The sequence below is a fragment of the Anabrus simplex genome, chromosome X (genome assembly GCF_040414725.1).
Source record: "Anabrus simplex isolate iqAnaSimp1 chromosome X, ASM4041472v1, whole genome shotgun sequence".
Lineage (NCBI taxonomy): Eukaryota > Metazoa > Arthropoda > Insecta > Orthoptera > Tettigoniidae > Anabrus > Anabrus simplex.
Genome location: NC_090279.1, coordinates 107,875,026 through 108,004,815, shown reverse-complemented (window position 1 = coordinate 108,004,815; position 129,790 = coordinate 107,875,026). Strand labels below are relative to the sequence as shown.

The 129,790-nt window shown below is 40.2% G+C and overlaps 1 protein-coding gene across 7 annotated transcripts; it reads right to left on the bottom strand.

The window, feature by feature from the left end:
• Positions 1-64,883: 64,883 nt before the first annotated feature.
• Positions 64,884-113,237, bottom strand: LOC136885961 (PR domain zinc finger protein 5). Of its 7 annotated transcripts, XM_068230465.1 has the most exons (6): positions 112,997-113,237; positions 99,345-99,418; positions 94,286-94,440; positions 92,981-93,064; positions 87,401-87,459; positions 68,202-70,092 (listed from the first exon to the last, which is right to left on the bottom strand). In XM_068230465.1, exons 4-6 carry the CDS (start codon positions 93,038-93,040, stop codon positions 69,483-69,485), a joined length of 729 nt encoding a protein of 242 aa, XP_068086566.1. In that variant the 5' UTR covers positions 93,041-93,064; positions 94,286-94,440; positions 99,345-99,418; positions 112,997-113,237; the 3' UTR covers positions 68,202-69,482. The 7 variants fall into 7 exon arrangements, with proteins under 7 accessions (XP_068086568.1, XP_068086566.1, XP_068086565.1 ...); XM_068230467.1 differs by lacking the exons at positions 68,202-70,092; positions 94,286-94,440 and adding an exon at positions 64,884-64,998; XM_068230464.1 differs by lacking the exon at positions 94,286-94,440.
• Positions 113,238-129,790: the final 16,553 nt, after the last annotated feature.

Genomic DNA, 129,790 nt, shown 5'->3' with positions numbered 1-129,790 from the left:
AACTGCACATAGTGCTTTTAACGCTTCCTGGCTATCGCTGCAAATAGTGATACAATGAGGGAGGTTATAACCTATTCCTAATACAACTCCAAGCAGCCCTTCCCGTATAGCTCTTATAAAGACCACACAGGCGAGCTCTAGTTCTTCTAGATTCAAGACTTTCCCAATTAATGGTATTCCTTCTATTCCCAGTTACGAAACGCATCGCTCTTCTTTGAACTTTCTCTAGGGAATTTATTAAACCAACATGCAGATCCATATTCGAGAATGGGTCTTACAACGTATTTATAAGGTTTATTTAAACCTACTAGGGTGGTGAGCACATAAATAAGAATTCAATGAAAGTATTTTCCTTCTGGACCTTCATGCCAGACAGATTTTTTTTTAAACAAATTTTTTTTCACTATAATATGATTTATCTATAGAGCAAAACCGCTATGCAGTGTGCGTATCATAGCAATCGAGATGGAATTGGTAATGTACTATGTATCTGTAGAGCCTATATACGACTTTTTACAATTATTTCTAAAGTGAATTTCAGCTGTGTGACAACGCTGAAAAGACTATGGACTTGGAGATTGGCATTCCTGAAGAGGGTTTTCTACACTTTCCCATTTTCACACATTGATTCAAGAGTCTGTATTGACTTGTGACAAAACCACTGTATTCTTCCGAAAACCACTGATAGGGACAGGTTTGGTTGTGATCCACCGAAAACAAATTATAATGACCGGTTAGGTAGTGATCCATCGAAAACCACTGATTGTCGCAGGGTTAGGTTAGGTTTGACAGGATTTGTAATTGAGCGACTGTTGTCATTGAAAAAACTGTCGTGACGACTGAAGGCAATAAACATAAAACTGAATCCATTGGTCTACAAAGTTTTCATTCAGTAGATACGCTAGGAACTGGCGAACCAAAACCGTACATACAAAGTTTACAGGAATCAACAAAACAGGATATTAATTCGTGGTACTCATTGTTCTTTAAAGAGAAGAAATATCCTGTCAACAATAGCTGCAGTGAACATGCTTTTTCACTATTATTGTCTGGCCCCATGGCTAAATGGTTAGCGTGCTGGCCTTTGGTCACAGGGTGTGGGTTTGATTCTCGACAGGGTGGGGAATTTGAACCACCGTTGGTTAATTTCTCTGGCACGGGGGCTGGGTGTATGTCGTCTTCATCAACATTTCACTATTATTGTGTAAAATAGAAACTTACTAGTTTTGACAAGTACAGTATGTTCAACAGCGACTCCTGAATGATGACGCGCAGGATGTCCAACCTCACTAATCTATGTTCCAGACTATTTCTACTTAAAAAATTGTATTTGTCCTTTAATGTGATTTTGCAATTTTTGCTGAATATTTATGTGGCTGAAATGAAGGTGGATAAGCTACATGGTCTCCTTTATATAGGAAGAATGTATCGTGGAAATTAACTCAATTTCGGTTTCATGTACATTACAGTTTCTCTAAGATATATTGATAGTAATTCAGTCATGTACGACGACGATGTATTTCATGGTAAAGACAGCTGCCTCTGTGGATCAGTGGTAGAGTGACGGCCTCCGAATCCCAATATAGCGGGTTCAAACCCGGCAGAGGTAGTCGGATTTTTGAAGGGCAGAAAAAAGTCCATTCGACACTTCATGTCGTACGATGTCGGCATGTAAAAGATCTCTGGTGACGCATTTGGTGTTTACCCGACAAAATTCATTAAATCTCAGCCACAGACGCCCAAGAGAGTTTCGGTTTACTCGGTCTGCCATCTAGTGGGCCTAGAGTATAACGGAACGTCAAAATTGATGAGCAGACAGCCAGATGGCGTCAACTTGAAATGTCTGCACATGGTAGCTGAGGCCATACGATTATTATTATTATTATTATTATTATTATTATTATTATTATTATTGTTATTATGGTAAAGACAAATTACTTTGCAATGCTATCTATCTTAATGGTAATGTACTATGTACCTCTACTAGTGTAGGCTACTGAGTGCTTGATTCGAAGCAGTGTATCGATTCATTCAGTGTCCGAGTGAATCGATTCACAGGAACGGCAAGCTCACGGCACACAAATCATGCACAATCACGGCTCAGTGAGCCACACGACACACACGGCTCCTTATAGGCACACTGGACACTGGCGGGGAGTCGAGCTTTCGCTGCAGTGAGCCACAGTGAATCATGGCACACTGAAAGAATCGTACGCAGTCATGGATCAGTGAGACACAACACACACATGGTTCATTATCGGTACACTGGACATTGGCGGGGAGCCGAACTTCCTCTGAAGCAATACATACAGAGTCATGGTACACTGAAAAAATCGTATGCTATAATGGACTCTCGAGCTCAGCTCATTTGAAAATAATACCTATTCGCATCCACTGTCCTCTTCTTACAGGGAGTTTTAAACAATACATGGATTTATTTGCAGTGTTAAAAAGATAGAACACAATTCCAAAGTACCTAGGTTGTAAGTAGGTAGTCAATTAGGTTATTCTAATTACTGTATTAGTTTAATCAATCAGTATCTTTATAACTAGTTGACGTTCGACAATTACTTAAACTCAGCTCTCTAGCCTCCACACCTGGCTGAGTGGCTCAAACGGTCGAGGCGCTGGCCTTCTGAACCCAACTTGGCAGGGCCGAGCTCAGTGCGGTGGTATTTGAAGGTGCTCAGCCTCATGTCAGTAGATTTACTGACACATAAAAGAGCTCCTGCAGGACTAAATTCCAGCACCTCGACGTCTCAAAAAAAACCTAAAAGTTGATAGTGGGACATAAAGCCAATAACATTATTATTTAGCCTACCCTATGACTATGAGTCATGCTCATGACCACTCGAAATTGTCTGTTTTATATTTGGAAGAACCACTCGGTATTCTCTTAGTTTGTATGTCGCATCATTGCACAATACTTCAATAATCGAATCACGAGGTTACCGATGTACGTGGACAGTGAGTATGTAAGTAGACTGATGCAATAGATTAAATAAATGATGTTTAATCAGAAAACCAGTGGGCTACTGTACATCTCCTGTAGCCTATACAAAATATGACGATTTTAAAAAAGCCTCTGCTGATAGAAAAAGACATTTTCAAAGATGACCGAGTTAGCTGGCCGTGCGTTTAGGGTCGCGTAGCTATGAGCTTGCATTCGGGGAATGGTGGGTTCAAATCCTACCGTCGGCAGCCGTTAAAATGGTTTTCGGTGGTTTCCCATTTTCACACCAGACACATGCTTGTGCTGTACCTTAATTAAGACCACGGCCGCTTCCTTCCCACTTCTAGCCCTTTCCTATCTCTTCTATCCTCTTTGTCGCCATAAGACCTATCTGTGTTGGTGCGACGTAAAGCAAATTGATTTATATTTAATATGTGGGCTACTTATTGTGTACACAGGTATTTTTATATGTAATTCTCTCTATATATATACAGTATACGTGAGTTGTGACTTTCAGAGAACTGTGGAAAACCATTAGATAGTGTATAAAATTTAAGTTATGTCAGTATTTTAACAGGCGTACAATGTTTACATCGTGTATTGGTGACAGAGTGCTGTCTCCCTCTCTCTCTCTCCCCCCCTTGCCCGCTCCTCATCACATTGCGCCACAGCAGTTCTAGATAATTCCACTCCGATTGGACACTGATCCCCACCTGCACATCTATACCGCCCTGTAACTTGTAGATACACAATTCCCACAATTTTGAAATGTAACTTCGTTATATCAGAAAGGACGGGGCAATCAGAAATGTATTATTTCCCAGCAAAGTTATAACATTCTTAATCTCATGGAATGGCTCTTACAATGGTACAGCTAACTCCTCGGCTTCTCTTCTTTCTTCTTCTTCTTCTTCTTCATCTTCCTCCTCCGATTCACTGCTTCCATGATGAATGACTAGTTCCTCCACTTCAGGAAGACCTCTCACCTCATTATTGTAGAACTCGACAATCTTCTTCTCAGTGTGTTTTACTTCATTTCTCCACATCTCTGATGTCACCTATAAGATATATTGAAGTATCACAACCTGACAAGTATATTATAAACTCCACTTGCATATATCCAATAAATAACATTTCCACTTGGCCTACCTGATCAAGAGATTCTTTCCACACAGCTGTAGCTCTGTCCAATCCGTGACCAGGTCTTGAAGCCACTGTTTTGTTATAATACTGTTTTGCCACAGACCATACAAATTCGATGGCATTGAAAAATGAGTGGTATGGAGGAAGTCGTAAGACAGTATGGCCTTCACTGTGCAGCATCTCGTCAACAATGTACCTGGTTTTAAAGAAACAGAGAAATATTGTTATGCATACATGAAAGTCAAATACACGAGTGTAAACAACATTATCTAAACTTATGTTTACGTGCTTCTGTACCTCTTTAAGTGACTTCGATTCATATTACACAACCTTTGCAGCTCATCTTTTGTGGCATTTTCTGGTGGAGAAACTCCATTCTGCCTTAACCATGACTGTAAATTAAAGGAAAAATAAAAATTAATTTCTGTAACATCATTAAACATCATTCAGTAGAAGGAAATATTCAATTAAGTATAATTACCACTAATTGATCCTTCCTCCATTTCGTTGTTGGTTGATGCTCAACAAGCTTACAGTGATATGGTGCATTATCCATTACAATAACACAGGGTCCTATATTTCTTAATCCTACGATTAATTGCGTCTTCACCCACATCTGAAATTTCTCGCTGTTCATAGCACCATGGTAATCCTGATTTCTCTTCAAGTTTGTAGCAAATATCAAATCAGCACCTGTAAGAATTTTAAGTTTTAGTATGAAGTTATTTGTTCTAAAAAAAGTATAGGCCTATTAATAAAAAATGTGATTTCTGTTGAATGATACAAAAAGCTGTCTGATTTTAAGTAAAACCAACTACTGTGTAGCAAAGTCACCTGATGATGAAGTCAATTAATTACTACTTACACTACTTTATCGTAACATCTCTCATGAATGTATCTCCATTAGTAGGCCTATATCTGGATTAGAAGTCCACGATCACTTGCATAAAAGATATAAGTATAAACACCCATTTCAATACCTTAGAACAAATGTAATTGCTGCGAACACTGAACCTATATCAGGCAGTAAGAAATAAGAAGCTTGGAAGGTGTTCAACAGTCAGGTATCAAGCACTGATTCAGGTGGAGATTGTCGAATGCAGAATAAACATAATAAATAGGCCTACAATACAAGTAATTTACTGATACAAATATCCAGTAATATTATATGAAAATACACTGAGTAAGTTTTGATTGAAATACCTCTCTAAGGTTAATCATTGGCCTAAAGTGAATACCTGCAAGTCTTTTTAGTAACAGTGGAGAAGTCAAAATCAAAAACCACGTACAGAGCTCAATGAGCGGTAAGTTATAATGCCACTTCCGACCTAGTGCCAGTCAATTTCAATCAATCAGTCACCACTGATCTGCACTTAGGACAGAAGATGTAGTTTCAGGGATAGGCCTAGTATTTTCTTCAATAATTGCAAAGAATTTGGAAATTTATTGAACATCTCCCTTGGTAAATTATTCCAATCCCTAACTCCCTTCTTAAAAAAAAACAAATATTTGCCCCACTTTTCATCAACTTTATCACTGTACTGTGATCTTACCTACTTTTAAAATACCACTGAAACGTATTCGTCTACCAATGTCATTCCACACCACCTATCCACCGACAGCTCGGAATATACCACTTAGTCCAGCAACTTGTCTCCTTTCACCCAAGTCTTCCCAGCCCAAACCCGACAAAATTTTTGTAACGCTACTCTTTTGTCAGAAATCACCCACAACAAATCGTGCTTCTGTCTTTTGAACTTTTCCAATTCTCAAACCAAGTAATCCCAGTGAGGGTCTCATACACAGGAACTGTACTTAAGTTGGGGTCTTATCAGAGACTTATGTGCCCCCCCCCTGCATCCGTACTACAAACCCTAAATACCCTCATAACTATGTAAAGAGAGATCACCTCACTACAATAAAATGAAGTAAAATAAATTAAGAACATACCAGGTACAAAGCCATCCTTCGTTCCAGCATGAACAATAACCAGTCTTCCTCCCTCAGACACAGGTCGACGAATTACTCCTTGAACATCATGTCCAGATTTGTGTGGTTTATTCCAGGAGTATGTGGGTGACCCTGAAAGACAAATGCACAATTGAAACCAAAGACACCTGATGAAGATAAATTATTCCAAGATTTTTTAAATATAAAATGTAATATATAACATATATATTCACCATTCATAAAAATCCAAGTCTCATCCAAGAAAACAACAGGTTTTGGTTTCTCACTGTCCTTATTACGCATGTATTCCCTCAGAAAACAGGATCTCTTAAAACAAATGTCTTCATTTTCTCTAACATACGCATAGGGATCACCTTTACTCCACACAAACCCCATGGCCTTCAAAATTCTTCTTAATGATGTTTCGGAGCCCTTGTACAAATAAGTGTCATAATTTGCTTTCATGTGGTCGAAAACCTTTCTTACAGTTACGACTTCTCCTGTGGGAAGAAAAAAGAGAGTTACAAGGGACTCAAAAGAGCTGTATGACAATACATGCACAAAACATTTCTGGGAGCTTATCTCACCTGCGTGCCAATTTCTATAAATAATGTTGCAATAGATTCCTTATGAAGTCACCTTACCTTTATGTAATTTATCATAAATAAACCTTGCTATCGCTTCCTTAGAAAAACTGTCTATGCCGGTCACTGGATGTTCACGCTTTCGGCGTTTACCTGGTGTAGAAAATTCAACTCCCTTCTTGAAATTTCCTATTACTTTTCGGACTAAACCGAAACTACACTGTAAGAATACACACACAGAAATATATTACATACACATATACCATAAGTCAACATGAATACACAAAGGTTAAGTCTACGAACCGTATCGAAGTCGACACAAGACATGGTACCGGTATAGGCCTAGGTCTACATGATCAGGTTAGGTTAGGTTAGGTTCAGAATGAAATACTGCTCCTTTTCAACTGATTGTCATTATGCCAGAAACTTATCATAGAAACAAGATAAAAACGAACACTTACCCCAGTTAATAATGAAACTCTTGCCATTAGCTTCGTATCACTACGACTGATACCTTCTTCGTCGTCTTCCTGTTTCAATTGCTCGTAGCAATGTACAAGCATTTCTTGACCTGAAGCTTGTAAAGGACGTAACCTTGGTTTCCTTTTCGGAGGAGTTTTTGCAGATTTTTCTTCCTTCTTAGACATCCCAATCGAATTCTGTTCGTATAAGTATGGGACGAAATAGGAACGTAATTAATAAAATGATGTGCTCATCATTTCACACAAACTATGTTATTAAATGCATTATCCGAACATGCCACAATTCTACTTACCTGGTATTAGCCAAATAGATTTACAATCCCACAGAAAAAGAAAATATGCTTTAAATATTCTCGCAAATGTATCGCTAGTGACTTTAGAGGCAATGCGGTGGCAACACACAATTCACGCTAGAACAGTGACTGAACGTTGCCAACGTGCCAGATTAACGGTAACAGTAAGACGTCGTATCGGCAAGTAGGGTCCCTAAACTGTATGGTTACCGACACTGAAAAAGACCCAACAGCAAGAAAAGTCACTATAAACCAATACCTTAATATTACAGGGGAGAAAGGGTAAGGTTGCACCCTTAGTGTACGTCCTTACACGGAGAGGACTATAGATAGAGTAAGAGGTAGGGATCACGCGCAGGTCTCCCCACCACGCTTGGCCGTCGATGACGTCATCTTGAACCCTCAGCGCCATGAGGTAGGCTAATACACAGCTGTGAGCTATTTTGTTTTAGCCACAAGTTAGAGATAAGATAACTTCATTGATATTTTAACTTCACCTCAGAAAAGGCATTCCACTTCACTATTACAGTAGAGGAATAATAGGAGATCAAATACAGTGTGGATCTAGCAGCGTTTCTGAAGTGTTTCGATCTGTATAAACGGTTGTAACAATGCTAAGACTGTGATCGCAGTGGAATGGCCATTCCATATGTTCATGTTACCTATGATAACAATAACAAGGGGGCTCTAATTGTTACAGACTCGAACATTAAAGCGTGATGATTACAAGAAATATGCCCGTTGTTACAGCAATATTGGGAAACTATATACACTGTCAACAACACAAACAGCAAATGTTAGGAAACTGTCCACAACACCAACAGCATAGTAAATGTTCTCCTCCAAGTGCCAGGAGCTGACAAATTCCACGTTAACATTAGATACGCTATATAAATTAATGAGCCTGTATATTAACATTCTTAGCACTGGTTTCATATACAACATAATAAATAGCCTTTCATAAAAAACAGGTATGTTATACACAAAAATAATGCTGATATTTTTTAAAAAAGAACATCAAACACACTCTATAGCATCAGTGGATTTTCTTCGCTTTTCTTCTTTTTTATCGGTATTGTATTAACTGAAACCCGGTCTCTTGAATGTCTTTCTTACTTTTGTTTAAAGCGTCCATTCGAATAAAAGAACGGCTTCTTACGAAGCAACATGTAAGCTCATAAATTTCGGGGAATTTCTTCTTCAGGATATCCGTAAGGTTTGTGATGATGTTAAAACCCTCTTTCAGTTCTTACCCGTGGTAAAATTTGAACTCTCTTTCCATCTGCACCGCAGTGGAGTACCATCTCTCTGTAGGCTGCATCAAACTGTACCTAGACGTTTTTGAAATCTAATTTCCACCTTTTGTATGTTGACCTGTTTTCTATTTCTGTATCGAGGTTCTTCTTCTTTACCCTAAAAGCTATACAGTCAGTGAAGTCTTTAAGCAGCTCATCATCATCCTTGGTTTCGCGACTGTCCTCGACCTGTTTTACTAGCCCTTCAAGGGCTTTAACGAACCCTTGCTCATCCTCCAGTAAAGAATAGGATGTTATGGGCTCAACGCTGGCCTTTTTAAAATATATATATATTTGTACTTGGCGTCGACCTCTGTAGATCTTTTGCCACTACATTCACCATATGACAGGAACCTGCGGGTACGGCAAGTGCAATTGCGGAAGTGTAGAGTGTTGAATGTGAGGAAAGGAAGGTCAAGGACGACACAAAGACCCAGTCCCCAGGCGAGGAATATTAATCATTTACAATTAAAAACCCTTGACCCGACCGGGAATCGAACCTGGGGCCGCTAGGTGACAGGCGGACGCGTTGCCCCCCCCCCCGATATCCATGGAGTTCATCAGTATCATGTAACATATTTGGACGTAATGTTTCATAATCTTCCGGAGAACAGTTGGAATTTCTTATCGCCTCGGAAGCATTGAAGCTGACAGCAATGATTTCACCTTTTGCGTCACAGCTGTCGGAAGAGGATGGTCATGAAGTCTCCCGAACCCTCGAAGCTGAGAAAGATAGCTTTCGATGTCTTGATTACTTCTGTCACCATTTATTTAGGCCAGTAGCTTTAAGGAATACATGAAAGTGTGTTTCGCTCCTTCGCGTGCCTGCTATGTTTTGTGCAGCCCGCACTCGCATGACAAACCATACTGAAAAGTCTACACTATTACTGATTTTTACGTTTCATCACATAAAATAAACACACACAGTTTCTTATATACCACAGATATGTTACTATCGTGTACTATTAACACCTAGCTTCTGCGTGCACAGCGATTCTTACTCGAACTACCTCTACCTCATTCAGGGCAGATTCAACGCGAGGGTCCTGCGTGACGTCACAGCTCTGCTTTGCCACTGCGCACCTCTCTCGTGATCCCTACCTTGTATTCTACGTACCTTGAAGCTCACCGTCAGACTGTACAACTTGTTGCCTACCTTGAAAACCGAATGCAGACCTCACGGCGAGTTACAAGTAGAAGAATCACACCAATGAGTACATACTCTGAAACGAATGATTCCCCTCCATTATATGTCAGTTTTGTCGGTTGAATCAAATATTAGAACTGAAAATGTTCTAGAGATACATGACACCGAAGGAGAAGCAACATTCGTACTTCAGGAGACAGTGACAACTAATTGTAAGTGGTGTTAGTAGTGGAGCTATGTATGTTCTAAAGCACCTCGTCAGTATTTTGTGCTGAACCAGCACCGGAGGTCATTGACCACTAGTATAGCAGTAGTGCAATGCCGATTCGCGGATTTTGCATAAGAGAGCGAGCCTAACCTCACAGACGCCAACATGGAGGGGCCTAACATCACTTTTTCGGTGAGTTGCCCTTCCCGACGTAGATTCTACATAAGACAGCAAGTCTAACCTCACAGTCGCCTTCTTGGAGGAGTGTAACCCGACTTTTACGGCCAGTTGTCCTTCCCGACGCCAATTTTCATAAGAGAGCAAGCCTAACCTCACAGTCGCCATCTTGGAGGGGCCTAACCTCACTTTAACGGCTAGATGCCCTTTCCGACGCCATCTTGACTAGTAGGGCAATGGGGATCTTCGCGACGCCATCTTGAGTAGCAGGGCAATGTGAATTCGCGTAAGAGAGGAAACCTACCGTCGTGGAGGGTCCTAGCCTCACTTTTACGCCCAGATGCCCTTCCCAACGACATCTTGTGTAATAATGCAATGTGGATTCGCATAAGAGAGCACACCTAACTTCGTGGAGGGGCCTAACTACACAGGGAATAGTTTTAGGGTCATATGCCCTTCCTGTCACCATTTTGATCATCCCACTAGAGGGGGCACATATGACCTAACCTAGTTTTATGACCATATGCTCTTCCCGTCGTCATCTTAGAGGGACCTTATTACACATGGCCCAATTTTACAGACAGATGCCCTTCCCGACGTCATCTCGGAGGGGCCTAACTACACAGGACCTAGAAGCTCAGTTTTAGGGTTAGATATCCTTACCACCGATATTTCGGAGATTCCTAACTAAACAGTCGCCATATTGGGCCCAGTTTTACGGTCAGATGCCCCTCCCGTTGCTATTCTGGACGTGTCTAACTACACAGTCGCCATCTGTGATTTTAAAAGAGGTCAACTTAAGGCTTTATGTCTCCATCCGACAGACGGGACTGAACACGTGCTGCAGCGATGACATCGACATGCCCTTATAAATAGTATGAGTGTGAAGTCTCTGAGATACTGTGATAGAGAGTGGAACGCTTTATTCCTTCACGACAAGAACATTAAGAGGTGGCTGTGTGTTGTGGGCGCCATTTAGCAAACAGACGGAGACAAAAGGCAGACTCAGTCTGTCAAGAGCAGACCTTGTTCTTTTAAAGAGTTGGGAAAAGAAGGATTGCTTGCGTGAATATCTACCACCAACGTGTGCAATTACCGACATGCATCAATTAGGATGTCCGTCATTTAAAACTCCTTACAAGGAGCATAGTAGAGAAACAATTAAACAGTCTTTACGACATGTGTGTATGCTGTTTGATTTGTTGTGTTGCAGTGTATGTCGGGAGGTGAACAACATATGTAAATTGCAGCGCCGAAATGACGTCAGTGTAAAAGAAACATTTGGTAGAGTAAAGACATCATGTCATTTCTATATGATACTAAGTGTAACGCAGTTGAAAAGTCACTCGTAAAGTTTTATGCATGCAAAAGGAAATTAAACACTTTTACTGAAGAAGAGTTGAATGCATTACCAAAGGCATTTTTGGTTAATGTAGCTGTGAATGCTGTAAAGAAGATCTGGGATAAGGTGCCTCGTGAGAGGACTCAATATCCTGTTCTGCCAGAGCTTCAAACGTGTAGTTTACATCATGAACAAGTGAGTTTAGGTAGGAGACCTTCAGCGAGACAGTGTCGTAAATGTCAACTCACTAAACTGTATCACGGATCTAAAACTAACGAGCTGTCTTCGTTTATAAACACTTATCATGGCTGCGAAAAGAGTACACAAGTTGTCGCAGAAAAAGGTGATGAAACATGCTGGGAGGAAGGTGAGGAAGCATGCTGGGCATGAACTCATCTGTAAGGTGACTGATCTTCTTGCCTTTGAGCTTCATCTTCCTAGTTACGAGTACTGAGGCCCTGGAACGCAACTTGACGTCCGCTTGGCACGTGGTGATCCTGGTATTAATATGTTAGATGCTGCCTGCAAAGAGCATGACATTGCTTATCGTCCAAAGGATCCTGAACTAAGACGTGCAGCGTGTGCCGTCCGGCTCCATGCTGGCCTTTGGTCACAGGGTCCCGCGTTCGATTCCCGGCAGGGTCGGGAATTTTAACCATCAGTGGTTAATTTTGCTGACACGGGGGCTGGGGGTGTGTTGTCTTCATCATCATTTCATCCTCATCACGACGCGTAGGTCGCCTACGAGTGTAAAATCAAAAGACCTGCACCTGGCGAGCCGAACATGTCTTCGGACACTCCGGCACTAAAAGTCATAGGTCATTTCATTTGTCACCTAATGCTTCAGTTACTGAGAAAATAGCAGCACTTGTCGTTGCCGGTGCAATGAAAGAAAAACTCTTACTAGGTAGTGGCATTAAACGGCGAAGACAGCATAATGATCTATGAAAGAAAGGACATAACAGATTTACTTGAAGAAAGAAAATGTATATATTCTAAAATAAATACAAATTTTGATTTTGATTTCAAAGTCACTCTGAAAGAAAACACACAGAAGCAAGGGTGGCCCAACCTACAAAAAGCTCTACTGAACGCTGCTCAGAAGACCATGCCTGCCTCATCCAACAAAGGAAAATATCCATGGTGTACTACTACATGTGACCATGCTATAGAAAATAAACGCACAGCCTGGGTCACGTGGAACCAATGCAAAAATGAGGCTAACTACCAGGCCTTCCTTACTCAAAGGAAAATAACTGCCAGTATAGTACGACAGGCTAAGAGGAACCATAACAAGGCTCTAATACAACAGGCGGAAGAGGACTTTAAGAGGCACAACTCAAGAGATTTCTACAGGCAACTCAGAAAACAGACAACGACGTACACAGCTCCCAGCCTTCATCTTCGTGGACCTGATGGGAAGCTTCAGTTCAACAACAAGGATTGTACCAATAACCTTGCAGGATATTTCAAACAGCTCCTGAATGCAGAGGAACCTAAAGGGAGACCCGCATTCTCTGAGCCTATCTCCAGAAACCAAGACTCCACAGCGCCAACCATTGAAGAAATAAGGGAGATTATCAAGAGCCTAAAGAACAACAAGGCCTCGGGTGAAGACGGTATAGTAGCGGAGATGTGGAAACATCCTGACGAACAATCCATACAAAGCATCCATCAGATCATAGAGGATATTTGGGCAACGGAGACCTGACTTGAGGCATGGACCTCAGCGGTGATCCGTCCTTTACACAAGAAAGGTAGTAGATAGATAGATAGATAGATAAGAAATGGGTGAGCCCTGTTTTCGCAGAGCTCCACACGTAGGTCTATGAAGACCCTTTGTGCCCCTTAAACGGGTTTGCCTAGTCCAGCCCTAGTGCTCCTATAAAGGATACCAGTGTCCGGATTTTGGCGTTCCTGATGTCCTCCAGGCTCACAAAATGTGAGCCCAGGAATCGATGTCTAGTGCTTGCAAAAGCCTCGCACTGACATAACACATGCGCGGAGGTCTCCTCCTCCTTACCGCATCTTCTACACATCGGATCCTGGGTGATTTTCATGATGTGTAGGTGTCTCTGTAAGGTATTGTGGCCTGTTAACAGTCCAACTACCATTCTCATTCTGGCCCTATTCAAATTCATTAGCACCTTTTTATAGCTTTGACTAGGCCCTTTGATAAGTTCACGTGCCTGTCTTGCTATGGTTAACCTCTTCCAAATATCTAGGTGAGACTGGTTTATCCATTGGGATATTGCCAGTCTCACACTTCGGAGTGACACTCCCAGGAAAGGCTCTGGTCCTATGAAGGAACCCATTGAGCCCTGTTTCGCTAGTTTGTCAGCTTCTTCATTTCCACTGATACCTGTGTGCCCAGGAACCCATAATAGGGTAACTGAGCTAAGCTCACACAGCTGATCTAACATCCTTTGGCATTCCCATACCAGTTTTGATGTTGTTTTAACTGCACATAGTGCTTTTAGCGCTGCCTGGCTATCACTACAAATAGTGATATGTCTTCTATGTCCAGGCATATTCCATATATTTACAGCACAGGCTAGTATTGCGTATACTTCAGCCTGGAAAACAGTAGCATATTTACCCATAGGAAGGGAGAGCCTTGTCTTAGGCCCCCAGAACCCAGCGCCTGTGCCCGTCTCCGTCCGCGAGCCGTCCGTGTACCACGTACAGCCCCCAGACTTAAGACGGACCCCAGCGTCCGCGGCCCACTCCTCCCTTGTGGGTATCACCACTGTAAATTTATAATTCAAATTAAAGCTAGGCTTCATCAGATCCCCGATCATCATTGTCATAGGGCAAGTCTGGTGAAGCCTGGTAAGAATAGAGGCATGACCTCTATTCGAGTTTTTGAAGGACCATCCTCCGAGTGACCAAAGGCGATAGGCACTCATTCCCGCTATTACTTTAACATATAAATGCAATGGGGGAAAGCCTAGGATGGCCTCCATTGCACATAATGGTGTAGTATCCAGTGTCCCTGTTATTCCTAGACACGCAAGTCTTTGGACACTGTTTAACTTGGTACTCACAGTTTTGCTCTTTGAGCCTGGCCACCAAACTATAGATGCATAGGTGATCGTGGGCCGTACAATGGAGATATAGAGCCACTGGACCACCTTAGGTCTTAGGCCCCAAGTCTTCCCGACGGCCCTGCGACAGGCCCACATAATTTTGCGAGCCTTATCCACCTTATGATCTATGTGTTTCTTCCAACTCAGTCTTGCCTCAAGGATTACCCCTAGGTACTTAACCGAAGTTGTCTTAACTATTTTTTTCCCAAATAGGAAAGGCTCTGAGAGTCCGTCTAGCCTCCTCCTCTTGGTAAATACCACGAGCTCCGTCTTATCGGGATTAACCGACAAGTCTGTCTCGTGGCACCATCTTTCCACCCTTCGTAGAGAGCCCTGTACGAGTTCAGAAACCGTACTGGGGAAATTTCCTACCGTCATCAGGCTTATGTCGTCTGCATAGCCTTGGGCGTAGATTCCTCCAACATTTAACCTGGTAAGTAGTTCATCCACTACCAGACACCATAATGTTGGTGATAATACTCCTCCCTGTGGACACCCTCTGTCTATATTAGCTCTCAACATTACAGCGTTGAGGGTAAACAGAACTTGACGGCCCTGCAGTGAGGCCATAATCCATTTTATGAGCATGCTGCTCACTCCTCTTCTCTCTAGACTACGTTCTATGGAGCCCAAAGATGTATAGTTGAAGGCCCCTTCTATATCTAGGAATACAACCATGGCAAGTTGTTGTTGATCCAAGGCACTCTCCAGCCTAGAAACCAGCTGGTGCAGTGCCGTCTCAACCGACTTCCCTGGTTGATATGCATGTTGGTGGGAATGCAGGGGAAAGTCTCTTAATACTTTCTCCCTGATATGTCTATCCACCAGTCTTTCCAAAGTCTTAAGTAGAAAAGACGTTAGACTAATGGGTCTATAATCCTTAGGTCTAGTATATGAAGACCTTCCGGGTTTAGGTATAAATACCACCTTCGCCTGACGCCACAAGGAGTACACGTACCCCATAGTGAGACAGGCTCTAAAAATTCTAACCAGGTATGGTATAAGGACCTCTCCCGCCTCCTGAAGAAGCGCCGGGAAGATTCCATCCACACCTGGGCTTTTATAAGTGGCAAAGGATTCTAATGCCCACTTAACCCTTCTTGGGGTGACAATCTCTGCGGCTTCCCTCCAGCCACTTTTATCGGGTCTGAAGGATCCGCTCGATTCTACCTCACAATTCGTGATTACCGAACCTGGAAAGTGGGCATCAAGCAATAAGCTCAGGGTCTCCCCCTCTGTGGATGTGTATCCACCAGAAGGAGTCTCCAGTGAGCCCAGCCTTGCCTTTTTATCCAAGGTTAAAATTTTTTGAAGCCTTGCCGCTTCATGTTGACTTTCAATTGAGTCACAAAATTGTCTCCAAGATTTCCTAGAAGCCTTTTTGACTTCTGACTTGTACCTTCTTTGTGATTCTTTGTAAGAATCTAGGCTTTCTTGATCCTGAAGTTCCCTGTATTTATTCCAGAGCCTTCGTGTATTTCTCCTCAGGTGTTCAAGATAACTATTCCACTTGAACCTTCCTGTTACTCTCTCTGCCTTAACAATAGGGCAGTTTAATTCATAAGAGGTAACCAGTGTCCGTGTGAGAAAACTCACACTGAGCTCCAGCTCCTCTTTGTTTTTAATTATGTTTGAGGGTCCTCCCTCCAGTCCCCTTCTCACGTCCTCCCTAAAAGATATCCAATCGGTTCTTCTAGGGTTTCTGTAAGACGGGATCTCGATGGAGCCCTCCATATAAAACACAATGTGTCTATGATCTGACAAGGAAGGCTCCAGAGAGACCTTCCAGTCTTTAAATTCCTGCATGATTCCCATGGAACCCAGGGTAAGATCTATGATCCCTTCGCTCCTATTATTAATGAAGGTAGGGGTATCACCAATATTCATGATCTCAAGATCAGTTGTACATAGAAATTCTATGAAGTGCTCTCTCCTTCGGTTTGTATTTTTGCTTCCCCAAATGCTGTGATGAGCATTGGCATCGCATCCTACTACGAGGTTTAATCCTTGTTTCCTACAGTATATCACCAGTCTCTTGAACTCCTCCGGCGGGGGTGGAGATTCAGAGTCTCCTGGGAAATATGCAGAACAGACAACTAAGTCTCTTGGCTGTCCGCCCTCTTCATATCTCATTAGGACTGCTACCAGGTCTCTACTAATGAAACCCGGTATAGCCCAAGCGTTATGATCCTTAACTAGTATACAAGCTCTAGGCTTCTCCTCTGCTATTCCACTGAATAGAGTGAAACCTGCACATTTTAGTCCCATGATATGTCCCTGTCGAAACCAGGGTTCTTGTATCAGGGCGACCGAAAACCCACCTCTCTGGATACTTCTATTAAGTACCCTAGAGGCCGCTATACAATGTTGTATATTTGCTTGTATGAAAGTAATCATTCTTTACTTTCATAGAATACTTTACCTTATGCGGTCTCCGGAACTTGCAGCTCCGTCTCCCGCGATGGATCCTGGGGCTTGGCTGGCCCTGGTTCCTGTCCGGGCTCCAGCTCTTCGCCCCTGCTGGTCTCGGTTTTATCTGTGGTGGGGTTGGTCCTCTGCTTGTCACGCTTGCCCTCCACCAAAGTGAAGGTAGCCACGTGCACCCCGCAGAAGATCTTCTTCCCCACCACTAAGAAAGGTAGTAAAGTAGACCTCGACAACTACAGAGGCATCTCTCTAATAACGGTTACATACAAGATCTTTTCTAAAACCCTGCAAACCAGATTGGTCAGTCAACTGGATTCCCAATTAGGTGAGTATCAGGCCGGTTTTCGCGCAAATAGATCTTGCACAGAGCAGATAAAGAACCTCAAGACAATCCTGAGGTACAAGAATCGGGGCGGACACCAATGGGTAGTCATACTTGTGGACTTCCAGAAGGCATATGATTCAATAGATAGGCAGACCCTCTTCTCCACCTTATGGGAATTAGGCCTGGATGAGAAGACCACCAAACTAATCCAGGCTACGATAACGAACACCACCTCCAAAGTAAAGTTTAGAGGTGAGCTCTCAGAGAGTTTCTCTATCCAAACGGGAGTTAGACAAGGTGATGGCATTTCTTGCATTCTCTTTAATTGCGTTCTAGAGAAGATTATCAGGGAATGGACTGCTACATTACTTCCAGGAAGTGGACTGAAAATTGGCTACAAGAAAGATAATCTCAATGTACCTTGCCTGGCCTTTGCCGACGACCTTATCTTATTAGCCAACAACATAGAAGAAGCTACTCACCAGTTACAGAGTCTCTATACCATAGCAGCTAAAACCGGCTTGAGGGTCAATATAAAGAAAACTGAGTTCATGATTAACAGAAAGGGAGTCCCACATACTGTGCCATTGGAAAACACCACCATTCGTAAGGTTCCTGCAGTGAAGTATCTAGGAGAGTGGATTTCAGCAACCGAGAATGAGACATTAGCAATAGACACTAGATGCACCAAGTTGGAAAGGATCGACCATACCTGTAAGAGCATCTATACATCCAAGTGCCTATCTAAGAACCTTAAACTCCAACATTACAATTCAGTAGTAAGACCGTCCGTACTGTACGCCTCTGAGTGTCTTTTGATTAACAGAAACGGTCCACTGAGGAAGCTAGAGCTCAAGGAACGAAAAATACCAAGGAGGATTTTAGGACCAATAAGAGAAGGGGATGGTACTCACAGGATAAGGCACAACAATGAGATCTATGACCATCAAGAAGACATAGTCACATACATGAGGAAGAGGCGATTGACTTTCTATGGGCATTAACTCGTATGAGTACTTACAGACTTACCAGCAAGTTCTTTACCAGTACAGGCAGAGGGAAAGCGTCCAAAAATAAATGGATTACCACAGTGAAGTCCCACTTAGAACAGCTGGGGATTTCAGAACAAACCATACAGGATCGTATATTATTCCGACAGTTGACCTTTCAAGGTGTCTTTCCAGAGTTTCTTACCAGCAGAGTACAGGCACCACCCGACCGAAGTGGACCGAAGAAAGGAAACAAGCACACAGCCAGAAGATGAAAGCTTTCTGGGCGAAGAAAAAACCGAATTTTCCTACAAGGAGTCGAAACGAGCCCCGTGGTCCTCAGTAGGCCCAAACGACAAGAAGAAGAAGTACGAATTTTGAAACATATTGCAGGTGTTGTTCAATTTGTTATATTAATCGTACCCTACAGCATGTCCTAAATTATCAAGTAGTAATAATGTTGACTTGAAAGACTAATTTTGCCTTATGGCGTAGAAGAAAGGAGAGGTTCGAGATCGCGAAGTAAATACGTAACTGGATTAGTAAGCTTAACACTCCTGAGTTGAAAATTTTCATTGCTCCAGTTAGGAGTGTATCCTTTTGCAAAGATAGACTTGTGTATGCTGATGCGAACGAAATCACCTTCTTTAAAGTGATGGCGGCCCGGATCAGTCGTTTTGACTACCAGGTGAATAGCATCCAAGCGATGTGTATTCTTTGTAAGAAGACGTGGCTTTGTCTCGATAGTGCGATTAGGTGTATCGTTGTCGGTAGACACGAGTCTAGGAAGCAGATCACTCCAACGATATGAACCTTGAGCTGTAAATTCTCGCCACGATTAAAGGGTTCTACGACACTTGCCTTGAGATTGGGGTACGTAGAGTAGTGTTGAATGTCACGTAATTTGAGGTAAGGAGAAAATCCTTGTTGCAAAACTATTTATCTTGATTGGATTGAAGAAACCTTGCGCAGCGTTTCGATTGTTCAACAATATATTCAAATGCACCTTTGACTTGAGCTGCTGTCTTAGAACGCACATCCTGTGCAATAGCAATTTTAGAGTACACATCGATGATAGTAAGTAGATTGCTATTGCTAGAGGCATATGGAATCATTTCTACTAAGTCTGCTTGCCAGAGATCATCTTTTCCGAGTGTAATAACGCGTCTGCGACAGTAGGCGCGACGTGCTGGTTTATGTAGCTCGTGTGCGATGTTTACCTTTACAGGTGAGATCTTCTCTTGACGAGCCATTACGGAATACTGTATTACCCGCATGTCGTAACCCTCTCTCTATTTCTAGAATTTCTGATTCGTGACCTGTGTGACCAGCATCTTGCGATTCTCTTAGAAGTTGTAATCGTTCCACGAGTAACTTACGATCATTCCAGTATCTTACGTCTACATACGGCAACAAAGGCTTGTAGATAACTTTAACCCTTTATAGGTCTTTGGGATATTATCTTTCCACCTCGTATATACGTAACGGTTTTATGGAGATTATCTTCCCGGCTGTTTCAGAGCATGCAGTTCCACTTGCTAGGGTAAGAGGGCTGCACAGTTTCATTTCAACGTTAACAACCTGATCGCTACTGCCACCTAGATCTCTAGGTGAGAAGTATATATCCCAGTGGTACATTGTATTCATCTGCAGTGAGACGGTGTTTGTAGAAAGAAAGTGTGGAATACTGGACAGAAGATTTCTAAATGTTAGTATACACTTCAGAGATGCAGTTTATCATGTTTCATTCAAGGAGCAAATCTGGTTGTGCCACGAATATAATAATGATCCATCCGCTGTGTCATTCAAAATACAAATAACAGAATCAATGATAATTTCACAGTTTCTGTGCGACTTAGTAAAATGCTATTACAAAATTGTTTACATATTTTTAAAAATTACTACAATTCATTATTCTAAAACTGTTTTAAGTTTCCCCTTCAGACAACAGACAAAGATGTTATAGTCATTTGCACTTAGTCAGTACTTGGGTTTTATGTAATGTCTAGCGCCCTAATTTTGGTTGGACTCTATAATTATAATGTATGTATGTATGTATGTATGTATGTATGTATGTATGTATGTATGTATGTATGTATGTATGTATGTATGTATGTATGTATGTATATATGTATGTATGTATGCATGTATGTATGTACGTATGTATTTATTTGTGCTATTTAGTCCTCCGAATAAGTCGTTTCAAATCCTAAACAGAGGTAAAGCATGTTTCCTCTAATAATAATAATAATAATAATAATAATAATAATAATAATAATAATAATAATAATAATAATAATAATAATAATATAGTATAATTATAATTATCATAATAATAATTATATGATGATATTATTATCATTTTCATACAGTATTATTTTGGAATTAATTGTAGGCTGATTACTAGTGCTCTGAATATGGAAAGAGAGACTGAAGTCTGGCTGGATGAAATATCGGCTGTGCCGATCTCAGTACCCAAAGTAAGCAAAAGCAATCTTCAACCCACACAACCTATTATGTTTGGAATTCCTTTACATAGTGTCTTATAGGTTCATGTTATCTTTTATTGGTAGGTCAAGAAGATGGAGGCTCAAGATTTGTTATTACTTCCTGGACAGTATGACAGAAGAAGACAAAAGGTACAACTAGTAAATGAACTGATACAGTCATTTTCGAACATGAAACGCCCTGGCTGTTCCCCAGCGAACGGAGAAGAGAAACAGCTCTGATGGACCAGCAATGATCGAAAATACGGTGAGAATATCAGATATCAGCAGCCATGTACCTGAGATGGTCGCTGTAAACAGTGGTACCGAGGAGAAGGAGAAACGCAGTAACATGGAATGTAATGTTTCCTTATGTAAATCATGCTTTGGAGCATTTCACAAATCATAGACAGTATTTTCTAATTTTTCTACAACCAAAGTAAATTACGTTTGAGAGATTTCATTAGCATTTTTATTCCATAGGCAATGGAGTATGTAATGTCATTGTATTATATTGATGTCAATAAAGTAATTAATACGTAGTGAGCGCATTATCATAAATATTTTTAAGTGGGAAATTATTATCCCACTGCCCACACACAATTATTACCTATCTGGAAAGGTCAGTGGGACAATAATTTTCCACCCCGTATTTTATGAAATAAGCTGTAAATACATAAGCTAGCCATATATTTCACGTACAAATTAACCATAAAATATATTTTAATACCCCAGTCTTTTGCCCTATAAAGGATGAAGACCACGCGCAGTTGGTTGATATGACGAAAAAAGCTTAGAAATAAACTCTCGATGCTTGTGACTGTCATTTGCATTTACACCTTCTGTCCTCTTGTAATTACGTCGTGTTGTGTCAGCAGCAAAAAGTGTTCCGTTATATTTTTAAGATCATCTTGTAAAATTAAATCCTTGTCAGGTACTCGTGAGAAAAGAAGTTCGAGGAGACCTTTAGTACATTTATAGTTTGTATTTATTTATTCGTGAACATAACAGGCGTTCAGCGCCCAAATACATGTTCACAACAAAAGTTAATAATAATAATAATAATAATAATAATAATAATAATAATATAACAATAATAATAATGGTAGTAGATTTATAGGTAACACCTTTTACGATGAGTCTGTTGCAATTAATCTTAACGTGTGCATTACCTATCCAGAAACAGTCGCCTTCATAGCGAATACGGTAGGTTGTGTCACTTTGTCCTGTAAAGAGTTTGCCTCTATAAGGAGCAAAGAGAGATCCATAGGTATCTTGAATAAACGTTCTAAACTTATTGCGATACCCTCGCGTGATCATAATCTCAGACAAAGATGGTACATCTTGTGATGAGGTAGTAGGTGTTTCAGAAATAACATCTGTAGTTAAAAATTTAACACGCATTGATGGTGAAGTATCCTTAAGTTCTTCCTCATCCTCTTCTTCATCGCTACCCTGCTTCTCCTCTTCCACATCCTGCTTCTCTTCTTCTTTATGCTTTTTTGTTTATGGTTCTCTTCTTCTTCATGCTTTTCTTGTCCATGCTTATCTTTATTATATGATGTTTGCATAGAAGCAAAACTTGCAGTAGACTGGGCCAATGAAGTAGAATTAAAAATGTATTTCAGTGCTGTACCTAGTTGCGTTTTCAAAAATAAATCAGTGTTTGCTTGAATAGGTTTAAGCTCTTTAAATTTCCGTGAATGTTGTTTGGACCACGGATTTTATGTTTTGCAATCTCTTTGCTGGATGTTGACATGATGGTGGTTTTTGATCAAGTGGTGACATTAGTTCTGTATTAATGCATATCAAATGATCAAAACCCATCGTCCATACTTAATATCTCTTAATTTATCAATAACTAAAAAGCCGTTACAATGTGATGACCAACATATGTTAAAAGTCATTGAATGTCATATCTGTGTTAACATGATCAGCATATTGAGCTCATCTTGCCCAAAATGCATAACAATATTTGCGTTGTCGCGTATCAACTGCTTAGGCGCACGAGAATAGGTTTGACATAAATAGATGCAATCTACATATTTATGGCACCCCATACTAAAGTATGCACGAATAACGTTTGCTATTCTGTAGCGACATCGTTAAAGATCATAAGAGAATTGTGAAGCACATTATCCGGTAATGGTACTTGCTCATGGGAATTAAATTGAGAATATTTAATTCATCTTCTACCAGATCGTGCATTTCAATTTGTAGAATAGTATATAGCGGTTGATAGAGTGACTTGGCGAAAACATAAATATTCTCGAAGCGTATGCCATTTAAAGAGTGTAAGTAAAAGATTTGTCTTTCCACATCCCGATGGTCGAGATATAATACATCGAATAATAAAAGGAAACAAAGTTCCATGACGTCTTTTTGTAGTTGTACAAGACCTAGGTAAGAGATGTGGCACGATATCACTAACAGGTAGTGTCTGTCTCTTGCTGCTTTATAATCTTCACGGTAACTGAACAATAAAGTAGGCAGTAGTTTTATATATATATATATATATATATGAAACGAAACAACAAGTAACTGTCAGTTTATAATTTGTTCTTCACGAGTAAAGTCGTATGCAGAATTTTAAAACAACGATATCCAAACGAAATGAAAAAGAAAACTAAACTGTTGGATGGAAATATGTTGTAAAGGCTACACAAAAAGCTATTCGTCGCAAATACAATCCGCGTGTAGTTATTACTAAGGCACTTCGCGCAGCAAGAGCGAAAATTTCTCCAAAGTGCAGAGCAACGTTTAGTAAAGGTGCACGAATTATTCCTTATCAAAACGGGGAGGATTTCTTCCAGCGCTGTTTGCTGGCCTAGCAGCTTTAGGGTCTTTGCCGGGTGGTGCTAGCGCTGTAGCAAGAACTGTTAAGGCAGTGGAAGAAGCGAAACAACAGTTGGAAGAAGGTGAACGTCATAACAAGACGATGGAGGCAATTGCATTACGAGGTAAAGGCGTACAGATGAAGCTTGCGCCATACCAAAAAGGTCTTGGCATCTACTTATCTCCAAAAAACGTCTACTGAATGCACTGCCACATCGAGCTCTAATCCACGAAGAAGTTTTTACGTTTGCTAAACAACTAGGAATTCATCATTTTCAAGGTGTACAAATGCGCGATCAACTACCAGCGCGCCCAGTGCCGTAATTAACTTGGACAACAGTCGTGGACCTGGAACTCATTACGTTACCAATGTAAAACGTAAATCTAAATTATGGTATTTCGGTAGCTATGGAGACTTACCTCCTCCATTTGAACTCATACGTTATTTCGGAAGCAGTGCAGACATTGTTTACAATAAAAACCTTGTGCAAAAATGCATACACGCATGTGCGGGCGCTTATGTGTTTTGTTTTTATATCAAACCCAGACAGTAGACAAAGAGCATTGGTGTTCACGTGAAGACTAACAGTGAAAGAACGTTCGCTGTACGCGGAGAAGGACCTCAGACAACCGTCTACTTTAATCCACCGATCGAACTCGGTTATCAGCTACATAATCTTGGACTTGTGTCGTTTGAAAGCTACAGTGAAATCTATAATGTGCGTGATGGTGTAAACAAATTCTAGTATGTGCTAACACTGCCTCATGACTATATTGAAAGTACGTTAATTGAACAGTTTACTGAAGAGAGCTTTAATAATAATAATTACAAGTTCTCAATCACTATAAGCAACATCACACTTAAATGAGTTATTGAGTCATAATTTAAGATTGACCTCAAATCATAACCTGATTCGATTGGACCATTGCTTGGATTTTCACCAAGGGAGCTCATACCGAACGTGCGTTACGTGTCTGATCAACCTATAACACTCTTCGATAATCATCATGTGAACATTACTTGTATTATTATTACAGACTTGAATAGTAATCAAATGGCGAATGGCTTTTAGTGCCGGGAGTGTCCGAGGACAAGTTCGGCTCGCCAGGTGTAGGTCTTTTGATTTGACTCCCGTAGACGACCTGCGCGCCGTGATGAGAAAGAAATGACGATGAAGACAACACATACACCCAGCTCCCGTGCCAGCGAAATTAACCAATGATGGTTAAAATTTCCGACCGTGCCGGGAATCGAACCCAAGACCCCTGTGACTCAAAGCCAGCACGCTAACCATTTGCCATGGAGCCGGACACTTGAATAGTAATCAACAATCTTCACACGCCTTGCACGACTCTATTAATACAGAGAGAAACCGTCAGTAGTTCCTTATCATCCTGTGTCTGTAAAACGCATTAGTAACACCACTCTGAGGCTTGTGAATAAAAATAATCAGCTTTTTAATATAGATCGCCACATCTACGTAGCTTACAAACGTCATCTTAAACCAGTATGAAAAAATCTGTAAAACACGGTGTACATTCCGGAGACATACTACATGTTTGCGAAACTCAACGAGTTAACAGATAACCATAAGCAGATCTTCCAAGATTTAGGTTATACGCTACTACAACAAACTGGAAGAAATGCTAGACATTATAACACAGTAGATGCTAACGAATGTGTAGTATGAAGTGAGCTTCATTCTTATCAACCTTTTAAGTTTGGACTGAACAAAAATGATGAAATTCGCTTTATTATTAATCAGCAAGATATATACACCTTACTACACGAAAGCTACCTCTATATTGAAGGACGACTAGATAAGTCAGATGGAAGTGGACCAAGAACATCTGAACTAAACAACGATGGTCTAGCTTTTCTCTTTTCTGAAGCGCGATATGAAGTAAATAATGTGGAAATAGATAGATCGAATAATGTTGGTATTAAAAGTGCCATGGAACTCTACATTTCTTTTTGAGATGAAGAAAGTAATCTGTTACAAGGATGGCAGGATGGTGTCGAAAAGCTACTAACAACTGGATGATTAATGAGGACGAAACTTTTACAGGCATGTTAACATTGAAATATATTATTGGTTTAGCAGAAGAATTTAGACGTATTATAATCAACACAAAACAAGAGCTGATTCTGATCCGTGATTGAATTGATTACAATTCTCTTAAAGCAGCAGAAACATCAGTAGACTCGAAAATTACACTTCATCGTATACTGTTGAGGATTCTACATGTAACGTTATCTGATCGAGAAAAACTTCGAATGGTCAAGATTGTAGAAAATAATACACCATTCACTATACGTTTTCGAAGTCGAGGCTGCATTAATATCCAGTGTTACCACCTACAAACAAGCATAGCTGGGCTGTTAAAACGTCACCTATTACTGAAAAGCCTTTGTATATTACTTTTGGATTTCAAAACCATCGTAAGTTCAACCATGAAAAAGATAGTTCACAGTGTGATCACTGCAAATTAAGAAACATTGCACTATAGCTCAACGGAATTGCGTATCCCTACGAAATCATGGACATTAATTTTGATAAAAATAAAAACCGGTTGCTCTATGACATGTATTGTAAATTCCAATCATCGTATTATCAATAAGAAGACCGTCCGCTATTTTCGTCTAAAGAATTTAAAAATAAAGCTCCGATTGTAGTTGTAGACTGCTCTTATCATGAAGAATTTATAAAAGAATCAGCTGTCCACATTCGTTTTGAATCTGAAAGATCCGAAAATATTCCTGCTAACAAAACATCCTATTCTCTCATGTATATAAAAGAACATGTCCTGACTGACTGACTGACTGACTGACTGACTGACTCATCATCGTCGAGCCAAAACTACTGGACATAACGAAATGAAATTTTGAGGACACATTTATATTACAATGTAGGTGCTCGCTAAGGGAGGATTTTTGGATATACCGTCGCTAAGGGGTGGACGGGGGGTGAAATTTTAAAATGAATGTATCTATATCTAAAAACTTTAAAAGTGCACAGATGTAAACAATGGTATTTATAATTTTCTTTAAAAATAAAGGAACACCTGTTTTTTGATTTCGGAAAATCCCACTAGTAGGGGTCAAGAAGGGTGAAAAATGGGTTGAATGCTTTTGATGATGGTACATATATCTCAGAAAATGAAGAAATTACAGACCTGAAAATTGGTATTTGGTATATTCTTTAAAAATAAAGAAACACGCATTTTTATTTTCGGAAAACCCAATTAATCGGAGTTAAACAGGAGTGACAAATAGGTGAATTATTTGAAAGACTATATGTACAGTATATCTCAGAAACGTAAAATGTTACAGGCGTAAAAATTGGAATTTAGAATCTCCTGTAAAAGTAGAAGAAATATAGGTGATTTGTTTTTGGAAACTCCACTTAAAGGGGGTGAAATTTTAAAAGAGCATATGTACAGTATATCTCAAAACTTAACATGTTTCAGAAGTGAAAAATTGTATTTTCATCTCTATTAAAATAAAGAAACATGTATTTTTTCGGAAAAACCCCCTGTATGGGGGTAAAAATGACTGAAAATAGGGTTGAATTATTTTTATTTGGATACTGGTATCTCAAAAACAGAAGAGTTACAGGCGTGTAATTTGGTATTTGGAATCTCCTTTAAAAATAGAGAAATATGTATTTTATGTTTTAGGAAATCCACTTAAAGGGGCGTGGGGGTGGAATTCAAAAATTATTTGAATTATTTGTATGAAGATATAATTTTCTCTAAAATGAAAGATGTTACAGACGTGAAAATGGGTATTTTGATCTCCTTTAATAAACGCATTTTTGGCGAATGCCATCTTGGGGAGCGGGGGTGAAAATGAGTTGAATTCCTTTTATGAGGACACATATCTCAAGAATGAAGATGTTACAGTTGTGATAATTGATATTTAGAAGATCCTTTGCTAATAAAGAGACAAGTATTGTTTTCGAAAATTCACTTAAAGGGGGAGGAGTGTGAAAGGAAGTGAAAAAGTGGATTATTTTTATGGGGTAAATTATATCCAAAACTGAAGGTAACCGACGTGAACAATGGTATTTGGAATCTCCTTTAACCATAAAGAAACACGCGTTTTTTCTTTGGGGTGAGGGTAATCAACTTAACGGCGGTGGGCTGGAAAAGGAGTTGAGACCAAATGATTTTTCTGTGCATAATGTACTAGATTCTGATCATAAACCGATAATTTTTAATCTTTCCTGGGTTCGTTTTCAAGAGCCATCTTTTCCTTTGGAGAACTTAAAGTTAGATCACAGTAGATATTCCTGGCACATAAATAAAAATGTAAACACATTTGAAATAAACGATAGGAATGACATTAACCGTGCAAATGTTCACCTCTATAATAAGGTCAATAATGCACGGAAGTATATCATTCGTATCGCCAGAAATCCCGCGCACTTGCCTACGCGCTGCAATGGTGCTGGTCACATTGACATTGGCAGCAGATGTAATTTACCGCCAAGTAGCGATCTTGCATCTTGCTGCGGGGTCAAGAACATCAATCTATGTATATAAAAGAACATGTCCTGACTGACTGACTGACTGACTGACTGACTGACTCATCATCGTCGAGCCAAAACTACTGGGCATAACGAAATTAAATTTTGAGGACACATTTATATTACAATGTAGGTGCTCGCTAAGGGAGGATTTTTGGATATTCCGTCGCTAAATGAAATGTGGTGGCGGCAATTTGAAAAATTCTACGTGCTCTTGTTTGGAAACAAAGCCATGTGCTTTTTTGACAGCTACCATCCGCCATATTTAATCAAGAGAGCACTGTGCTGCACTCTCTAGTTGAAATGTGGTGGCGGCAATTTGAAAAATTCCACGTGCTCTTGTTTGGAAACAATGCCGCATGCTTATTTGACAGCTACGATCCGCCATCTTTAATCAAGAGAGCACAGTGCTTCACTCTTTAGTTGAAAATGTAGTGGCGGCAATTTGAAAAATTCTACTCGCTCTTGTTTGGAATCAAACCCACGTGCTTTTTGACAGCTGTCATCCACCATCTTTAATCAACAGAGCACCGTGCGGCCCTCTTTAGCTACACACCTTTAACATGTGGTGGCGGACAATTTGAAAAATTATTTTTGACAGCAGCCATCTTTAATCAACAGAGCACCGTGCTGCTATCCTTATCGTAGTAGTAGACAATTTCTACGTCACAGCTGTCATCCCCCATCTTGCATCGCAAACCTCAGTGCCGCACTCTTTAGTTGAAATATGGTGGTGGATGATTTTTAAAAATTCTACAGCAACCATCTCTCGACGCTAATTGCGCAAGATGGCGGCTATACATGGCTCCTTATGAGACGCCTTAAGGGTGCTTGCGCAAGATGGCGGTTACTCTTATAAGACGGCTTAAGGGTGCTTGCACAAGATGGGTTGAGACGCCCTAAGGATGCTTGCGCAAGATGGTGGACACAAGATGGCGGCTATACACGACTCCTTATGAGACGCCTTAAGGGCGCTTGTACAAGATGGCCGCTGCTCTTATGAAGAAAGCTAGCTTAGAGGTTAACGTGTCGTGCTAGTTCGATTCATTAAATTTGGGGCTCAAATGCAAAATGTTAAATATCTCGAAACCGGTGCATCGTAGAGTAAAACGGACAAAATTTTTCTGCCTAATACTTAGGTAAGCAGTATGAGGAATGAGAAAGTATTACTGATTTAATACCCCTTTCCCAAGGGACGGCGTCGAACTAGCTATTCAGCTGTGGAAATTCATATCGTTAATTCTGTAACTGAAGTGTTTTCTCACATACTATCTGTAATTCCTCATTATGTGTTATTCCGACCTGTGGACAGCAAATGCCAAAGGGCCTAAGTAGGAACCGAACCGTTGATCCCATCATTAGACTATGTTTTCCTTATGCTATCATGTTCCTCATACTACGAACCTAGGTGTTGGGCAGAAAACTTTGTCCGTTTTGCTATACGATGCACCGTTTTCGAGATATTTAACATTTTGCATGTAAGCCCCAACTTTAATGAATCGAACTTCCACGACACTTTAACCTCTAAGCTAGCTTTCTTCATAAGAGCAGCGGCCATCTTGTACAAGCGCCCTTAAGGCGTCTCATAAGCAGTCGTGTATAGCCGCCATCTTGTGTCCGCCATCTTGCGCAAGCGTTCTTAGGGCGTCTCAAGCCATCTTGTGCAAGCACCCTTAAGCCGTCTTATAAGAGCAACCGCCATCTTGCTCAAGCACCCTTAAGGAGTCTCATAAGTAGCCATGTATAGCCGCCATCTTGCGCAAGCATCCCAAGGGCCTCTCATAAGAACCTATGTATAGCAGATATCTTGTGTAAGGACCCTTAAGGAGTCATGTGTAGCCACAATCTTGTGCAATTAGCGTCGAGAGATGGTTGCTGTAGAATTTTTTAAATTATCCACCACCATATTTCAACTAAAGAGTGCGGCACTGAGGTTTGCGATGCAAGATGGGGGATGACAGCTGTGACGTAGAAATTGTCTACTACTACGATAAGGATAGCAGCACGGTGCTCTGTTGATTAAAGATGGCTGCTGTCAAAAATAATTTTTCAAATTGTCCGTCACCACATGTTAAAGGTTTGTAGCTAAAGAGGGCCGCACGGTGCTCTGTTGATTAAAGATGGCGGATGACAGCTGTCAAATAACACGTGGGTTTGTTTCCGAACAAGAGCGAGTAGAATTTTTCAAATTGCCGCCACCATATTTTCAACTAAAGAGTGAAGCACTGTGCTCTCTTGATTAAAGATGGCAGATGGTAGCTGTCAAATAAGCATGCGGCATTGTTTCCAAACAAGAGCACGTGGAATTTTTCAAATTGCCGCCACCACATTTCAACTAGAGAGTGCAGCACAGTGCTCTCTTGATTAAATATGGCGGATGGTAGCTGTCAAAAAAGCACGTGGCTTTGTTTCCAAACAAGAGCGAGTAGATTTTTCAAATTGCCGTCACCACATTTCAACTAGAGAGTGCAGCACAGTTCTCTCTTGATAAAATATGGCGGATGGTAGCTGTCAAAAAACACGTGGCTTTGTTTCCAAACAAGAGCGAGTAGAATTTTTCAAATTACCGCCACCACATTTTCAACTAAAGAGTGAAGCACAGTGCTCTCTTGATTAAATATGGCGGATGGTAGCTGTCAAAAAAGCACGTGGCTTTGTTTCCAAACAAGAGCACGTGGAATTTTTCAAATTGCGGCCACCACATTTCAACTAGAGAGTGCAGCACAGTGCTCTCTTGATTAAATATGGCGGATGGTAGCTGTCAAAAAAGCACGTGGCTTTGTTTCCAAACAAGAGCGAGTAGAATTTTTCAAATTGCCGCCACTACATTTCAACTAAAGATTGCAGCACTGTGCTCTCTTGATTAAAGATGGCTGCTGTCACGTGGAATTGCCTTCCACCAGAGTGCAGCACGGTGCTCTGTCGATTAAAGATGGCTGCTATCAAAAAGCATTTTTCAAATTATCCACCACCACATTTCAAAGATATGTAGCTAAAGAGGGCAGCACGGAGCTCTCTTGATTAAAGATGGCGGATAACAGCTGCACGTGGCTTTGTTTACCGATTCAAATCTCGCGCTAGTCAGGTTAAGTTGGTACCACTGAGGTTTAGGCCCGTCAAGATGGCAGTACTGAGGTTAGCGATGCGTTGCTGTCTGTCAAAAAGCACGTAGCTGTCAAAAAAGCACGTGGCTTTGTTTACAATTCAAATTTCCCGCGGGAGGAGGAGCAGGCCCCTGGGAAGGCCTCCCGTGCGGAGGAGGAGTGGGCCCCTAGGAAGGCCACCCGTGCGGAGGTGGAGGAGGAGGCCTCTGGGAGCCGGTGGAGGTGGAGGCCGCCGAACTGTCCAATTATACTACTTATTTGTATGAAGATAATATTATCTCAGGAACGAAAGATGCTGCAGACGTGAAAATTGGTATTTGCAGTCGGATTTAAAATAAAGGGATTACGTATTTCTTTGATTTAGGAAAATGCAATAAAGGGGTTTGAGGGATTTGATAAATTAATTGAATTGCATGAAGATACTTACATATAATAAAAACTAAACTTGTTACACACGTAAAAATTGGTATTTGGATCTCCTTTTCAAAAAGAAAAGCGCATTATCAAGGTTAGTCATCTGGGAGTGGGGTGAAAAGGAGTTGCAATCCTTTTATAAAGACACATATCTCAAAAACTGAAGAGTTACAATCGTGATAACTGGTATTTAGAGAACCCTTTACTATAAAAACAAGTATTTTCCGGAAAATTCACTTAATGGGGGAGGAGTGTGAAAGGAAGTGAAAACATGAATTATTTTTATGGGATAACTTCTTTCTCAAAACTGAAGATAACAGACGTGAACATTGGTATTGGAATCTCCTTTAAGCATAAAGAAACACGCCTTCTTTCTTTGGGGAGTAACCAACTTAACGGTGGTGGGGTGGAAAAGGAGTTGAGACCAATTGATTTTACTGTTCATAATGTACCTAATTCTGATCATAAACCGATAGTAGGCGAGCTGTGGTGATTTTGGATACAGATGTCATCATTTTTCTGCTGAGTCAGCACCCGAGGTCATTGACCCCGGCCAAGGTCATGACCCCCATAACGTCATGCCCACGTTACCGTGACGTCACGCTTGGCCACGTGCTTTCTTGACAGCTGTCAACTTGATGGACCCTAACCTCACTTTTAAGGACAACAGAACATCGCTAACCTCAGTGCTGCTGTCTTGTTGGGGCTAAACTTCATTGCTGCCACCTTATCCACGTAGTGGCGCGGAATTTAAAATCCACGTGTTTTTAACAGCTGTCAAGATGACAGATGCCATCTTCAACCTCGTGGGCGTGGAATTTATAATCCACATGCTTTTTGCCAGCTGACAAGTCCTAACCACGTGCACATGTTTTGAACATGGCTAACTTTACTGCTACCATCTTAACATACCCAAAACTCACTGCTGCCATCTTATACATGTAAGGGGGCGCGGAATGTATAATCCATGTGCTTTTTGTCAACGGTTGAGGTGACACCTGGCAAGTTTAAATACGTGGGGGCGGAATTTAAACAAGTGTACTCACTGCTGCCATCTTAACGGGCCCAAACCTGACTGCTGCCATTTTATGTATGTAAGGGGGGCGCCGAATTTAAAATCCACATGCTTTTTGACAGCTATCAGGTCCTAACTGCATGGGCATTGCTAACCTCACTGCTGCCACCTAGGGGCGCGGAATTTAAAATCCACATGCTTTTGAGAGCTGTCACATCCTTTGGGCACGTGGGCGCGGAATTTGAACACGTGAACTGAGTTAACCTCACTGCTGGCATCTTGGCAGGGCCTAACCTCACTGCTGGCACCTAGGGGCGCGGAATTTAAAATCCATATGCTTTGACAGCTGACATCTCCTAACTACGTGGGCGCGGAATATAAACAAGCCATCCTCACTGCTACTATCTTGACAGAACCTATTCTCACTGCGGAGTGCGGAATTTAAATGATCATGACAGGGACTTAGCCACGCTGCGAAATTTTTGAAAGCCCTTTCACAACACTATTTTGGTACTTAAGTCACGCCGTGGAATTTTTTTGAACGAGGCCAGGGGTCTAACTATAGTGGAGCTGCCTTTCTCGACATCACACAGCCCTACCAAGCGACCGCTGCTCAGACCTCGACACATTCCAAAGCGCGTAGTCAATTCGCTTAGTATAGGTATGTTGGTGTTTAGAACATAGAATGTTGCGACTGGGGTCATGTCTTGCCATACCAAGCGACCGCTGCTCAGACCTCGACACATTCCAAACCGCGTATTCAATTCGCTTAGTAAAGGTGTGCTGGTGTTTAGAACACAGAATGTTGCGACTGGTGTCTTAACGAAGTGTCTTGCCATACCAAGTGACCGCTGTTCAGCCCTCAACACATTCCAAACCGCGTAACCAATCCGATTAGTATACGTGTGTTGCACACTTTTATCGGAGGGTCTGCCTTTTTACGGTCTCAGCCCGGTAACACAAGGACTGGCATCTTGCATAATCGCCCCTAGGCCGTCAAATACATTTATGAATATATTACGATCGAATATGGTAAGTTGTAGACATAAGTTTGTGGTAAGAGAATATTGATTTGCACGTGTACATTATATCAAGCAGTCGGCGCACACAGCAACCAGCGCTGCGTCTACAGTAATTTAACGCTTATTTCTTGTCGCGAGACACGTGCCAGCCAGCTCGCCACAAGCACATGATCACTTCGAATGTACTGCGTCTTAAATGCAGATCACTTGCTGTTCTTATTTACTAATTGCAAATTAATTATAAACATGATTAATTTTCTCTTTCAATATGTAAGTATTGTTAATCTGAGGTAAGCTAATAAATGTGTACTGTACTGCGTGTTAAATGCAGATCTCTTGCTGTTCTTATTTACTAATTGCAAATTAATTATAAACATGATTAATTTTCTCTTTCAATATGTAAGTATTGTTAATGTTTACTGTGCAGTGTGATAGTGGTAGTGATTACCGATTTACACGTCAACACCTTCGAAAACCCAGTGCATCTATGACCTCATGTGTATGCACGTGTGCATGTAATTTTATTTTCAAAGTTTTACTATGCATAGTAATAGTGGCAGTGATTTTTGTTTTACCGTTTATTCACATCAGGCAAATGCTAGGGAGGCTGTACCTTAGTTCGAACCCACTGTTGTAGTCGCTAACTTACAGACTCAGCTATCTGTCCTGTAGTCGTCAACTACATGTCTTTAGAATGTTGATGGCGTGTATGTATCTATTAGCTTGTAGCGGGTTCGGACCCCACGCCGCTAACCTATAGACTCAGCTATGGATTCTGTAGTAGGCAACTGCATACCTTTAGGGCGTCAGTTAGAAAAAGTAACTAATAGATAAAATATTATTTCTCCGAAGACCTGCAATAATTACACAGGGCTAGCTTTTACAGACAGATGCCCTTCTCACAGCAGCTGTGACCACGGTTGCTTCCACTGCATGTAGATATTAACGTGTAAAAGCCCGGGTTTGAGCAGTGGTCGCGGAGATGTATGCTATGAAATTAAAGTATTATCTCAACCGCTACTTATAATTTCTGCATAGAAGTGCAAGTCACATCCTGCAACGTGTAGGCCAAAATCTTGCTGTGTAGCAAAAAGGTGCTGACCAGACGATCGAAACATGTCACCGCCATGCAAGCAGAATGCTGACCGATAAAGAACTTTGATCGATACTCCGGTATACAAGCAATTCTTCCCCCTCTCTTACTTTCAACGAAGCAGCGTTCACAACACGCATGTGTACTGTTTTAAAAATAAATTTATTTAAAGAGTAAAAATTATATATTTACGATTTTTGCTACTTTTAGAAATCATTATCAGTGACGCAATAAGGACTGGGCAGGTAGTTTGCTGTCAACTCTGTTATCGGTGAAAGGTATCTTGCGCCTTGATTTTCATCGTTTAAAGTAAATTTGTTTTTTAAAATTATTATTATTATTTCATTTTCATCTTTCATTTTAGATATTATCTTCAACACACAGAAAGGACTAGGGAGGTGGTTCACTGCTGCATCTCAGAGGGAGTTGTCATTTTCGGAGAAAGGACATACATCATTTTCTATCTTTTTATTAATTATTTATGTAGATGTTCAAAAAAGTTCTAAAAATAGCATTTTATTTCTTTTTTTGGAGTAAAAATGGAAAGGATTAACCAACTAGGTCACTTTACAGAGCCAACTATAAGACTACTCCGTGATCCTCCACTTAATCAACAATTTAAAGTAACTTCGCTTCGGAAAATAAATACAAGATTTGGTGTTAGAACATTGTGCGTCGCTGAAGAATTCCAATTATTTTCTCCCAATAGATTTAGTGTGTTGATAGATTCAGAATTAGATCATTTTAAGTCAACGATCCATTGCCATCACAGAAAACAAAACCTGTATTATTAGTTTCGTTGATATTTAATGCCATGGCATCTAATTGGGAAACTATCCATAAATGTTTTTCATCACGTATACTAAGCGGTATTATAAGAAATTTAATTAATATTTTAGATCCAAATTCTTTTTATTATCTTGTCATAATGTCTTTGAAGAAAAAGTCACTTCGCATACTGCGCTTAAGCTAAATGCCTCACTAGCTTGTTCATTCATTTTCAAGATAATGCGGAAATTCATGAAACTTTTTAAATTTAATCGAAAATAACAAAACTGTTATGTTCGGATACTTCAGAATGGTTTCGGGAACACATTATAGACGAATTACTTGCCAAATTTCAAAAGTTTGAAGAGGGTGAGAGCAATAAAGCACCCCAAAGTATTTCTCACCTTCAGATTAACGTGTGTAAATTTGATCCCTTACATTCAGGTAGACAATATATCCTACATCCGAATGCTATTGCAAATAGAAATGCTGTTATCAATATTCAGAATAAAGATCACTCTTGCTTTCTATGATGTATCGCAATCGCGTTAAAATCAACAACACGTAATGGTAGAAAAACTTCACAGTATAAAGATATGTTTATTGAGTTGCAACAGACGTTGAATTTTGACGGTCTTATTTTTCCAATGGACTTAACAAATATTTCGAAATTCGAGAAAAATCCCTTTTTCATTTTCTATGTACAGTGCCAACGGTGAGAGTATTGTTGGAACACTTTATACAGCTTCTTCTCGGAAACAACACCATCTTCATCTTTTGCATGTTTGCGATGAAAACACAAGCCACTATTGTCTTATAACCAACCTTTCACGTTTTGTTAAGCTCTCAACTTTCATTGCACAGAGGAAATAAAGTTATATGTAACAGATGCTTGCAACAGAAAAATGTTAGCTACACGCATAGATGATTGTGCAACACGCCCAGCCGTAAAACATGTTCATCCAAATAGTAAAAGTGCCGAAATGAAGTGTGAGAAGTATTATCGTCAGGAACCTGTTCCCTTTACTGCTTGTGCAGATTTCGAATGTTTTACAGCACTTTTTCATCGTTGTCAACCAGACTTGTCTGAATCACATAGTCATTATATACAGAAGCATACACCGTTTCCTGTAGCATACAAAGATGTTTGTTCATACGATTCATATCTATCATTTTTAAAGATGTATCGGGGATGAAACTGTACTGAGTGGTTGTTAAATGAATTACAAGTGTTAGCACATCGCGTCCATTTTCTTATATCACAACCAGTTCCAATTCAAATGCCATAGAATGATAAGATTTTGCATGATGAAACCGATGAATGTCGCATCTGTAAACAACCCACATTCCCACAGATTAAGGTTAGAGATCACTGCCACCTGCGCATCAATCATGCAACTTTTTATATCGTGTTCCTAAATGTATTCCTTGCCTTTTTCATAACTTGTCAACCCAAGACAGCCACTTCATTGTTCGTGAGTTTGCACAATTAAACTGCACAAAGTTCACTGTAAGTGCACAAAATCATGAGGGCTATATTTCATTCAGTTATCGTATAGGCGATATTAGCATTCGCTTTCTAGATTCCTATAAATTTATGAAGTTTCCACTTGATACACTTGTAAATGGACTTTCAAGCGACGACTTGAAATACATTCAAGAGTATTTTCCAGATTCTGAGCAATTTAAACTTTGTATAAGGAAAGGTATTCTGCCCTATGACTATATTCAAAGCTTTGAAACATTAGCAGAAACAAAATTACCTCCTCAGTCTGCATTTAGCAGTGAATGTAGTACATCGTCACTCATTCTCATACGATCAGTACACAGTATCGATTTCAGATGAAGACTATTTACAACGTGTGATCAACATTTCATATACATATACTTTTATTTGAAGGTAGATACACTTTACTCTCTGATGCGTTTGACCCTTGCTATTACTACATGACACCCGGTGTTTCGTGACATGCCATACAGGTGTTAAACTTGATGTTCTTACAGATGTCGACATGCTTTTGTTTTTTGAACGCGGAATTCGCGATGGACTTGCTTCACTTGTTAACAGGCTTGCCATTGCAAATAATACCTACCTCCAGAATTATGATTCAGAGATAGAAGATCCTTGTATTTCGATGTCAATAATCTGTAAGGGAGGGCAATGTCACAGCCATTACCATGTAAAGATTTTGTATGCCTAACAGAAACTGAAATTGAACATTTTGATGTTTTTCAAGCTGCTAAAGATCCTAATCGCGGTTTCGTGTTAGACATTTCTCTTGCATGCCCTTCTAATCTGCTTCACTCACATTGTGACCTTCCTTTTTGCTTTAAAAATGATTCCGCCTAATAATACATCAAAGCATAGTAAACTGCTGGCTACTATTTTTTTTTTTACAAAAAAGCGATATGTTATCCACATACAATGCCTTGATCAATGTCTAGAATACGGCTTACAATAGAGTGTATTCACCATATTATCGCGCTTAAGCAGGAAGCATGGCTTAAACCGTACATGGATGTAAATACAGAGCGTCGTCAACAACATTTGAGTGTACGTGTTTCAGAATCGTGGACGGTACATCTCAAATCCTATCACATCATTGATCGTGACCTTATTTCTGTTGAAATGAAAAACTGAGATCGTTTATGCGAAGCCAATTCATTTGGAAATGTCCATACTTGATTTTTTGAAACTAAAAATGTATTATTTTCATTGTTATAATAATTTATTGCTGCCAATGGCCATACACACAATAATACACAATTAAATTCCATAGGTAACAATGTACACAGTCAGATAGTCATTGTCAGGTACTCGCTAGCAGTCATAGTGGGGATCGACTTCCGTTCCGTTGGTCGGACCTCTTCTAAAACTCCTTTGGAGCTCCTTTAGGTTAAATCATGTCTTGGGTCGCGTAGCGTTACAGAGAGCGAGGGTTGTTTAAGCGGTCGTTTTGCTTAGGGACATATTGATATTCATAATAATGGAGGGGTTTTCTGATGTCTCACGTGTGGGGTGGCTTTTAAGGAGCGAGAGAGTTAGATGGCCTAAGGGCGTTTGCTGATCATACTGGGAGACGACTATTCTAGCTTTCAGCTTGTAAGCAATTCCGTACTGTGGTGTTCGTCTATTAATGTGTTCCATCTGTGAGAGGACATTTAGGCTGATCTCTGCTTCAGACACGTATTGTAACGCACAATAATGTGAGGCGATATGCCTGTCTAATTTGCGACACTGTATTGAGATCGCATATTCCAGGGCACAGTGATGTCGAGTCATCTGTCTGTCTAATTTGCAACACTCTGTTGAACATGCCTCGTCTGGTGTATATGCATGCGGTTCCTCTTTATAAGTCTTTAGTGAGTGCGGTAATGGACATTGTTCTTGAGGTGCAGTTGATGAGGTGGTACCTGCGGCATTTTCCACCACAGAGTCGGCAGTTACATTATTTGCCTGGTTCGTGGTATCCAGCGGTTTGTCGTACTTTCCGTGGAACCTGTGGACGGCGAATCGGATGAAGGTGTGGCGTAGGTTGTAACCCGGCCCCTTCCATTCGTCGTTTCTCACTGCCTCCGTTTCATAGAATTCTTCCGGGATTTGCTGTGATTTTCGTCGTCTTTCTTCCAGGACTGCCGCGAATGCTTCCGTGTCGGGAAGTTTGAAGGGGGTCTTTATGTCCTCTAAGAAGAACGGTTCATCCACCAGGGTGTACACCAGTCTGTTCATTGTATATTTTGATAGTTTATCGATTTGCGAAGCAAGAGTTTTCTGATCTTAGACTTTTGTATATGGATACAGATAGTTTTATTTATCATATTAGGAATACAGGCGTCTACAATGTCATGCGAAACCATTCTGAATACTTTGACACTTCTTCCTTTGCACCCTGCAATCAATTTCACATTAAGCCTCAGAACAAGAAAGTCATAGGGCTTATGAAAGGTGAATCTGGTATGAATATTATGACCGAGTTTATTGATTTAGCACCAAAAATGTATGCCTATCAGAATCAAAATTCATTATCTGTAAAAAATGCAAAATGTGTATGTTCAAGAGTAGATAGCCATTTACATGTTCTATCCCAATGTACTATCAACTAAAAATGCCGCATTTTGTCCGCAGAAAAGAATACAATCACACAAACATCATGTTTTACCACTGAGTGGAATAAATGCTCATTAATTCCATTTGATGATAAACGTGTATGGAATAGAGATTCCCTTACGAGTGTACCATGGGGGTACATGAATATATAGCTTTACCATATTTAAATAGTGTACATATATTAATTATCTGTAAATGGGGTAATTACATTATCATTTTCTATATTCAAGGTGTAAAATATGCATAAAATTACTAATGCAGAATGCTTTAATACATTTTTAAATAATAATGTGAATAATGATGAAGATAAAAACAATATAAAAATGGTTTATCGTTTGATTTTAGATTAATATCGCCCATCTATTCCACTTCCTTTGTCCATCTATGTAAAATTTATTATCTCCTCCTTACCGCATCTACCTCCTACCGCTCCCTCCTCTTCTTGACTATGATCTGTTAAGATAAGGTTAGGATCGTTTCCTTAAATTCAGCGTCAGCACATCGGAGGAGGAGGAGGAGGAGGAGGAGGAGGAGGAGGAGAAAGAAGAGGAGAAAGCTGTTATCTTGACATCTCTTACATTTTCAAATTCCGTGGACAACGTAGTTAAGATGACAGCAGTAAGGGTGGGACCTAAGTGTATCGAGGAGAGCATCTTGCTTTAAAACTATGTTCTCTAAGATGGTAATATGCCGAGAAGGGCAGCTTGCCTTAAGATGGTGGTATGTCGAGTAGGGTAGCGTGCTTCAAAACTACTGTATGTTCACTAAGATGATAGTATGTCGAGAGCGGCAGCTTGCTTTAAGCTTTTCACTCCCAAGTTTCTTTCAGCCTTATGCATGCCCCATACCAGATTTTTCTGGACGTTTCGAGAGTGGTTGTAATACTCCATGAATACTTTGTATTTACACATCTACTAAAAAGTCATGGAGCGACAATATTAGCAATAGCTTTCTCCTAACACTTTTCCCAAAACTTGAAAGAACTTGGCGTGATAAATGCGACAGCTTGTTTCACTGAAACTTATCTCCACTATCTTCATTAAAAAATCAGACTCGTCACTGCCTACAATTTCTAAAATATAATATTTCATTATGCTTTCTTTACACTCCCGAGCACCCATCTCAGAAGACAGTTGTGAAAGAAAAACACAAGGCACATAATTATCGTCAAAAAACGGTAAGGCGATTTATGAATCGTCCGTCGTCTGAACAAAGTGTGTCAACAGCGTTGGACTGAACTCGGAAATGAACAAGAGAGCATTGCTTTAAATCCGAATTAACTCGTGTTTGGGACAGCGGGAGAAATGTTGACATCCGAGCTAACTCGGGCATGGGATGGAAAAGGTAAAAATTATCTCCTCTAAGATGGTGGTATGTTGAGAAGGGCAGCTTGCGAAGGCTCATGACGAGAAGGGCAGCTTGCATGAAAATTATAAGGGGGAAGGGTCTTGTATAGAAGGGCAGCACCGCTGTAGTTACACCCCCTGGCCTTAGGAGCGTTCAAAACAATCCGCAGCTTGGCTAAGTCCCGCCAAGATCATTTAAATTCCCCGCTTCGCAGCGAGGTTTGGCGCTGTCAAGATGGTAGCACTGAGGTTAGAGACGTTCAAAACAAGTCCACGTGCTCAAAGATCCTGACAGCTGCCCAAAAGCACGTGGATATAAAATTCCACGCCCCCCTTACATGCATAAGATGGCAGCAGTGAGGTTTGTGTCTGTTAAGTTTGCAGCAGTGAGGTTAACCATGTTCACTTACTAAACTTCGCAGCAAAACAAGTGCACGTGGTTAGGACCCGTCAACTGTTAAAAAGCACGTGGATTTTAAATTCCGCGTCCCTACGTCGTTAAGATGGTAGCAGTGAGGTTAGGGTTTGTCAAGATGGCAGCACTGAGGTTTGTCATGTTCACTTGTTTAAATTTCCACGCCCACGTGGTCAAAAAAGCACGTGGATTTTAAATTGCCCGCCACTACGCGCATATGGTGGCAACAGTGAGGTTTAGCCCCGTCAAGATGGCAGCACTGAGATTAGCGACGTTCTGTTGTCTTCAACAGTGAGGTTAGGGACCGTTTGACAGCTACGATAAAGCACGGGGATTTCAATTCCACACCACTACGTGCACTACTCTTCTTCAAATTTCACGCCAAACAAGTGCACGTGCTCAAAAAGTCAGGTTAGAATCTGTCATGATGACAGCAGTGAGGTTAGCCACGTTCTCTTATTTAAATTCCGCGCCAAAACACGAGCAAGTGGTCAAAAGTGAGGTTGGGACCCGTCAAGATGACAGCTGTCAAGATGACAGCTGTCAAAACACGAGCACGTGGTCTTGTTTGTAAACAATACCACGTGGCCGTGACGTCATGGAGTTAATGATCTCGTGGGGAAATACTGACGCAGCACACATTGTTTTGGATGCCGTGTTGCTCTTACTACTCCAGCAGTAGCCGTCAGTTTCTGTACTTAGCCTACTTATTCGTTTACTTACCACTGCACACAATGCCACAATGCGTATCCTTTACAATTATTGTTATACTGCGTCAAAATAGACCTCGCTAGAAATGAACGCTCTAGTTGCTATTTGACACGTATTTACGGAATAGAGAATGTTCGTGGTTGGGTATTCGCATACTCGGCATAAGCAAAATTCAGCTCTGTCTTCCTACGACACGCTGCTCGCCTCGCAATGCGGGGACAATACTCGCAAGAAATAGTGCCTGCGCTAGTCTCGTCTCAGACTGCCCATCACTAGCTGAAAGTAAGACAGTTACATTTTATTTGTTTTTATTTAAAAGGCTATGCCGCTATTACTTCCTCCCCGTAACTTAAGAAGCACGTGTTCAGTTCCAGGCAGTTTTCAGCCTATTCCTACCGAATCCACGAGGTAAGTATTCATGTTGTGGTGAGTATATATTTACTGACCGGTGTGGGTCAGCGGATAAGACCCTTGTAGATCTTTTGCCCCTACTGGCACCATATTATATGAACCTGCGTGTAATTGGAATGGCGGTAGTGTGGAATGTGGTGTGTGAGGAAAGGAAGATTAAGAACATCACAAACACCCAGTCTCCAGGCAAGGGATATTAATCATTACAATTAAAAACCCTGACCCGGCCGGGAATCGAACCCGGGGCCGCCGGGTGACAGGCGGACGTGTTTCCCCCTACACTGCGGGCCCGAACAAGAGAGTTATATACTAACGCTATAGAAAAGGAGACGAAATGGCAAATCCAATAATTTACTCACCATTTCTGTTAGCTGATTCCATCGAAAATGATTAAGTTGCTAAGCTGGCTGAAATTTTATATAGGTCAGCTTATCATTTCAGATGCCACTTTATTGTGAACCGTGGCGCAGTTCACACATTTAAAATGCCTTCAACTACAAAATGAGGGAGTACAAGAAGAGCGTAGGCCTATTGTTGTCTTATCCGCTGACCCACACCGGTCAGTAAATATATACTCACCACAACATGAATACTTACCTCGTGGATTCGGTAGGAATAGGCTGAAAACTGCCTGGAACTGAACACGTGCCTCTCAAGTAATAGCGGCATAACCCTGAATGAAAGAAAAGGGATCAATAAAAGGGTTTATTAACTTAAAAATTAAGTTAAATGTGTTAATGAACAAAAGCTGGGGATACAAATAACAAATAACTTACATGTTCTGTCCAAGGAATACCATGCGCGTAGTCAATTTCCTTTCAATTCAGAAAACTTAATATTTTACAAACACTTACAGAGTTGTCATGGGAGCGTTGCGATGAGTGAGAATTACATCAATAATAAAACAAACCTTTTGTCAGAACAGTAAGTCAAAATACGAAGCAAGTGCAAAAGAACTCAGAAAGTTGTATGAAAATGTTAGGCGTCAGCAGCCACTAAAACAGAAACTCGCAAAGCACCGAGAAGCGAAACCCCGGCCAAAAAACTGAGGAAGATGATAGGTCGCCATGGATACCGAGATCAATCAATATTTCAAACAATGAAACATGTTAACTGAAAGAAAAAGTTTAAAAATAACTAATCGGGCATACAAAGCCGAAAACAAAAATAATAAAGAAAATAAGGAAGGCACAAAAAGGTGCGAAAAACAACACAAATCTCATCCATCAATGCACACACAACCTGGAGACCAATATGAGCAAATGTAAATAAGCATAGGGGTCAAGCTAGGATACGAGAACACTCCCACCGCATGACAAATAAACCCAGAGGCTTGTGGGCTTGAACAAGATACCGGTACAGATATCACAACGTCGGATGACCGCGCAGCAACCCAGGCTCACCCCACACACATATACCATACTCATGTCACCTCTCTTTTGGTGAACATGAGATGCGTAACATTAGCGTCAAAACATATCAATACCGTACAAGCTCAGCCAGTCGTAGACTCGAAGAAAATTAAACAGGATCTCAAATCAAGGTCACAGGTAGGTACACACAGAATTTACACTGATCGCGTATAGTAGCCTAAAGATACACACGGAACAAGCAATATCAAACTAAATCTTACGAGGTCTACAGAATTAAAAAAGATAGGGTCTGCAGAATAGAATCTCAGAACACAAGATCACAATAACTATGACAACCTCAAAAGAAAAATGTAAATAAATACTTTAAACCTCTTGTAGAATGAAATCTGCAGATTATGTAATACCCCAATGCAGGGAGTCCGTAGGGCGGATAGAAAATCCACTTTAAAATACATGCCGCCGTTTAACGTATCCATTGTTGTTGACCCGAGAGTAAAAGAGAAGGAAATTGAAAGAGAGAAATGCTTCGTCGCTCTTGATGGACAAGGAGAAGCGAATATTACGTCACAGAACGGAACATGAATATAGATTGATGTGTCATTGATAGAGACAGGAATCTGACTATTTTATTCCTGTCTTCCGAAACGTAGACTTTTGAGATATATATCCGTTTCAGGGTCCTTTAAGCTAGATTTTGTTGGTTTTATTGTGCCTATAAATACCTATTTCAGGGGTTCGTGCCTATTTTGAATATGATTGCCTATTTGATGCCTTTTGAATCTATTTTAAAGAAGCCTATTTTCTCTCAGTGCATCATAATGTAACTGATGTGCTCGACAGAATTATTCTCTCATTCTTAAGATTTGTTTGCCCCACGAACAAAACTGCGAATTCTCGGAAGTCACCAGAAATAGTTCTTGGGAAATTTCCATCAAGAGAAACAAGGAACAATTTGACCTCGAAGCCTTCAACCCCTCCAACCTTCTAAGACATATGCGAGAACCAATCAACGTCGAACCACGTAGCACAACCCTCATCCGTTATACCTCCTTCTCGATGTGAACTGTTGTACGCGAACGCTTTATCTTCAGAACGTGTTGTGATTTATTGCAAGGAAGAAGTGTGTCTGTGGCAATCCCCAAAGAAAAATCACCGGGCGACTTGGTTGTGTGTTTAGGGGCGCGCAGCTGTGAGCTTGCATCCGGCAGATAGTGGGTTCGAGCCCCACTGTCGGCAGCCCTGAAGGTGGTTTTCCGTGGTTTCCCATTTTCACACCAGAAATATGTTGGGGCTGTACCTTAATTCAGGTCACGGTCGCTTCCTCCCCACTCCTAGGCCTTTCCCGTCCCATCGACACCATAAGACTGTGTCGGTGTGACGAGAAAACATTGTCATTGAACAATCGTCGAAGTTCTACTGACTGAAGCGGTGGATCACAGGCGATCCCATTTTCACTACGGTTGGAAGGGTAGTCTTCTGCCAAGCTTGCTGTACGGAGGTAAGTTCGTTTGTTCCTTTTATCTATTTTTGTGACTGAACTACGATCGCATTTGAGTGAAGTATTTATAGGCCTATTAATGTACGTATTGTGAAAAGTTGTTTTGTTGCAATGCTGTATTAGTCGTGAACTTTCAATAATTTATATTGCTAAAATGTAAATAATCATTTAATTACTGAACAAGGAGTTAGAATGCCGGTGCTCTCTTGTCACAGAGTGGATGAAAATTAAAAATCGGTAGTTTGAACTCTGATTCATTTCCTGTGAAAATAGAGATTTAGAACTGAAATATTTTCTTTAGGCCTACTTCATTCATTCATTCACTCATTCTTTCTTTCTTAATCCTTTTACCCTCCAGGGTAGATTTTCCCTCGGACTCAGCGAAGGATCCCATCTCTACCATTACAAGGGTAGTGTCCTGGAGCGTGAGACTTTGGGTGGGGGATACAACTGGGGAGGAGGACTAGTACCTAGCCCAGGCAGCCTCACCTTCTATGCTGAATAGCGGTCTTGTGAAGGCATGGGAAGATTGGAAGGGACAGGCAAAGAAGAGAGTAGGAAGTGGCCGCATCCTTAAGTTACGTACCATCCCGGTTTTTTCCTGGAGAAATGGGAAAACACGGAAAACAACTTCGAGGATGGTTGAGGAGGGGAATTTAACCCACCTCTACTCAGTTGACCTCCCAAGGCCGAGTGGACCCAGTTCCAGCCCTCATGCCAGTTTTTAAATTTTGTGGCAGAGCCGAGAATCGAACCCGGGCCTAAGTTGGTGGCGGCTAATGATGCTAACTACTACACCACAGAAGCGGACTACAACTGAAATGTAACTTTAAATAATCGTGAGTAACTTTCACCAATGCTATGTGTAGGCTCTAGTGAACTCTATTATGCTTCCGCTAAGCCTTCGCGAAACATAAGATGAAGATCGAGTGTGGTGCAGCGAGGACGATGTCACAGGGGCTAGACATACAAGATGGCACGGCTTGGACGATGTCACAGGGGCTAGACATACAGGATGGCACGGCTTGGACGATGTCACAGGGGCTAGACATACAGGATGGCACGGCTTGGACGATGTCACAGGGGCTAGACATACAAGATGGCACGGCTTGGACGATGTCACAGGGGCTAGACATACAAGATGGCACGGCTTGGACGATGTCACAGGGGCTAGACATACAAGATGGCACGGCTTGGACGATGTCACAGCGGCTAGACATACAGGATGGCACGGCTTGGACGATGTCACAGGGGCTAGACATACAGGATGGCACGGCTTGGACGATGTCACAGGGGCTAGACATACAAGATGGCACGGCTTGGACGATGTCACAGGGGCTAGACATACAGGATGGCACGGCTTGGACGATGTCACAGGGGCTAGACATACAAGATGGCACGGCTTGGACGATGTCACAGGGGCTAGACATACAGGATGGCACGGCTTGGACGATGTCACAGGGGCTAGACATACAGGATGGCACGGCTTGGACGATGTCACAGGGGCTAGACATACAGGATGGCACGGCTTGGACGATGTCACAGGGGCTAGACATACAAGATGGCACGGCTTGGACGATGTCACAGAGGCTAGACATACAAGATGGCACGGCTTGGACGATGTCACAGGGGCTAGACATACAAGATGGCACGGCTTGGACGATGTCACAGGGGCTAGACATACAAGATGGCACGGCTTGGACGATGTCACAGAGGCTAGACATACAAGATGGCACGGCTTGGACGATGTCACAGAGGCTAGACATACAAGATGGCACGGCTTGGACGATGTCACAGGGGCTAGACATACAAGATGGCACGGCTTGGACGATGTCACAGGGGCTAGACATACAAGATGGCACGGCTTGGACGATGTCACAGGGGCTAGACATACAAGATGGCACGGCTTGGACGATGTCACAGGGGCTAGACATACAAGATGGCACGGCTTGGACGATGTCACAGGGGCTAGACATACAGGATGGCACGGCTTGGACGATGTCACAGGGGCTAGACATACAGGATGGCACGGCTTGGACGATGTCACAGGGGCTAGACATACAAGATGGCACGGCTTGGACGATGTCACAGAGGCTAGACATACAAGATGGCACGGCTTGGACGATGTCACAGAGGCTAGACATACAAGATGGCACGGCTTGGACGATGTCACAGGGGCTAGACATACAAGATGGCACGGCTTGGACGATGTCACAGGGGCTAGACATACAAGATGGCACGGCTTGGACGATGTCACAGGGGCTAGACATACAAGATGGCACGGCTTGGACGATGTCACAGGGGCTAGACATACAAGATGGCACGGCTTGGACGATGTCACAGGGGCTAGACATACAAGATGGCACGGCTTGGACGATGTCACAGGGGCTAGACATACAAGATGGCACGGCTTGGACGATGTCACAGGGGCTAGACATACAAGATGGCACGGCTTGGACGATGTCACAGGGGCTAGACATACAAGATGGCACGGCTTGGACGATGTCACAGGGGCTAGACATACAGGATGGCACGGCTTGGACGATGTCACAGGGGCTAGACATACAAGATGGCACGGCTTGGACGATGTCACAGGGGCTAGACATACAGGATGGCACGGCTTGGACGATGTCACAGGGGCTAGACATACAAGATGGCACGGCTTGGACGATGTCACAGGGGCTAGACATACAAGATGGCACGGCTTGGACGATGTCACAGAGGCTAGACATACAAGATGGCACGGCTTGGACGATGTCACAGGGGCTAGACATACAAGATGGCACGGCTTGGACGATGTCACAGGGGCTAGACATACAAGATGGCACGGCTTGGACGATGTCACAGGGGCTAGACATACAAGATGGCACGGCTTGGACGATGTCACAGGGGCTAGACATACAAGATGGCACGGCTTGGACGATGTCACAGGGGCTAGACATACAAGATGGCACGGCTTGGACGATGTCACAGGGGCTAGACATACAAGATGGCACGGCTTGGACGATGTCACAGGGGCTAGACATACAGGATGGCACGGCTTGGACGATGTCACAGGGGCTAGACATACAGCATGGCACGGCTTGGACGATGTCACAGGGGCTAGACATACAGGATGGCACGGCTTGGACGATGTCACAGGGGCTAGACATACAGGATGGCACGGCTTGGACGATGTCACAGGGGCTAGACATACAGGATGGCACGGCTTGGACTATGTCACAGGGGCTAGACATACAAGATGGCACGGCTTGGACGATGTCACAGGGGCTAGACATACAAGATGGCACGGCTTGGACGATGTCACAGGGGCTAGACATACAGGATGGCACGGCTTGGACGATGTCACAGGGGCTAGACATACAAGATGGCACGGCTTGGACGATGTCACAGAGGCTAGACATACAGGATGGCACGGCTTGGACGATGTCACAGGGGCTAGACATACAGGATGGCACGGCTTGGACGATGTCACAGGGGCTAGACATACAAGATGGCACGGCTTGGACGATGTCACAGAGGCTAGACATACAAGATGGCACGGCTTGGACGATGTCACAGGGGCTAGACATACAAGATGGCACGGCTTGGACGATGTCACAGGGGCTAGACATACAGGATGGCACGGCTTGGACGATGTCACAGAGGCTAGACATACAAGATGGCACGGCTTGGACGATGTCACAGGGGCTAGACATACAAGATGGCACGGCTTGGACGATGTCACAGGGGCTAGACATACAAGATGGCACGGCTTGGACGATGTCACAGGGGCTAGACATACAAGATGGCACGGCTTGGACGATGTCACAGGGGCTAGACATACAAGATGGCACGGCTTGGACGATGTCACAGGGGCTAGACATACAAGATGGCACGGCTTGGACGATGTCACAGAGGCTAGACATACAAGATGGCACGGCTTGGACGATGTCACAGAGGCTAGACATACAAGATGGCACGGCTTGGACGATGTCACAGGGGCTAGACATACAAGATGGCACGGCTTGGACGATGTCACAGGGGCTAGACATACAAGATGGCACGGCTTGGACGATGTCACAGAGGCTAGACATACAAGATGGCACGGCTTGGACGATGTCACAGGGGCTAGACATACAGGATGGCACGGCTTGGACGATGTCACAGGGGCTAGACATACAAGATGGCACGGCTTGGACGATGTCACAGGGGCTAGACATACAGGATGGCACGGCTTGGACGATGTCACAGGGGCTAGACATACAGGATGGCACGGCTTGGACGATGTCACAGGGGCTAGACATACAGGATGGCACGGCTTGGACGATGTCACAGGGGCTAGACATACAGGATGGCACGGCTTGGACGATGTCACAGGGGCTAGACATACAGGATGGCACGGCTTGGACGATGTCACAGAGGCTAGACATACAAGATGGCACGGCTTGGACGATGTCACAGGGGCTAGACATACAAGATGGCACGGCTTGGACGATGTCACAGAGGCTAGACATACAAGATGGCACGGCTTGGACGATGTCACAGGGGCTAGACATACAAGATGGCACGGCTTGGACGATGTCACAGAGGCTAGACATACAGGATGGCACGGCTTGGACGATGTCACAGGGGCTAGACATACAAGATGGCACGGCTTGGACGATGTCACAGGGGCTAGACATACAAGATGGCACGGCTTGGACGATGTCACAGGGGCTAGACATACAGGATGGCACGGCTTGGACGATGTCACAGGGGCTAGACATACAAGATGGCACGGCTTGGACGATGTCACAGAGGCTAGACATACAAGATGGCACGGCTTGGACGATGTCACAGGGGCTAGACATACAGGATGGCACGGCTTGGACGATGTCACAGGGGCTAGACATACAAGATGGCACGGCTTGGACGATGTCACAGGGGCTAGACATACAGGATGGCACGGCTTGGACGATGTCACAGGGGCTAGACATACAGGATGGCACGGCTTGGACGATGTCACAGAGGCTAGACATACAGGATGGCACGGCTTGGACGATGTCACAGGGGCTAGACATACAAGATGGCACGGCTTGGACGATGTCACAGGGGCTAGACATACAGGATGGCACGGCTTGGACGATGTCACAGGGGCTAGACATACAAGATGGCACGGCTTGGACGATGTCACAGGGGCTAGACATACAAGATGGCACGGCTTGGACGATGTCACAGGGGCTAGACATACAAGATGGCACGGCTTGGACGATGTCACAGGGGCTAGACATACAGGATGGCACGGCTTGGACGATGTCACAGGGGCTAGACATACAAGATGGCACGGCTTGGACGATGTCACAGGGGCTAGACATACAAGATGGCACGGCTTGGACGATGTCACAGGGGCTAGACATACAAGATGGCACGGCTTGGACGATGTCACAGGGGCTAGACATACAAGATGGCACGGCTTGGACGATGTCACAGGGGCTAGACATACAGGATGGCACGGCTTGGACGATGTCACAGGGGCTAGACATACAGGATGGCACGGCTTGGACGATGTCACAGGGGCTAGACATACAAGATGGCACGGCTTGGACGATGTCACAGGGGCTAGACATACAAGATGGCACGGCTTGGACGATGTCACAGGGGCTAGACATACAAGATGGCACGGCTTGGACGATGTCACAGGGGCTAGACATACAAGATGGCACGGCTTGGACGATGTCACAGGGGCTAGACATACAAGATGGCACGGCTTGGACGATGTCACAGGGGCTAGACATACAAGATGGCACGGCTTGGACGATGTCACAGGGGCTAGACATACAAGATGGCACGGCTTGGACGATGTCACAGGGGCTAGACATACAAGATGGCACGGCTTGGACGATGTCACAGGGGCTAGACATACAAGATGGCACGGCTTGGACGATGTCACAGGGGCTAGACATACAGGATGGCACGGCTTGGACGATGTCACTGCGTGTCTTACAAGGCTGCAAAGACCAAGGTCCGGTTAATAACCGTTGTGCTGGGGGGACAAGCAAAGAGAGTCTGGGGTGCGTAAGCTCTAGCATCCCATCTAGAGTCTCGCTAAATTGTGACAAAAAATAAGGTTATGGGCAAATGCCACGACAGTTTCAAATCACACGGTTTTCTAATTTTCAACAAGGGTGGGCACAGGCAACAGAAATAGTCTTCATGACAGCTGACCCGGCTGACCAAAGCCGGCGAGTAGCAACATAAAAATGTTCATAAAACTGAGATTTATAATGCTTCCATTCTAATTCTTCTATATAAGTAAGAATACTGCTAGGGGCAGCTTGGTGAGTCCCTGGAAAGCATATAGGAAGGATCTCTCTTCTACGCTACTCAGGTAGGCCTATCGTTTCACGTCATTTTTATTATTTTTTCACCCTCCGAACTCGACAGGAAACTGCCAGATTATAACTGAACATTCTTGAGGACATATTTCCATGTAAATTACGAATTCTCGTGGTCCTACTTTAAAGTTTTTTTACTTCTAGAAACATCACCTCTAATAGTATTTTTCTTTTTCTATGAAGCAAATGCATGTTTATACTAAGCATTATTATTATTATTATTATTATTATTATTATTATTATTATTTATTATTTTTCAGATCAAATGTGAAAAGATGCCATATAGATGAACATAGAAATACGCAGGTTTTCTACCAGTCCACTGTGAACAGCGACCAACAACAATGTTCTGTAGACCTGTGCACTACAATGGTGGGAGCTAATTAGGGGCGGCAAACTATCGATATTAATCGCCATCTATATTTTCCGATATTATGAGCTCTACTATCGATAGTAAGCGATAGTTTTCAAAAAGTGGAACGAATCACAACATTATGCCCGAAAATAGAACATTTATTGAACACAATCCACAAAAAATCAGTAAAAAGCACAACTATTTCATGCTATGTAATTTCTGAAATTCAAATCGGAATCACTCATAAATCTCTTCAGTGGCACGCCCGAGACGCGCTTGCCCATAACGTGACCGCCCGTTCAGCTGCAGTGTTCATTTTGCGATCGCCCGACATTTTCTCGGCTATTGTAATATCTTTGGAAAAATATTTTAGCATTCTCAACAGACGGCAGGAGAGTTTTCAGTTCCTTTAATGAAGTCTTTGACGTAAAATGTGTCTTATCTTCTCTCGCCTACATACCGTACAGTCACTGACAACAAATAAATCTCATTTTTTGTCCCGTATTTGCATCAGCTCAACTAAGATTGAGCTAAAGTCGCAGGTACGCAGAGATACTTAAATGCACACCTATGAACTGGAACAAATTGTTCACCTGTTAACTGCAAACAGCTGTACAATTTCTGTTAGCGCGAAAAATAAGCCAATGAGGGGAAAAAAACTGTCGTTGACTATCGATAATAGGCAACTGACTATCGATGTATGATGATGCAAGACCAACTACAATTACATCAGACCGTAACACAGAAAAAACATGGCGGACATCGGTGGGCGACGTGAGAGGCTGAGGAGTAGGTTAGGCGTGTTCATTCCTAGCTAACTAAAGGCCGGTCTCCACTGATTAACATTTAACAACAACATGTTAAATGTTAAAAGTGTTAAATGTTAACTGGTGACACCATCAACATGTTAAATGTTAAATGTTGAATACTGTTTTATTTAACATTGTGTCCACACTTAATAAACATGTTAAACTTGACTTTCTTTGTTTATATATAGGTAGTTCATCATATCAATTTGTGGTAATACATTTAGGTGGTGTCTGGTATTTTCAGACAAGGACAATGGACTCAGATGAAGAGGATTTTGCCTTTGTTATTGCCACTGTTGCTTCTTGTTACGATTTAGAAATGCAGTTCTATTAGACACATTTCCTCCCGTCATCCTGCTCATTGCTTCAAAAGCAAGCCATTTTGAAGTATAAATTTTGTCCGCTCCCACCCCGACTTTTCTGATTTTTTTTTTCGCAATACTCGACTGTACTGGTAGCGGAGGAACGCTAGGTTTTTTCGATGCACTCGCGGGAACAATTATAGATAATTTAGAATTCCTGGAAAACGTCGGCTTACTTCGCTTTATCACTGGATTCCTATGATGAGACATCCCACAAACAAGGCTTTTCTATTATATCATTAATTAAGTCCAAAGTAATCTTGCTCTACTCCATTTCTGACTATAAATTTTAGTATAGTGCAGAGAGAACGACACACGTGCCGCGTATCGGTACCAGTACTGTATTTGTAGCTTATAACAAAGAGAATGAGTGTTGCGGAGTGTTGTAACTATAATCCTACTTCACGAGAAGCACGTCGTTTGCATCGTTTGCCTATCTGTTGATATGGAAACGGAAAGGAAGTTGCCGAAGCTGTGCCAACATCTCACGAACAACGAATTGACTTGACATGTTTTCCACTTGGAGCGGAAAACACGCCAACATGTTAAAAGTGTTAACCTCAACATTCTGAGTTAACATGCAAAGTCAATTGGAAGACACAAACACAATATACATGTCAATTGTAACATGTTAAATTTAACATGTTGGTGTTAAATGTTAATCAGTGGAGACCGGCCTTAAAGGAAACATCACAAGTCGAACGTCATGAAATGCAAGTAACTAACTCAAAATATGAATAATTATACACCAAAAGTAGCGTTATCGCGTAATTCTATTGTAAATCCAATTGTAATTTCAGTGGGAGAATTACTTTATAAACGTCAGGTTGAAACAGACACATCATAAAATATTTTTACATACGAAACTTGGGACTTCAAATAAGATAAATAGGTCAACAAATAGCATTATTAACCTTACATTAAATACCATGCAACATCACAAGTACTCACAGCCCATTATGTAAAAAAAACATTCAAACAAATGCATTTCTCATACAAAATTTCAATAATAATAATAATAATAATTATTATTATTATTATTATTGTTATTATTATTATTATTATTATTATTATTATTATTATTATTATTATTATTATTATTATTATTATTATTATTATTATAAACACAGAAAAATAGAGATAACTTAATATTTACCTTATTACTGGAGCATGCAACTACTTGCTGCTTAGTTTCATCTGTTTGCGTATCTGCAGTTTCAGTTCATTAGGGTCATCAACTTTCCTTTTCGATTTTTGGCTTGCTAGTTTCCTGGCTATGTCTTTAGAAGCACTGTTTTCTTCTAAGACTTGAATATAATTGTTTATAAAAATGTTAGAGATAATTTTGATGCACTTCTTAATAAGATATTTTAATGGGGTACCACATTTGCAGACATCATCCCAGTTACTAATTATGCACTCACTTAGCTGCATGCCTAAGGTTAACAAACCATACCGCTGACTGTCTAATTTTAAAAAGTCCAGTTCATAAACTTCACTAATCAGAACCTGGAACAGTCTGAACATCTGAGTACACAGAAATACAAGAACGGGTGAGGGGCACTTCAGTCCACCACGGTTTACCAGAGTAAAGTAGGAATATAAATCTTCATCACAAAGTTCACTCATTTCTTCTTCTGACTGCAACGCTTGCAAACAATCAGAACATTTACTACCTAATCTTTCAGTAACTTTAAAAGTAGTGTAGCTTGCAATACAAACCAAAATGTTGCGTGTCTCTGGAGTAATTACAATACTGTCCAAATCTCCTAGGGCTGTTTCCAAAGTTTCTAAGTTTTCAATGTTGTTTTCTACCTTTGCACCTTTATTAATGGCCAATGAGAAATCTTTTAAAGAAAACTCTCCAAGCTGTGCAGACTTAAGTTTCAGTATACCCAGTACTTTAAGTTTCCTCTCAGATTCTAAAATCTGCTCTACAGATACATTGTAGGTACATCCACTTAACCGTCTGTAGGCACTAAACCTTCCTTCCAATCCATCATTTTGCAATTTGGCAGTAAGTACGTATGAAAAATCATATTTACTGAAGAGGTACCTACACAAACCAACCATTGCTGCAAGCGTATGGGTCAAGGCAATATAAGTTTCCCGGGTCAGTTTGCCATCGGTGACTGATATGTGCCAGATATCAAGAAAAAGTTTAAAACTCTCTAGAAATGAAATCTTCGGATCATCAGGGCCACTGATAGGATGGGCATCATCAATTCGAGTATATGTCCCTTTCATTGGGTGCTGCACATTGCAAATATTCCACCACTTACAAATGACTTTCAAAAACTGTACAGTCCCAATTGAAATCTCCACCCCTTGATTTTTTAGCCTTTCCAGTGCAGCGATATTCTTTAGATTGAAAATATTAACTGCTAGTGTAACATTCTGCCTCTCTATGGAAGATGGATATAGGGCTTTCCTGCATAAATTTGGTGCCAACTTCAGTAACATACTTTTTTCAGAATGAAATAAGTCCTTTAAATCGGAAAACTTGGCTGCAACAGTGGTGTATTCACAGTTAACTGCACCGTCAGTAATATTCGACATGCCAGCAATCGCATCAAATATTTCCTGAACATTAGGGATGTTAAAGGTCTCATCAGGTCTATTTAACCAATTGTTCCTAATACACTTCAATAAATGTACATTATCAAACAAAAGAAATATGCTCTTTGATGAATCGAACGGGTTAGGTATATACGGTTTTAGGGAACCACCACATAAAAGTTCAAACATTTTCCCGTTGGTCCTATGATTGTCACATATTAAGCAAACAACATCAAGTCCTACTTCATGCATCACTTTTATAACTTCATTAGTTAGATTTAAAAGGGTGTCAGCATTCATGTTCTTCACAGGGAAAAGACCTATCACATCCTTTACATCAGAAGATAAGGAAGAGTACATGAAAACCTGCATGGTACTTGCTCGGTCTACTTGCGAACAGTTTTCAGCCACTCCATAAATCCTACCAGACTTATACGAGAACTTAGAATTTACATAAATCTCATCCAACATCACTGTTACTACTTTTTCATGTTCCTTAAGAAGTTTTACTTTTTCTTGCAAGAATGCTTTCTGTGAAGGCCCAATGCCTGGACAGTTTGGACCTATTTTAGTCAAAAATTTCCTCAAGTACACAGGGTGAGGCAAAGTCATCACATTTGTAAATCCGAGGAAATGATATGCACCAGGGAATGAAAATAAAATAGTTGCAGCCCATACTAACAATTCTGCGGAATAACGCACCTGATTTGTTTCACATAATTCCAATTGCTCTAGTGCAAATTTTATTTTATTAACCTTCAGTTTGTTGGAGTCACTGTCCACTCTGAGAGCATCTTTTACAAAAAATTTTAACATAATTAGTCTTTCACTAACTGTAACACTAGAATCTGAAAAATGTCCAAGGTGACTTACCAATGAATCAAACTTGCTCCATCTGTTGCATTTCAAGCCTTCCTGTCCTTCACTCTCCAAAATCCATCTGAACTGTTGATTAGGTATAGTGATGTTCCTATGGTACACTTGAACATCTAAAGAACTCGTCACTTTAAAACTTACCGGAATTGATGGCACATCATCCTCTTGTAATTTAGAAAAGAGAACATAATCCTCATTTTCACTTACAAGAAATGGGGTTAGGTTTTGCTTACGCACCTCAGTTGTAAAACACTGGAAATTATCAATTATATCATTTTTGCACCACTGTTGAAAATTGTTTTCATCTCTCAATCGTACCTCTTGCTTACGAATTTCCGGATCTTTCCGGGACTGGCTTACTTTTGTAGTCAGGTATGTCGGCTGATTGGGGAAAATACTAGGATAGGCATCAGTAGTTAACTTTGGAACTTTGCGTGGCACTCGAACTGGATCACCACCTTCTATGGGTATAAGGTATTCCCTAACAATACATTCAGGATCAAAATGATTAATACACACAACACTATTATCATTTGGTTCGAAGTTTTCCCTGTGAATGCACCTAACCCATTTTTGCCTTAATACTGGGTCTTTCGGAAATCTGAACACTGAAACTTGTTCACTACCCTTATAATTGGATTTACATCCAGGCACACAGCACATACGACCCATCGTATTAAACTATACACATACTGCACACTCAACTGAAAATATAGAAAAAAAACACTTTTAGTGAAGAACACTAGAACAATAACCTAATCACCACGTAAATTGCTTAAATAAATAAGGTTTTTAAGATTAAACAGCTTCTTACGGCACTGAAAGAGGCTCCATGGCTTCTTTGAGGCTATAAATATATGAAATATATAAAATTTACGCTTAATAATATTCAAATTCCACGTAGTTATTGAGCAACAACACAACTTCCACAATCAAAACAAACTCATGCTAACACGCCGATATCCGCCATACTGGACAGTTTCGATAGGTCGTTTAAGGTCTGAGATATTGTAGTTGGTCTTGGATGATAGTTTTCCGCCTCTAGAGCTAATATACCCCAGAAGTTTTCTCAAAATTGCGGCAGCGGCTAGTAATGTTTGTTCTCCGTGTGGCAAAAAAAGTGAGAAATTGTGAGGAATTCGTTAATTGTGAAGGGGACTGTGGACGTAACTTTCACAAGGAATGCACACGAACGTCAAAGAAGGCTTACGAGGCTGTAAGAAGTGATCCGGAAAAGGTGTGGACGATTGTCACCCGCCACCTAACCTAAGCGAATGTAGCGTAAGTAAGTTAAGGAAATTACGGAGAAGATAAAATTATCTGTTACAGAACTGAAAACTTTATTCATGGTTGAACTTAGTGCTATTAAGGAAGCGACAGAATTTATAAATGACCAGTTTGAGAAGTTCAAAATGATCACAGGTGAGTTGAAGAAGAGAACATCTGAATTAGAAAAATCTCTGGTGAGTGTAAGCAATGATACCAGACAGGCTTTAGATGGGTCAGAGGACCTTAAGCAGTACACCCGCAGGAACAATTTGCTAATTAGTGGAATCCCAGAAATGGCAAAAGAAAATGTGTATGACTTGGTAATACAAACAGCCGGGGCATTGGGGGTTGATTTGTGTATTCAGGAGATTGACGTCGCTCATCGTCTGCCGTCAAGAGGTGGGAATGTTGGAAGAATTGTGGTGAAATTCACTTGAATGTGCCGCGCTGATCACCGGGAGCTGGCGGTTTGCTTCTACAAATCTATTCGTCTGTGACTTCAAGTTATTTATGATCTTCATATATTATTTGATAGTGTTGTGACTTTGTGCCTGACAGAGTGCGGAAACTGACCCTTTTGACTGTTCTCCAATATTCATAAACATTGTGAGACTTCGCCTATCATTGCGTGTGCCATACTACCATTCTTAATATCACGTACTGTTTCATCTTATACCGATCCAGAGTTTAATTAATCTTTTTCTTTTTCTTTTTCATATGCATTGTTTTACATGTTTTTACGGCTGACGATGACCTGGACTAGGGTCGAAACCGGTCCCATTTATTTTTACTATTAAATAAAAATGTAATCACTACATTTCTTTCCTATGTATTGAATAGGTTGAACCTCTTTCAATTATTTAATTTTTAATGCCAGAATATGTTAAACACCCAGAATATTGGACTGAACTGCCCATCACGCAAAGTTTTCATTAATGACCATCTTTCGCCCAAGAATGAGAACATTGCAAGAAGGTGCAGGCTACTGAAGCAGAATGGCAAAATATTTGCTACATGGACAAGGGACTGCAAGTGACATGAATGTACAAACAAACATGAAAATAAATTACACTAAGCTAAATGAATTATCACTACAAATACATGTACAAATCTATCTACTGACGTGAACGAAGCATATCTGTTAGCAATTGCATGCGCCGCGTTATGCAATGAAGCTCCGATATTACTTTGTTAACTAGATGAAGGTTGAAAGGAAAGATGATGACGGAGCACTAGCTGCCTTATACTATTCATTCCATGACTACACCTTTTAAAACACAGATTGTAGCAGCGATCAAGGAAACTGGAGGTCCATAAAAATGAGATTTCTCGTAGACCGACACGAATGGTCGGCCGAGAAACTACCGTCACCAATGTGTTGAGAAATGTTGAACCCTGCCCTACTAACGAACCTGAGAACCCGAAAAGAGTTCATTAGGGGCTGAGAAGGAATGATTCAATTAATCAGTCCCTACTGATCTGTCGCCCAGGTGACAGATTCCCTATCTGTTGCTACCCTAGCCTTTTCTTAAATGATTGCAACGATATTGGAAATTTATAGAACATCTCGCTTGGTAAGTTATTCCAATCCCTTATCCCCTTCCTGTAAAGAAATATTTGGCCCAATTTGAACTTTATCTTTCCTACTTTTAAAGACGCCACTCAAACTTATTTGCCTACTAATGTCATTCTACGCAATCTCTCTGCTGACAGCTCGGAACAGACCACTTAAATACAATAAAACTAATATGTTTTTCTTGTTTACCTACCTATTCAATACAATAAAGTCTTAAAAATGAGGACTTTGTCCTTATCAAATTGTTGAAATTTAACTGATTTCTATTCTAAGGTTCAAATACTTATTCGTTATTCACATGTAACATGCCACTTAATCGAGCAGCTCGTCTCATTTCTCCCAGCCCAAACTTTGCAACATTTTTGTTACGCTAATCTTTTCTTGGAAATCACACAGAACAAATCGAGCTGCTTTTCTTCGGATTCTTTCCAGTTCTTGAATCAAGTACCGGTAATCCTGGTGAGGGTCCCATACACTGGAACCATACTTTAGTTGGGGTTTTACCTGAGACTTATATGCCCTCTCCTTTACATCCTTACTACAATCCGTAAACACCCTCATAACCATGTGCGGAGATCTGTACCCTTTATTTACAATCCCATTTATGTGATTACCCCAATGAAGATCATTCCTTATATTAACACCTAGGTACTCACAGTGATCCCCAAAAGTATCTTTCACCCCGTCAACAGTGCGGCTTCATGGCTAAATGGTTAGCGTGCTGGACTTTGGTCACAAGGGTCCCGGGTTCGATTCCTGGCAGGATTGGGAATTTTAACCATAATTGGTTAATTTCGCTGACATGGAGCTGGGTGTATGTGTCGTCTTCATCAGCATTTCATAATCATCACGACGCGCAGGTCGTCCACCAATGACAAATCAAAAGACCTGCATCTGGCGAGCCGAACTTGTCCTCAGACACTCCCAGCACTAAAAGCCATACGCGATATCATTTACCCCATCAACACAGTAATTAAAACTGAAACTCACAACCTGACTTTTAACTTTTTTTTTCTCCCCCAATTGGTATAAAATGTAGCAGAGGACAATGCTGTATGTATTAAAGTCTGTGAAATTTTAATGTTCTAAAATTTTAGACTTAAAAATCCCTACTTGAAAAAATTCTGCAATCAAAAAATCCATATGCAGGTTTCCTAATATAGCTGTGATACATATACCATACAAATTTTGTTACATTTGTAAGAATATTATGGTTGAAAAATGGGATTCAAATGTAAAATTACAATTGGCGCAAAAATTAAAGAAGAGTTCAGGTGACATTCTCTTCCTGATTCACTACCTAAATGTCACCAGAACCGTATGTTTTTCATTCCCTTTCTTTCTTAGAAGCTTCTGTACGAATACTGGTAACTCTGAAAGCTTGTATCTTCTTCTTCTCCAAACAACGGAAAATAATTCACCTGCATTTTGTTTTTCACAATGCAAATTTTCCTCCGTCAAAATTATGGGGACTGTAGTTTCTGTAATGTCACGATTGTTGGCTATAGGTGCAGGACTTACATGGCTTGAAATTGATGCAACACCTTCCCGATGAGAAATACCTGATCTCATGGCCTTTTGTCCCTACTTTCTTTAATGGAGACTCCTGTTCGGTAATAGCTCATCCCCATCTCTTTCCTATCAAATTTCAGCAATTCTTCGCTTAGCTAAGGCTGATTTATGTTTATGCATATTGTTTATTTCCTTGGGTACAAGCTATCAATTATTACAGCACACTATCTTTCAGTAATAATCATATACAAGAAGTTACTTGCGCACGTACTTCACGAAAGTCAACAGACTGGCTACCACCACAGAACTCACAAAAAAAATTAAACACAGAAGAACAACAAAACTTACAGTTGTTGGCACTATTGTATTACCATCAGGAATACCAATACAAGCATACAATGTTGCTCAATGAAAGCCGAGTACTGAAATATTAGTCCGTAACAGGCTTTATAAATTCATTCAGAAATATGGTAGATCTTACACCTGGATTCTGTATAAAATATATCAAGAGAGTGGGGGGGGGGGGGTTGTTGACCCAACCCATGAATGCATAATTGCAAATAACAGGCATATTTGATTGAATGGAAACATGACAATGATATCATCACCTAGTGATAGGCAGTCTGAGACTAGCTCTCGAGATTTCTCGAGACTAGCGCAGGCACAATTTCTCGCGAGAAATTTCGAGAGATCTCGAGAGCGTTGTCCCCGCATTGTGCGGCGAGCAGCGTGTCGTTAGGCCTACAGGTGTCGGAGTTGAACGTTGTTTGCGCTGAGTATGCGAATAGGCAACCACGGGCCTTCTCCATTTCGTAAATACGTATTAACAAGCGACTAGGGCGTTCATTTCTACAGAGGTATATTTTAACGCAGTATAACATAATTATAAAGGATACGCATTCTGGCATTGTATGCACTGGTAGGTACACGAATGAGTGGTTTAAGTACAGAACCTGACGGCTACTGTAAGTACACGTACCTGGATACTAGAGGCGTGCAGTATTCGAACTCGAAACGAGGCAAGATGCACCTTGCAGCATATGCAACCACCATTACGCATGAGTGGAATGTGTAATCTAAAATGCTTCAGTTTGCTCCAATTCTTTTGACAGGTAGGTGTACATTGTTATCAGACCCCACATTCAATATCATATTATGACCACTGCTTGTGTTTACCGATATTTTGGTGACGAAGGAAATAATTCCTTACAATGAGTATTATAGAGTATAAGCGTCATATGTGAAGTTAGCATAATTACCCAACAACAACTAGAGTACAAGCAATTCCATGGAAAGGAAATATTACAAGAAGTACTACCAATTTAACATTCTAAATCCAGCATCATCATACACAAATTCAGCATTTCCAATGTTTAACATTACCGCTTACAATACTACAGGTTGAGCTTTCCACTAGCTTAACATTACAAGTGATAATAAAGTGAAGTTAAACCATCATTACCCTACAGCTATAACGACAACAACAACGAAAGAAAATATCACAAGAAATACTACGAGTTTAACTTTCTAAATCCAGCATCAGCTTAAGTATTTCCATTACTTAACACTATGGCTTACAATACTATAGGTTGAATGTACTACTAGATCAACACTACAAGTGATATTAAAGTTAAAACATAACTACCCAACAACTACAACAACAAGCAATTCCATGATGAGAAAATATTAGAAGAAATACTATTAGTTTAACATTCCAAATCCAGAAGAAAATTACAAATTCAGTGTCCGTCATTTACAGCTTTTAATTTTTTCACTTTACACTAGCATTAATCATCATCTTAAAGGATTTGATACCGGAAGAGAATCTATCAAAGACTGCTCCAGGTAATTTATTCCAATCCCTTATAGTCCTGTTTACGAAGGAAAACTTGCCTACATCACTATGCTGGTTATTATTACACTACAGTTAGTGACAATTGCCACCGGGATATGTCCCATTTGCGATGCATTTGTTATTAATAATAATAATTAGGTACTGCGGTATATGACAGTGCAATGTGTAATTGTGTCTAGTTGTACGCGACAACTTGAAGACGATGTCCCAAATGCAACGTAAGTCGTGGATGTCGGTTATTTTGAAGAGAAGCCACATAGCACAGCCCGCTGTATTTTTTATTCAAAAGAAGTAAAATACGTCTGCAGAAAAACTGGGATGCTCCGACACTTAAAAACACATGAGGAAGAATAGTCACAGAAGTCACAGAACACCTCTGGCCCGGTCTGAATCACAAGAAGGTGCCCTGCCGACGATTGTGAGGCATCCAGGTAGGTTTACATCCTAATAACAGTTATTAACACATTATACCAGTTATTCAGATAAGAAGTTCACTTGAAATAACTCGTGAACAGTTTAAGATACTGGCATTCTGTCTCCACTTTCATTAATGGTATTAATGAGCTCATAGATCAACATGCAATGCTTTCCTAGGCTTTTGACAAAATGTATCGTCACACACGTTTCCATATAAAAACTGCTAATGATAACTATCAGGCTTACACTCGTAGTTACTGGGACGTCGCACAGCTCGCAGCACACGAGAATTGGTCTCGAGAGCGTAGCCCATCACCCCTGCTGAAAGAATTGGAGCAAAATCGGGCATTTTAGATTACACGTTCCACTCATGTGTAATGGTGGTTGCATATGTAGCAAAGCATATCTTTCCTCGTCTCCAGTTCGAATAATGCACGCCTTTAGTATCCAAGTAGGTGTACATCCTATGTACAGTTATTCACAAATTATACAGGGTTATTCAGCTAAGATGTCCACCTCAAATAAGTTGTGAACAATTTAAGATACAGTACTGACATTCAATTTTCACTTTCGTATGGTATTAAGGGGCTCACAGTTCAACACGCACTACTCTCCCAGGCTTTTAGTAACATTTATTGGTACACACATTTCCATATGAGAACTGCTGATGATATACTATCAAGCTTACACTCGTAGTTACTGCTCGCAATGCAGGAGAATCGCGAAAGTCTCGAGATCTGTGACGTCATTCTCGAGAGTCTCGCCCATCACTATCATCACCTAACAAAGCAGTTCAGCAGATGCCACGCCCATTTCTGCTGTGTGCAGACTGGCAAACAAAGCATTATTAAAGTGATAACTTGTTTGAAATCAACGAAATAACTTTGTGACAAGAAAGAAGAAACTGAATCCTTTCAATTTCAGTTATTAATTTATTTATTTTTTGACAAATTGACCAAAATATCAACTTTTATCTCCAGAGTGTCACTTTAAGATGTATCCAATGTTTGAAACAATACAAACTTCATCTACAGCAGAATCTCCATTATCCTCTGTTTTTTTGTTTTTGTTTTGCTATTGGCTTTACGTCGCACCGACACAGATAGGTCTTATGGAGACGATGGGACAGGAAAGGGCTAGGACTGGGAAGGAAGCGGCCGTGGCCTTAATTAAGGTACAGCCCCAGCATTTGCCTGGTGTGAAAATGGGAAACCACGGAAAACCATCTTCAGGGCTGCCGACAGTGGGCACTATCTCCCGAATACTGGATACTGGCCGCACTTAAGCAACTGCAGCTATTGAGCTTGGTCATTATCCTCTGTAATGAAGGAGATGGACAGATTACACAGATATGCATTTCAATTTTTTTTTTCCTGCTACAAGAGAAAATATTACTGATTCTTGTAAACTAAGGTGCCCTGAATCCATATCTGTGTTCAATTATTTTTTTTTCTAGTGGCTTTACGTTGCACCGAGGTGACGATGATTTCCTGTATCAGATCAGGTTTGTTGTAATTCTGAAAAGAAAATAAAAAACATCAAAATTGACAAAGTTCATCATTTAAAAAATAACATACCTGAAATGACTGCTTATGTATTAAGGGATGTAGAATCCAAGTCTGTGCTGAGAATTCCTTTATCATACCCGTTTGATGTGAATAAGAACGAAAACTTCAAAATTTGAAAAAGAAGAGCTATACTATAATGTATCAGCTTCATAGTCCGTATTGATAGTATGAAGGATGAGTTCTCCACTAATCAATACTTTATTTTACATAGTGTCAATATTATTTACATAAAAGAACAGTACCAGTTTCGACCTGTAAATAGGTCATCTTCAGCTGTTGAAGAACCTGCTTAATAGCGACTGTACAGAATAAATATTACTAAAATTGAAATTAAACAAGAATGTCATTAGAATAAACATTAATGCCACCCCCTCCTAATGTCCTACCTCCCCTCTCCTGACTCACAGACACACGTAGCAGTAGAATAAGAACTGCCAGATCGTCTCAAACAACCAACAAGACTAGTCACCTCTCTGTCAACACTAGGCGTAAGCGTTGTTAAACTTCCACTCATTAATAGAATGTTCTCCATGTTTCAACACTTACATTTATTTTCTTACACATTTCACTTTTCAACACACGCTACATTGCGAATTCTAAGGCTTTAATGAACACCCAATTTGTTGAATCTGACAACTCACGACTACAATCTATTACAAAGATTCTAGGAGACACAACACCTCTATACTGATGCTTCAAGCGCCTTTTGACATTATCACACAACTACTTGGATTTAACAACTCTACTGTAATTCTACGTACCTAATTCTCAATCAACAACGTTCGAAGATTTATTTTTCAATATTTTAATTAATCCATGCTTCATTAATATCAAAGAACTTGTACAATCCAAATGAATGTCAGACCATTATGACTATGTCTCGTTCTACAAATAACCAACTTGTACTTTTTTAGACAAACACTAGTATTCATTCCATGTACATATAATACTATGACAAGTTCATTATTGAATTTTAGTTGCATTTAAGCATCGCTTTCTCCACAGACTAGATTTTTATGACTGTTTTATCTTGTATTAAAACATGTATTATACTTTAATGAGGAGCCCAGTAAAGTATGGCTGAAGATGCTTACAAAGCCTAAGCAAAACATGTCCCATTTTAACATATATGTAATATTTGTATCTTAAAGATTGTAAAGTATTGGAATGGTGGTTTTCTTAATAAATTTGTCTGAAACTTTTACATTCACCTCCTTTGGCGGTGCAGTTCAACAGAAAGCAATATTTTTTTAAAATTTTACAATTTGTTTTACGTTGCACAGGCACACATAGGTCTTGTGGTGATGATGGGATAGGAAAGGCCTACAAGAGGGAAGGAAGCGGCCATGGATGTGTGAAAACTCTCAGCCATATTTACCCTACTATGCACACAATTACATGGAAGGCACACCAATAAAGATATCAACATGAAACTTTGTAAACTTATAGAGTATACATCACTTATTATCACTGCATATAAGTCATGTCCCTAAACCGGAAGGGTTAAATTTAAAAAATTGTGTAAAATGATGTATCACTTAAAAAATTTGGCCATTTTGTACAAAATACACATTTCTTATTGGAGGTGGTGGATTATTATCATCATCATCATCTACACTTTCTGATTCAGACAAAGAAACATCACTTGAATAACTGTCAAGATATTCAGCGATATCATCGGCTAATCTTCGCCATGTTGCATGTGATAAATAACTAGGCCTAACCTAAATGAACTACATCCGACTAGGCTACTTCACTTACAATATCCACCCAATTACTTAAGAAAACTATTTACTGTAATTAATAAACTAGCAAGTAAACTAAATATAATGCTTATGATACTGCTTAATTCCACTACATAATCAGTATCATCAACAAAAGCAGAGAGAAATGATCGCACGACGTAAACAAGACACAGAACTCCAGTGAGCACATCTTAAACTCTAAGAATACGGATAGTCGGCAGTTGCTGCGGAGTTAAAACTGTGCTCTTCTTGTTCCGTGCAAAATACTGCTATCTGGCATGTAAATAACAATAAAGGCCGGTAACAATGGATCATTACCATGTCAGTTTTTGCAGGAACCGTGGTTACCGACAGATCGTTAACTTGAAAGCATAAGGGTTAATTAAGATACAGCCCCAGAATTTGCCTGGTGTGAAAATGAGAAAGCACGGAAAACCATCTTCAGGGCTGCCGACAGTGGCGGTTCGAATCCACTACCTCCCAGACGCAAGCTCACAGCCGCGTGCCCCTAACCGCACGGCCAACTCACCCGGTGGGAGCAATTTTATTATAGCTCTTAACCTCCTCATATCCACTACAAAAGAACAACATATTTTCTGAACACTATATATTTACTGCACTGGTTAATATGACAAACTAAATTAATAGACAATCGAGGCTTATTCCTGCCATTTTCAAGGAATGGCATTCATACAAATGTAGAAGTGAATTGAGGATTATTTTTTGGAGTGTCCTTGCAATATTCATGCTGGCCAAGTTTTACCCTGCATGCTGTCACAAACATTCTAAACGAATTGTCTGATTTTGTTCAAGATAAGTGGATACACAGTTCATATCATTTACATACGTCCATGACCACTTGGGTGAGCATTCATCATTATGTATATAATCATCATCACTCAGATCATTCTCATCGCTACTTTCACCAAATAGGCGTTCGAGAGCTGCATTAGATAAGAGGACGCTGCCATGTTGTTTACAACAATCGATGTTGATGAAACAAAATCTTTTTAAGCCAACATAATGCCGCATTACGGTAGAAGAATAGAATGATGCCCTGTGCTGTGAGCTGTGCTAAAAGTTCACGTTGACAACCAACAGATGGCTGCAAATGTACATCTAAAACATCGCTAGCCTAGCCCGTACAGGTACACATCAAACCGCCCCTGGCTTATGTTTTTAGATCCGAACACATCAAACCGGCTTGAGCAGTTACGCAAGCAAAAAGCTAATTACAGCACACTTGGTTTATAATTTTTAATTTCATTTGTTTCATAAGATTTTAGTGATTACCAGCTTTAACACAATAATAATAGCATAACTGATGTAAAGATATATATTTATTTCAACAGTTAGACATTTTCATAAATTTCAGAAAAAGGTTTTTTTTTAATTGGACATGATAAAATTAAACAACATATGGGGTTTATAACTACCCATAAGGGGAACTGAAAAATAAAAACAGTTTTGTTTTTACACGTTGTTTTACTTCGCACCGACACAGATGGGTCTTACGGTGATGATGGGATAGGAATGACCTAGGGATGGGAAAGAAGCGGCCGTGGCTATAATTAAGGGGGCCGAGCATTTGCCTGGTGTGAAAATGGGGAACCACAGAAAACCACCTTCAGGGCTGCCGACAGTGGGATCGGAACTTACTATCTCCCAGATGCAAACACACAGCTGTGCGGCCCTAACCGCACGGCCAACTCACCCAGTAAAGCAGTTTCTCTGTAGCAAAATGACTGCACATCAGTGTTACCTTTTCAACTTGTTCTTACCGTATTTTGATGTTCTGCAACTTTCGTATGAACTTTCTTTCATTTTCTTTGCTCCATAATCTGCATGAAGGTTAAAGAGCTATACAGCATTGCCACAGTTTCCCAATTATTGTAACTTTTGTTTCAATGCCAACACTTTGCATTTTCTATTAGTAATGTCATATGTTTTACGTCCAACTAACTACCTTCACGGTTTTCGGTTATGCCAAAGTGCAGGAATTTTGTCCCTCCCGAGTTCCTTTATGTGCCAGTAAATCTACTGATGTATTTGAGTACCTAGAAATACCACCGGACTGAGCCAGAATCAAACCTCCCAAATTAGGCACAGAAGACCAGCTCTCTACCATCCGAGCTACTCAGCCCAACTTTTCCAGTTTTTTCTCCTATATTCTTGTTTTAAAGATGAAAACGTTTATGCATGAAATCAGATACGAAGCCAGCCTAACTACAGTTGACGAGATGCAAGACTCTTTATTACTTTATTGAACGACCGGTGGAGTTCGGTAGCTTTGATAAGACTGCTGCTCACTGAACAGATGAGAATAGCACAGGTTGTGAATGGAGACTGCAGCCTCACACAGGGTCTCTTCTTGGGATGCTTCATAGATTATAACAGACACAATACATTTTATTACCATATTTACACAATTATATAACACACTTTTGTTGTTGTTGAGAAAAGTCATCTTGATCACAGGGTGTGTATTACATTCAATGGCATATTATATACAAAGAAATAAGGTGTATTCTAGCTAGTAGATAGAATTTTAGCTGGGATCATTGATTACTTGAAAAATGAAAAGACCTTCAGATAATCTGATGATCGGTTAATCTAAGAGACGGATACTCCAGGTTCTACTGTACCTCACTGAATCAGGTGTTTAAGATGTATTCAAAGTAATTCTATCTAAAGTGGAATGCCTTGCTGCGCAAAGTGTTTAAGCAGATGTTTGTGTCGCATGATTGGGCGAATGAATCGTTCTTCACAGAGGTGACACTTATAAACTCCCTTGTACACTCGGGTATGAACACTCATGTGCTGTCGGAGGTTCCCTTTGTTAAGATAAGCCTTGTCACAGATGCCGCACCGGAAGTCGTCTTTGGCGCAACGTGTGCGAAGATGATAGTTCAGACTTCGTTTGTCGGGAAATACTTCACTGCAGACTGAGCATTTCAAGTCCACTTCATGTTTCATGATGTGGTCATCAAATGTATTCCTTTTCACAAAGTCTCGTAAACAAATTGGACAGGAAAATTTGTCAGGTTCTGGATGTCCAAGGACATGAGCCCGCAATTCAGATAAATCGGGTAAGTTCTCAAGACAAATGTTGCACTGAAATTCTGTTCGTCCAGCGTGTACAAGTATGTGTTCAACGAGTACTGATGAAGAGGCGAAACAGTGCGCGCACACCTCACACTTGTAAAAGGTTCCTTCAGGCAGGTTCGGTGAGGCATAGACACACAGAGGATCCTTAAGACCTTTGGCGCAGGAACAACGAGGAGTCGCTTCCGGTAAACTGAAACAACATAAGGCTGTATTACACAGGTAGGAACTTCGGCATTTCTTGAAATGTTTCAACTGTAATGTCTAGAACACATCCAACCCAGAGTAAATTACACAAAATGAAATAACACTTATAAAGTTTGAAAATAACTTTTACCAAAAAAAAAAAAAAAAAAAAAATGTTAGCATGATAATACTCATACAATAAAAAATAACATCAACTGTGTTTATGCTGGTGTAATCGAATAAGGGTGTAAACAGAAACAGTACTGGAAATAGAACAGAGAAATGATGATGACACTGTGAAAATTAGAAAATCTAGTGCCACAAAAAACATAAATTTCATCTGCCCGCTAGAATCTCACATTCATATATACAAATATAAATTGATATTTTTTTTGTCTTATTCATAAAACACAATTTTTCTCCATTTAAAAATGTTTAGCTCAGTCCATCATTCCGGGTATGTCTTCAGTGGAATCAGTATGGAAGTACTTTAATTATTCTATCACTTAAGCTAGCCTTCGATGTATCCTGGAAACGTGAAAACTATTGGTTCCACTTCCAGCTGCGACATTCCCATTCAGTACTTGCACTGCCCCACGTCCACATGACCAGTTTTACCAGCAGAACAAAATAACATAAATACATCCTTTTCACATTAACTGAACACTATACAGTACTTCAATATCAAGTCTACGAGCAATAAAAGGAGGCAGAACTACAAGGTTTAAATAATTAAATTAAGACACAACTGCTAAAAATGACCAATGACATAAGAAAGCTAGAGATTCAATTTATGGATAATTACAATTAAGTAGAATGGATCTGCCATGTCCATATTTTTCTCCGTAGGTTGAAAGCAGGGCGGTTAGAGAATACACTATTATGAGAATGACAGCTGTCAACTTTGATCACATTCTAGGAATACCTATCTAACGCTTTTGATAAGGTAGATCATGGGAGATTACTGACAAAAATGAGGGCTACAGGACTAGACAAAAGAGTGGTTGAAAGGGTGACTACATCTCTAGAAAGTATATCTCAGAATTAGAGTAGGTGAGGTGTTATCTGATCCTGTAATGATTAAGAGCGTGCAGGGTGTCCCCGCCGGGCAGTATTCTTGGACATTTACATCATCACCATCATCTTCCTTCCAAGTATTGGGCCATGTGACCCGTTACGGCCTTGCATTTTACTTTTTGCAAGAATTGAAAGCAATCAAATGTTCTTCCGACGGGTTGCTAGCCTGAAGGAAGCAAGACCATTGGTGGGGCTGCCACCTCTCAGCTAATGGACTAGTTGAAATCACAGCATTTCCTCCATAATGGATGTAACGGTTATACCGCCGTGACTCTGTCGACAGGGCCTCATCTGTGGGAACAGGTTTCTTCATCTCGGGAAGGTGAGATTGGCCTTTGGGCAGGAGAGGTTATGTCATAATCATCATCATCATCATCATCATCCTTCCAAGTACTGGGCCATGTGGCCCGTTACGGTCTTGCATTTTCTTTCCATCACTTCACTGGACGTCCTATAGATCTCTGTCCTCTTGGTTGATAGCGTAGGATCTCCTTTGGTAGTTTTCGAGATTCCATCCTTTGAACATGACGTTTCCAGTTTTCTTGATAATCATAGATGTAATTGATTACTGATTTCACATTCAGTCCTTTAAGCACATCTTCATTTCTTATACGATCCCATTTCGTATAGCCTGCTGTTCTGCGCTTGAATGTCATTTCACGTGCTGTAATTCTGGAAATGTCTTGAGTTCTTATTGTCCATGCCTCACTGCCGTAGCAAAGGGTTGGTCTGGCTAAAGTGTTATAAAGACGTAAGCGAGTGTGTTTTTGGACAAGAGATGGCTTCACGATATGATTTATGATTCCTGTTGTTCTGGTAAATTTGGTTATTTTTGCAGAGATATCAATTTCCCCTTGGTAAGATAAATTGTATCCCAGATAATTGAATTCGTCGACTCTTTCCAAAATTTTATTATCTAAACAGATTTTACTCGGGATAGGGTCCTTCCCCTTAAAGGCCATTATTTTGCTCTTTTGTGGTGAAATGATCATGTCGAATTTTGAAGAGACTTTCTGGAGATTAAAAACTGACCACTGAAGATAATCTTCTGATGATGCTACCAATGCAACATCATCAGCAAAGAGTATGGCATCAAGATGTGTGAGATATCTGCTGACTGGGATTGATCCATGACTTTCATGCCTCCATTCCTGTATTATGTTGTTCATATAGATTATGAACAACAAAGGAGAAAGTCCACAACCTTGTCTCACACCTCTGCTGACCAGTTGGACCTTTACGTTTTCTTCTATATATCAATTATATAAATTATAAGCATCCGTGGCTAAGGTGGCCTCCCACCACTGAGTTCCGTGGTTCAAATCCCGGTCACTCCGTGTGAGATTTGTGCTGGACAAAGCGGAGGCGGGACAGGTTTGTCTCCGGGTACGTACTCCTGTTTTCCCTGTCATCATTCATTCCAACAACACTCTCCAATATAATTTCATTTCATCTGTCAGTCAATCATTGCCCCAGAAGAGTGCGACAGGCTTCAGCAACTGGCACAATTCCAATCCTCTCCACTGGATGAGGGCTTCATTTACTCCATTTCCTGACCCGGTCGTATGACTGGAAACCGGCTATGAATTTCCATTTTCAAAAATGATATAAGTAAAGACCTGGAATCACAAATAAGGGTTTTTGTGGATGTCATACTGTAGTAAATGAGTTGCAGGTCTGAGAGTGACTGCAGCAGGAGGCGAACAGCAGACAATGGTGTGAATGTAAACGAGATGAAAAGTCAACTCCGTTTTAATTACTGTGTTGATAGGGTGATAGTATCTCATGGGGAACAATATGGGTGTATGAACTTCATATGGTAATTATATTAACGAGGTTGTTAAGAAAGGTTACAGATCTCTTCACATGGTTATGAGAGTATTTACGGGTTGTAGTAAGGATATAAAGGAGAGGGTGTGTAAGTCTCTGGTAAGACCGCAGTTAGAGTATGGTTCCAGTGTATGGGACTACTTGATACGAGAACAGGAAATAATTCAAAGGAAAGCAGCACGATTTGTTCTGATTCCCGACAAAGGAATAGTAATACCAATGCAGGTGGTCCGTTATTGGACATTATAAATTTTCCAGCTAACTCATTCCTGGTTGCCAGCATTTCGTCCCAGTGTGCTAAATTGGGCTCATCAGTTGGTGCATAGCACACCCACCAAGACGCATGGCTAGTGCATACCATGGAGGCCACTGTGTAGGCTATTTAGAGCCACTGGCAGTGCCAATGCACTATGAGAGACTTTGTCTCATTTCCAAAAATTGATGCCTGCCTGGCCATCAGATGACATAGATGATGATTTCCATAGGGAACCTGAAATATTTGTCTCAAGTGAGTAAATTTATAATACCAAATTCCGTATGGGAATCAATATCTATGTCAAAGGAATAGTGTTAGTAAAATGTTGCAAACTTTGGTCTGGGAAGACTTGGGAGTAAGGAGACGAGATGCTCGACTATGTGGTATGTAAAGTCAAAGAAATATTAATGTTTATTTATTCCACCTATTCAACACATAAAAAGTGATTTTAAATTATAGGGACATTTTAAACAACACAACTCCTACCCTGTCCGTCCCCACAATCCCACCACTACCAATAACACATAAACTTAACACCCCGCCTAATCCCCCACCCCCACCACATCCACCTCCCATAATCTCACACCATTATAACACCAGAAGCACAAGTATCAGGTATCAAACTACTGATTAACACTATAACAGACAAAAATTATTTTTTTTAAACCTCTCCTTTAATTCCATACACTTAATACATAATTCTCCTCTTATTGCAGACTTCAAAGCACCTTTTCTTTTTCAACTCTCTATATAAAAAACCACAGTCACACCTCTCAGAAAATATTAACACAGCTACTTACCATCGAGCACTCTTCCTCACTCGTACACGCTTTGAAAGAACTAGGCTAAACTCTTCACACGAGATCGGCAACAAACTAGCAACTTTAAATTTTATTTTAAACCCCATTTGGAATAATCAGAAGATCTTTCCTTCATCATTGTCCTAAGGTTCAAGCCGTTTAAGCTCTAGTTTGATTTCTTACACCCTCAATCCTTTGCAGAATGCCTTTTTAGTAGAATTGACTGTGTTCCCATAGAACTATATTGTTGTGGCTACTTATAAACACTACTACTTGCCATCAAGCACCCTTCCTCTTTTATACGTGCTTTAAGAAGATTACAGAATTATCCGATTTCACGAGATTTTTTTTTTTAAATATTTAAACCCCACTTGGAATGATCAAAAAATATTTTCTTCGTCAGACTATTAAAGCTATAATTTGATTTCTTACACCCTGAACCCTTTACAGGACACCTTTTAGTGGAATTGACTGAGTTCTTGTAGAACTTTATTATTGTGGCAGCTTATCGTCAGGCTTTTCCCTCGCTCCTGCAACGTAGTTTGAGAGGGCGGCAGAATTATCTCCTCATAAAGGATTGACTACAGGCTGGCTCTAATATTTATTTGAAGCAGTCAGTAGCATTTCTCTTTGTTTTTGTTCTGAAAATTGAACTCATTTCTCGCTGCCTGCCGCGGCCAATAGCGTATAAACTTGGCACCCCGCTTAGACCCTCTCTTCCTTTAATCTCACATCACTGTAACACCAGTAGCACAAGTATCAGTCATTTCAACACTACCATAGCAACTATTTAACACTATTACAATCGAAAATAAATAAAATTACACACAACGTTTTCTCTCCAACTCAACTTTACGTTAACCAATTTAACATTAATAAAGAGGTAAGTGAATTTACACACATCGCTTTTTTCTTTGAACTCTCCTTTCCTCCAAAATCATTCCTTAATACGTAAATCTCCTATTGTTACAGACTTCAAACCAAATTTCCCTTTCGACTCTATACAAGAAGCTACAGTTGCTCCTTCCAGCTAATATTAACACAGCTGCTTACCATTGAGCACTCTTCTTCACTTGTGCTTTAAGAAGACTACAGTTTCATCTCTTCACACGAGATTTACAACAATCTAACCACTTTATATGTTATTATAAACTGCACATAAAGTATCAAGCATTTCCTTCGCTTCTACAGCGGCAGAAACGCCTCATTACTAGCTTTAAAATGTATTTAAACTCCACTTGGAGTAATCAGCAACATTCTTCATCATTATTCCGACATTTGAACTGTTTGGGATCCAAACTTTTCTCTAATGCCCTCAACCACTTTACAAGATTCAACACAGCAATTTGCGTTCTTACAGAACTACCAATATGCAACTTGTTACCACAATTTTAGACAAGGACATTCAAGAAAGTGGATAAATTACGTCTATTTGTTTGTAAGACTTTATTTTTAAGAATATCTTAACTATTTCCTACATCATCCTCACATTCATTTGCAATTTTTTTTTAAATCAACCACAATTAAGAACAATCAGGATCCTGATTTTTTATCATTCAGATTGAGATTTAGGCTGAAGATGCCCTTAAATAAAGGGCAAAATATGTCCCTATAATTTAAAATCACTTTTTATGTATTGAATAGGTGGAATAAATAAACATTAATATTTCTTTGACTTTACTGTACAATTCAATACGGACCAAAATATGAGAATTATAACATGTAATATATGGTATGTTCCGAGCTGTCAGTGGAGAGTTGGCGTGGAATGAGATAAGTAGACGAATAACCCTGAGTGTAGCTTTTAAAAGTAGGAAGATAAAGTTGGAATTCAAGACAACAAATTGGGGTAAATATTAATTCATAGGACGAGGAGGGATTGGAATTCATTATCAAGGGGAATCTTTGATAAATTTCTAAGTTTTTTTAAATGTTTAAGGAAAAGATAAGTAAAGAATTGGTAAGGAATTTGCCACTTGGCTGATGGGCCTAAATTCAGATCATTAATTGATTGAAGCTATTTCAGATCATGAGACAATCCGGAACAAACTCAGTAAATTAAAAGATCAACAGTTTGGAGGTTATTCAAGGAGACTAGGATAAAGCCGCAAATTAGCAACATCAGCAAGTCGGGAGAAAGAGGTTCCCCTGGCACGTTCTCTAATGACTGCACGGATAGATTTGGTCTTCACAGAACACGTTGCGCCTTTCACTCCCTTTATTGGTGATGGTGTCACAGTAATGTAGGACAATGCATGCCCACATGAAGCAAAGATTCATGTTATGGTTTGGCCTGATTGAACCCTGATCTGAATCGTATTGAGCATCTACGGCACCAGCTGGGCGAGAGGGTCTGTCAGCACTGTGCAAACACCTCTCCTGGAAGAATGGGAGGAGCATGTCTGAAGTAGTGCTTCTGAACATGAAGTAAAGTGTAGAAAATCAAAACAAAGGTGAATGAGTTTCATCAAAATTTGCTTGAAGTGTAAATCTCTATGTGTTATTTCCACATCTCTAGCTTAATTCGATCAAACTGATTACAAAATATTATTTTTCATTTTCGGATGCCTAAAAGAGTTCCTACTACAATGTTTGGTCATAAAACAGTGTGGGATTTAAAATAAATCTCACTGCTTTTAGGGACTTAAAGTGTTGCATTTTTTGTACCAGTATACACAGTAAACTGAAAGTGTTAAGGACCCACCTTTTCAATACAATGACAATTTACTGATGTGAGTTAGATCACATGTTGTTTATACAAGATTTGTACTAGTTTCGATGCTTATTGCGCGTCATCATCAGCCAATGTTTCTAACTTTTAACCAGTACACACAATCAAGGTAAAATGCACCAACACCATCCTCAGTTTTATGAAGCTCCTTCACTTGTTTCATTTTATGGTAGAACTTGTGTGCTCAAATCATGTTTGTGCCTCCAATTTAAATGGCCTTTTCAACTTCTGCCTCAACCCCTCATATTTCGAACAAATGAGGCCTGCCGAGAGATTTGAATAATACATGTCAATGATTTGTTTCATCAGGATATCTACTTCAAAAGAGTTTGTGTATTTTCCTCACATTCGGCCTGGAAGCAAGATTTTCTCTACAATTCACTATTTTCATTGGGGATCAAGCAAGACACACACACACACACACACACACACACACACACACACACACACACACACACACACACACACACACACACACACACACACACACACACACACACTTTTTTCTCTCGCTCTCCACCACAATATCACACTTTCAGGGCACTGTTACTCTTATGAGATGAAACTTGTGCATCTTTTGTTTGAAATTCATTAACAAGAAGTACGCTCCTCGACTGGAAACACTCGGAGCTCATATGGGAATACTACCAACTTTCCAGGCAGGATCACCTTCACCACGACGGTTTTTTATATCGAAAACCTCTTTTTAGTTTGTAATCTGCATCAACATGTTTTTAACTACTGAAATAGGCACATTTTTGTAACACAGAGAAACTACTGACTTTGTACCAGTGTGACCAGTGACTCCCAAAATACAAGCTTCGGACATGTGAGGTTTTCAAAATGACTTCTCAACTACTGCTTCGAACCGTACACACTTCATGGACATGCAGGATTTTCACATAAAAATTTTGTTTTGTATAATTAAATATAGTAAAATGTTGCTGTAACCAAAGGCAATTAAATTATTTCTAGGCACCCCTTGTGTTAAAATATTTCATTTTAACAAATTTTGAACTTTCAGTACAGCAAATTAAAAATTTAGCCCTTTGCCTGTTTTCTTCTTCATCCATTCCCTTTTCCGGATTCACTCTCGGTAGGGTAGTGTACCAAAGCCCTCCACCTTACTCGATCTTTCCACCATTCCTCTTCTAATACTTTATTGTTATCGACTCCTCTATTTGCAATACAGTCCACAACAGAGCTCCTCCATCTCGTTCTAGGCCGTCCCCCTGGCCTCTTTCCATTCTCTGTATCCATGAATGTTCTCTTTGGTATTCTCATCATGTGCCTGACCAGTACAGTTTGTAAAATACTGGAGAGTTTAATAGCAAAGTACATCCGAGGAATATGTGATGATAAAAATTGGTTCATGAGGAGCCAGTATGGATTTAGAAAGAAATTTTCTTGTGAGGCACAACTGGTGGGATTTCAGCAGGACATATCAGATCAGTTGGATTCAGGAGGCCAGTCAGATTGCATAGCCATACATCTTTCCAAAGCCTTTGATAGAGTGGAACATGGAATATTATTAAAGAAATTGGAGGGAATAGGATTGGACGTAAGGGTTATACATTGGATAAGAACATTTCGAAATTCAAGGGTTCAGAAAGTCAAAGTAGGAAATAATATATCACAGGAAGAGAAAGTTTGGAAGGGAATCGCACAGGGTAGTATAATCGGTCTGTTACTTTTCTTAATATACACAAATGATTTAGGGAACAATATAACATCAAAAATAAGATTGTATGCAGATGATATAATTGTTTATAGGGAAATAAACAACAATGAGGATTGTTCAGAATTACAAAGGGACCTTCAAAGTATCCAACAGTGGGTTGAAGAAAATAATATGAAGGTTAATGGAGGCAAATCAACTGTTACAACATTTACAAACAGGAGCTTTAAAACTGAATTTGAATATACTTTGGATGAGGTAGTTATCCTAAAAGATGGCAAGTGCAAATACTTAGGTGTGAGATTTGAAAGTAATTTGCACTGGAAGGGTCATGTTGATGACATTGTTGGGAAAGCATACAGATCGTTACATGTCATAATGAGGCTACTTAAAGGATGCAACAAAGAATTAAAAGAGAAAAGTTACCTAAGTATGGTTCGTCCATTATTGGAATATGCAAACAGTGTTTGGGATCCTCACCAAGAATACCTAATAAAAGAAATAGATAGTGTGCAGAGGAAAGCAGCAAGATTTGTAACAGGGGATATCAGGAGAAACAGTAGTGTATCAGAAATGTTAGAGGAACTTGAGTGGGAAACTTTAAGTAAGAGAAGGGAGAAAACTAGACTTATAGGATTATATAGAGCCTATACAGGAGAAGAGGCATGGGGAGATATCCGTGAGAGGCTTCAGTTGGAAAATAATTATATTGGCAGAACTGACCACAAGTATAAAATTAGAAGGAATTTTAGCAGAAGCGACTGGGGTAAATTTTCATTCATTGGGAAGGGCGTGAAGGAGTGGAACAGTTTGATCCTTTTCCAAAATCTGTACAGATATTCAAGAAGAGAATAAACAGCAACAGGGAAAATAAATGAAATGTTAGAGGGCATTCGACCGGTGCAGGCTATTGTAAATAAAAAATGTGCGTTAAAAAAATTAATTCCATCCCCTGGTCCATGGAGTTTGGACAGCCAAAGTAGGGGACTGCCTGTAGGGGTGAAGTACAGTGGAGACTTCGAGGGCCCTGGGACCGCTACGGTAGCTGTGAAGGCCCTTCAGGAACTCTGAAAAGTGGTGGCAAAAGGGGGCTCTGGTTAAGACGCAGCAGGTCGTTATGCTACTTAGGTTCCAGAATGGGTAAAAAAAAAAAAAAAAAAAGTAAATAAATGCAATGTAAATTTTAATCTTATACCAGTTGCATAGTATTATTTGAAGTAATTCCACATACTGTATATGAGTTGACTATGTTTGTTTGTAAGTATAGGAGATATTATAAGTAGAATTTTGTAAACAATATAAATTTATTAAGGATGATCTGTTTGTTTAATAGAAAAAAATTGTTAGCATAAATTGTATATTATTGTATTCTAGAAAAAAAAAATCTTCTCTTGTTAATTTAAAATTTAGTGCTCGACAATAATGTATTTTAGTGTACCATTTGCCACCGAGGTAGACACCTCATTTGCAAATAAAGCGATTTTGATTTTTGATTTGATTTTGATGTGTCCAAACCATTTTAACTTTGCTATATCAATCTTTTCTTGAAGTTTACACACTCCCACACTTCTACTTATTTCCTCATTTCATATTATATCTCGTCTTGTCTTTCCCTGAATGCTCCTCAAGAACCTCATTTCAGCTGCTTGTATCTCACTTTGGTTCCACTTAGTTAACATCTAGGCTGATGAAGCATAGGTTTATAATAGGACGAGTATAAAACCTTCTTGCACTTCATTGGCACTTCTTTGTTCCATACAATGTCTCTCACACACTGGTAGAAACTTGCAGACTGCTGTATTCTTAAATCAATTTCCCCATTCAGATTTCCATCTTGTGACATCTCGCTGCCAAATATTAAAACATTTTCACTACTTCAAGAGGTTCATTTCCTATTTTTATCATTCCCCTGGATTTTCTGTTACCTATTGTCACAGTCAAAGTCAAAGTCCTGCTTTTCGCAGTACTCATCTTCATTCCATAATTTCTTATCCCCTCATTCCATAAATCAACTTGTGTCTGTACTTCCTCTTCATTATCTCCCCAAACTACAATGCCATCAGCAAAGAGCATGGACTTAACTTGCTCGCCCATCATCTTCTCCTTCATTTTATGTAGAATTCTATCTATGATGATAATGAAGAGTAAGGGAGACAATACACCTCCGTCTTAAGCCTGTCTCAACTCTGAACCATTCAGTTTGACCCATTTTTGTTCTAACATCGCTTCTGCAATTTCAATACAATGCTACTACCATCTGCATTGTTTCATTCCCAATCTGTGCCTCTCTCAATGTTTTCCATACCAAATTCCTTGGGACATTGTCATATGCCTTTTCAATATCTAGAAACATTACTACCATGTCATTGTTTGATGCAATGTAAATATTGGGTCAAATGTGGACCTGCCTCTTCTGAATCCGTACTGGTGTTCTGCCAATTTTAACTCTACTCTGTCTCTTATTCACTTATCTAAGATTATTTCAAGGATCTTAGCTGTATGAGGTATCAGTGTCACACCTCTGTAATTTTCACACTGTTTCCTGTCTCCATTCTTGAAATTGGTATAATGACCCCTTTCGTCCACTTTTTGGAACAGTCTTTTCTCTCCATATCACTCTGAAGAGTCTATACAACCACTGCTCCTGCTGCTACTTTCATTTCTATGGTGACTTCATCAATTCCAGCTGCCTTGCCTCGTTTCATTCTTTCAGTGGCCCACTCAATCTCTGCCCTGGACACCTCGTTTTCCTTATCTTCTATCTGCACTAAATCTGATTCGTACTGAGGTATTTTGCACGTTGTAAAGCTGTTCAAAGTATTTTCCCCACCTCTGCAATATATCCTGCTTGTGTGTCATTACTTCCTCCTGTTCATTTTTAATGAAGTTAGCACCCTTACCTGGGTTTTTCTTCTTTTTAACCCACTGGAATAAGATCTTTTTGCTTCTGGTTGTATCTTCTTGCAGAAATTCAGTGAATTTTTGCCAGCATTTCTTTTTCTCTTCTTGAACCACCTTGGAGCACTTCTCTTTGCAGTGCCTGTATTCTGTTTTGCATTCTGTTCATCTGTTTCTCAGCCATCTTTTCCAAGCTTGCTTGTTTTTAACTACATCTTTTACCGTGTCATTCCACCGGGGTGTTTCTTGATCTTTCTTTCTTCCTTCCTGATACTCTTCCACAGGTCTTTTCTGCAGACTCCACCATGACTGTTTTAAAGTATACCAATTCTTCTTCGACCCTTCCGATGTCTTCCTTAGGTATATTTGTTTCAGTGTGTGCCTGGAACTCTTCATTTATTTCCTTCTCCTGGAATTACCACATTAGCTTTCTCTGCCTGATCTCGGTCATCTTTTGTACCTTTCCCATCTTTTTTTTTTTTCTTTGCTAGTGAATTTACGTCACACCGACACAGACAGACCTTATGGCGACGATCTTTCCCATCTTTAACTTAGCTATCATAACTCTGTGATCTCCTACGAAAGATTCACTTGGGAGGGCCGTTACATCCACCAACATTTTCCTGTTACCTTTCTCGACCAAAATGTAATCTATCAGAATTTTGATTTTGTTTTTCCAACTATATCTTGTTATCTTCTGACTGTTTTTCTTTTGAAACCATGTGTTACCAATGATCAGCTCATTTCTTCTATAAAAGTCTACCAAAATATCTCCAGCCTTGTTTCTCTTCCATATCCATCTCCTTTTCTCTCGTGACCTACTTGGGCATTTATGTCTCCTTTGATCACAACTTGTTTGTCCTGTATATGGTCTTGCAGATATTCAAGGTATTCTGTAGATCTGTATCTGTATTTCCTTGAATTGTATCTCAATCTGACCCTAATAAACCTGTCATTTATGTTTTCCACCAATTCTAGGTATTCCTTCAGGTCTTTTCTAATTATGAGACCTACACCATTTTTTGCTTCTCTTCCTCCACTTTAGTTTCCTCTCACCTATTCCTTTCCATTTGGTTGCACTAATTCCCAGCAATTCCCTGTTAGTGTCACTACATTGGTGGTCACTATTTTGATGTATTTGGTTGCTGGTCACCCAATTCTCACATTTCTCCCACCATCATAAGAACAGAACGTCGCTTGTGGGGAACACTCTAGCATTTTGCCTGTATTTTACTTCATTTTATCAAAATTGAAATTCATCCTGTTTTAATCATCAGGCATTTCACACAAGACGTTTCTACACAGCTGATAGCAGTCAGCATACTCATTACGACAATACAGAGGCAAAACTAGCCGATTACAAATATCAAGAGAAGGTAAGCAAACCACACGATAATTCTGATTGCAGGTTGCCTCCTCAACAGCATGTGAAAATTATGATGCATTTCTTAAAACAAATTTATATTTTATTAATTTCTGAATCCATCATTATGTAGGAGTACACAAATTGAATCCAATTTCTCTTTTCTTAAAAACTCTCCTAAAATTAAGGTGCACCAATTATTGGATTATTCCCATATATACGATACATTATTTGATTATTCGGACAAAATGGTAGCCATTTTCCATACATGTACAGGATTGGTCAAGTAGGATATTGATTTAAAAGTAACCAATAAACTTTGTGCATCTTCCAATGCAAGAAGTCACATTATTGACTGAGTAGGAGTGCAAAGTACAATCAACAATCAACCAATGAACATGACAACTTCATATCTGTATCATGTTTCCATTGGTAAAGCAATGTGTGTTCAGTGAGCCTGATGGATTAACAGCAGTGTTCTGTGAAACAAATACTTGTGGGTGAACACTATCTATAACAGAAAAGTAAGACACACAAAATATCGGCCACAGGTAAAGACGAGGACAGCAGACTACGAGGAGGTGGGCACAAAAATCCCACTGTTATGTAGCCTATGGGAGTACTGGTTGGCTTCATAGGTTCTCTGATAGATTATAAATGGAGAACCTAATTATGTCCCAAACGAAGTTGCGTCTTCACGGCTGTATCAGCTGCCTTGCAAGAATACTCACCGGTGAACATTTATAATGCAGATGAGGCTGTATTATTCTACAAATGAATGCTGATCAAAACCCTTAAATTTAAGGTGAATAGGTGTTTTGGGGACGGAGTTCAAAAGAAAAGATAACTGCCATTTTGTGCACAAACTCGACACGAAGGGACAAACTGATGCCTCTCAAAACTGGGAAGTTTGGGAAGCCGAGGTGCTTCAAGGGGGAGTAATATCTGCCCTGGCAATATAGGCACAACACCAAGGAACAGATGACATCTGTGAAGTTCGAAGAGTGGTTGGTGTGGCTGGAACTTCGAATAAAGGCCTAACAGAGCAATTGCTCCTCTCACAATAGTTGAGCCTCACCATTTGGAGCATGCGAAAATTTTATTCTTGCCTCCAAATAACACCTCTATTCTGCGGCTGATGGATTCACGCAGTGGAGCTCATGCGGTCCGACGTATGCTGTGTAACATTACCTCGGGGAGAGACGATGCAGATGTTCAGTGCTGCATGGAGATGGCTAACAGAAGAAATAACTGCAAACTGCTTTAGAAAAGCAGAATGAGAAGTGTTAGATGATGCAGAAACAGAGGAAAAGTTGGATATGCCAACAACTGTGAGTCTTGTGGACTGTGATGTGTTGGTGTAAACTGTGGCAGATATATCTGGGCAAATGGACCGGATTAAGAGACCAACAAGCAAAGAGCCAGAAAAATTGGAACTGACCGCAGTTGTCTCGTACTGAATAGGAAATTGGGAGCGGCAAGAACGTGAAAAAAATTCTGCAGCCAGATAAAACTACAGAGTGGCATTTAAAGACCTGTACAAAAAAACATCACAGATCAAAGGTTTAAAATTCTAATGACATCTCGTGAGAATATACAAAAATAACGATCTTTAAATACCACATCATTAAACACAAACAGAGTGGTTGGATGACCTTAAGAACAACGCAAAAGAGACTGGAATCATACCAGAGCTGCTCAATAAACTCTACATATTCCAGGAGAATCAGTTCAAGAGCAGGCCCAAATTGAAAGCAGAGAAAGAATGAAGAACTTCTCGGAAGACAGAAAAGACTGGCTGGAAAGCCCTAAGTTTTACGCGGTCCACACTTCAGTCAATACACTTCTTTGCTTCTGGTGCGAGAGAATGTCCTAGTCCGTTGCCCAAGAGACACCCGGATCTCAAAGCGATATACATCCTTCGTAGATTGCAGTGGCGAAGTGCAGACTACTACAACGTCCTGCCACCTGTTCTCAGAATGAGCTGCTTGAGAAATGCACTCATGTTAGTAATCTCTCGTGCACCACAACATGAACTCTTGGTGAACAGATTATTTTTATTTCTTTTCATCTTTTCTATACACATTTTTGTACATCTTTATGTATGTAACTCTTCACAATATGTTTTGCCCAATAGTGCCAGATGGCTCATCTCTTGGCCATGAGACCTGCTGTTAAAATTGCCGGGGGCCGGTCTGTTGTATGATGGCAGTATAAGTAAGACCCCGGGAAGATTGAAGCTTCTGGTGTCTCAAAATATCGACATCAGCAAACTTTTGTAAAAGCTTTCTTGTGACGTATTTCAAGCTTCATACATGGTAGCCCTGCACTCTGCATCAGTTGCTTGCATTCATCTGCTGCCTGTGAAAAATGTAGCTCCATTGTAGGTTATGATAGTGAATGTGAACAGTCAGATCATTCCTCTGAGACTGCTGACAGTTCGGACAGTCACAGGTGGCACTGATAATCCACCTTTGATTATCATGAACTTTAAGATCCAAATGCTGCAAGTGTGTAAAAATTAATAATTCTAAAAAATAACCATCAAGAATTGCATAAAACTTCAGTTTGTATTCAAAATTAACTAAATTCTTCACAAAGGTGATTAAAAAAATACACTTCTTCTTCAAGTGCCATAACCTGTCCCACAGATGTTGGCGATCACCCTGGAGAAAGCACCCTTTTCTTTACATAAGTTGAGTTGTTCGGTGTTGTTGATGCAAGCCATGACCTCGGTGGTCTACCAGCTCCTTGCTTGCCTTGTAATCCGAAGAGTAGAATCCCGTACTTTCTACCTCGTAGAACATGATCGTAGGTAATAAATTTCATATTATTCCATACTGAAGAGCAATATAATGTAAACATTAGGCTACACTATACCTCCCATGTACAACTCAGCTCAATTCTATTTCTTTGGTTTTGCTCTTTCAACTTTTGCAATAATCCATATTGGAAACAAATGAACATCATTCTGTTCAAACTTGTTTCAACTGAACTAAATTCTAGAACATTCTTCAAGTGCTAGACACCTGGTGTCTTCTGTGAAATACATTCGTTAAATTGGAAGAAAACTAAGAACTAACACAAGACGTGTGATACTGTTTATCATTTAAGTCTTTACTTGTCTCGCACTGAATATCAACAACACATACTTGCTTCATAAATTTTATTCATGTCTTGCCTTAACTTTATTGATTTTGAATTATGATGGTCTCTAACAAGACCAAAACTGGTTTCATCAAACACAAGGCTACAATAGTTTGCGTTTTACATCATATCGTAGAACGTTCAGCTCTAGGTCTCCTTAACATTGCTTGTCCAATAGAAGAACAAAACTACACTATAAAAGTCAAAAATTAAATCAAATCTGAAATTTAAATTTTTCAAAAAAACTAAATCCAATTCACATATTTTTAAATGAAGAAAATGAAACTCTGTAGTGATGAAGATAAAGCAGAGATCTACTTCCAGAAATGAAAGTAGAGAATATTTTTCCTTAAAGTGTGCAATTTCATCAAAACTCTCTTGACATTTTTAGCGCAATGACTGCAGCTCAGCATGGCATCAAACGATCATTCAGTGTGCAGGGATTCTTTGGATCAACATTATACATAATATACATTGATACAGTTCAATTATCATGTATAATGAGAAGTTAAAGTCTTTGAAGCAAAATAAAATTAGAAATACGAAACTGAAGGATGTCCGTTAGTGTCCAAGTCTGAAGTTATTTTAAGAAGAGACCAGTCTGACAAGTTACGAGACAAAAATAGCGAAGTTCTATTAAAAATACTCTAAAACATAAACAAAGCTTCATTTCTGCCAACAAGAGCAATTCTAGATGATAAGGTGGCCAGTCTTACTGACCGTGCATAAACTGACTGAGCAGCATAGAGTTGTAATAACTGAGACAAGATGTCGAGGCGGCTGGCGAAGTTATACAAGCCAAAATGACAATTAGAAGTGATTCCTGAACGTAACAGACTGTGCAAGGAGAGGCCTTACCAGCATTGATTTGACAGTGGGTGTGAACGACTTCCATTTGCACGACCATTGCCAGTTACTTAATACAAGTTTGACTTTAATTACACCAACTATATTGTAGTCGGTGGTTCCGATTCCACGAGACAACATTTCCATAAAGATGTGGCGGTATATTTTTACGGCCGGTTTGTCACAGAGCCTGTCGCCCAGCATTTTAGAGCTGCTGCCAGCAGGTAGTTAGGCCGCTCCTGACCTGGAGAATAAACGCTAGGTTCCTCTCTGCATTAACTCCCAGAAAGATAGTGTCTCATCAGCCAACTACACTGTACCGATGGTCTCCATCTCCACCAAAGCTGCCATCAAGGACTTTGACACACTTCCATCACTGATGAAAGTTATTTCTAGTGTGGCAGGAGGTCCACGAAAAATACAACCAGGATTGTGAGTCCTGCTCGTTTGGACATGTGTTGCGTGCAGAAGACTGGCAAAGTCAGCGTATACATTGGTAGTCGCTGGAAAGAGGCCCAAGGGACGACCAAGACAGCGATGGATCGATACAGTGCACGACCTAAAAGCTGTAAGACTACATCCTGACATGGCCCGTGACCGAATTAAATGGAGACAATGAATCCACACAGCGGACGCTGCCATAAGGCGGGACAAACGCTAAAGGATAAGATATTGTAGTCGGTACATACCTGCTGTCCGGTTTGGGATAAAGAACATCAGCGACTTCCTTCTTCACAGCATTCACAGCCTGTCGACAGGAACACAATGCATTAATTGTGTCAGTGTTAAAAAATCAAGAGAACGAATAACCAAAATGGAATACATAACCCCATCACAGAGGTATTGTAGTAGTTGTTACAATCTACTTTATTCTATTACAGTTTGGCTACAGGATTTTCCCACTGTAGCTTGCCAACTTATGTCTAATATTATCACAAACTTCACCCCTGAATTATGTTTGCTGGAAATATTTGAAAAGAACAACATACTTCTAATTGACCCTCACTGACCCTCAAAATTCATCAGGATCATTTAAGAGGCTTAAAAAATCTTCACTTTTCACAAGTGACGTTCATCTCAGTGCTAATTTTCATACAAAGCAAATTAATAAAAACTCGACACATCACGGGACGTTGTTACTCTCTGGTCAGAAAAACCTCTTATTTCATAATTTCGTGGACAATTTACTTCACTAAATGAGGATGAACCAAACTAGTTGCATTTCATTAACACAGGAACACTACGCAGCACCATACAGTATTTCCAACATGTCCATCAAAAAGCGCACCAAAGATCTGGCAAATCTGCCACATATTTTCAAGAAGACACACCCAACAATGCGCTAACGCAACACAAGGCTTCAGGAGATCGTTACTAGTGTAGAAAAACATAACGGAACTCACTTTATTTCCTATGTAAAATGATGAGGAACAAACACACAATAAATAGTCAATTTTCATATCATTGTTATTACTGAGAGTATAAGTTCACTTACTGCAGCATTTCATCTCCTTTCTTTGAAATGCAACATAAAAGTAAACTATCTTGCCGAGAACACCTCCTTGAACCACCTCAGGCTAATAATGTACTGCGGTGGAGGATGTCAACTTCCAGCCCCAGCTGAATTAGTGCCGAGACACCAAATCTTTCCTACCAACACAGAATCTGTCAATATTGAAGATCCACTTAGGACTCCAGGTATCTGACCTCAGAGGACTTAGTTCTTACATCACCCCACTTCCCCAATGCAGATTATTCAGCTTTCAAAATATGATGCAGGCTGAAATAGCTCAATTGTTTTTTGACCTGGATATCATCTTTGGGGGGAGGGGGGGGTTGGAAGGTAGTAAAAATGGAACAAATTCTGAAGGGCCCCTTCAAGAGATGAACATATTTGTTGATATTTTGCTTCTGAGTGGTAAAAAGAATATTGGAAAATGCAGCTAATGTACATAATGAAATGGTTAGCAACGCCATACAACGAGACACTTTCCTTCAAATAAATAAATAATGAGATTCCTTCACTGTGCTTTCAGGAGACAAAACATGCAAAAATGTCTTCAACATTTCATTGGTGTTTGACGAGTGCATGAAACCCTACTATGAAAGGCATGGATGAAAGCAGTTTATCTGGAGAAAACCAATCAGATTTGGTTTTAAAGTGTGGTGTTTCAACACAGTTGATGGGTTCTTAGCATCCTTTCCAGTTTACTACGGAAAAAACCTGTTTGCTAACACACACTGCGAGCTGAAGCACCTCTTGTGTCTACGACCGACAAGCTACCTGCTGCCGTACAGACTTTACTCTGATAATTTGTTAATGTATTTGAAGTTGATGCTGTACTAGGACCATCTAAGAAAATCAAGTTCCAAAGGTCTCTCTTCCACTGAGATGAGGAAGAAAAGAGGAAAGACCAGTTGATCTTCACTGGTTGTCACTGTGGCATCGTCATGTTATCATATACACAGTACTGCCATAAATTCTGTCAGTGAAATCTAAATGTGCTTTAGTATGGTAATTCCAAATGAAGAAACATGACAGCGCTGTACGTCGTCGTCCACAAGATCACCTTCCAACTCTGCCAGTAACCAGCTTGCAGTGTGCCAACATCAGGCAGCAATGAAAGATGCAGTGGGAAGTGTATGAGAATCGTATCACTTTTTTCAGCATAATTTTGTTGCGGAAAGCGAGCTAAAAAAAGTTTTCTATGCTGAAACCTCTCAGTATCAAAGAACGATTTGTGGTTCACTCAACAGCATGGTTTAAGCAAAAAACGGGTGCAACTACTGATCATGTCAGATCACGCCATCCTAGGTGTGTATACAGAAAAGAAGTTGTGAATGCTGCTCGTGCAAGGATTCCACGCAATCCTTTGCATAAACAATTTTCTCTCGTGAAATGAACATCTCTCTATGAAGTACATCGCATATTTTGAAGGATGATTTACATGTTGGTGCAAATAAAAGATATACATGGCATTTACTAACTGAGAAATTACAGGAGATACGCCCGATTCGATCCCAGGCTTCGTTAACGATGTATGGGGAGAGCCAGTATCGGGTCATCGCTGCTGCTGACTGGCGTAGTGGAAGTTCAGATCTCAATCCATTGGATTTGGGATTCGAACCCACTCTCTCCGGGATGCAAGCCCACAGCTGCATGCCCCTAACTGCACGGCCAAGTCTCCCGGTAATGAACAATTTTATTATAAAGATTGGAAGTATTCAATTATGTACATTCTAACAATAAATTAATCGAGATGCCATTAAAAAAAAAAAAATTCGTAATATTTTTGTTTTGGAAAATAAACGAAATTAATGTTTAAATACGAAGCATGTTTTTAAACGTGGTTGCTGCAGCACTTCAATCGTTGTTCAGAGCATGCGTGCTCAGTACGTACATCTGCAGGCTAGCCACAAATGCCACTACGGCAGCATTTGCCCATATTTACGTTTGTGTGTGCGTATTGAAAATGCCTCCGACATTTAACGGTCCTGCCGAGAGTGAGCTGATGAAATTCATTGGAAGATTAGTGAAGTGCATGGAGATCACGTTATGAGCGAAGGAATGGTAAGAACCTGGGTTTTAAAGAAGGCCGTACTTATCTCCACCGTCTGTCATTACTGAAGACTTGGTGCAGAAAGTTGATGCAAAGGTTCGAGAAAACAGACGCTTTAAGATTTCGTCATTAAGTTAGAGTTGCCTGAAATTTCAAGGAGTGTTCTTTATGAAATTATCGGAAGTTGTGCTCAGACAATCCAAAACAAAAGGATTGTCATGCTCACAACAGGGATTCTTTTTCTTCATGACAATGTGCGACCTCACATGACTAATTGAACCACAGACCTCATTGTTTCATTTGGTTGGCGACAATTTGACCATCCTCCGTGTACTCGTGACCTTGTGTCTAGTGACTACCAGTTGTTCCTGGGAAAAGCATTTAGGAAGTCAACGCCACGACGACGACGATGCCTGAAAAGGACAGTGCGGCAGTGGCTGACACATCGGGCGGCAGATTAGCTGTTGGTTGTCCAAAACCCTTGTCCCGTTTCCCTACGGGGTCGGGTACGAGGTGAGATGAATCTGTTGTGGCGGTTTTTTATGACTGGATGCCCTTCTTGACGTCAACCTCATCAGAGGAGTTAATGAGATGAAATGAATGACGTGATATGATAGTAGGGAGAGGGTGAAACCCGATGCTGGCACATAGCCTACTCCTGTTGAGTAGCACCAAGGGGTCTGCTCAAGGTTTAACGTCCCCATCCGACGGACGAATCACCATCAACAGCGTTATATGCCCTCACTCCATATGAGCACTGCGGAGAGGTTTGGAATTTAATCCAGAATTTTGGCACGCAATCTAGGGATTAGAAATTGTATACCACCACCTCCCCTATCCTGCCGGCCAACATTCTGATGGTGAAGGGGACTCGAACCGGCTAACCTCAGTGTCAGACCGTTTAGACTTCAGCGCCGTAACGATCATGACCACCAGGCGGGCATTCGGGTGGCAGATTAGTGTGCGGATGGAATTCTAAAGCTGGCTTCACGATATGACAAGTTCCTTAATATGCGTGAATTTACGTTGAGAAGTACAGGGTTACATTACATTTTCTCTAGATCAAAATGGCATGCCTCGTAATTAAATAGTAGTAGTTAAGTTTCTCAAAAGAAAGAAATTCATCTTCAAATAACTCAAGTTCTCAAAAGAATGAATAAATGAATTAATTCTGTAAATCTCACAATTATTCTTGATATGGGGAGGAAATGAAGTAAAGGACATCAGCACTAGATGAATGAGCAAGACATCAGAGAGATTACATTCCTGAAATGTGATAATTAAGTCCATTAAATCACAATTTAAATTTAAAAATCCAAGAAATCATTAAGAATAATATTCACAAATTAGTTAATAATGTTATTTGTTTTTACGTCCCACTAACTACTTTTGTGGTTTTCAGAGACGCCGAGGTGCCAGAATTTACTCCCGCAGGAGTTCTTTTATGTGCCAGTAAACCTACCAACACAAGGCTGACGTATTTGAGCACCTGACTGAGCCAGTTGGGGTCACGAGGCCACTGAGCCACTCAGCTATCACGTAACAATCGGCCCGTGTGAAGGTTAAGAATAAGAAGTTACATGATTCATTTGAAAAATGACTTGTTAATAATACACTATGTATATGAACGGATTTCCAAGAAAGCCAAATGACACAATCTAATTAAAATACATCTTTTTTTTTTTGCTAGTTGCTTTACGTCGCACCAACACAGATAGGTCTTATGGCGACGATGGGACAGGACAGGGCTAGGAGTGGGAAGGAAGCGGCCGTGGCCTTAATTAAGGTACAGCCCCAGCATTTGCCTGGTGTGAAAATGGGAAACCACGGAAAACCTTTTTCAGGGCTGCCGACAGTGGGGTTCGAACCTACTATCTCCCGAATACTGGATACTGGCCGCACTTAAGCGACTGCAGCTATCGAGCTCGGTAAAATACATCTTTAACAAGGATTCAGATTACTCAAAAGTGAAACGCTTTATTTCAAGGTTTTAGTTCAAACAAGAGATAAAAGTATTTGAATTCAGGAACTAAGCTAAAAAAATGCCAAACTGCGTGTGGTAAATCCTTACCTCAAATTTAAATATATCATAATTATTTGGAAGGTTCTTCACTCGCAGCAGCACATGTTCAGCATTTCATGGCAGAAGTTTCACTGAAAACGTGTAATTACACAAGATAAGGTAATGGGGATGACTGAAGACTTCAACCCAGTGTCTTGCTTCCATTTAAATAACCGTTTGGCGAACGTGAAACTGAATGATAGCTTCAGAGGGAGAATTCTTCGTCATAACTGGAACCCACAATACCATACACTATCCTTCAAACAACACCTCTTTTTACTCAATCCCTCTATCCAGAAAACTGTAGACTTGGTTTTCGCATAACATAAATTCTGTAAACTTTATTGCATTGTCTTTTTCTTGAATTGGTAAAAGCTGACTTGATAACATCTCTCTTATCAGGTGGCAGTGGAGTCAAGCAACTGCAAACAATGGAGCACTACTTGGTGAGCGCTTAGGGGAGAGTGCTATAAAAATAATGTAAAATACTTTAAAATTTGAAAAGTAGAATGGGAGAGGCTTCAAAGATGTTCCACATTTCTTTGTACAGTAGGAAATCGTTGAACAACTGGCAAAGAAATTCTCCAGAACATTTTCCCTAGAGATTGGTGAATGTTTTATCTCCTGTAGAGACATAAATTACTTACTCTGGTCGATTTATCAGCTCCTTCGGTGACATAGGCTCGTGATGGTCCAGCCTCGTTCATCACAAGTCGTCTGAGTCCAGCGCCCTGCAACAGAGAGCACGATCCTTACACCTCGTGTTCAATCAATCACCACTTAGGACTGTCATGCACATGGCAGATTCTCTATTGTTACTTTATCTGGTGTTTTCTTAAATTATATCAAAGACGTTGCACATCTCCTTTTAAACTACTCCTCTTCCTATAAACAAGTATTTGCACCTTTGTCGGAAATCACCCAGAACAAACTGTACCGATTTCCTTTGGATCTTTTCCAATTTTCAAATCAAGTAATCCTGCTGAGGGTCCCATACACTGACATCTTATCAATGACTTACAATGCACTATCTTTTCCATCCTAACTACAACTGCTAAATACCTTCATAACCAAATCAAGAGATCTGTAACCTTTATTTCCAAGTAATGTATGACATTTAAGTTCTTTCGGCCTTTTCAATCATAAAATTACAAGCTGGTAATTTCACGATTTAAAAGGTCCAAAAAGCTTAAATGTTTTTAACATTTGCAATCGATGAAATTAAACTATGGTTTCCTTCTAGGAACTTGATTTTTAAAATATATGACATCTTTAGCTCATACTGTCAACTTTGAACATTTTAAAGATATTAACATTAAACATTCCACCTTTACAATACTTTAAAATGTTTTTATTCTAAAAGCAAAGTTATAGGTTTATGTTTCCTCCCTCTTGGAGACACCTACAGCCTAGCGAAGAATAATAGTAAAATAGTATTGGTTCCATTGATGGGCATTATTGCTCACACAACAGAGACTAGTAGTTCAGTCCTGGTTCTATGCTACTGTATTGTAAAATGTGTTCCATTATTGCTCACACAACAAAGACCAGTAGTTCAGTCCTGGTTCTATGCTACTGTATTGTAAAATGTGTTCCATTATTGCTCACACAACAGAGACTAGTAGTTCAGTCCTGGTTCTATGCTGCTGTATTGTAAAATGTGTTCCATTAGTGGGCATTATTGCTCACACAACAGAGACCAGTAGTTCAGTCCTGGTTCTATGCTGCTGTATTGTAAAATGTGTTCCATTAGCGGTTTAATAGATAAAGAACATTGTGTAGTAAAATTAGGCCCTTAACACTTTTCATGTGCTGCCGTTGTAAGTTGAAAAGCCAGGCTTGCGTTGTATGGTTTCAATTGTGAAGCAATCTACAATGAAAATAGATTATTGAGAAATAAGTAAAGGTAAGTAAAAAGTAAAAAAGAATATAAGACACATCTGAGTACTTACATTCCTTGCCAGTCGTTACGTATCTTGGCGGACAAGCCGTGTGCTGTGTGCTGTTGGCTGGAGGTAGCGGCCAAGCGGGAGAAGGCTCAAAGGGGTCGAGGGGAATGGTAAGTCGGGGGAGAAGTCAGTCCGTACTAGTCACATTCTCTTTTAACCTGCGCGTCAGCAAACATAAAATTCTTTTAACATTGATGAGATATTTTAAATGGCTTTCACATCACCACTGCTGTCAAATGACACACTAATACAGACATGTACATAACACTTTCTTTTTAACTTTCATTCTTCAACAGGCTGAAGATGTCCCCAAGAGGGATGAAACATGGACCTATAACTTTGCTTTGAGAATACAAACTTTTGTAAAGGTGGAACTCTTCTGTAACCTTTATTTACAATTTCATTTATGTGTTTAGCCTAACGAAGATCTAGGTACCTACAATGATCCTCGAGAGTTACTGTCACCACATAAACACAGGACTTTTCAGCACCAATGCTCAATACAGTAAGTTCTCCCTCACACACCCTATCATCATATTTTGAGCCTATTAAGCTATTCACAGACCAAAAACCAGAATCAGTAACTAAGAAAATCTATCCAAGTTCTCAATTAGTACTTAATACTACATTTTGTGATGCTGGTCATGCTTTCTCAAAATGTTGATGAACCTGATCCTTTGTATGACAATAATTTCAGCCTCATGTAGATCATATCATTACATCAGTATTCCTGTTATGTTCAAGGAATAGAAAATACCGTTTGACCTAAGAAATTGATTGATGGTGACATAAAGTGCTAAAAAATTTAAAAAATTACAAATAGTACTTAATACTGTGGCATTTGTCTAGCTTAAATATACAGTGAGTGACCAAAAATCATGGGAAGACACTGAATGCGATGTTAATAATGATTTGTTCCTCCGCGAACCCTCAAAACGGCGAGGCATCGACTCTACAAGGTGTTGGAATCATTCTGGAGGGATCTGGACCCACGCATCTTGCACTGCTACCCAGCATTGGTCTTATTTAGTTGGTTCGGAGTTCATGGAGCATACACCAGCGTCGACAGGATCCCATTAATGCTCGACTGGATTAAGATTGGGTGATCTGGAAGGTCAATCCATGGTCGTAACTTCACTGGAGTGCTCCTCCAACCACCTGCGTACTACCACAGAGCGGTGACATGGTGCAGTGTCCTCTTGAAACATGGCATCTCCATCAGGGTACTCAAGGGCCAGAAAGGGGTGCAGATTGTCTGAAAAAATGTCCACATAACATGCACCTGTCAGTGCTCCCTACAGCTGGACAATGGGGCCTAACTGCAACCATGAGAATGCCACCCAGATAAGAACCGAGTCACCTCCCACCTGGACACAACCCTGTTGACAGGCAGGATCCATAGCTTCTCTCATATGCCCATCAGCTCGATACTACTGGAAGCAGTATTCATTCGACCATATCACATGCCTCCCACTGTTCCATGGTCCATTGCCGATGTTCCCAGGCCCATGCGCGTCCTTGAGCTCTCTGTCGAAGTATCAGTAAAGGGACACGAATTGGTCGTCGGACGGTGAAGCCTACGCGGAGCTGTTGCCTCCTTACAGTCCTGGCAGAAATGAGTTCCTGACTCCCAGCATTCAACTGGGCAGTGATCCAACTCAAGTAGCCCACTGAGCGCTCCGTATAGTTCTGTGGAGGCGATGTTATGTCGTTCATTAAGCACCTGTGGTCTTCCTGTGTGGCAGTTTTCATGGGTGGTAACATTTTCTCTGCGATATTGAACATCCACCCTTGACACTGTTGACCTCGGAAACCCAAATTTGCGTGCATTCTTCGCAATGCTTTGACCCATGCACCATCCCATGTTCAAAGTTGGTTAACTGGTGATGTGTTGCAATCTTCACGACACTGGTATCTGTGACAGACTGGCCAACTACACCACAGCTAGCCGCAACACTCAGGGGTCATGCACGGCACATTTTCTAATGGGACACCCCTTCCCGTGACTTCTGGCCTTTCAGTGTACAGCAAAAAAATGTAATGCATTACACAAAAACACCTAAATAACATAAAATCTAAACCACAGAAACTCACAGTAAATATTAATCTGACGAGCTAACACCTCATACAACGGTTTTATTTCAGATTAGGTTTGCAAAAGTAGCTTCAGTTCAATTTCTGTTTGTGACAACCTCACAGAAAAATGGCTATTTAAGTTCAGGCTTTTGGGTTTTGCCCTAAGCTACACAGTGGCTTAGCCATTTCACCAGAATGACACTCAGCTACCTCAGTTTGTTGTGAATTGTGCAACAAACCCAAGATTTGTCTTTAGAGGGATTAACATGATAAATATAGAATTTAGTGATACATACTGAAGAAGACTTCAACGTGCTCATAAATGATGTCTTAGTTGAACCACACTAACTTGCACACAAGCCAATTTTAGCTACTAACCCTAACTTAAAACCATGATCGCAAGCCAGAAGCTGGACAGGCACAAACGCTGCTTGGACTTCTGCACTACTGGGTGTTGCTCACAAATCAGAAAATGATCTCTGCTTCACAAAACGTGAAAGTTTCTCCAATATGATGTGCGAACTGCCTTACAGTTCATACCCTCAGAATGCAGCGGACTGGGCATGAAGCTCTACAAACTGTACGAGTGTAGTTCTTACGGGACATGGCCAGAAGCTCAGTACTGTTCCTAGGATAAACTAGTCCAGTTTTTTGACTGAAGAACTGAGGACTTTATTAAAACTGCCACCTAATTAACACCGTACATAAGACATAAATTCTAAATCTACCTCTTTAGAAGTAATACTGGTTCCGGTCAATATCTGACCATCTTCAGCTACGCATAAAGAAATTTAAAAACTAAAAACCACGTTGCATATAAACAATGATGTGAGAAACAATTACAGTCTTGACATCTGTTAAAATATAACATCCCCACTGTGTACCTGCAAAATCTTCTTTAAGATGAATTCTTTATGAATTATGAGAAAAACCTTTTTCAAAGGGAAGTTAAAAAGTTTCGATTGTCATTTGACAAACCGCACCGTCGTTTAAGCCAGTTCTTGAAGAAGGTACTGCACATTTATGTCTTGAAGTAAAAACCAACACCTTATTTAGAAAATTTCTCTGCTGACAGGTAACGGGCAGAAGTGATGCATACAATCTCTCGTAATTTTGTGTTACAAAACTACCACTGACAGTGTTGAGGAACAAGGCAACAGGGCTTATGAGGGAGATATCCTTAACAAGTTACTCTGCGTTGTTTAAACGTCAGATGAAAATGGGAAATCAAACTGTTCCATTAAGTTCCAGGATGTGCTGCGTGCAGACTAATGAGGTTTACTAATAGTGTTGATTAGGTGGCGAAGTCAACATGGATAATGGAAACTATGGTGAAGAACAGACGATGTTTGAGCCATGAAGACTAACTGAAACCATGTGATCATCAGCCAAAACTGATCATAAAGATTAAAAGGAAAAGGTCAAGAAGCAGGCGAGGAACAAGAGTCATCAAAGACTTAGATGCCCTAATAACACTGAACGGAAGAAAACAATAATTACATTCACTACTGTCCACTAGATGGCACTGCTGCTAGGAATACTAAACCTTCAAAAACAGCTAGTTTCAGTATTTGTAAGAATGAACATGGTGGGAGGTGTTGTCCTCATGCACTGAGCATAAAACACGTCACCGTAGCTGGGCTGGTGAGTGTTCAATAGAGCTGCCACCTCGAGCAACTGTGAAGCACATCATGTTAGGTTGAATGTAGAGCATCAAGCTACTGGAAAATGAAATGTTACTCATGTTCAGAATCAAGGAATACTGACCAGACAACTTTCAGCTATGAACCAGACACAGCACCATTAGAAGTGGTTTAATTTTTTTTCCTGATATCTTTTCAGTTTTGACTCAGTTAAGGGGCAGTCGCGAACACCCACCATATAACACAAAAGGTGGCGACACTCATGTTACTGCCATCACTGTGGTAGAACTGCATAGTGACAACGCACTGGTCTAGTGTGATGGTCCAGCTGTGGAAATGGAGGCAAGCGAAGAAGAGCAGAGAAGTCTGGTGGCTGAGCATGCATGCCCATGACCAGTGCGCACGTCACCGCCCATCAATCCATTACTCCCAACGTGACAAGGCGGACTGATCTGGGAAAGCCAACAAATGACGGAGGAAGAAAGAGATTCGTGGACGAGGAAGTGGAAGAGTGGGTGTGGTAGTGGATCCATCAGCAACCTACCTCTTTCTATAAATCTAGAATCGATTGCTTCATCTCCCTAGTTTCAGCAGACTGAAGAACGTAACACTTATAAATTAGTGGTTTAACTTGGCAATGATGGGCCAGAAAAGGAAGCGACCACAGTCGGGTACAAACCCACCATCTCTCGCATATACACAGCCCGAACTGCGCACAAGTTGATTCTCTCCAGTCTAACACCAGCACACAACCCCTCACCCCATTGATGATCTAGTCATGTTTCAGAATGACAATTGTTCGCCTTTTAAAGCACGTGCAGCTTGAATACTATTTCATTACCGTCCACCACACACTGGCCCGCTACACGACTAAATGTTGGCCTTTGGTCCAAAGGGTCCAGAGCTTGATTCCCTGCTCAGTGCGAGATTTTAACCTTCACAGGTAAATTCCTCAAGCTCAGAGGCTAGGTGTTTGTGCAACAGTAGAGTTCATTTTACGTAGAGCTCCATGCTCAAACATGCATAGGTAGCTCATGAGTACCCCACTACTTAGTCCTCGGAAGTGTATGTGATGTGTAAGCAGTAAAGTCCTAGTTATATTTCTGATTGTAGTACTGGGGCATTGTTGAGACCCATTACTCTGTGGCAACAATTACTTTATCTATCATACGGTCTGCAGAAAACAAGCTGGGTACAGATGAAGATTGTACAAAGTGAGAAAACAATTTTGAACTTGGCAAACATATAAACTAAAGATGATGATTAAGGCACCAAATATCAACATTACTGGCCTCAATTACCCTTAAAAATAATTATTTTCATTATCGCTGTAATTCACGCACCTGCCACGTGAATCCGTCAGCCGTCCGGTTCCATCCTGGTTCGACTTTGACCACAGTCTTCTCTGCCATGTCACCTACAAGAACACAAACACAGTTCCGGCTGTAGCAAGTTCAACACCTCACTAATTTGAACAGGTTTTCAGCTATATGAAAATGGTAAACCGTACATATCCATCTTAAGGGCTGAAAGCTACACGGCCAACTCGCTCGTCATGTGGTTCTCTCTCTGATTAGACAGTTCAACGAGTCAGAGCTTAAGAAAACTGACTGGAATACGTCCACGGTATCCCCGGCTCTGAACTTGGGAGAACACATTCCTTCTACTCTCTTGTGTGCTTTCACTTTTCTCGCCTCCCCTCCCTTGGTCAACCCTTGATACTTTCTGACCCCCCACAGTGTTAGGAAGTCTCATTTTCTAGCCCTTACCTTTCTTTTCTTGTTTTCTCTCTAATTAGTATTAACAGAGAATGATTACCCAGCTGTAATAATCACTATCACCACCTGTTTTGTACAACATGCATAAACACATCATAATGAATCATGGAAATGAAACATGGACTCTCTGCCTCCATTTCCACACATCAAGAAATAATCCTCAAGCAGTGCGAGTGTCTGATAAAGTTCTGACATACATCAACTGGTCTAAATTATTACTGAATGACATAATCACTATACAGAAGGATAAAGCCCAGTCATTGGACTATGAGAATACTACTCCCCAAATTACTACTGACCTATAGGCCAATGAAGGTTCTAAATGAAACGCAATGAAAGAGAAAAGAATTCTGGAGTGAGTTCTATGCAACATGTGCTATGCTAATGATAGATCAGAAACAAATTACAATCCACGAGAAAACATTGCATGCTTCACTGTCAATGACTTCCACCATAAATTATACATGATCATGAGTGTTAACACCATAAGGAGGAATCTGAACAGGTAAACAAAGCCTGGTTTCCAGTCCTGAAAGACATGGCAGAACAGAAAAAGCAACGGGTGATCAGTTGCCTTTCTCCGCCAAGGCAGGTCGATGTACATCGGGATCCTTAATGCTTCAAACATTGGCCGAAGAACAGCCAAACGGTGTCCACCTCTCCAACATGGCGGACCAATAGGCAAGCAGCGCACTGTAGCCTGCCTGAGGTGGAATTACAACACCACTTCATTCCACTGAGAGCTTTGCGCTATTGAAGTCAGTCGGAACCCTTCATAAAGACGAACGCAGTCTTTGGTGGAATGTAGGGATCATCACATGCTCCTGGACCACGGCCTACAAACCCGAAAATACCGACTTGATTGGTAAGCCTCACCGAACTCACCAGGTGTATGCATAAGTTTTTGTCATTTTCGAGGGAAATTCAGTTTTTGTTTATTCAAAATATTCGCCATACACTTCACCCATCTTTCAGGTGAGTTATGAATACCATGGCAGAAAAACTGCTAGTTTTTGCGGCAAACATTTCATCGAGCCATTTTCCAACTTCCTTGAAATTGATGAAGTGCTGCTCTGCGATCGCATGCCCCATTGATGCAAAGAGGGGATAGTACGATGACGCCAGATTGGAACAGTACGGTAGGTGCGGAAGGATGTCCCATCCTAGTGATTTCAAGGTGTCTTTCACTGGTTTTGCTGTGCAAGACGGCTCATTATCAGTAACAAAGTCATTTTGCCATGTGTTCTGACCCATTCTGGTTGTCTTTCAATCAATGCCTGATTTAAATTAATAATCTGTTGGTGATAAAGTTGTGCATTAACGGTTTTGACGTGCTTCAAGAGTTCATAACGCACAATACTGCTCTGGTCTGTGTCTTCATTCACATTGAAATCACAACGTTTAAATTGTCTCACATGTTTCCACCAGCAAACAATGAGTTTCCACACCCTTTTTCTTTTGATTAAATACGAAAAGCAATGCATGCCGCAAATGTCAAGACGATCACTGATCGATACAACACAGACGCTACTGTTTGGCGGACTCAACTTGTGTGTTTTGGTAGATTAATGTCAGACAAACAAATTGACACATTTGTTAAATTCATACGCTGTGTACTGTTCACTGGCGCCATCTCTGAGTGAAACAAGAAAAGACTTACACATACACCTGGTATAACGCCATAGGGTCACCCACCACCCAAAAAATCTTAGGGAGGGGACCCTAACACATGAAAAAACAGGTAATTAACTAAATAAATTTGTTCCACTTCTATACACAATCCTTATATCAACTTCTACAGCAGAAAGGTCATTGTTTGAATCTCACTTAATCTATAATCTTGAACGTTCGTTGTGAGGAGTACAACTCTTTGGAAATTGATTCTATACCAAATTACCTCATTTTTAGGGCAGGGATACGGAAGTCAATCTCCACTGTGAAAATTAAAACGAGTATTATAATACTTTACTAATGGTGAAATGCAAGGCTGTACCCAAGGGAGGGGGGGTAAAAAAGTTCAAACACCCTCAAAATAAAAATGAACTTGACAAATTTAAATTAGAAATTTTATAAAAATAAGCACTTGCAAAATAAATTTAACCTATAAAACAGTGCCATCTTTAAATATTTCTCTATGAATATAGTTAACAAATTTACTGATTGGTGAGATATTGAACCATATCGTCATATGCTTCAGATACATAATTTTAATTATTGCATAACACTGTGGGCTCATTGAGCAACATGGCTTTGTGTGGGAGTCGGTTGGATTCTGGACCGCACTAATACAATGGACCAGCCAGTACACAGCTTCATACAACGACCTTTTTTAAATTTGAACGAAGTTGCTGGGGAACCGCTGCCGCACTCTTTGTCCGGCGAGTTTCGAACTCAGCCAATCACGAGCTAGAAGGAGAATTCTGCGAGCTACCATACCACGACATCAGGACAACCAACTTTCTAACAGCATGTTCAAAAACAAGTAATATTTATAAAAGTAATCCGTCATGATGCCGATATTCCACAGTTCTGATATGTCCAGAAAGGCAGATGTAAAATTTTTTTTATGCCTGTAGGTATTATTGGTGTCTACTAAATGTTAATGTGTATATCTCGTATTATTAATGGCTCCTCATTCAAACTCAACCAGTTGTTCAACTGACATTGTATTCATCAAAGGGGACTCCCCAAGTTCAAATGAAAGTGTACGGGTCTTTATAAGCCCGAGGAGAGGGGGAGCGCCTCTCACTCCTCACCTGGCACTCGTTACTCAGACTCATTCTGAATCTGATTCTGGTCGTGTTCGGTCGCCGAGATCATAATTTGCCGTGGACGCTTTGTTCTGATTACTTGTGGTTAAGACCCGCGACAAATAGAACTGTAACTGTGATTGTGCTATTGCACAATGCCTGTGCTGAGTTTTTATCATTCAATCCAGGAGTAAAATAAGGTAGATACCTCTACCAATAACTGTCGTAATAGGGACGCCAAGTGCAGGTGAGACATCTAACACGGAAAGGACAGTTATGAACGGTTTAAAATCGCTAATGCAAAAAAATGCATAATAATTAGCGCCAGTGTAATCAAGTAACTATAACAGTTCGCGTCCGTGGTCGTGAGAACATTTGTATCCACATATGTTGTTGTGCTGTGGGAAGGACTGGTTGCGTCCGGGCTGAGGTGCCCTCAAATTAATGGTGAGCGAAACGGACTAATTTTTGCTTACAGGCTGTAGTCAATTAACGGCCAAGCATTAAGTAGGCAATCTTGCACACGTGTGCTACGAGCGGTGAAGGAGTAGTGCCTAAATCAACTGTTTGCAGGAGCATCACCAACCCGGAACCATGGAGGCAGCGCCAAGGGTCGATGGAGTGACTTCCTGCATCCTGGAGAGTGACGTGATGATGGTCTAAGTTCATGGTGACGCAGTGGCCATGTGATCATCATGAGTGCTCAGTTTGACACAAGCCTGGGGTGATAGTTACACACTAGTTCAGATCTGTTGTAAATAATTACTAAAGTTAATTTTCAGCTAGACGGCACAGATTTGCATTAAGTTCAATTTAAATATACATGTGTCCAGAGTTGTTGCATCCTTGTGATTTTTCTTTGTTATTTTTTCAGTTAGTTAGATGGGTTTAAGGATATGCCAGTATAGATATAGGAGTGTTTTATGTGGGGTTTTTTTAGTGTATTCCATTGTGTGGTAAACATGCAAGATCTGGTCATTGTTTTGCATAGGCTACACGCCGGTAGTTATCTATGGGAAATAAGTTCACAGCTGCAGTTTCTATTTCATTATATTTTTTATAATGCATGGAATTTTCAGGTGTGATCTTGAAGCAGAATCAAGGAGAAACTCAACGTTGTCTAGTTAGAGTCTTTATTATGCAAGGAAAGCAGGACAAACAGCTGACTGGCCACATAAGACGCCAGAAGAGCACGCAAAGATAAATGTATTCTAACCTAGGGGCTGGTTAGTATAAGGCATGAGAAGTCATGAGTGCAGTTATGCATAAAAGGGGACGCTAGGCTGAGATATTTAAAGGAGGCTAGGACCTGAGGAGGGTCGAGAACCTGGCCCCAGGTGATCTCAGGATTTATGGAAACTGATGTGTATACTCAAATGAAAAAGGCTGAAGCCCTTATTGACATGTGATTGATTATGTTAGTGAACTGAGATCGCAGGTTATTTTATGAAAGGAGCAGTAATGGAACTGCGAGTGTTGAGGAATTATCTTTGTCTCCAAGTGAAGGCTAGCAGGTAACGGCAAGCTCCCTTTTGTGTGTAGTTGAATGCACCAGCCCAAGGCCATTTCATAGTCGAGTGTCGTCTGGACTGTTATCTGCGCTCCCCTTGACAACTAGGGAATGTCTCAGCTGATCGAGAGAGTGAAAGCGTCGTGGGGTAGATATGTCGTGTGTCTTATGTCCAGGTGCAAGCCTGCTGTGGGAGATCCCAATGACCACATGTGGAGATTATGTGCATATATCATGTTTTATTTTACAGGTCCCATACGTTTGTTTGTTTTTTTCAAGCCTTTCTGGGTTGATTTGTGAGGTTTTAATGGCTGATTTTTGTATTGTTTCTTTCTTTGTGTCGATATAATCAGTGTTGAATACAATTTTTTGTTTGTTTAATTAGCTTGATAGTTGGATAGAGGTCGCTGGCATTTTATGCCATTTAATTTCAGTGCGGGTGGCCACACATTAGAGCCTGTGTAGGTGTAAGTTTGCAGTGCAGGACTAGCCTTGCAACTGAATTATTTTCAGTATTAATGATGTAAATATGTATATACTGGATCAAATACTAACGTGATTAACTATCTACCGCGAACTTGTAAAGACACTTTTTCAAGCGAATCCCAATGGGAGTAGGAAAAAAAAGCGAAGTTTGCATCGACCTAATTTTCATAATGTAATCATCTGAAGTCACTCCCAAGTCATGTTTTTCCTAATACGGGCCGGCCTGTTTGCATTAACCCGATATGTGCTACGCCCACCTATAGATGGGCTGACGCGGCCGGTCCACCAGTGCTACGCCCGTCTATAGACGGTGCGCGAGAATTTTAATTTTTTTTTAGTATCCCGGTTAACTTTCGAGTGCAAATTTGATCTCTGACATGTTCTGCCATCTGTTGGGCATTATGTAGAACTAACTGATCAGATCAGATTATAGGCTCGTTTGTTTTTTAATTTATTCCTTCATTACGTTTTTTGGCATTTTTTAGCTTGTATTCTGTAAATTATTTCAAACCCCCCCTTTTCACTGAAGATGGCTCAAAGGAGCCGGAATATGTTTGAATTTGATTACTCCGTCTAATGATGGAATGTATGATGTGTTGAATTAGGAGGATACACTCAATTTTTTCACCTTTGTAAAGTGAAAACCGTCAATACGGAATGATTCTAATATCTTGTAATAACTATTGACACTAAGAGTGCGTGTAGGTGACAGTGGGTCAGAGCTGTTGTGGTAAGGCAATGAAGCAGAAGGGGGAAGGAGGTGGGGTAAGGTATGGGAGGGGGATATTGAGGGATGGGCGGGTCTAGTTCTGGAACGTCGACGGTGAAACTCCTTTTTATTAACAAATTGTTGACAGAAGAGCAGGACAAAGGTTTCCAGTAAAACATTTCTTCTCATTGATTTCATATAGGTTGTGTGAGGAATTGTTGTATTGGTCAATATCAATATTCTCAAGTATATTGAGCAAGGTCCTTTCTGTTCATTATGTAAAATCTTTAAATCTTGGTCAATTGTTGTGTATTTGTGATTTAGTTCCTTACAGTGTTCACTCATATGTTGTTAGAAGTTCACACTGCTATAACACTACATTAAAAGGGACATATTTCGCTTGGTTTCAAGTTACATGTAACATAACACATAGTTGAGCATCTCGTTTCCTTACTTCCAAGTCTTCCCAGCCCAAAGTTTGCAACATTTTAGTAGCACTACTCCTTTGTTGGAAATCGAGAACAAACCGTGCCACTTTCCTTTGAATTTTTTCTAGTTCTTGTATCAAGTAATCCTGCTGAGGATCCCATACACTGGAGCCATACTCTGTGATCTTACCAGAGACTTATACACAGTCTCTTTTACATCCTTACTACAACCCCTAAATACTCTTATAGCCATGTGACGAGAACTGTAACCTTTCTTGACAACCTCATTAATATGATTATGCCTAGGTATTTACAGTCCGCAAACCTTTTAGTGATACCAGAGCTCCCTAGTGCTGAATCGGTAGACCTCGGTTATCTTCGATATTCGTATTGACAACCTTTGAAACACAAACTATGAATATTGATTATGCATCGCTGTGAGACATCTGGCGTACACTTTACGTACTATTACTGTTGTTGTTTACAAAGCAAAGCCAAAATACAGAATTCATGCTAGGAACAAGATTTGCATCGAGAAATGTTAAATAACGTTATATAATGTGTGTGTGACACAGTTGTTTAAAGATAATAAAGGTTTAGAAAATTCATATTAATCGATCATACTATCGATTCAATGCAGACTTCATTTCTATTCAGTTGGCAGTATAACCGGAGTGGGAAGAGCTCCCTCCTTACTCCTCACCCCTAAAAACCTGGTATCACTAAAAGATTCACGTACTGTATATTGTTTCCCATCAACACAATATTTAAAACTCAGAGGACTTTTCTTGGTGAAACTTACAACATTGTCTGCTGTCCATCTCCTACTGCAGTCGCTGCAACTCATTTACTACTCTATAACATCATCCGAGATCTTTACTCTTATCATTTATATATACAAGAAAACATTAAATGCCCTGTGCCATTCCCCCCCGCCTCTTAATAATTACAGGATCAAATAAAGCTTCACCTACTCTAATACTCTGAGTTCTATTTTCTCGAAATGTAGCCATACAATCAACCATTTGTTTGTCTAATCCAATTGCCCTCATTTTTGCCAATAATCTCCCATGATTTAACCTATCAAAAGCCTTGGATAGGTCAATAGCAATACAGTCCATTTAACCTCCTGAATCTATAATATCTGCTATATCTTGCTGGAATCCTACAAGTTCAGCTTCAGTGAAATAACATTTCCTAAACCTGAACTGCCTTCTATCAAAGAAGTTCATAATTTTGCAAATGTATCTAATATAATCAGAATGAATGTTTTCCCAGGGCTTACAAATTACAAATGTCAAGCTGACTGGCCTGTAATTTTCTGCTTTATGTTTGTCACCCTTTCCCTTGCACGCTGGAGTTACTATTGCAACTCTCCATTCATTTGGTATAGCTCCTTTATCCAAACAGTAATCAAATAATTATTTCAGATATGTCACTATATCCCAACTCATAGCCTTTAACATATCTCCAGAAATCTTATCAACCCCAGCTGCCTTTTTAGCTTTCAACTTTTGTATCTTTTTATAAATGTCTTTATATCATAGGTAAATTTGAGTATTTTGCCTTTATTAGTCGCCTCCTCTACCAGAACATTATCTTCATATCCAACTACCGTTACATATTGCTGACTGAAAACTTCTGCCTTCTGTAAGTCCTCACATATACACTCCCCTTGTTCAATAATGATCCCACGAATGTCCTTCCGAGAACCTGTTTCTGCCTTAAAGTATCTATTCATGTCTTTCCATTGCTCCCTACAATTCATGTGGCTCCCAATTATGTTTGCCATCATGTTATCCATAGCTGATTTTTTTGGCTGAATTCAATTTCCTAGTGAGCCCTTCAATCTCTCCTCACTCCTGGAACCATTTCTAACTCTATTTCTTTCTAATCTGCACTTCCTTCTTAATCTCTTTATTTTGCTGTTATAATACATTGGGTGGCCAAAAGTCACGGGAAGGGGTGTCCCATGTGTGTAACCCCTGAGCACTGCGGCATAGCTGAGCAGTCTTGTCACAGATACCAGTGTCATGAAGATGGCAACATGCCACGAGTTGACTTTGAACGTGGGGTGATCATCAGCGCACAGCGCATCGGTCATAGCAATGTGGAGATTACACGCGAATTCAGGTTTCTGAGGTCAACAATTTACAAATACTTATAAAATCTGAAAGGTTCCACCTATTCAATACAGAAAACAATGTTGTCTGATTGTATTACAACATAATCACATTATTAGCAGTACTAGTTTCGATGTTTTTACAACACCATCATCAGCTGTGTTAAAGTAAAGAGAAACCGGCAATTAATATAAAATACATCTCAGCATTATTTACACAACTTGCTCCTTTAGACGTTATAGTAAATTATAAATAGATAACTGACTTGTATTACTACCAGTTAACAAATTTATAGGTCAAAAACAGTTAAAAAACAAACAACATTAAAAAGATTTTCCACCTTAGGGTACTGAGTTCGATCACTTTTTGCAATTGGTGTTGCCAAACTACCACTTTTACACCTTGCGTGTCATTTCAATGTGTCTGATCTTCAAGATCAGAAATAATCACTAAGTTGAAAAGTATAGGTCTATATTCAATTTTGTTGCTATTAAAATTAGTGTTAAACTGTTTTTACATTAAAAACATATTACACCAATAAAAACTCGTCGTCTTGACATTCATTTATGATATATACAATAAAATGTGCCATCTTATAAAATGGTGCCAGAGGCCAAAGTATTTTCTTATTATGCTTAGCTGTGTTGTAAGCTGATATGGTTGAACTGTAACAAGTATGTCATAAAGACTATGCTTCTCAGTTCAATATTTGACACCTGCAAATGATGAAAACCCAATTAAACAAAGGGAGATGTACTAAAAACCCTGTCAAACACTTAGATCAATATTTCAATGCCAATCTTGACCTTCCTTTAGTCGCTCACGGAGATTTCCTCCGGGCCGATTACATTTTGCACGGTACTGAACTTCTCAGTTGAACTGTTGGTCTCCCCACCCCTATACCTTTCTCCTTGTGCATTTGGGCTCGTCCTGTCAGCATTTCGGCTCGATCGTGCATCCTGTGAGCGAGTGCGGGATCATTGTTGTGACAAGTGACATCACCTGGATGTTTCCTCTGTGTGCAAATAAGCAAAAAACCTTACATTTTAATGCATATTATTTATTTTCTAGGTCGATGACTTTGTTGTTCTGTTCGTCTATACGTATTTTAGAAAAATATTATTTCATATTTCACACGATGTGTTCGTCGTAGGTAATATCATAAGACCATTCGTCACAGTTAAGGTCTACAGTATTCTGATTTTAGATCAAACAAACTGTGTACAAATAACCTACTAATACTTAAAAGGGTTTCTTTTAATTATACCGAAGAATACTGCAAACGAACATGCCAAAATAACATCTCAAAGGACGAAAATTACGCGCATTTTTAGCCCCGGAGGTTACCTCTGTGCACGACTACTAACGTAATAATTTTTGCGCAACTAAACAAGGGTTAATCTAAATGAAATTTCAGGAAAACCTAGGGTTTTATTTGATTTCTTGATTACGTTGTTCACAAATTTAAAATTGCCAAGAAATACTACTGTTCTTTGTGCATTACATAATAGTTTTTCGTTTTATTGTTTTCGTCCTCAACGTCCACCAGACCCCTCCTTCACTATTGCTCCACAGGCGACTCTTTCTGCTACTCCTACTACCCCTCCTCAACGCTTCTCGGCATCATGCACATGGCACACGACACAGAACAGGCCCCACTCGTTGTGTAACAGCCCCCGAGTTAGGTCTACGGCTCTTTGAGGTGAGTTCTACAAAAAGTAAGCTCAACAGTTTGACAGGGTTTGTAATACATCTCCCTTTGTTTAATTGGGTTTTCATCATTTGCAGGTGTCCAATATTGAACTGAGAAGCACAGTCTTTATGACATACTTGTTACAGTTCCACCATATCAGCTTACAACACAGCTAAGCATAATAAGAAAACACTTTGACCTCTGGCACCCAGTTTTAGAAGATGGCACATTTTATTGTATATATCATTGTTTGTTATATTTTATTATGAAAGTTTACGTTTGTTAAATAGTCTGTTGACAGTGCAAGTGAAATTTGCTCAGTGTAGCTGTATCTTGTGCTTCATGAATAAATAAATAAAATAAAAAATGTCAACACAATGAGTTTTTACTGGTGTAATATGTTTTTAATGGAAAAACAGTTTAACATTAATTTCAATAGCAACAAAATTGAATATAGACCTATACTTTTCAACTTAGTGATTATTTCTGATCTTGAAGATCAGACACACTGAAATGACACGCAAGGTGTAAAAGTGGTAGTTTGGCAACACCAACTGAGAAAAGTGATCGAACTCAGTACCCTAAGATGGAAAATCTTTTTAATGTTGTTTGTTTATTAACTGTTTATGACCTATAAATTTGTTAACTGGTAGTAATACAAGTCAATTTTATCTATTTACAATTTACTGTAATGTGTAAAGGAGCAAGTTGTGTAAATAATGCTGAGATGTATTTTATATTAATTGCCGGTTTCTCTTTACTTTATCACAGCTGATGATGGTGTTGTAAAAACATCGAAACTAGTACTGCTAATAATGTGATTATGTTGTAATACAATCAGACAACATTTTATTTTGTACTGAATAGTTGGAACCTTTCAGATTTTATAAGTATTTCTAAACTCAGTTCAATACAGATAAATTATGATTAAATTTCTAATGTTAAATGAGGGCAACAGTGTCGAGGGTGGATCTTTGATATCGAAGAGAAAATGTTACAACCCGCGTAAACGCCACATGGGAAAACCACAGGTGTTTAACGAACGGACATCATTTCACCTCCGCAGAACCATACTGGGGACTCAACGGAATACTGTGAGTCAGATCACCGCCAGTTGACTGTTGGGAGTCAAGAACCCATTTCTGCCAGGACTGTAAGGAGGCAAACTGCACTGCATAAGCTTCACCAGCTGATGAACAACTCGTGTCTCTCTGATGACATCTCAATACAGAACAGAGCTCAAGGACGTGCAAGGGCCCGCTAACATTGGAAATAGACCATGGAACAGTGGCGGTGTGTGGTATGGTCCGATGAGTCCCGGTTCCAGTTGCATCTAGCTGATGGGCGCATTAGTTTGTGGCAGATACCCCATGAAGTTATGGATCCTGCGTGTCAACAAGGTTGTGTCCAAGCGGGAGGTGGCTCAGTTCTGATCGGGGCGGCGTTTTCATGGTCGCAATTAGACTCCATTGTCTGGCTGCAGGGAGCACTGACAGATGCATGCTATGTGGACATTCTTTCAGACCATCTGCACCCCTTTCTGGCCCTAGAGTATCCTGATGGAGATGCCATGTTTCAACAGGACAATGCGCCATGCCACTGCTCTGTGGTGTCACACAGGTGGTCGGAGGAGCACTCCAGTGAAGTTACGACCATGGATTGGCCCTCCAGATCCCCCGATCTTAATCCAATCAAACATGTATGGAATGCTGTTGATGCTGGTGTACGCTCTATGAAGCCCGCACCAACTACACAAGACCAATTGTGGGTAGCAGTGCAAGATGCGTTGGCCCACATCCCTCCAGAACAATTCCAACACCTTGTAGGGCCAATGTCTTGCATATTGCTGCCGTTTTGAGGGCTTGGAGAGGAGCAACTCGTTATTAACATCACATTCAGTGTCTCCCCATGATCTTTGGCCACTCAGTGTATACTATTTCTTACCACTTTTAAAGGTGCATATCTGTTTCTTACACTCCTCAACAACTGCTTTAAACCCATCCCATACACTGTTTATGTTTGTATTTACCATTTTCCATTGATCATAATTGCTTCTTAAAAATGTCCCCATTCCCCTTATCAGCCATATGGTATTGCCTAATAGTTCTATTTTTACAATATTCATTTCTAATACATTTATTTTCAATTCTGACAAAGACAGCTTCATGATCACTTACACCATCTAGCACTTCAGTTTCCCTATAAAGCTCATCTGGTTTCATCAGCACCACGTCTAGAATATTTTCCCCTCTGGTTGGTTCCATCACTTTCTGATAGCTGTCCTTCCCATAATAACTTATTCACCATTCATTGGGGATGCCTTCTGTCATTTGTATTACCTTCCCAGTTAACATTTGGCAAGTTCAGATCGCCCACTACAATAACGTTCCTCTCTGTATCGTTCCCCACACAGCTGATTATCTTACCAATAATTCTGCATCAACGGCAGCACAACCTTTCCAGATCTCTACATCCCAAAAACGTCAAGTTGCCTATTGTATCTATTAGTGGAGTTATTCTAACAAGCGTCAATAAGAAAAGTACTTTCACTACAGATTATTTCCATATAGTACGATACTGTAACAAATAAAATTAAAATTATTAGAGTAGTATATTCTGAGGATAAGATAAGACCAGAAACACAAAACAAAGTAGGGTCTCTTAACCTAACTACGTATAACACTACAACAATTCTTTCATTAGCAGCACATTGACAAATAAATTTAAACGCCTCATGTTTGGTTAGGGTAAGCCATTAATATCGTAGTCCTACCTTCAGGACAGCTTCGATCCACCAACAAAACGTTATGTTTATATTGGAAATCAGCGAATTGCTGTCCCACCTCCGTGCTTGTTACTTCGGGATCGACTGCAACAAACACCCCACTTGCCAACACATGTCATTTATATGTAATTAATTAATATTTCTCATAACTTTCCTTTCGTATTGGGCCGATGACCTTCGACGTTAGACCCCTTAAAACAACAAGCAGCACAAGCCTTTCGTATTTGCTTCCTGAATGTTTACGGGAACATTCAAATAAGATATACGGAGTACAGCTACTCGCACTGTTCGAACCAAAACCCTAGGCTGGTTACTCGATGGAGATAAAGCGACGTGAGCAAGTCTATACATTACAGAAAAAACAGCAGTCCGCGACCAAAGAAGATATACAAGAGGATTGGTAGGCCTACTAAAGTCCTATAAAAATTTCAACCCCCACTCCCGTACGAACTGTACACGACAGGCTGGACAGTAGAAACAACACACGAGGGGCGGTAGGGGAGGGGGGGGGATTACATAATAAAAGAAACGATGTGTTCTGGCTGCAACAAGCCCGTCATGATATGTTTTAGAAAGTTATTCTAACAAGAAAGTCGCAACACTGATTACTTCTTCCATAATCCTTAACACGGATAGTGATGTGTGGGAGAAACAGTGTAATGTAACATTCTCCGTGAAGCACCATGAATACCATAGAGAGAAATAAAAGCAGAAAAAAGTAAGGAACAGTTACCTGCTAAATGCTTTCTTTGTCCCAGGAAACATCCAAACAGCCGAGTTGTACAGCAAGTACCATGCGGTCAATGTTGCCAACTTGGAGTAAACTTTTGACTGCCTTCAAAAAATCCCACTACGAACGCGAGGTACTAAAAGAGATTGGGCACTGGTGTATGTGGACTACCACTAGACTTAGGTTGCCCCTTTTCGATGGTTGGTTTAGTGAACGTCAAGCCTTCAGCGTTTGGAGCAGCAGCCAATAGCCAACGGAGAAGTCTGTTGTGTTGTCACGGCTCTTTCACAACCTACTGCCCTGGCCTCCGCTACTTCCAATCCTCAACCCCTGATCAGTGGAGATGCCCAAGGTTTAGCAGATTAAAGTACGGCTTTGTGGCTAAAAACTTGCTTTTGGTCCAATGGCCCCGGTTCGATTTTCAGAATCAACCCCCTCATACTGTTAATTCTCCTGGCTTGGGGACTGGTTATTTATGACGACTTCGCCGTTCATTCTATCGCCATTAGGTCACCACCACCACCATTATTATTATTATTATTATTATTATTATTATTATTATTATTATTATTATTATTATTATTATTATTATTATTATTATTATTGTTGTTGTTGTTGTTACCGTGGTTTGGTGGACCAGTAGAGGTGAAAGAAAGTGCCGGGATGAATGGGTCTAACTACAAAGTCAAAGTTAATTTAAAATTTTAAAAAAAGGTTATATTTTCAAAAGAAACAACAAAATTATAACAACTTTTCACTTGGTGAAATAACAATTTGGAAACAAGACTTAGAAAGATCCAAGATTTCAGAATTTTAACACTCTTGGGCTACAAGCCCTAGTATTATAATTTTGAGCTCCTAGCTCAACTTTTACAGGCGAGCACAAATTGTTCAAAGGGCAGAAAGCCCCTAATCCCTGGAGCACTTGCTCCCAACTTCAAATATCAAGCCTCCCAGAGGCACAGTTACAACACTAGAAAAGAGCTGACACGCTCTCAGTTTTTCAAGCCTATTTAAGGCAATACCAGAAACTTACAATTATTTGCCATCAAGGCACAACTTACAAAAAAGAAACAGCGGTATCTTGTACCCAACCTACTGGGCCTTGGCAAAAAAGAACAGGTTAAGTAAATGGCCCGAAACACCAAATTGAATGGAGGCGTGCATTCTTAAAACCTAAAAGGCACTAGGCCGATGAAACAGGGGCTATTCCCAAACTATGGGGGTGACTCGAATAAGAATAATTTAATACATTACCGAAAGGAAGAAAACCAGTTACAAAACGTAGTCACCTCAAACCAATATGAAGGGGGGCTCCAAAAGGTAAATCACTCTCTATCCCCGAATTACAGTTACAGATTATATGAAATTTTCACATTAGCCGGCAGAATTTACATTTTAGAGAAGTTGGTTACATATTAAAGTTTCGGACCTACCCCTCGAGTTAAACTGCGGAGCTAGCAAGAAATAAAGTTGTTAAACGGCCATTACCTTGCTGAAGAACTGCTGCCTGCTGAAAGAGACACCTACCGCCTCCTGCTTCACATACACACACTTAGATGTTGATCAAATGGTCAAGAGACGTGAAAATCCGCGGTTTATAAACGCTCGGGGAAGGTTCGAGATCTTTCATGAATAATCAATTTTATTGGACCATACAAAATGTATACTCAAAGTCCAAGAAGAAATCCAGGAAGGGTCGGAAATTAATTACAAAAATTAGCGATTGGCTGGATTCAAAACTGGCGGAAAGAAAAGATAAACATTGCCAACCCACAAATGAATGAACGAAATTTAGTAAAGAAAAAACTTATGAATACAAAATTTCTTCAAAAAAGTTCTTTCACTTCGCACTAGGGTGCATGATCATAGTTTTTGTAGTGACATCTGTTGTAGAAAGTCCAAACTTCTTGATGAATGGTAACCAAAACATGTTGAAATTCACACAGTCCTGGAGACTTCACAATCACAAAATTGTTGTTGTTGCTTGCTTGTTGTTTTAAGGGGCCTAACATCGAAGGTCATCGGCCCAATCACAAAATTAAGGTAGTGACATCTTCTGAGTAAAAGTTTAATTGTCCACCGTCCATCTCACAACACTACCGAGGTCACACTGCTGCCGCTCACAATCGTGTAACTTATTTATTACTCTGTACAGAATAACATCATCTGCCAACAGCCTTATCTCTGATTCCACTTCTTTACACATATCATTGATATATATAAGAAAATATAAAGGTCCAATAATACTGCCTTGTTATTACAGGGTCAGATAAAGCTTCGCCAACTCTAATTCTCTGAGTTCTATTTTCTAGAAATATAGCCACCCATTCAGTCACTCTTTTTTCTAGTCCAATTGCACTCATTTTTGCCAGTAGTCTTCCATGATCTACCCTATCAAGTGCCTTAGATAGGTCAATCACAATACAGTCTATTTGGCCTCCTGAATCCAGGATATCTGCTATATCTTGCTGAAATCCTGCAAGCTGAGCTTCAGTCGAATAACCTTTCCTAAACCCAAACTGCCTTCTGTCAAACCAGTTATTAATTTTGCAAACATGTCTAATATAATCAGAAAGAATGCTTTCCCAAAGCTTACATACAATGCATGTCAAACTGACTGGCCTGTAATTTTCAGCTTTATGTCTATCACCCTTTCCTTTATACACAGGAGCTACTATAGCAACTCTCCACTCATTTGGTATAGCTCCTTCAACCAAACAATAATCAAATAAGTATTTCAGATATTGTACTATATCCCAACCCATTGCCTTTAGTATATCCCCAGAAATCTTATCAATTCCAGCTGCTTTTCTAGTTTTCAACTTTTGTATCTTACTGTAAATGTCATTGTTATCATAGGTAAATTTTAATACTTCTTTAGTGTTACTCATATCCCCTATCTGGATATTATCCTTGTAACCAACAATCTTTACATACTGCTGACTGAATACTTCTGCCTTTTGAAGATCCTCGCATACACACTCCCCTTGTTCATTAATGATTCCTGGAATATCCTTTGAACCTGTTTCTGCCTTAAAGTACCTATACATACTCTTCCATTTTTCACTAAAATTTGTATGACCACCAATTATGCTTGCCATCATGTTATCATTAGCTGACTTCTTTGCTAGATTCAAAAAAAGGTACAAGTGCGGGGGACTCCGCCGCAATCCTAAGACATTCTTTGGGGCATTCCAATGCGGAGTTAGAAGACCTGCTACCCTGTTACGGGCTTTCAGAGGCTTTAACCGGGGCTGAGCCTTGAAAAGATGAACACACGGACTCAGCCGATGCCACTATTCACTTTCGATTATTTGCGTTGGTGGAAGTTGCACCAGAAGTTGAACAGGAGGGGGTGCTATTGGCATTAGGGCAGTTCTTGGCAATGTGATTAAATGAGCCACACTTGAAACAGCCTTGGGATGACCCTGCTCAGTTCTTTATCCCACTGGATTTAATCAAAGGACACTTGTTCCGGAGATGATCTGCCGACCCACAAGCATAACATTTACGAGTCGTGGAAGTTCGGCGAGGTGGAGGCAGAAAATTACTGGAAGACGGAGGGGGCTCCCTAGCGACACGTAATGTGTCGGCATACCTAACTCCTTCGGCTGAGACAGCCATATCTTCTAACTCAGCAAACGATTGCGGGCACGACGCAAAACACAAGTATGACCTGTACGGTGGGGAAATGCCTTCCACAATGGTCTGCACGATTTGATCTTCTGGGAAATCAAGAGTAAATACCCTTCTGTAGAACTTGATGTCCTGGATGAAGTCGGCAAGATTTTCATCCAGTCGCTGTACTCGGTAATAATACTTTTGAATTAGTGATGACCTAGCTCGAGCCGGAATGAAATTAGCTAGCTGATGGGCGTGGAAGTCTTCTGTAGAGGATTGTTCAGCTATGGCTCTGACTATTTTGTCTGAAAGGACGCCAATTGAATAAGGGCAAATAATCTGAAGAATTTGAGAAGGGGTAAGCGAAAACACAAGAGCGTGATCCTGAAACTCAACTAAAAATCTTAAAAATGAAATGACATCACTAGTAGAATTGATCGAGAATTTAGAAATTCCTCTAAGCAACATAGCCAAAGTTTGAGGCAAACTACTAAAGTCAGGTGACATAACAGGCCTAGGGGGTGAAGAAGCTTCAGACACAGCATTATTTAAAAAGAAAGTTGGCATGGCGGTACGACGATCAGACTCATTCCCAGATGGGGCAGAAGTTTGTTGAGTTGCCACGGATTTTCTGCTTTCTAAGTTCTTGGACAAGTCCCCCTCACATACGACGTTTACAACAGTGGCTTGGTCAGATTTGGGAGTAGCAGACCAAGTTAACAATTGACTAACTTTACTGGACATATTAGAAAGGTGCTCAACAAGATTACTTGCCTCCTTACCCTGAACGTCGTTTAACTTAAGAGACAATAGATCACTCACCCTATTATAAAAATGGTACAACATAGCCTGCACTCTTTTAAGTTGATTTGGAGATGGATCACTTACTTCAAAAATGCTAACTACAGATGCTAGCTCAGTAGTGTTGTCCGTGATAGTGGAGAGAGCCTCATCAATGTCCTTCTCTCCCAAGGTTGGGATACAAATTGGTAACTCTAATGACTCTTTCAGTTTGGTTGAATCTACCGCAACCGTGCCTCCAGATTGAACATTTCAAATAGTTAATCCGTAAATCAATTCCTCCTCGCGCAAGTAGCCGGGATGGAGGACTTCGTGAGCACCGGACATGATGACAACTTATAAATTTGGAAAATTCCAGCGACTGAGAAAATTCTTAGAGTTCGATCCGAATGCTATGTTTAGCCGTCAAAAGGGGCTTAATTGAGACCCATTCAACCACGCTCTGCTACCACTTGTTACGGGGTTACCCGTGGACGCAGAGGTGAAAGAAGGTGCCGGGGTGAACGGGTCTAACTACAAAGTCAAGAAAGGAATTTAAAACTTTAACAAAGGTTATATTTTCTTTTCTTTTTTAGAATTTCAAATTTAACAATCTTTCACTAAGTGTACACAATAATATATCAGGTACAATGACAAACTAGAAACAAGACAAGAAAGATCCCAATTTTAGTGACTTTTACACTTTTACAATTTTGAGCTCCTAGCTCAATTTTATCAAAGCACAAATTTTAATGCAAGGGCAGAAAATTCCCAATACATGGAGCACTAGCTCCAACAATGACAATTTCAGGCCTAAAAGAGGCACTATTACAACACTTGGAAAAGAGCTAACGTGCTCTCAGTTCACAGGCCTACTCAAGGCAACTCCAACAGTATCTTATACCTTTTGGACTTCCATGGCCAAATTTACAATTGAAACAGGGGTGTCTCGTACCCAACCTACTGGGCCTTCATGGAACACGAATAATGGTTAAGTAAATGGCCCGAAACGCCAAATAGAATGGAGGCGTGCATTTGCACTCCTAAACATGCATTCTTAAAACCTAAAAGGCACTAGGCCTAGGGCTATTCCCAAAACTATGGAGGTGACCCGTATAAGAAAGAAATGTAAAACATTAAGGAAGTTCTCCCGGGATGGTAATATAGTAAGTGAGATTGAATCAAGGTGTAGTAAAGCTAACGCAGTGAGCTCGCAGTTGCGATCAGCAGTATTATGTAAGAAGGAAGTCAGCTCCCAGACGAAACTATCTTTACATCGGTCTGTTTTCAGGTCAACTTTGCTTTACGGGAGCGAAAGCTGGGTGGACTCAGGATATCTTATTCATAAGTTAGAAGTAACAGACATGAAAGTAGCAAGAATGATTGCTGGTATAAACAGGTGGGAACAATGGCAGGAGGGTACTCGGAATGAGGAGATAAAGGCTAATTTAGAAATGAACTCGATAGATGAAGCTGTACGCATAAACCGGCTTCGGTGGCGGGGTCATGTGCGGCGAATGGGGGAGGATAGGTTACCTAGGAGAATAATGGACTCTGCTATGGAGGGTAAGAGAAGTAGAGGGAGACCAAGACGACGATGGTTAGACTCAGTTTCTAACGATTTAAGAGGTATAGAACTAAATGAGGCCACAACACTAGTTGCAAATCGAGGATTGTGGCGACGTTTAGTAAATTCTCAGAGGCTTGCAGACTGAACGCTGAAAGGCATAACAGTCTATAATGATAATGTATGTATGTAAAGAAGAGAAGAAAATCAGTTACCAAACCGTAGTCACCTCACACCAAAATGAAGAGGAACTCGAGAGGGTGCATCACTCTCTATCCCCAAATTATGGTTACAGATTTTATGAAGTTTTTACATAAGTCGGCAGAAAATTTCATTTTTAGAAAAGTAGGTTACATGGTAAAAGTTTCGGACCTTTCCCGCGGGTTAAACTGCTGAGCTAACAAGAAATAAAGATGTTAAACGGCCATTACCTTGCTGAAAACCTGCTGCCTGGTGATAGAGACACCTCCCGCCTCCTGCTTCACATGCACACACTTAGTTAGATGTTGATCAAGAGGCCAAGAGCCGTGAAAATCCGAAGTTTATAAACCCTCGGGGAAAGTTCGAGACGGAGATCAAGACACACGCACAGAATTTTATTGGAGGATACACAGTTTACATTCAAAATCGAAGGAGAAATATGTGATTGGTTGGAAATTAATTACAGAAATTCTTGATTGGTTAAATTCAAAACAGGCGGAAAGAAAGGATAAATATTGCCAACCCGAAATGAATGAACGAAATTGAGTAAAGGAAAAACTTATGAATACAAAATTTCTTCGAAAAAGTTCCTTCACTTCGCACCAGGATGCATGATCATAGTTTTTGTAGTGACCTCTCTGAGAGAATGTCCAAATTTCTTGATGAACGAAAAAAAAGCAAGTTGAAATTCACACAGTACTGGCAACTTCATTATCACAAAATTACGGCAGTGACATTTTTAGAGGAAACGTTTAAATAAGTCTAGTTTCAAGTTCCGCGTTTCTCCTGTAGAGGAGTTTTAATTGGCGCAAGATTTAAATGTGCGGCGTAGAGGTGTACCTCCCGGTACAGTGATAATCATGCCAAGTGGGATGCTTCCATCCACTGGTTGCAGTATGCATTTAACTCTGCGGTTCATGAATCCCATATGCAAACTCCCATGGCTCTCATGTTTAATTTTACGCCCAATTCTCCTATCTCTAACCTAATGAATATTGACCAGTTTCTACCTGATAGCAGGAATCCTGATGAAATTGGGGAAATGTGGCGTAAGGCTAAGCAGAGATTAGTTGTTTCTTACCAAAGAGTTGCTGAAGGATACAATAATGGCCGCCGACCTACCAAGCTCGCCATCGGTGATGAAGTTTTTGTAAAAACTTATCCGCATAGCAAGGCCGTAAATAAATTTTCTGCTAAGTTAGCCCCCGTTTCTCCGGTCCTTGCACCATCCTGGATTTTTTAACCCCTGTTACTCTGTTGGTTAGTGACCCTAATACCAAGCGTATTAGGCGAGTTCACCTTAGCCAAATCAAAACTGCCTGAAAATATGTTGATAAAGAGGTTAAGGTTGTTGCTCCTTTTACAGAATTGTATAGCAGTCATGTAATTTTGAAAGATCTGATAATTGTTAATATTATTACAAGGAGCTGATATAATATTTCTTCAGGTTATATATGAAATGTATGTTAAAGGTAATCAGGCCTAAAGTAGTGAAAATGTGGTGGATCCACAAGGAAATAGGAACCTTTAATTGTGTGATCTTATCACACTAGGCTAATTGTCGGTGTGCAATTTTATATTCAAATAACAGTCAGTTAAAAGAATTTACTTATTAATCTGGAATTGTGTACGCCAGTTGACATTGGTACTAAAGGACTTAGTACAACGAACAATTTTGGGATATTCTCTGATTAACATAGAACTTCCTAATCAGGATAATGGTACTGTAAGCTCCTCCGGCTGTTCGCTGTTGCCTTCTGGTTATGTTGCAGCTATATGGACGTTCAATTAACATCATCTCAGTTGAAGAAGCAATCGAAAATTGGTGGTGCTGTTGCTTGAACTCATCATGAACTCCTAAAGGTATTAACAACAACATGGGCATAGGGATGGCGCCACTGTGCCTCCTACCAGATTGACATACCACTTGGAACTGGTGATGACGTAAAGTAAGATGCATGTTTCAGTATTATTTTCTGGTTGGTGACTGTCCTCCACTTATTATTGTGACATCTCGTGAACATTTCTCTTGGAAATGTTTATCTTGCATCACTTAAGTGAAATAACCCCCTTATTTTGGGACAGTGTTTGGAACGTTATCTAGAAAACTGAATCTTCTCATCTCTACATCTCTCACCCTCGTTAGAGTTTTGCGGGAGGAGAATGAGACATTATTAAGGAACTTTAACTCCTTTCGCAAGTAATTTGAAATTCGTGCCACATTATTGAAGCGAATGTGCATCGCAGCGCTGCCTGTTGGTGTTCCTCGTTAGATTTCTCTAAGCTTATTGCCTTGCCTATTATTATGTATTGTTGCCCGGTTACGAGTTTGTTTGATGATGATTTTTTTTTGCCCCCTCGGTTGTTGAAAGATAGATGACTGTCTTGGAATATCACTGATGGTTTGAATTGTGCTTGATGACTTGGTAATTTATTCTGCTAGCTAATCCGTTACATGGGATCCTTTTTATTGAATTATTTGTGCTAGTCAATTTGTTGGTATTGCCAGTTGATTGTGCATGTCAAGTACCAAAATTCCCTTTTATGTTTAACTGTATTCCCTGCATAGTTAACCAAGGCCTGGTCTAATTTTGAGGTTCAGGATACTGTTCACACTTTAAATATAATTGTGATAATAATAAGTGATTAAGATATAATTAAGGTTGTTCTGAGGTACTTCAACCTTTGTTTATTATCTCGATCTAAGAAATATTTTAACTACTGATTTTATTGGTTTCACCATATTAATTTATTGACAAGGCATTTCTTCATTTACTTAGTAAAATTTTAACTGCATCTGTAGGTATAAATGCGTTAATTAAAAACTTTTAACCTAAATGGTGTGGCTCATTTCACATGACATGGTAAGGAGGGTTAAAGCTTTAGATAAGAATTTGTTCCTGGCCTTTTGATGATTCTACTCTTGGAGTGGGCTTCTCCCTTCCACTTTTAATTCTGTCATCGGTAAGTATTGTTCTGTGACACCTTTATCAATGAGAAAATAATTTGCCATTTCCGATAAACCCTTCGTATAGGGAGTCAATGCAGTGTGTGTCTCTTACTAAGTCTCCCATAAGAATTACTAGACTTAAAATTTTCTAACCATTGCAATGAATTCTCTAAATACTCAATATGACATTAGACTGTGGTTATAGGCTCCTGAAAAGGATTCCTGAGACGTTTACCTTTCCATAGCGTTTTGACATTAACAATGTCCCACCACGTATAGATTATTTCTATAAAATTTCCCTGCTTTCCGAGTTCTTAGGTCCCATTTCCTTCAGGGCAATAGCTAGTGGACGATTAGAAATTTTCAATGCCAAAGAAACATTTTGGCGTTGCAAATGTGTTGGATACAAAGCTTTCAGCATCAGAGAGAAACCATATTTTAGAAGATTTTTCGTTTCAAATGAATGCAGATGTTTCAACACACTAAAGCATCTTCTCATAGTCAGTTATGTCTGGGAAATAGAGTTTCTGGTCCTTTACATTTAACCAGTTATTTCGAACACATTTTAAAATGTGGACGGTGTCTATGATAAGGAAGAGCTTTCTGTTCTTGTCTTTGGGGTGACTGTAAGCGTGTTTCAATTCAGGCGGATCACTAAGAAGAGACACTGCTTTCCTGCTCAGAGTACTGTTATCTGCAATTACTATTACCACTTCAAAGCCATTATTTTCTCCTAAACCAAGGATTATTGTATTCATAGTTTTAACATAATTCTTCACGATAAATATTAGTGACAGGTACAATATGAGCAACATCTTTATGATGTGAAAACCATGAAGACGTATGCACGTGTGGCACATTCATCACTGTTCATCGCATACCTACTACCCTGCCCTCTTTGAAATCTAACTGGGGATTGGTATGAACCTCATCCTTTGATAGTAGTAGTAATTTACCTTATGGAGAGAGTAATGGAAATTTACTCTTCATATAGAGCAGATAATCGCCATTCTTTTCCGGCAGAGGGTTTGTTACTAGCTTTGAGCATATTATATATGCAACGTACGTGGAGCAGGAAGAGTTAAGTTACCAGATCCTCAAATAAATTTGTAACAATGGGGAAAAATTGAATGAACTAATGAAGAAATGACCATTACCTCCCAGGAATAATTCTTCATCCTCTTCTTAGGTAGCAATAATAATTGTCTTTTAAGAAATTCAACATATGTTTCTTCTCAAGAAATATATTTTCTAAGTGTTGCAATAAACCATCAAGAACAGTCAAAGTTTCTTCTATATCCTGGCTGCTAGACATAGTGGCAGATCCATACAGGGAATGTGCACTCTGTACCAATTTCTTTAAGATTCTTGGGCAATACATCGTTTTAACTCCTACATTATTAAAAAATAATGAATCATGTATTCTACGCGCACTTTTTAGTGATAGATTTACACCCTAGTGCTGAGTCGGTCGACCTCGGTTATCTTCGAGATTCGTATTGGCAATCTTTGAAACACAAACTAAGAATCGCTTATGATCGCTGTACGACATCTGGCGTACACTTTACGTACTCGTACTGTTGTTGTATACACAGCAACGCCAAGCTATAGAATTCATGCTAGGAACAAGTTTCGCATCGAGAAATGGTATATAATATTATATATTGTGTGTGTGACACAGTTTTCGGCGTAAGGCAATGACGGTTTAGAAAATTAATATCGATCGATCATATTATCGATTCAATTCAGATTTCATTTCCATTCCGTTGGCAGTATTACCGGAACCGGCAGTGCTCCCTCCTTACTCCTCAACCAGGTACAAAAATCTATCACTAAAAAGTGTGCGAATAATAAATCTTGTGTTGTTTTAACACAACAAGAAATACAAAGATCAAGATGGCAGTGACTTACATGATGTTCGCGTGTAATATTGTCGCTTGGAACGATTGAATAATCGGTAATTCTAAGCTAAAATTTACCTTCTGAAGCACCAGAGTGAAGCTGCTAAGTACTTTTGAAGTGACTGTGGTTCTAAATCTGCATTGTGGAGATTAGTGTTCATTAAAGGATCAATCTCATTCCTATAACCTCATCCTGCTAGCTAGCCGATAATGGCCGCCTCTGTTGATGGAGGTCGGCAAGATTTTTCTAACTCACTGAATCTAAACAATGAAAATCAGCAAGCCTCAAGTAACCTCATGAATCGCCAGGATAAAGAAAGCATAATTCCCACACGTACCGGTGAACCAGGTAACCTCATGACAACCTCTATTACTGTTCCTAACACATTTAATCAATCTCCTAACAATCCTATCCTACCAAAGATCAAGCTATTGTTATTGAATATTTTGATGGTATTAGTATCCGAGATTATCTACTAGCAATTGGAAAAGTGACTAGCCCTAGTAACATCCGATTTGTCTCACGGATAACTAATGGAAAAATATGTATCTTCCTGGCAAGACAAACGTGTGTTGAAGAATTAATTTCAAAACATCCCAAGATGCTAATAAATAATGTTTCCTTGGAAATAAGAGCTCTATTAACTTAAAAAACGAGTTATTCTATCTAATGTTTGCCCTGTGATTCCTAATATTGTTATTAAAGAAAAATTTCTCAACTTGGGCATTAAAACATTGTCAAAGATATCACCTATTAGAGCAGGTTTAACAATCCCTGGATTTTCTAACATTCTCAGTTTTCGAAGAGAGATTTATGTTCAAAATGAAGACTTTAACAATCGAATATGAGGGTACCAATTACTGGATTTATTGATCCCCTGACACACCCACCGGCTTTCTTTGTAAAACTGAGGGGCACTTAGCTAGAAACTGTCCTGGATAATGATGAAATAATAAATGAAGGCTCCTCATTAAATCGAAACAGTCATTCTCGTGGCAAGATCAATCTAACGGAATTTCCCCAACTAGTAGAGAATACACAAAACTTACAACAAACTGTCAAGAAAAAATTACTTGTACTAAATTACAAATTACTCTTCAGACAACTGCTACATCTACATCTCTTCATTGTTCTCAAAATCAAAACTGTGACCCTTTACCCTCAGTCAAAACGACTCTAACCTCTCCTTTGGAATGTCCTCAAAACCCCATGTGTTCATCTTGCTGGTTCAAAAAGGCCAATATCACTATCTAGCAGTGAAACTACAGGCAGAAAAGATCTTGATTTTAAGAAACCTCCCTTAACAACTGAACCTAAGACAAGTGAACAGGCAGGGAATCACAAGACAAAACAAACTTACAAGAAACCAAAGACGGAAAAAGAAAGCAGAACTGTTAGTGATATGCTTAGGCCAATTAAGCAAGTTCTAGAAGCCAACCCTCAATCCTTTCCCCTCATTTACTTACAACTCCAATCCTTTTTTGAAAACAGTATTGGAGTTAATGACATAGCAACAATAGCTTCCAATTACACCCAAAATCTAGAGGGTTTAACCCTAGCCCTTAAAAAACTATATCCATACTACACTGAAAAATCCATTAAGAACAGGAGTTCTCGAATAGTCAAGAAACTGCTTAAGGCCAGCAGTGAAAACCGAGGTGAAGCAATGAACAGTTTAGTTCCAGATTACTCCAGCGATGCCTCTACTTCCCTCACATAATGATGATAAAATTCCCTCTACACTTGTTTGTCATTCTTATGACGATAACATTCAATGGAACCTCAATAGTTTTCGATCACAGCGAGAGTATTTACAACTTCTACTAAATAAACATCAGCCTTCAGTTGTCTGTCTACAAGAAACTAACTTTAGAAACAACTTTGTTTCCCATTTAAGATAGTTCAACGTACATTATAAAAACCGAATTAATCTCAATCATGCAAGTTGAGGGGTAGCTGCCTATGTTAAAAATAATTTACACCATCAAGAGGTTCCTTTAGCTACTGATTTAGAATCAGTCGCAGTTTTATTATACCTACCACAAGCTATGCGTATGTAATGTTTAGTTTCCTACGAATAGTGCATCTCACGCTGATGATTTAAGAAACTTAATACACCAACTCCCCAAACCCTTCATTTTGATGGGTAATTTTAATAGCCACAACAGTTTATGGGGTAGTCGCAATACTGATGCAAGGGGGAAAGAAGTAGAGAAGATACTAGATGAATTTACTCTAGTATTATTGAACTCAACTGCTCCAACCCGTTTTGATATAGCACACGGAACGTACAGTAGCATAGATTTAACTATATGTACGCCAAACATGGCTGCACTATTTAACTGGTCCATTTATTCAACTCGCCAAGGAAGTGACCACCTCCCCATCATAATTAACTATGATCGAAGTTCTCAAGACAACACATCAAAACCCCAATACTGTAAATGGAATTTAAATAAGGCAAATAGGCAATCATTTAGAAAGACTGTAAGTAACTATTTAAATGATCTAAGTCCAACAAATAAATTTCCTTCTAAGAACATCAATGATATTGTTCAAAATTTCACTGAAGTAATAATTAAATCTGCTGACCAGACTATCCAAAAACAACTCCTATACCCTTCAAGAAAACGGTTCCCTGGTGGAATGACTCCTGTAAAGAGGCTATCAAAAATAAAAACCGTGCTTACTACCTATACAAAAGAAATTCTACGCCTGAAAAAACAATTTTCAGAAATATCGAGCAATAGCACGAAATAAAATAAAATTAAGTAAGAAAACCTCCTGATTAACATTCGTCTCCTCCTTAACCTCCCAAACTTCACAAAAAGTTATGTGGAATAAAGTCCACAAAAAAAGTGGTAAATACAATAAATTCTGTATTACTTCTCTAAGAGATCCAGTCGCTGGGTCAATTGTAAATGAACCTAAACAAATAGCTGATCAACTGGCTAAATCATTTTCAAAAATCTCTAGCGATAACAATTATGAGCCTGAATTTCTTCACATGAAAACAACTCGAGATCACTTAAGTGAAACTGTACCTTTACCGAACTATGCTTATAATGATACTTGAAACCGAAGTTTCGTATTTGTCTCCTCTCCATCTACGTATCCTTATTTTCAAATCAAATCAAAATCTCTTTATTTGCAAATGAGGTGTCTACCTCGGTGTCAAATGGTACACTAAAATACATTATTGTCAAGCACTAAATATTAAATTAACAAGAAAAGAAAATTTTCCTATAATACAATATTATACAACTTACGCTAAAAAAATTCTATTAAACAAACAGCTCATCCTTAATAAATTTATATTGTTTACAATTATACTTATAATATCTCCTGTACTACTTACAAATATAGTCAACTGATATACAGTATGTGGAATTACTTCATACGATACTGTAAAACTGGTATAAGATTAAAATTTACATTGCATTTATTTACTTTTTTTTAACCCATTCTGGAACCTAAGTAGCATAACGACCTGCTGCGTCTTAACCAGAGCCCCCTTTTGCCACCACTTTTCAGAGTTCCTGAAGGGCCTTCACAGTTACTGTAGCGGGCCCAGGGCCCTCGAAGTCCCCACTGTACTTCACCCCTACAGGCAGTCCCCTACTTTGGCTGTCCAACTCCTTAGACCAGGGGATGGAATTAAATTATTCACACACATTTGTATTTATATTAACCTGCACTGGTCGAATGCCCTCTAACATTTCATTTTTTCTCTGTTGCTGCTTATTCTCTTCTTGAATATCTGTACAGATTTTGGAAAAGGATCAAACACTACCCCTGGTAAACTGTTCCACTCCTTCACGCCCTTCCCAATGAATGAAAATTTACCACAATCGCTTCTGCTAAAATTCCTTCTAATTTTATATTTGTGTTCAGTCCTGCCGATATAATTATTTTCCAACTGAAGCCTCTCATGGATATCTCCCCATGCTGCTTCTCCTGTATAGGCTCTATATAATCCTATAAGTCTAGTTTTCTCCCTTCTCTTACTTAAAGTTTCCCACCCTAGTTCCTTTAACATTTCTGATACACTACTGTTTCTCCTGAAATCCCCTGTTACAAACCTTGCTGCTTTTCTCTGCACACTATCTATTTCTTTTATTAGGTATTCTTGGTGAGGATCCCAAACACTGTTTGCATATTCCAATAATGGACGAACCATACTTAGGTAACTTTTCTCTTTTAATTCTTTGTTGGATCCTTTAAGTAGCCTCATTAAGACATGTAACGATCTGTATGCTTTCCCAACAATGTCATCCACATGACCCTTCCAGTGCAAATTATTTTCAAATCTTACACCTAAGTATTTGCACTTGCCATCCTTTGGGATAACTACCCCATCAAATGTATATTCAAATTCAGTTTTAAAACTCCTGTTCGTAAATGTTGTAACAGTTGATTTGCCTCCATTAACCTTCATATTATTCTCTTCAACCCATTGTTGGATACTCTCAAGGTCCCTTTGTAATTCTGAACAATCCTCAATGGTATTTATTTCCCTATAAACAACTATGTCATCTGCATACAATCTTATTTTTGATGTTATATTATTCCCTGAATCATTTACGTATATTAAGAAAAGTAACGGACCGATTATACTACCCTGTGCAATTCCCTTCCAAACTATCTCTTCCTGCGATACGTTATTTCCTACTTTGACTTTCTGAACCCGTGAATTTAGAAATGTTTTTACCCAACGTTGTTGTATCTCCAATGGGGGAGCATTTTTTTAACGGAGAAATCTTTTCTCCTTTAGCAGGTTAGCAAACTTGATTTGCTAACACGGCGGGGCCACACAGTTTGGTCTGCCACTGCTAAGCAGAGTCCTGGAGGGGCGTGCCATTCCAGCTGATGAGTCCAAATGGCACGTCTGGACGAAACTCTGCATTATGCACACGGCCTAACCACCCAAAAGCTGGTTCTATTCCTGTGATTATATGCATGTTATTATTTTGATTATTCATATCGCAGGTACGTTAATTCTTGTTTAACTTTGGTTCTGCAGTTCTTTAGTATTACTATTGGGCCTATTGATTATGGCTGATCGTTATGCGTCTTCCGCCCCAAACAGCATGAATGGGACGTGTGTTTGTTAGTACGTTTGTGACTATACCATGATGATAACTGAGTCTCTAATTGATTCCATTCATGTGCACTGCATCGTATGGTATTTCGCCATCAAATATATGTGTGCTCCCCGTGTCGACTGGAAGCTCCATTCTCGTCGTACGGGGCACGTGACATGGTGGTTTTGAGTACGGGATTCTTCCGATCTCGTTGTTATATTGTTTGCTTCGTGCACACTGCTGTCTGGTATACGAGAGACCTGCAGTTCGTGACCAGGTGAGTCACTCTATGTGGATTGATGTTGGACTTTATTAATTGGAGCGACCGCTCGTATTGCCTGCCGTACTGGCATATGTGTGTGAGTTCGGGAGTGTGTGCGTTTTAAATTTAGTTTCTGTGCCTTATTTTTGTTCTCGGCACAGTATTACTTATTTTGTCTTGGTCTCTGTCTCGGGCGCTGGCTTGCCCGTGATGCAGCCATGTTTGTTTACTTTCATTCTTGTGGGCGATGCTCGTGCCTGTGTTTTCCCCTTTGATTTTCATACACTTCTTTGGTGCAGAGACATTCCTCTCTCTGGCGTGATATTGTCTTTCATTTTTGTTTTACCTGCCTTTTCTTCTCCATGCTGCGGAGAGGTTTTTTCGTAGACGTTTGCAACTTTCATGTTATGTAAATGTAAATACAGTC

Coding starts and splice junctions, on each gene's coding strand:
- LOC136885961 (XM_068230464.1), bottom strand. CDS start 99,413: ATGGCAGAGAAGACTGTGGTCAAAGTCGAACCAGGATGGAACCGGACG. Junction 87,460..92,980: donor GAGCTGATAAATCGACCAGA/GTAAGTAATTTA, acceptor TCCTGTCGACAG/GCTGTGAATGCTGTGAAGAA. Junction 70,093..87,400: donor TATCCCAAACCGGACAGCAG/GTATGTACCGAC, acceptor ATGTTGTTTCAG/TTTACCGGAAGCGACTCCTC.